Consider the following 137,019-nt stretch of genomic DNA (forward strand, 5'->3'; position numbering starts at 1 on the left):
ACCGCAACCACAGCGGCATGCACTCCATCGTTTGGATATGCAGGTTATATTCCCTTCCCATGGGAGGGACATAGGGCGAGGAACAAAACAAAGATTCAGATGCTACAGCAGAAGATGGGCTTCCAGGTGGAGTCCATAAAAGGCCAGGTCTTCATGCGGTCCAGGTCGCCAGAGCCTAACATGGACTGATGGCACTTCAAGGCCCTGCTGATGATTCACGCTGCAAATAAACTTCAGAAGGCAGCAGGTGCTGGCGTTCGTCAAAAGACGAAGCACAATTGTTTTCTAGTGAACAGAGTAATTTGAAAAGTATTTGTGCCATCTTGCCAAAAACACAAACTGTGCCACATTTATTTTTAGATGCAGATACCCCTCCAGGAACAAACCACAACCGGTTATGTCACACATAAATCAGAGCTACCTGCTGATACCATCACAGAGCTTACTACAGTGCTTTTTTTAAATGGCTAGATACCCAAATCCAAGGCTACGTTTTTCCTTGCCACGTGGTGAGCTACGATGCACTATTAGGTATCCAAACTTTAATTTACATCTCAAACTACCTGCTTTCTCAGGAGCAAAATACTCACTGGGATAGAGGTGTTGGGCAGGGAAGAGAGAATATGGGGGAGCAGGGCTGCAGTCTTCTCCTCGGCACATTTCTATCCCACACTTTCAGCTCCCTGTGGAGTACTTTGTGCTCCCTGCTAGAGTGTGATTTTTTATTTTTATTTTTTTTTTTTTAACATTTCTCCTTTTGGGTGAATAGCGCTGTGCAGAAGGGAAGGGAAGGGAATTGATGTGCTGGCCTCAGGGCTATCAAAGCATGTGATGCAGGAGCCCTATTAGGAATTTAGGTGGATGGATGCTCAATCCTGCTGCTGGAGTTCTGGGTAGTCATGTCACAAGCAAGCAGGCAGCTCTCGTTAACCTCTGTAGTGGATTAGCCACTGGAGGGGCACAGAGGTCTGCACTGGTGTTGTCTGAATTACATCTGGTTGTTGCTCAGGTTATTTTTTCTGAGGCTTTTTTTTTTTGCCATCTGCTTTCAGCACTGCACCGTGCTGGGCCCTCTTCTGCTCCAGCTGCCAGGCTCTGGCTCCTCACCGCACTAACGTCTGCATTAAACCGTGTGACTTTATTCACCCCTGGATCCTGCACAGCCCTGCTGCTCTACACACAAAGGCAACATGCTTCTTCAGGTATCAGCATCCCGGTCAGATTAATAGGATTCATGATGGACAATGGAGTACAAATCATAAAAAAACCCCAAACATTTCCTATATCAGCAACAAAGCTTGTACTACACAGCAAACACGAGTCAGAAAAGGATATGTGAATATACGTGTATACAAGCAGAGAAGGGTTATGTCAGAAGAAAGACATTTTTGCAAGACTTCCTTAATAATATTTTCTTGTTCTTCTTGTGTCATATGCTATGGACAGTACTGGTTATCCGTTGTCTCACATTTCCTGTCTTAAAAGGCTGTTTGACCCTCAGCTCTTTCCAAAAATAATCACGTTATTCACGGTGCAAGGTTCTGCAATTATGCTTTCACTATTCTCACAAAAAAATAGCATTTTTCCACATTCTCTTCACTATTTGGAAAATAAGGTCTGCAAATCCAGTGTGAACAAGAACTATTTAACTCATTAAGGCAGTATGCTTTCTGACTACATAACTAATTTTGAATACATAATATATTTTGAATACTTAACCAAAAGATTAGGTGCAAACCCCCACATATCAGTGGGTAAGCATTAGGGATTCAGAGTTCTGGTTTAACTCAAATGTTGCTGGGGATTAAGAGTTAAGAGCTCTGATGTCATTTTGTCTTCTTGTGCCTCCCAATTTTTATCATTATCCTTGCTTTTTATGGCTAAATAATGAGATAATTATGATGCAATTACCGCACGGAAAAAACCTGTTTTGAAAAACTCATACAAGAGCCGTTGATAGCTGCACAGATGGTGGGCAACAGCCTTATGGATGGAGGTTGGACTAGATGATCTCCAGAGGCCCCTTCTGACTTTAATTTTCCTACGACTTTTTAACACGTACGCTTATATGCCAACACTTAACATTACCCTTCTGTACGCCAGTTCATCCAAACAGAAATACCCCCACAGGGCAGACAGGCCTTGGAGGTTGAAATTCCTCTGCTAGATCACCTCCTGTGCCTTGCCAGACCGAGCTCTGAGGAAAGGCGATACGCTGCTCTCTAAATATCACACGAGCCCCAGCCTTGGGGAGCTCAGCAGCGGTGGCATCTGGGAGGATGGACGCACAGACCTGACAGCTATTGGGTTGAAATGACCTGCAGAGAGAGCCGGTTCCTCCAAACACCGAGCCTCGCTTTCTCCTTGCCGGGCAAGGACCTCGGCTGAGGTGCTGCTGTGCATCGTCACACCCACCCGCGATGAATTCTCCAGCGTGGGTGGATGCTCAGGGTAACAAGCACCGAGCAGGGTCTCGTCAACTTGCTTTGCCTTCTGCCATTGTACACCTCTTGTGTTCACCCTCCGCCTCCCCCACACCACAGCTGTCAGTGGCCTCCAGACCACGCTTCTGACAGAGCCTGAGTACTTCTGGCCCCCTCACATTTCTGAAATCCTTCACCCTTTTGCTCCGGCCCATAAAACAACAGAGATAAGCCATTCGCGCTTCAGCTATTGAGAAAAGCAAGAGGGTCGCTTCCGTCTGTTAACAGTGACCATTCCTCCCAGATCGGCCCTTCTGCAGCGTGACATGGAGAATGATGGGCACCGTTTTCGCGTTGTGTTGAGCTAACACCATCCCCATCCTGCTTCCCAACCGTGCAAGCAATAAAGCTTTGTGTAGTTCCTGTGTTTTCCAAGGCACAGTCCACTTTGGACATGTAAATTCTAAAAATAGCGAATTCTCATGTTCCAAATATCCACCAGCTTACTACCTGCCCAGCACCCAGGCAGCACCTTGCAGGCAGGCCAGTATGCCTGTATCTCCCTCAAACAGCTTCCCATGGCCTCTGCCTACTGGTGTTTTCCTCCTCTCGGATACACGTACATGTATGTACCCACATGAGGACTTCTTTGTTATACAACATCATTTTGTAAGCTATGAATTTGCAGTGGAGGCCCAGTTTCCCTACCACAGATTGTATACCGCTCCAGAGACGCTTAGTGTTAAGATTAAAGAGCTATATCATTTTAATTAAGCCTAAGATTAAGATTTTATTCTCATTCTAATGAAAATATATATTCCCTACCGCCATTCTGGAAATGGTAATACTAATCCCTACTCAAAACCAGAAGCAAATCCATCTGATATTCTTAACATATAGGTTACATTAGGAATGCCCAGATTGACACATGTTTACAAATTCCCATTTTGTTTTTCTCCTCAATGACATTAGCCTTGAGGAGGAGCAGCTGTTTATACCATGACCCACAGATACTGAAAGCTATTTAAATATAGTCCGGACAAAGTACTTGCTAGGACTACAACTAGGCTCTGGGCTTTCTTTTTTGCTATCTGCCTCTCACCTCTCCACTCCAGGTTTCTTCTTTCTTCCATTATTCCTTCTTCAGCACTTTTAGTTCCTATCTACCCTCTAAATATTCTTTCCCTAGCTTGTCTGGCTCCTGCCTATTTGCTTACAAGTTTGATGGTGCATGTCCTATGCTGGAAGAAAACACTCTAGCCTTCTTTTGCCCTCACGTGCCCCTCCAGCTCACAACCTGCTTCCAGCACCCGAGCTCCCCGAGCAAGCTGGTGCGTTGCTTCAGTACCTGGGGCTGCTGTCGTCCATCTTTGCTCTGCTGGCATCACAGAAACACATCTCCAGAGCATCATTTCCACCCCTCACCTCAGAAAGCTTCAGTGACTTAAAGGCTCTTTCCCCATGTGTTATCTCAAAGGCTTTTTTCCCCAGTGGTATCTCAAAGCATAAACCAATCGCACTCAATTTTTCTCCCCAACAGTTTCAGAATTAGATATATTTTATCTACTCTAAAGTAATGAGGAACAAAATGCTTTTCTGATGCTTAGTTTAAAAAAAAAAAGAAGTATGCCATTGCCTGCATTTTTCTTTCGGTAACAATTTTTCTCCTTTGCTACTGCTTCAAGTGGAAGTGGCAAAAGCATTTAAAATACAGTGAAAGAGTTGGTTAAGAAGTTAAAACAGTAAGAAAAAGGAGTGTGTTTGGAAGAGTATCTTCTGCCCTCACCTCCTTCACTTCCTCGCATGCTACTATTATTTTCTTAGTGCCACAGAAACGCTCAAAGGCTTTGGTTTTGTTGTTTTATGCTGTGTATCCACACAAGCCGAGGAGAACACCTTACTCTTGGTTTCAAAAGGCCTGGATTCTGCTAACAGTTCAAAATGTGGTTGGTTTTTAAGGTAGTGGCACCACCTGCAAGCCAGCAAGGCTGCAGATGTTTGCAGCGTCTTGACGAAGTGTGAGCCCACAGGGCAAGCAACAGAACCAGTGGGAAGACATTTGGAACAAAATATTTCAATGCGAAAAAAAGTCTCCATGTTTTTCAGCTAGGGGAGAAGACTGATTTTTAAAGCTAAAATTAGAAGCCAGAAGACGTAAAAATGTTACTACCTTTTTTTAAAATCAAAAGATGTATTCTACTGTAAAACTGCGACTGAGCTGAAAGGTCTTTTTGATTCCAGTTCCTCCTGCTCTTTCTCTCCAAACACGTGCCCCTTCAGCCAACTCGAATCCGCAGGGCTGTGGGAGGAAAAACTCCTGGGCTCTCCCTGTAGATGCCAACCCGTGCAACCTTTACCAGGGAGCAAAGGGAAGAGAGAGGCTGCTGCGAGCCCCGCTGGCTGGCAGGAAGCAATGTGGAGAATCCTGCGCTGGCACCCGCTCACTGCTCTTTCCTGGACACCCTCTTGAAATGCCTGTCAGGTAGTTTCTTCTAAGAAAATTTATGCGAAAGAGCAAGAGAGTAACGTGTTTCCCCCACCAGCAAACAGGGCTGCTCACCCTTCAGTAAAAAGGCAAACCAGAAGTCCCTGGCTAATCCCCAAGACATGGATGTGACCCTCTGAACCTCTCATTCTTTCTGCTCGCCTCCCACGGCCCAAAGCAAGGCAGCTCGGAGGTCTGGATGCAAAGTCAAGAACAGCATCAGCCACGTTACATATGTTTGGTCTGCAGTATGCATCCTTTATTTTCTCTTCCTGCTCACAAGATGCCGGGATGAGGCGAGGATGCTGCAATATGACAACTGCACAAAGAGCACAACTGCTAGCTGAAATCCCATCTGTGTTTCTCCCGTTGTTAAAACATAAAAAAAAAAAAAAAAATCCAGACTAGGTGATGAGAAAAACTGGGCAACTCCGTAGCTGTCGGACAAAGCCCTGCCAAGAAGGACAATTCCATTTTTCCACTCCTCTGGCTTCAGATATCATGTGCTAACCCCAGCTGCAGCAATTTAAATTTAGGTGACAGGCTGCCTTTATGGCTCATCTGGACAGCTGCAAGGCTATCCCAAGTGGAATGGAGGGGGTTCAGAGCAATCGCTTAGTAGATGAGCCTTTAGGTATCGCCTCGAAGAGTTTCAGGACTCTTTCATACCCTTCACAGAAATTACAAACTGTCATTGTTACCTCTACTCTCTGTCCGCTCCCTTTAGACTTATTTTATTCCATATAACTATATTAAAGTTATATTCAGGATTACTCACAAAATATTAAGTGCCTTCATTTGTGCATACAGTATTTGCCTTTCTGATTAATGCCCCCCCAAAAGGAGCTCAGAGAGCAGAAATTAAAATACCATTCTCCAACTTGCTCCCACAGACGCCTCAGTGCAAAATCAAATGGATGATTTACTCCTGCAATTTTGCACTTGGCTTCATAATTGAAGGACCAGGAGAAATCTTAGCTTTTTCAACAAATAATTAGCTTCACTAAAAATAGCCTCTGTTCCTTTCTTGAACTGTGTAATTGCTCAACTAAATGAACAGAATCAACCAAACAAATTTAGTGATGTTGGAGGGGAGAGTGTCAGACTTTTAGTTGATAAAAGAAGAATCAACCTTCTGAATTCTCGTGTTTGACAGCTCTGATGTTGAAACTTTTCTCCAAAATAAAACCAGTGTTTTATATTCACCTCCCTTGAGGACACTTCTGGAGATTTAAAGCAGAACCCTGTGTTATTTCTTCTCCTCTAACTCTGTTGTAAGTTTTACACGTTTTCCTATGTAGAGACTCCTCAAGTAGCCCAAGCATTTTGAAAAAGCTATTCCAAGTCCCACACATATATCATAACGGAAAAAGATGCTGGAGGAGGGTGGGGTGTCTGGAAAATGAAACAAAATAAGATGCGAAGCTCAGCACACATGCAATGTGCACCTTACTTGTTTAAACTTTCCTGTGCTACTGATCTCTCCATACCCTGAACCTGCCAAGCATGAAAACCAGTAGCTGTGCAGCTAAAAGCAGGGTACCCTCTGCTTAACCCCCCTGCCCCATCACCACCACCATCACCCCTCCAGCAGCCTGTCACCTCCCTCCTGCGATGACTGTGACTGGTTTCCCTGCTTAACCCCAGGCGTACACTTGCAAAAGCAGAGGTGGACGAAGCAGGACTGCCTCAAGCCTGCACTCTGCACCACCTGGAGGGGGGCCGGTTTTGGCCCAAAAACTAAATAGCTATGTTAGCAGGCCCATGAAGCCCTGTGCTCTCCTGCAATGCAAAGATGCTATAGGAGCAGCAAGCCTTACAGTTCGTGTCTACCGTGGCACGGCTCAAAATGACTCTGTCATTAAGAAAAGAGGTTTGCCCCAAGTTTATCCCAACTTCTCTCAACATACATACAGGGACAAAGTCCCAAGGTGTGAGTTCAGCGATGGAAGAAGTCATGGTGTCAGAAAGCAGCCCAAACCCCTCCCTTCCACCACAGAAACCCATTGCTAAATCGTATTTGTACCATACTCCGACCTCTCAGTGACAAGAGTGATATACAGCTGTCTAGCAGTATTTATACCGCAGCGACCACTACTGTATCTGGGGAGCGTGTATAAATACAGACTGAGCGATAGCCAGGGAAGCCCAAAGAGTGGGCGAGGAGGGCAAGTAGCCAAAGCAGCTGAGACACATGCTGATTCAGTGCATCTCCTTCAGCTGTCCTCAGCAGCGGGTTGCCACAGAGTGGAGGTCGGGAAGGTTAAAAGAACCAATTTTTCTTTTTTTCCCCCCCTTTAACAGCCTGTTTCTCACGCTTTACTTGAGCCCACGAGATTCTTCATTTGAGTATCCGACCACAGCACTTTGTGTTATTACATAAAGTATAACAAACATGTAACTATTTCTTCTAAAGTGATGATTTGGCTCATGCCCACCAGCCTGCTGCACTCAGCAGATGAGGTTGGAGTTGTCATCCCTGTCTTACAGATGGGGAAACCCATGCAAAGGGAAACTGCCTTGCCCCAGCAGGCCCGCAGCTGTGCCAGAAGTAGAGGAGAGGTTCATGTTCTCACCCAAAAATCCAGTCACAGGGCTTTTAAGATGGCAGCTTGAAACATATTCCTGTTTAAATGTGAGGGAAACGGAAACAGTTGTTTAAGAAAAACTCCTGGATGTGCATCTCAGTCACACGTTTAGTTTCTTCTGAACACACATTAAAGGCAAGTATTTTCAGCTGACTGAACAGGACTTTTCAGCAGTGAAATCAGTGAGAAATTGAAATAGGAGCTTTGCATGTTGACTTCTTTCTTCTCTGTAAAGAAATTACAATTCTCTGTTCCCAAATGAAACCTTTGAAACAAAATATAAGCAGGGAAGAATCCCTCATACAAACGGGATTTGCAACAGGGTTTTGCAAGCATGTAGCTGGCTTAGGGGAGCTTCTTCCCATCTGGTCTAGCAATGCTTGAATACCTCTCCTTGCTAGAGAAGGAAGGGCACTTTATCACTTTGTTCTATTTTTTTCCACCATCCCGGATACCGTATTTTTTCTGAAGAAACATGACGGACGCAGCAGCCTACCTACTTGTTGCGATTCCCACAAGAACAGTTTCTTTTCTGACTCCACCGCCCTGCAGGGAGCTGGACTTCTCAGCAGCACCCCAGCACGCAGATTAAATACTCGGCAACTACTTTCCGTCACGCCTTCAGAGCCCCTTGCACGGCCGGAGAGGCTAGAATGAACTGTTCTCGAGGGTAAGATTGGATTTGGGAGGGTAAGATCAGATTTGGGACCCCCTTTTCGCCTGCAGCAGTGGAAATGGAGGAGTGCATGCGACTGCACTTACGGTGCAAAACTTATCTATGGTTTATGGAATTATTACCATTTGACTAATTGGGGCTATTTCTGCCCTTACAAAAGAAACATTCAACTTGGGTATTGCTGGAAAGCACTATAATTACTACTCGTCTCTGCACGGCCACCCATTCAGAAGGGCATATGGACACTACTTCTTGTGAATAGTATTTTTCAAGCTGTGCCTCCTGGCTTGATTCACTTAACAGCCTGGCTAAGGACCCTTTCTCCCTGCGAATTTGGCACTCCAAGCTCTTTAGCAGAAGATCACCAAGGTAGGCAAAATCAAGCCCAGCTTTATGTGAGGCCCTTGCTTCTCAGTGTACAAACAGTGGGAGAGCTTTTGGGACGAGCTCTCTGACAGATACCTTCTTAGCCCACTTCTCTGAGTAAGGTGCTGCAGCACCAGCTTGCTTTGCCTTGGTTTGATCGCAATGCATGCTCAACAATCTTATGCAAGTACAGGATATCATTCCAAAATATCTCAGTCCTGGTCATCTCCCTATTTTTGTGGCAGGCTTCAAAGGCAATTTTCACAGCTACTTTGCTGTGGATGCTACTTCTTTGCAAGGAAAAAAAACTGTAATAAGAAAAATCTATTTATCAGCCTGGCAATCCAAGGGCTCCCTGAAGCCATGGGTTTTGATCATGAAAGATCTGATGCAGCCTTTATTTTCCTTGCAGTTTTCCTTGTGTTACACTCCTGTAGATAAGGATCTGCTCTGTATTGGTCTGAAGGACCTGACAGTACCCACCATAACAGGAATGTGCCAGCTCCTCCTGGATAAGATTTCCTCTTTTCTCCCCTGCTGCTGTTACTCACCAGTGGTGTATGTGTTTGTGCTTGGACATCCCTGAGACAGCTCTTCTTCAATGTATTGTATTTCTATACATTTCTAATATTAAAGAAAAATGGAATTTAAAAGCAGAACAGAAAAATAAGGTGTTTTCTGGTGTCAGGCTGTTTAATTTGCAAGGAGGACAGTTTACACTCCCTGTACTTTAGATCCTAAAGGAAGCTTTCAGTACTTAACTACACGCTGGTAGCACAGAGCAGCCAGTTGAGCCTGCTCCCCACAGTGCGAAGCAGCGCAAAAATACGAGCAGAACCTATCGCTTATAACCCCAAAAAGCAGTTCTCACCTTGAATCCCAAACAAGCAAAAGCTTGTTTTTCAAAGTGCTAACAGGAGCTGCTGTCGCCTAGGTTATTTCTTGTAACCATGATAGCAGACAAAGAATCAAAGTGACATTTTCCTTCTTGGCATCAACTAAACTGCCCCCATCTCCGCCCCCGCATCTGACTCCACAGGTTTTTTTCTGGAGATGCTGAGTGTGATCCCTATTTGTGCGCTGGTGAGACATCTCCAAGGTATGCTGGATGTGCAGCTCTCCTTTGACGAATGTGATTAGGAACAGGCATCTGTTATTAAAATGGATTTTTATCACTTGCAAAATATGCCACAAATTAAATGCTGTCCAGCTCTCCGGGCTATACTTTTTGTTACATCCAGATTGAATTGCTATAAATTCTTTGTCTGCAGCTTTGCCAGAAACACTCTGACACGACTTGCAACCAATACAGAAGTCAAAATAATTCTCACTACCTGAAGCAGATAAACATTTTGCTCTATTCTGAGATCTCTACATCGATTCTGCATTTTTTGTTCAGAGTGGTTTTGTTCAATGGACTGTTCATTTGCAGAGCTTCAATTTGTTTCTGTCAGCCTCAGGACTGCTATTAAACCTGCACTAAAACAACTATGAATTTCAGCAGCATTTCCTAAACAACTGAGCTTGATTTTAGCACTTTAAAAATAGTTTCAATCTCATTAATACTTTTCATTGCCATACCATTTCCTTCCCAGAAGCCAGTGATTTGCAAACTTTCGTTAGTGATGCAGAAAGGGATTCGCTTGTAAAAGCACCTGGGTTCTGCTCCCAGCTGTGGTACAGGTTGCTTGGCCTTACCAAACCACGCAGCTCATCCAGACTTCCGACTATGTATCTCCAATACTTGGTGTGATTTTGTGCGCAGTTTTGAACCATGCCACAAGCATGAAAGCTCACAGATCTCTGTCTGACACTGGCACACCCTGTGAAACCCTCGGATGGCACATTTCTGGGTCTATCAAGTAAAACAGCACTATTTATGTGGCAAAGTGCTACGGGACCCTGCAGCTCTGGAGTGAGCCTCTTCGCTTCTGCGTATGTTTGTCACTTATATTAGAGTGTGACTTGCATCTGGCTCTCAGGACTGCGAGGATGATTCCCATGGACAGGATCCTATGGTCTCTACAGAAATATGGCAGGGAAGTCTTCTGCTTAGTATATGAAGCTCTTATGCTTTTTGTAGTAACTTATAAGTGTGCAATATATAATTTTTACACCAGTTAGTAAAATGCTTTCTGTGGGTATAGCATTTACTTTGGCCAGCACTGGCTGAAGTGACAATCTATGTTTTTTTAAGGCTGCAAAGATCTGGGTTGTTATAGACAAGATATGTAGTTTCAATAACTAAAATTTCCTGGATATAAGTGGGGTTTTTTTGCCTTTATGCATGATTACACTTCTCAATAGATTACAGACTATGGGTTTTTGTTTTTATTCCACCTCTGGCAAACAGACTCCTGGACTGTCAAATGCTTTCAAAGCAAGGAAGAAGTTCATTAGATTTTAACATTCATAAAAATAATGATGTTGACAGGTAGCACCTCATGAACTTCTTGTCTCAAACTTAGGATTTCCTGGGAGCCCACTCCCCCTCCAACCCATGTCATGCACTAAATGTAAAAATTGGAGAAATGCCAAGAAAAAGGTGGCCAACAAGAGGTCCCAAATTCTGATTCCAGGTATTACATCTTAGAGTCTGTCAGGACTGGGAAAGAAAGCAGACTCATTGACTGAATACATGCGCAAATTGAATTTCTGAGTTCAAAGAGGAGATTCTTAACTTCCTGAAACCAAATCAGGCCATAATAACAATACAACCCTCATGTTTCTAAGAGTCTCCTCCATTTTCTTTACAGTATCAGGTCTGCGTCTCAAATCTCAATTTCCTGAAGTCTTCCTCTTCAACCAGAAAAATCCTCACTGGTTTATTCTCGGGTCATACACAAATTCTTTCTTTGTTCAATTACAGCTTATATTTCAGTCATCTATATTGTGGGATACAACTGTCTTTTAATTAGTTTTGCCTATCTGCAATGAAATTAGATCAGTGGCTATACTTGGAGCACATCCATAGTGTTGACAAGGTCTGAGCTATACCAACTTTGCAACAGATAAACATGAGTGAACCCTGCTCTGCTGTAAGGTAACGTAACCAAAGACAACGACCACTACTCTGCAAATATGCCACGCAATATTCCTTCCTTGCACAGCTAATTGTCTTCAGTTTAGCCAAGGGGGAAAATGTTTTTTGCTGCAAAGTCAAACCACTACATGAAAGCTGTATTTCGTTCAAAACAGAGCCAGTCCACTACGCCAAAGTCATGCTGGCAAGGACACATCAAAACCAAACTCCCCAACCCCTCGCTACCTTACTTGTTTATGTCAATCAGTTTGGAGATTTTTAACATTTGAGTTATGTTTATCTGAACTGGTTTTCAAGGTCTAATTATAACATGTGAAGTGGGGTGAGATTGCTGCTATGAAAGTCGCAATATAAATAAGAGGACTTGACGGGCTGACTGATATGTTGGCACAGACCAGACATGTATGTCACGTGGAAGCCCAGTGCAGCTGTTGTAGTCCATGGTACAATAAATAGCTATGGGGAAGCGGCGCGGTCACGCGGGATTTTTTTAATACCACCTACTGTGCTACTTGGCCGAATGCATCGCCTTGCAAAAAAACAGGCAATATCTGCAGTTTAAATGCAGAAAAGCGACAGTCCTGGCAGAACAAGGCTGGTGCATTTCAAAGGCTCTGCAGGAGAACATGGCATGGTTGCCTGCCTCCCCTGCCCTGTCCTCCTTTCACACAGTCCTCCAAAGATGACCCAGGCAAGACTTTCCACTCAGCAATACCAACAGAGCACATGCTCTCGCCTCTTCGAGCTGGGAGAGCGTGCCGTGCGAAATAATGTGCGCAACCTCTCCTCCTGTTGCAGGAGAGATCCACTGCAACCGCCCAGTAATGGGTATGCAAGGATCACGCCTGGCAGCACTTGCAGAGGGATGTCTCAGGTAAGACTAGGCTTCTGGAGAGGATCTCTATTTATAACCTGGACCCCGATAGATGGCTGGTCTTGGGTGTTAATGTGACAAAGTATTGGTTTTTAGAGTCGCTGAAATGCCTCAACACGGAATGGAAGATGAAACCGCTGCTGGCTTGCAAATGGTCATTCATGCCATGTGCTGGTAAGAGAAGAAGCCATCAATACCGGGCATTTGCAGCGCACTGAACACCAATTAAATCAATTAGGGTCCATGAAATATTAATTATAAAGCACCCGCACCCTTTCTAAGGTTAGGTTCTTATCCGTTTTAGAAAAAAAAAGTCCTGCCACAGGGCATATGTGTCTTTAAATTAGCAACTGGCAATGAACTAGGCTTTTGACAAGGCTCTGGAAAATGCCTGGCATCCATAATTCCAGCAAGATGCCTGCTGGGTTTCTATTACACAGATGTGAGCAGCATATTAACCCACATTTCCCCAGCAAGGAAAAGGCACTACAATTGCAATCCTTGTCCTCAGAAAGTAATTTACATCCCCTTTTTGACCCAGATTCTCAGTATCCTGCTTATGCAGCAGCGGTGCCATAAAATGCAAAATAATGCAACATTCAAATGTTTTTGGAGTTACTGACATAACATAATTTTATTTGGTTAAAATAATTTTTTTCCCTAGCTCCTTTCTACTCAGCTCTCAGTGTTACTCATAAATTTTTTCCCTGAATCCATAAATACTTGCATAAAGTGACAGGGCTATCAAGTTTGATAGTGCACAGATACATTTCACATGTTATTTGAACTGAGACTTTGAAGCTGCAAAAAGCCAAAGTAGCAAATTTCAAAATGACAAAAAAAAAAAAAAGAAAAAACTTATGTAAATAAGCTGTAATAAGATCACACAAGAAACTGAGTTTCACAAAACAGCAAGTAAAACTATTTTCAGCTTTTTTTCCTAACCTCCTTTCTAGTTTAAACAGTTTCATTCTGTATTTTAAGACACTTTTACCTAAGCCTAAAAGCATATGCTGTATCTCCATCAATTTTGTTGCATATCGTTGGACAGCATTTGTGTTCAGTTATGCTCTGGATGCAGTAGCAGTCTCTAGTTTAAGCACGTCAGATAGGTACTGTAATCCCAAGTGTGATCTGAACCCGAGCCTGTGGTCAGGTGGGAGCTGTAACTCATTACAGGTGTGGATCTGGGGCCCTGGGCTCTGCTGAGGGACAAAGCTATGGGTTGGCTTCACAAGCAAGTGGGAGAGGAGCAGGAATCCCTGGTGGGACTCCAGGTGTGAGGACGTTCAGGTCTCCAACCCTGATGCTGCTCCCTACCCCACATCACCACGGCACAGACCCAGATTTGAGGGAGTCCGGAGAGCCTCCTCCTCTCTACATCTTTAATTACCAGGTAGTCACAGTGCACAGCCTTGCCAGGTCTTGGACAGAGACCTGACTGCCAGCAGGTCGCTTGGCTCAAGGCACCACACGGCCCACAAGAAATGCTGTCTGGCTCCATCCAGGCCCCTCACCCTGGCCTTTGGCAACAAGACCTGCTCTCCTCCAGCTCCCCATGCGTGCTGCCACTAACAGACACTGAAATTCACATTTTCTCATTTAAAGATAATTCCTAGATGTTTGGGTTTATTTCTTGAGATCATCTTGGTGTTGGCTGGACAGAAAAAAGCATTTGCAACACACACCGTCTATTCAGAGAGAATGACATTGCTCTAAGTTGGAAAGTTTTAAAGAGACTTTGGCTGTGTCTGAGGAGACCTGAAAAACATGTTGAAGGCTTCAAGCACATGTGTGCATTAAACAGTGGATTGAGAAAGTTCCTAGAAAGTTTTCCTTGTAGAACTGAAACTGGGAACGCATAATCTTCATGTCATTATCCACATTATTAAATCTGTGAAAACCAAACCACGTGCAATAACACAGCTGTTCTAACCAGTGGCATTTAATCTCCCACTATCATCTCAAAATATACGTGCTTCAGCTCTTGGTTATGTACACAGCAAGCAAGGACTAGAAAAAATTAACAAGCATGGAGGGAAACTTCCTGTACTGATTTCCATGTCACTGTTTAAGTTCACAAATCAGAAAACAATCCTCCTTTACTTACCCCTAAAGGGGTAGCTGAATTTCTTAGAGCCGAACAAACAAGAGGAGAAATTGTTATATGGTTAGAAATGCTAACTATATTTGGTCCCAAAAGTCACATCTTTAAGAGTATGGGGAATGCTAGTTTTTTTACTAAGGGCACAGTTAAGAGACTTAAAAAGCTGAATTATTAAATAAATATCTCTGGGATCCCATACGCAATCATATTGGCACATGACATGGCTGTGCCCATCCTACTTTACAGGAAACTCTACAAAGGCTTGGGAGGACATGGCTGTTGCATCTCTTGCCGTACCTAGGTGGAGATGTGGTCCTAATCCAAGCCTGGGGAATGAGCCTTCACAGCAACACAACTACCGTGATCTTCAGGTACAGAGGCATTGCCCAGCCCAAACTGTAGGAGAAAATGGGGGAGGAACAATCCTTCCTTTTGCCCAACTTGTCTCAAGCCCCTTTTCCCTAAGAATCTGGGTAATTTCACATCCCTTTTCTCACCTCTGTTCTGTGTTTCCTATCTGAATAGATTACAGACAATGTAGGGTTAGCTGGCATGTTTTGAAAATGTGTTGACCATGGCAATTGGGAACACATCAAATAAACATGCCTCAGGCGCCTCAAAATCTGCAAAAAAACCCTTATCATTATGCTGATATCCAGTATGTCAAGTGTTTTCCAACAAAAAAATTGTTTTCAATAAACACTCCAAGACAATCTGTGACACATTCAGGAGGGAAGAATCAGGTTAATTGCAAAGATGATATTAGCGTGTATATCGTGTGTGAACACAGCGGAAGGATTTCTGTAGTTGCTTTAGTGGGTTTCACGGTATCCCATGGGATCATACCTGAGTGCAATAGGGATTAGATGTCTTGGACCCTGCAAAATTGTCAGATGCAATTACCTTAAAAGGAATAAAGTAATTGGCAGGTCTGTGTTGTATAGGAAACCTGCGCTCTGCAGATGAGCGCTCTGCTCTCGGGGCAACAACTCTCCTGCTGACCGCAGAGTGAAGCTGCAGGAGCTGCCAAGGGCTCTCCGTCACAGTGTGCCTGCAGTTGCCTCGCACCCGCTGCTGCTCAGTGCAGTGAGAAACCCCATCCTGCAGCTCCAAACCCACAATGAGCTACAGCTCTGTCCCAACCTGGCCCTCATCCCAATAGTGTTGACGATGGCTTTGTGATATTTCCATTCCTTTCAGTTTCATTTGGATGAAACCACTCCCTTTAGGATTTGTTTGGGTGGTTCACAGCTACCTATAATCTATTCAGACTATTAGAAGGTGAGGTGAAATGGTAAAAGGAAAGAAATTAAAGTTTCAATTCTTTCCTGCCAAGTTCTGGCAAGTAACTAGAGTTATTTAATTACACTTTTGCAGCAATCATGTCTCTACCAGCTTTATTAGTCGCACGGCTATCTAAGCCAAATTCTCCTTTATTACATTAATATATCTTGAAACTCAAGTACAAAACTACACCTATCTGAAAACATTAAAACTTTCAAATAGTTTTAAGCAATTGCTCTGTAAAAACTTGAAAGCCTGGGAGAACCATCGTGATTCTGGGACCTGACCACCTGCAGGACTCATGTGATATAGCCTCGCTTAGCGATCCCACAACTTCTGCCCAAACACAGGCACATCATCTCCAAATGCACTGTCCTAAAAGAAAGCACCTGCTAGTCTGAGAGACCTGGCAGCTGCAATGTAAAGCATTTATTGGAGTTCAAGGTCTGCTGGTAATTATGGCATTCCGTAATAACCTAGCGTGACACAGAAGACAAGGGATAATTACCTATGTATTGATCATTATTGGCCTTCCCCTCCCCATTTTGATGGCCACAGTTTTCCTTCTGTTTATTCATGACCTGAAGTTAAAACAATAGGGTTTGGTGTTTGTTTTTTTTTTTTTCTTTCATGAGATGGGGCAGTTATTCAAGCAAGGCTTCAAGACTTTTTTTTTTTTTAATTAAATCACACTTTGGTTTATGATGACTGACAGATGTGAGGAGCTGAGAAGAAAACCAAACTATCAATTGATTTTCAAAAAGGCACCTTATTCTGCTGTTTCTTTCGGGAGTGCTTTGTGCTCAGCAGCACTCTGGGCTGAGCAGCAAGCACTAGAGCACTGCTGCTATCTACAGGTCTGCTCTGCGCAGTGCTGAAACGGGACACGAAACCAAGTCCTGTGACTGGGGATGCTTGTGCTTCGGAAAGGGACTAAAACCCTGACACTAAAGTACGTTGGCTTTTGGGAAATGCAAGTTGGCAATCTGTAGCCTTTCTGTCCTGTGGCTAATGTATGTTAAAAACCCCAAATCAAGCAGATGTCATTAAAGGGAAGGCTGATCCATGCTGCACCAGAGTACAATTTCTGCTTTTATTCTTTTTCTGTGAACAAAGAGGAAACGTTGCACTCTCAGGTGCAGAGTAAGAGGAAGCATCTGCTCCCAGATGGGAACCCTCTCACCGCAACACACTGGTGCACAAAACACGATGGCGTACAGAAGGGCTGGAAACCACCTTTGAACCTGCAATGCTGAACTTTTAAGACAATTTGTGATGTAATTAGGATTCACTAAAATTTAGCCATGGCTTTTCATTGTTTGGAATTTAATTAATTTTTCTTTCTCTGCTTTTTTGTCTGTAACCCAGTGTCGTGGTTTAACCCCAGCCAGCAACTAAGTACCACACAGCCACTCACCCCTCCCCTTTCCCAGTGGGATGGGGAGGAGAACTGGAAAAAAAGTAAAACTTGTGGGTTGAGATAAGAGCAGTTTAATAACTAAAGTAAAATAAAATATACTACTAACTAATAAAAATAACAGTATAATGATAATAATAATTGTAATGAAAAGGAATATAGCAAAAAAAAGGAAATAACACCCAAGAAAAGACAAGTGATGCACAATGCAATTGCTCACCAGCCGCTGACCAATGCCAGAGCTGCGATCCGCCCCTCCCAGCCAACTCCCCCCCGTTTATATACTGAGCATGATGTTCTATGGTATGGAATATCCCTTTGGCTAGTTCGGGTCAGCTGTTCTGGCCATGCTCCCTCCCAGCTTCTTGCACACCTGCTTGCTGGCAGGGCATGGGAAACTGAAAAATCCTTGGCTTAAGATAAGCGCTACTTAGCAACAACTAAAACATCAGCGTGTTATCAACATCATTCTCACACTAAATCCAAAACACACTGTACCAGCTACTAAGAAGAAAATTAACTCTATCCCAGCCAAAACCAGGACACCCAGAAATTTTGATAACCGCTTTTCTGCCCCTTTCAATAACATAGACAAACAAGATAACCTGGAATGGGTTCAGCACTGCTGAAAACAAACAAAGCAGCTTTCAGAACAGGAGAACAATAATAAATAAATCTATCCAGCAAATACAAGCAAACAGTGGGGACCTCAAAAGCACCTATTTAACCAAAGGTTGTGGATTTCAGGATCAGGTTACCAAAGACAGTATCAGATCACAAGCTTTCAATAAGCGATAGAGGAAGGGGCAAACTCAGAAAGAGGGGAAAAAAAAAATTTCCCTAATTAAAAAAAAAAAAATTTCCTAATAAGGAAAAAAAACCCCAGCTTATTTGCGAAATCTGTATCCACAACTGAACGTTTGGCTGCCGAGATAAACAGTCAAGTACAGGAGCAGAGCACCTTGCAGCCAGGGAAAGCACAATTAGAAGCTCAAACAGCAGGACAGTCTGATCTGACATACGGAAACTGTGTGAAGCTTTTCCCATTCAGGAGGCTACCAAAGCTCTTCCAAAACTGATTCCCGGAGACCAGCAGGAGCTGCAGGCTTTTAACGAGCCTCTTCCAAATGACTCTTAGCTCCACACTGAGCGTGCTGTTCATATGACTGCTTGTGAGAAAATAAGTAGCTGTTCCGGCCTCTTTAAATATCAGTTTTTCTGGAAACAACTTATTTTCAGTACTGGATACCTGAGGAAAACTTCAATGTGTGTGACTGGAAAATAGCACTCTGCCATTTATTTCTTTTTGTACATTGGAGCCCTGTCTTCTTGTCAAAGAAGTTTAGTAAAGAATTTGCCAGATCTATAATAATTACTGCCCATGAAGTATTGGGGAATACAAATAACCTCTAGTATGCGGCAAATCGTTTAAGCATTTAGAAGGACAGGCACCGGATAACGGTCAGAAATTTCTCATCCACAGAGCTCAGTCCTCTGATGCAACTTCATTCCCTGTTTGGTAGTATCTTTTCAGCAAACTTTTACATTATGTTCCTATTACTGAGAGGCAGTATGATCGCTTTAAAGTCTGCACGGAGAGGGATGACAATCACCACAGAAATCAGTTAGTCAGGGCGCCAGGTGCCACGGCGAGGCAGGCCCTGGGCAGGCAGCATCCCGCTTCCGAGGCAAGCTGTCCCCAGCAGCAGTACCACACCCCGGGGTGCTGTGCCTGGAGGGGCAAGGTACAAACCCCATGGGACTCTCGGGGTTGGGTGGGTGCAGTATTTAACACCCGACACTGACAGAATAAATACAGATTTCACCTTAATCCAGAAACCTCCACAGATTTCCTGAGTACTTTGGCAGACACAGAAGAGGTGAGTGGCATCCATTGCAAGAGAAAAATGAACGTACATGAAACGCTTCAGAATATGAACTTCTGGGATGTATAGGTTAAAGTAATTGGAAATATGAATTATTCTGGGAATAAAATAAAGTATCTCCAGTACGGGAGAGACAGGGCGCACACCAGGCACCGCTGGCTACCCGGGGGGTTCTGGCCGCCCCTGCTGAGGGGCCAGGCCCCGCTGACGGTGCCGGAGGGGCCCCCAAAAGCCCCGGGGAAGGGTCGCGTCCTCGCCGTCGGGGCCAGGGCGGGCCTCCCCGCCACCGGGCACTCCGCGGCGGCGAGGCGGGACGGGACCCGCCCGGGGAGGTGCCGCCCCGCCTGCGCACTTCCTCAGCGGCCCGCGGAGGCGGCCGCGGGCAGCCGTCGTCCCCCGGCGGGGCGGAGGCGGAGAGCCGCGGCGGGACGATGACCCAGCGCCGGGAGCCGCGTCCCGCCGCGCCGCTGGACGAGGAGCTGCAGGCGCTCGGGTAAGCGGCGGCCGGGGCGGCGCCGCGGGGGTCCCCGCGCGAAATGGCGGCCCTCGGGTGGTGCCGGGCTGCCCGACGGGAGCCGACAGGGTGGGAGCTGCTGGTTCTTGCTGCTGAATTTGGTAACGAAGCGAGGAATAAGATAAACTGGGGTTTGTTTTAACGAGCCCGCCGAAGGGCTCCGTGCATGGTGTGCAGCCCTTCAGAGAAGCCCAGCACCTCATCCTTGTGGCGGGTTTGAGAGGCTGGCAGGTTCCCGTGTACAGAGGATGCTGGCGTGCCGCAGGTGAGCGGGAGAAATAAGTTAGAAAAACTAGAGCACAGGCAGGCGTTTCAAATGTAGTGGCGAGTTACAGGTGGGGGGCTACAGCTTCACTCAGAGAAGCTCTGTGACGTTGAAACCTCCTCTGTTGGGAAGAGCCTGGGTTGTGCTGCGTCGCTTACCTGCGTCTCAAGGGAGCACCAAGCCCAGAGCTTGTCTTCAGAGCTGCCTGTCCTCCCCGGCTGCAGAGCTGTGCCATCCCTTCGGCCATCTCCTTGTAGCTTGGCCTGGGCCCTGGCCCAGAGAGCTGCCATCCCAGCCGCCATGCCGGCCGCTCCTTGCTGGGCCCTGGGAGGCAGCAGGCTTCCACAGGCGTCTCAGGCTTCGGGAGCGAGAGCAGTGGATGGTTGGCAGCCGAGGATGTCACCCTCACTCAAAAGCAAAACCCGAGGGGCAAAAAGGAGAGCCGAAGGTCGCAACAAACGTTGCTCCCTGTCCGATGTGACTTGCCCATTTTGTCTGGCAGTTAGTTTTGCTCTTTACAGGAGGAAGGCTTGGGTTACTTTTTCACAGGCAGCATTGCCGTGGGTGAGAAGAAACGCAGGCTGGAGGAGCAGCACAGGTGGGCACAGGGAGGCCAGGGTGGGAAGGATCAGTGGCAGCAAAGCAAAGGGGAGACAGCAGAAGAAAGGCCAGTGAAGATACTGAAAAAGCAAAAAGGCTCTGATGTTGCTTCTGCATTCAAAAACAATAGATGAAAAAATTAAAGTTTTTTTGCTTCCTGGGTACTGATGGGTAAGGACCAAATCATGGGGTTTTTTTTGTGATTAATTCACTTAGTGAAGAAATTGGAGTGTAACAAAGAGACTTGGAATTAGTATCTCCATACTGCTGATATTTTCCCATATTTAGAAGAACCTCTGAAGTGTTAAGTGCTTGTTATTGAAGCATCTAACAAATATGAAATGAAGTCACTTTGCAGTGGTACCCAGAGTGGCCATTATATACTTTTCCTTTACATCTGTACCATTACACTCATCCTAAAAAAGTATCTACGGGGCAGGGCGAGAAAAAAGAAAAAAAAGAGTTGCAGCTGCTATGGGAAGCATGACTCCCAATTGCCAGACTTTTTATTCATTTAGACTATATGGCCTGAGTTGATTTATGCCGGTAACCTGTGCTTATAAACAGCCTCGCAGGCTGGCAAGAAGTTCGTCCTCATAGATGATCTTGTAGGACTGCAGCTTGATGTGATACCTGATGTGGTACCAGTGAGAAGGAAAGACTACAAATAACTACAAATAAGAAAGCTACAAATGTGCATTTTTAAAGCTCTAGCTTCTCTATTTTATTTCCACTTCAATGGAAAACCTAAGCTTTTCACCCTACCACAAAATACTAAAGCATCTCCTTCAGGGCAGTGTGTTGAATTAAATGCACTAAAGGTGAATAAGCAATGGCAAGCGAAGATTCCTTTCAAATCATTAAACAAAGCCCTTTTTTCAGCTAGTACTAAAGCCACTTTTTTTTTTTTTTCTTTTTTGGTAGCATCGTCTAAAAGATCTCTTAATGTAAATACTTTTTCAGCTGTGAGAAGTAGGTGTGTCACTGTCCAGACCATAACATTAAATTCTCAGCCACCACAATGTTTTTTTACCCTAAACTTAGTCCCTGGTGCTATCACAATGCTGAGTTCCCCTTACACCCAACATAGTATCTAGCACAACTGAGACCCGATTCTAGTGAGGAATACATGTCATTGCCATAGTACAGACCAACAGAGACAAGGGTCATTCAAATGAGGAGCAGCTTTGACATTCACATACCTTTGGGGGGGGATTTGAAGCAGGTTATTTTAGAGCTTCTGCTTTACTGTGCAAAAATCAAAGTTGTTAAAGGTTTGAAGAAGTGTGAAATGGGAAGCACTTTTTCTTTACTTTTAAGAGAAAAGAGATTGGGTACCAGGATATCCTTGTAGTTTACCACGTCAACTGGTCATCAAAATGGAAAGTTGACAGCAATGTAGAGGGGTGTACAGTGTAAAACCTGTCTAACTCTCTGCTAGGTTTGGAGGACCTGGTAAGTGCTGGGCTGTTCTAGATTAATGCTCCTGTAATTACACTGAGAATATCAGAGCTGGTGAGAGCAAGGCAGGAGGGAGGGAAGAGAGGAAAAAAAAGATCAATATATACAAACCCCACCTTTATTTTACCGCTGCTCTAGAGATATCCCATCTATCACAAAAAAAAGATCAAGAAATAAGATTTAAGAATCCCAGTTATCATGAGGGACAATTCACCATCACTGAAAGATCTAGACATATCTACAGCTGTTTATCAGATTGGATTGTTTTTCTCCAGAGCCTCAGTATTTGTAAAGATGAACTTTTTGACCTTTTACATCACAACAAAAGAAAGCAAGAGTGATGGCTTTGGCCTTTTTTTTTTTTTTTTTTTTTTTTTACTATTTCATTCAGTCTGAGGTGGCTTATATTTATTTGGAGAGTTTGGGTCATCAAATAATCAAGTTCAAACTGAATATTCAGATTACTGTCAGCTTCATTGTCAATGTGTTTATAGGTGGAACTAAAGCCTAATGAAAAGGGAGATCAAGATCGGAACACGTTGTTAAAAATGTGTTACCTCATTCATTAACTTCCTCCCTAAATCTACCAAAATATTTAAAAGGGAGCACTGAAGATTGTCAAAAGAGACATAAGCATCTTGGCTTAAAGGAAAAGGAAACTGACATCACGATTCTTCTTTGAAGGTGTCTCTGGCTATTTCTGGAGTCAACCCTTTTTCCAATCGCATTTATTGCTGTTACTGCTAAAAGGACAGCCTGCACACTGCAGTGTGAAACTCCTGTAGCTGATCACGTATAATGTGAGTGTGGGGAATTCCACACTGCAGTTCATGTTATTTGCGCAAGAGATGAGAATGTGGAACATCTCGTCAACCGAGTAATTACAGGCTGGTCTGGTAACACAGCTTCCATCCCAACATAGCATAGCTTTGGCGACACTGTCTTTTGGAGGTGAATGGAATGGGGCAAGAGGAAACAATTTTTTGTAACCTTTTTCCTATTGCAGTCTGAGCGTTCTTTGTCATCCCTTGCAGCACAGCTTTTATGTTCCTCCAGCTCCAGGTTTGACTATACTGTGACAGATGGTATTTGGTGAGACTGAACAATACACTTCATGCTTCGTTTTAGTAAGAGGAGAGAAATTAGACCACAAGCGTAGATCAGATGATGATAAAATTGGAGAATTGAGGAAGTCATATGACTGGGACAGGGCAAATGGTTGTAAGAATTTTTTTCCTTCATCTATATTTCTAATGTAAACAAAGGCAAAATTACAACAGCTAGAAAGCGGGCAAAAGAAATGGGTGAAAATCAGAACAAAGGCAGTTGAGAGAAGGGGGTGAGAAAATGGAAGTGAAAAGCAGAAGCTGAACTAGTGAAAGCCTACAGTTACAAGACATGAACTTTAAGGCTGGATACCCTGATGTTACTTCCTCATATTTCTATTTTTAAGTTACTTTTCCTATGAAATGGCACCCTGGTATTCCAACAAAGTACTTTACATAGGCATATGATTAAATATTTCAGTGTGACACATTGAAAGGATGTCTAGTGAATACCAATTTTAGTTGTATGCCACCTATAATTTCTCTCTTAGCATTCTCACCCTTTTGTAGGTTCTCTAGAGCTCTGTCAACTCGTGTGCCATTAAAAACATTGCCAAAACTTCACTTTTACTGACGTGAGGTACAGAGAGCCCTTCGCGACTTTCAGATGATAGGTAATGCTTCTAGGGTTTGATATTAGGAAAAAAGTTAAAATAAAAAAAAAAAACAACCAAAAAATGCCCACCAAACCTTGACAGATTTGATCTGAAATCCAGCATGCAGAGAACAGAGAACTAGCGGGGCTATTTTGTAGAGTCATATTTGGAGTACAGGCACGTGAAGAGCATTGCGTCCAGCCAAAGGAGGTAAGTTGGTGCTTTCTTGCTCCCAAGCAGTACAATGTACTACTCCTTTAAACTAAGAATAGGAATACGTCTTTGAGGCTAGTATATAGTTTCAAAGTGTAAGAAAATTCAACTCTCTGTGGTAGAAGGTATTTTTTAATACGAAAAAAGGTGCAAAACCTGCCAACATCTACCACCACAAAAAAAACCCCTCAGGGTAAATAACTGCTCTGAATAATACTGAAGTCCTACTGAGAGCACATCTGGACCATCTCTCCCTAATGTGGATCTCTGTTCCCTTTCAGAGGTGGATGAGAGATGAATTAGATTTGCTGCGTTTCTGCTGGGCTCCTGCAGCTCAGGCAGACGAGGTGCTTTCCACAGGGACGGTCACCCACGGAGGAGCACAAGCAGTATTGCACCTTCTACGGTAGGGGAGGGAGCTTCTGGGAAGGGAGCGGACAGATCACCCAGCTGAATACTGAGAATCTTCTTCCTGCTTCAGAGAAGGAACTTTGAATTGCCTGACTCTTTACAAAAGCAAGCCAAACATGCACACAGTTCCTAACTCTATCCACGCTATATCTATCTGAGAACATAATCTGCTACAGACACAAAAAATAAGCGTGACCTCTTCCTACTGCATTTGTCTGATAGCTGGGCGTACCTCAGAGTTACCACTCCAGACACTAAAACCAAATGGCAGTCAGAACTTCTAGCTGTGCTCTCTTCTGGCGCTAGCTATCTTTCATTTTTATGAGGAAGAAAGGCGAGTGTTTCTACTGGGTGTCACACAGTTTGCCCATAGAAGTGGCTGAGAAGAGAATTATCCAAGTCGCTCAACATTCGTCCTTGGGTTAACCATGGATGAGTGTTTGTGTTCCTTGTGTATTCCTGTATTGTTAAAAAGTTAATCCACAAATTAAAAAGTTAAAAAAGTTAATCTACAGGTTTATTCACCAGCCCCTATTTACACAGGCAGAAATGTTTTGCAAAATATCCATATGGCTTCTTTGTCAACAGCATTGTCAGAAATGACAGATGCCATACCTAAGGGCTGTCTGATCTGCAGGGGACATAGAAGTGAAGTTGCATTAACATTTTTCTTTGAAACATCTTGGGCTGTTAAAGAAAAGAACAAATGAACATCCTGAGTTGTTAAAGAAAAGAACAAATGAACATTTTGAGGATGATGTTCTTACCTGAAGAGAGAGTTTCCCACCCCAAACATTGCTGTAACATACTCCTGATCATCACCACTGTGTAGGGAGGTCTAGTCACTGCATTAACCACACAGAGATCTTAATGAAAGAAGAGATTTTAATGGAAGTGTGTCCTATTCTGGAGTTGTGATGATTAGCATAGCTGCAGTGGTACAGCCGGCCGGCATAGACATGGCTTGTACTGTGGCAGCCACCAGCTTATCTCACGGGGGAAGCCCACTAGTGACTGGTTGGGCAGATCCTTAGGGCAAGACTCTGTGCTCTGATGAGTTTTGGTTCTCTGGGGCACTGTGTGTCTCATTTCTTTCTCCTCCTTCTCTTAACAGCAATGTCAGTAAATCCCTTCCTATGCTGTCACCGATGCAATCTGATCTAAAGAATAGGCTGATTTCTGAAAATGCTTTACTTTCCAAAGAGAAACAAAAGTAATCTCACTAGGGCTGCGTGCCCATCTTAATACATGCTTTCATGGGCCCAGAAGACTCTTCCACTCCAAAGAGCAGGAAGAATAGTATGGTCCTTCAACAACATGCGCTGATGTCCTGGTTTCGGCTGGGACAGAGAGTTAACTCTGTCCCAGCCGAAACCAGGACAACTGACAACACAAACATGCTTACACGCATGGGATGAAGAGATTTAATGTAACTTAGGACAAAGTTAAAGTAACAAGAATGGATAAATGACAGCAATTATAAACTGTGAAACTGAGATTGCTAGTCAAGTCGGCAGTAAGGAACCTAAAAAAGGGGAGCATGCAGGATTTTTTATAGGAGAAATGAAATAATTAGAAAAGAAAAACCTCCCAGAAGTATGTATGCATTTGAGACAGGAGGGCATGCAAGGCCAAGGGCACCCAGCAGAAGTAGCTGCGAAGCAGGGAAGGACTTTCCTCTATCTTTCTTCTTGTGTTTCTTCAGAGAAATCTGAACCCCAGGCAATTTCTACACTACTGCTGATTTTCAGTCTGACAAGGGTTGAAGTACAGGGCATATTTCTGGATTTTTTTGTAGTGAATAGAAGACTCTATAAGTTGGGTCAAATAAAGATGTCTGTTGGAAGGACCTTCAGAAACAGCCGAATATACAAGATATGCACCATGGTTCAAAATGAAAGAGTTAAGACAATTCAGCTTTTTGAAGCACTTGCTAGGGGCTTCAGACAGATGGGTGTTTGTAAAGCCTTTTGATTTCCTTAATTTCTTGTTTAAAGAAGGCAAGAAGGTAGATACAGTATTATGTTTTCTATCAACAGTTTCCTTCCCCTGGTATCACTCAGAAGACAACCAAAACTTAAGCTAAAGGTGACTGCCCTTTACAGTGTCTTGCTGAATAAGCCACATCTCCCACCTTGATTTACCCACAAATTTCAAAGAACTACCTAAAAGATTTTTTCTAAACAAGATAAATAGAAGGATTCCTCCTCTGACAAATACTTAAATTCAACTGAAGTGTATCTAGTAGTGTCTAACCAGAGGGCTGTTTGGGTTTCTTTTTAGTCCTGTTTACTTGTATTTATGTCATCAAGAGCAGACTATTTGCATAGGTGTGTATTTATTTACGTTCCTGGTGATCTGTGTGCAAATGCTAAATTTTCTACAGCATTTTTAAATTTTACCTGTGTTCATGCAATTGGAACAAATTTTGAGCGACCATTTTCACAGTGGAATACCTAAGTAACCTGACAGTTGTTACTGATTGAACCATCTGTGACAGTCAGGAGGAGAAAAAAAAAATAGCTATTTATAACAGTCACTTTGGCACTAAGGTCTGTATTATTGTCTCACATCCACTTCTACTTTTTAAGCTGAGCAAGAGGAACATGGTAACATTTGAAGGATTTTTGTCTGAGATGGCATATTTAGGCAAGAAGAGTGGTGCAACCTTGTCAGCAAAGACTTAAAACTGCACTTTAAAACAACATTATTTTCCCAATTAAGTGGATGGGTTTTTGTTGTTGGTTTTTGGTTGGGTTTTTCTTTTTTTTTTTTTGCATAGTGGTAAAATTTCATTAGTCACTGGCCTTTTATGTGTAAAGAGAGTAGATTTAAACACAACATTTTTTAAACTTAAGTGACTTCTATTTTAAAATCTTAGTAAAAGGCTTTTTGGAAATAAGGTAACAGTGCATTTATGAGCAACCACAAACTGAATATGCCTCCTTTATGAAAATGACCACTTACAGATTTTCTCAATGTATGTTTCTTTTGCACAGAAGTGAGAGAACTAGTGTTATGAAATTCCATCCAAAACACAGTGTTGTCTTCTCAGCTGTAGGTCCGGCCAAGCATGCATGCTGATACGATCCTTATCGCATCAGGACAGATCTGACCTTTGACTATTACTTACTTAGGCGGTTAATCTGAAAGCAGATTTTGGCTAACAGGTGTTTCAGAGGATGACACTTTGATCTTTAGATATTCATTATTTCATTCTACTGTGTGGATGGTCCACAGAGCACGTTCTAGAGCCAAAGCAGCAATACCCTGCCTGTATTGAGTTTCACATGGATCTTGTCTTCCACAGGGTTAACAGTCTGGAGTCTCTTATAAAGCAATTTATCAGACAGCTGGCCTTTCAAATAGGCAGACGTCTAAATTCAGAGTTAAAACTTTGTGTGAGATGCCAAGTTTAGTGGCAACTTGCGATGAACAGATAAGGAGAAAGAGTATACAATTACACCTCGTTTCAGTTTGAAGACTGCCATGATACAAATGCCGGGAAGTGCTGTGATCACACTTCTGCTTTCAGTCAAACTGTATTTTTCTGGCTGAAACAGTAATAGACTTTGAGCCCAATAGTACAGGCACAAACAGTTTAAAGGAAGGGGAAAGATACGCGGCACCACTCCACATACAGACAAGGGGAGAAGCTTGCTCCCTGCAGAGCTGTGCTCTGGGTGCAGTATCCCTGCCTCCTGCACCAGAGGTTCTGTTGTGTGTATATAACTATCATTAATATCTGCACACAGCACCTCTTCCAGGATTGGCACTCCAGCCTTTTATAGCTGCGGCTCTTTTTTGTGTTCAGTCTCAGGATCATTTCTAATGAGATCCTTTTCTATTGAAAGAAATCAGGTGTTTCTATTGTGAATCATTCTGGATGGAAACGAAGCCGTGAACAACACTTCATGATCATCTTTGCAGGATTTTTTCTGTGGATTCCTTGTGGAATTTTTCATATTAAAAAATTAGTGAAGTTAGTTTTAACTGAAGTTAAATGAAGCAGGTGTTTAGATGTTTTCCTGCATTGCTCAGACCACATATGGCCGAGCGGCAACAATGGCGAGACTTCCTAAATTTTCACTTCAAATTCTGTCAGTTAATTTTAGTCCCTTCCTCTGTTCCTCCTTCCAAAAAGGTTATGCTTCAAATGAAAATTTTAAGCTTAGGCAAATGTGTTTAATTGCAGATCTTAGCAGTGCAGATGAACTGAGTTGCGGGAAATACAGAGTTTGGGAGGAGTTTAAGTGTTGCCTGTTTGCCCCAAAAGAGGAAGCGTACCCAAGTGTCAGGAAGTACAGATTCTGAAAATAGACAAAGGATCCTGCATACCCCCCCAAAATTGCTTTCACCTTATCAGCATAGACCTGGGTAATTTGTTGCTCATGCAAGTAGAATTTGCAGGGTTTTTTAGATTCAGCAAACTGTCAGCAGCTGTTTGTACACAACTTTGTAGTTAACAAAAAATAAATAGTTTTCTGATTGTGTTGAAAGGAGACTGCTGAAAGGGGCACAGTTCTGTGTAACCTGTGTGTACCTGTGAGAAGGATGGTAACTCAAAATTGTAGCAGTGTTAGTTGCAGTCTTTCCTCTTTCTCTGACTCGGCTCCGTAATGCAGCAGAAGCTGTCAGTTAAGAGCTGGGTGAATGATGCTTTAACCCCTTGTGTCTTCCCAGGTGGTATCATGATAATCTCACCCGACATGCGGCAGAAGCACTGCTGCTTTCCAACGGGCAGGATGGAAGCTATCTCTTGAGGAAGAGTAATGAAAGGGAAGATTTGTACTCCCTCTCTGTAAGGTAGAGTATGGACAGAAGTGGATTTATCTAATGCCACACAGCTAGCAGTTTTAAAATCTTCACTTACTCCCATGTTTGTTTGCATGTCTCATGCGTTGAGATGACCTGCAGATTTTTTCCTAGGGCTTGAACTATTTTAATATATATTTCTAATGGTGTAATCCTGCTGAACGACATTTTGTTAGAAGAAAAAAAATACTTTGATTGGATTTGAAAATTGCTCTCATTTTTCCAAACTATGAATTAATCTTATTGGCAAAAAATGTCATTCCATGGATTGGCTGTAGATTTTCAGTCTGCATGATAAAAATCTGTATGGCAGTTACAAGAGTTTAAGAAGCAGCTGATGGGAGTAGAAAAGTTTTATGATGAGCATAGTAGTAAATACACCAGTTAATAGGCGCTAACTTCACCAGTTTCTGGATCACTGTATGGGAACCGTCATCTCCGAGGGACGATCCAGCGTTTGACTGGATGGTTTTACTCCTCTGTTCTGGGCTAAGACTCAGTCTTAGCCAGTAATGCGTGACTGATTTGAACAATGTTTCGCAAGTGACAGATGTCAGGCCCTTGAAGTCATCAGAATTACAGCAATTTACATCAGTTCAAGACTTAGCCAATACAGAGCACAGGTAGCCTGGCCTGGGTACTTCACTACTGAATCACATTTAAAGAATCTCCCAAGAAGCAGAGAAGCCACAATATTTTAGAGAGGCAACATGAAAGACACATGCATTAGACACACAAGGTAGTCCCTGCCTGTCAGCTGAGTGGAGGTAACCAACCCTAAATATGTTCTTAGCCTTTGGCAACTGTATATTAAGCCACTACATTGAAATTTTAAGCTAGTGCATTCAAGCTCATTCCTGCCTCAAACTGAGCCTCTGAACAATTAGTGACCACAGCTCAGCTGAATCACAGTAACTTTTTAAGCTAAAGTCACTTTGATCAGTATAATGATGCTAGTTATTCACAACGCTAATAGATAGGAACACAGCATATGCCCTTGAAATTGTGACTTTCTGCATATTCAGTACCAGGAGCTGTTACACTTTGGAAGTGTAGTTGCTTGGAAACTGAGGAAAGTGCAATTTGCACATACCCTGTTCCTCAGAGGTATAAAAGGCAAATATGAATTGCTTCACTCATCTCTGACAGAAGACCTAGGAGCAAGTGTGCCTGTACATACGCTGCTGAAGTTATTACCACTATAGACAGCCATTTATACAAGGAGCTTGGGGGGGTACCTGACAGATCTGAAGGTGATGTTACAAAATGAGTATTCAGAGTAGCAATGACTGAATTGAGTGCAAGTCTTGGGAAAAAGAATAGTAGCATTTATAAGTAATAGCTTTCCATAAAAAAAAGTAATTTTAAATGAATCATTGTCTTGCTGGTTAATATTTTTTTACTTTAAAATGTAACTAAACATTATTTGAGGTAATCTACCTCAGAATTAAAAAAAAAATATATATATATATATCTTGAAGCTAGTTTTAAAGGGCACTCAGGAAACAACTTACTGTAATAAAATACAAAAGCTAAAGTGCTAGTTAATGAAAATAAATTTGCTGCTTTAACAAATTCTAGCCTTAGAAGACCTAGAAAAGTCTACTTCAGGCCAATTCCAATCTCTTGTTCAGCTCTCCATGTAGGAACAAGAGTGAGTTACTGCATTACCATATGAACTGAATATCCCACTCTGGAGTTTGATCTTTTATTCTGTTACATTAGGTTTTTGGTGGTACAGCTCCCTTGAAATACTGATTTTGATTTTAAAGTGTTTTAATATTTTTCTACTGTTTGTTTGTACTACTGTTTTGTTTCTACTGTTTATACTGAAAACTGTTAAGTTTTCGTTTCCATTTTTTGACTAATATTAAAACTTAATTTTAGAATAAGTAATTCCATTTTGTTCTGATACATTTTTGTAGAAAGGATAATTTTAGCAATTCTAGCTGTCATATTCTTTCTCTCCTAAAATGTCTTCTGTAGCTTTTACTTTACTTTCTGCCTCTGCCTCGCAAGGAACTTCAGTCATTATTATGGTTTGTTTTAAAAGGAAACAATGCTTAGACATCCCTTGAGGTTTTTATTGACAGCTGTTAAGACGAGAGATCACATATTGCCTGAAATCCCCTCCCCCAGCTAAATTAGCCAACTTCAAAAAGGAACTAGGAAATAGAGTAGAGGTTGCTCCCATTGCAACATTGTATTTCTTGTGAAATTAAATGAAAACATGAAAACCTGTCATTGCAGCAGAGTCACAGCAGCTATTTGCTGTTGTAGGGCATCTGCACTTGGCTTGCACGCATTGTGTCTCAGCTGACTGTAGCGCAAAACATGTGGGAGGGTCAATAGAGGCATGTTCTACAATATCACGAGTACTGTTGAAAGATAAATATTTGTTTAAATACTTGTTTGAAATTATAATCTCCTGTGGAAGTGGCAATAAACAATGGAAAGACGCTATAAATCCCTTTCTTCGCCATATTTTCAGTGTATTTGCTACATACATTTTTCCTGAGACAAAGTTTTCTCTGGACTATTTTGGATGCTAGTAACATTAACAGAAGTAACTTTTTCACAGGAGAGATACTTGCACTAAGTGCTTCACTGACTTCTGAAGTCAAAATAAGCGCCCGTCCAGGAAGTGAGGCCTTGCACGCTTCTCTAAATACCATCAGCTTTCATAAACAAGTGCTGTTACTTCCCTGAGAAAGGACCCTGGTTCATATTTGACGGTGCCCACCACAGAGGAACCATTCGCCTTAGTACAGAGACAAAGCAGACAAATTCTAAAGCCTTAGGTATCTAAAGTTAGGTTATTAAATCCCTGTTTGGGTGCAAAAAGGAGGCAGCCTATTTTTGAAAGAGAAACAGAAGACATTTTCAATGAGATTGGGATGTTACCTGAAACGTAAGACATATACTGAGTAATACAGGTACACTATCAAGACTAAAGCCTAGTAAGTGAGGGGATATCATCCTGCTTAGACAGAAGGCTGGAAACCTCGTTTATAAGTCTTTTTACTGCTTGCCGCAAGAGGTAATTTAACTTGGCCTTTGTAGGCTTTCACCATCTCATATCAGTAAAGCAGCAATTAGATTCTTCTTAATAAATCTGAGTCTCAGATGTGTTGAGTATTAGTGAGGGACAGTAATGGCAGCAGTATTACTGCTGGGACAGCGATTTTCAGCCTCTGATCTGGGCCAGATTTCCTGTAGTGGAAGCTGCTGTTTAAGGGTTGTACACGTCAAATGCCTTTGGCATTTATGCCTTGACAAATTTTCCTTTCCTTTTAGGGGAAAAGATTCCGTGAAACACTTCCATGTTGAACACACAGGAACTTCATTCAAATTTGGATTTAATGAATTTTCTAGCTTGAAGGAATTAGTCATGCATTTTGCAAATCAGCCTTTAATTGGAAGTGAAACAGGTAAGGAGAGCCATATGTTTGTATGAACACGTTCGTAGTCATGCTTCACACAGATCTGAGTAAAAGATATTTCCAATGTGTTATCAGGTAGATCTACTGCTGAAGTGTTCCCCTTCAGAAATTCATGTTTGTATAAACCTCAAGTATCTAAGATGTTCCTCTTCAAAAAATCTTTCAAGTACTCTGAAGACAAACTACGTGTAAGCTTACTGGGTTTTTGCTAACCAGGGGCATGAGCTCCTTTTGATTTCTCAGAGAGAGAAGGAAGCATTTCAAAATATGCATGTACTGGGAGGAGCAGAACATTCTCAAAAAGGGCAAAACCAAAGGAGGGTGTTTAGTGAGGAAATACACGTTCATCTATGAAGTTTAAATCTCCCAATAAGAATAAATGGAAAAGGGACTTGAAATTGTTTAGCTCCGCTATTCTTCATCCAAGGAGGAAGTCTACAGTGATATGTTCCTCTTTCCTGTAGGGAATGTGCCCTGTATTACCTCTCCCTTCCTGTCTGCACTGGATCAGCCTGCTGATGCCATCTACCACCACAGTGATCTGTCTTGTTTTTAAGAAAAAGAAAGAGAAAAGCACAGGCTTCTTTAGCAACCAACGTACTACCTGAATTAAGAGTCAAAAGATTAAACTTGATTCCTACAAGTGAGTTGGACACCACCAGACCAGAATCCCTGGAGAAACAGATGCATATTATCATGATAATGCCAGTTTCAGGTTTAGCTTCAAATGTAAGAGTTGAAGATGTGTCAGTACAAGTTAGTGACAAAAACTTCAGTATCCTGTGTTGTATGCAAATAACTCAGAGTAGTACTAATTATATATGCAAGTGACCAGTTAAATAATAGTTGGCACATGCAATAACTGTAATATGTCACACACTAAATACGCACCAGTGCTCTTGTAACACAAGCATTAAATTCAAGGGTTGCTTTGCAATGTTTTGTTTTTCCACAACAAAAATGCAGTGGTACACTCAATATGGCACTTCTATCTTTCAAAGCATTCTCTTTTTAAGTTGCTTTTAAGAGTGTTTCGAACACAGAGGTCCTACATGTATCTTTTGTGCCAGTAAGCTATTTTTCCTGTGAAATCAGATATGCACCCACAGGCCTAACGCTGTAAAGATTTCACTTGGCATATAAAACTTGTATTTCCCCATTCCTTCACTGCATGTGTTACAGACATTAGTAATCAAGCCATTGGTGTTATGTGATCTCTGTGGACAGGATCAAGACTGCTGAATGATGGGCTCACTTGTCGCCTTAAAGCTCCCTAATCAGATTCTGCTGGCTCTGTGAAACCTCTTTAAGTTGGATGTCCTACAGAATAAGAAAAGCCATTTGAACATCAAGAAACCTTCCACCTTACCTTACCATAGATAGCAGTAGAGAAGAAGAGACAGCACTCAGGCAATGTTCCTTCAGATACAGGTGTCAAAGGTCTCCTGGGCGGTAACCAATTTATACCAAGAAGGGGGTAGGGGCTCATTAGAGCCCCCTCTAAGCCAGGTGTCAGCGTGGCAGAATGACCGGCCCAACACAGGGTCACGCGGCAGGTTGGCAAAAGGGCCAGCAACAGAGTCTGATTTCTTAGGCCACGCTTCCTTTCAGTGAAAAGCAGCAAGCGACCTTTGGCTCAGGCATTAGTAAAAAGTAGTTGGACCAGTTTTTCTTATTCCTTGTTATACTTACAAACAATTTGCTATAGAAACACTGAGATCAGGAATGAGGGAGTAAAGCAAGATAGCACAATAGCATTTTTCATCTCCTCCTTGCTTATGGACAGGATTTTATAAGACAGAGCACCACAAGATAGTGGAAACTATTACATATTCTATCTTCCATGTAAGTTTTGTCTCAGTGAAGCTAGTTTTGTGTCTGAAGAGGCACACCAGAGTGTCTTTCATCAGTACTTGAACACACAGGCCTGCACCCCTGCAAACTGGTCTATGGAGCGCAGTGGTTCCTTTGTACTGGGACAGCTGCAGGTTTGTGCTTCAAGCCCAACAAACCTTGTCTTACTACAGCTTCATTTGCTACTCCAAATTGCTACATGGACTCACATCTATTTTTCTGCAGTGTAATGTGTACACTTCCTTCTGAACTACAGATAATTAAAAGGAAATTTGGCCTACTGTGTTCTGTGAGATGGCTTATTGAACAGGCAAGCTGAATCTATTCAGTAACAAGGTTAAAGCAATATACTATCATATTTCTATATTTCTGTCTTTATTCAAAGTGACAAGGTCAACATGTTTTTCTTACCTGTTTGCTTTGTTTATCAGTTTTTACCTAAATTATTTTGAAAACATAAAAACTTTTAAGTCATTACCCAGACAACAAAGCCAGTCACCTGAAGCTAACATTTCCAACAACGGGACTAATTTTCATTCTTTCTTAGAAATAGATATCATGCACAAACATGCACAAACATGCAAGAAGAATCTTGCTACAGTGCAGCTTTTACTAGTGCTTTTGTACAGTTACCAGATGATTCTGTACAAGTATCTTTTGTGGAGAAAAAACCTGGAGAACTTACTAGAAAACAGATACTGTATAAAATGTTAAACTAGTCCTCCCAGTTCTGCAACAGGGCTCTTTATCCATGGTGTACAGATGACGGTACTCTAATTCTATGCAACAGCTTAAGAGTAGTCTCTGTAGACTGGTCATGGGGGTGTTCTCAATTTCATTTTAAATGATAAAGCATTTTTTTCTGCAAGGCCAGAGAGAATTAAACTGATTTTGACTTTTCACCTATTGCAAGTTGAATATCACATTTGCATACACCCCCTGTGCCTGCAAACAGATTTCAGTTGGTTACTTCAAATACAGTTTTTCCACTTCCTCTTATAGCCCTTCCCATTACAAAATATACTTTAAACTTTATTTCATTTTTAAATTACTCAGTCACCTGTAGGTTTCAAGTCCAAGTTCTTACCAATTCTAGCATCCCTCCTCTTTAAGAGCTGACAATATCAGCACAAAATGCAAATGGACCAGCATTTGGTATGCTGTGACAGTATTTTTAAAGAATGAGATTAGATGGTGTAGCAGTTACTATTTTAAAGAGGTTCTTCACTATTGTGAATAGTGTAATAGATTCACTATTGAGAATGCAGCTTTTTGCAGAGAACGTGCAATAAACATGACCTTATTTGGAGAACAAAGAATGGCTATAATCAAAATGTTACTCACTGGAAAGAGCTATGGTAAAACAGTTAAAGGCGATGGTAATGTGGGCTTACTGTTAGGAAGTCTGTGTCCGAAGCTCTGACAGATTAAGTGATTTACACAGCAAGCAGCGGGTTGTTGGCAAAACCAGGATGACTGTTACGGCCTCATATCTAGTCTAGCGTCCTGCCTACCCGCCCAGCCAGCCTCCTGTGCAGGAAGGGAATTTAACGTGCCAAGTAATTCCCTGCAAGCACTAGTAAGTTTAAAGGTTTTAAAAAGGTACCATATATTACAGTTTTCACAGTTGCATGTAAACAGGCGTGATAATGTCTGTAGTCACATCTTCACGAATGCAGTGAAAGCGTAGGTCATGTGTAGGTCAGCATTTCAGCTGTAACTATGAAATCTGTGTTTCAGTTTGTTCTGTATTACCTAATTACTCCCTGACTGGAAAGAAGGTTCAAGCAGGACAGGAGACACCTGCCTTTGAGGGTTGTCTGACAGTCCTGTTCTGTTGCTGTCTTGATTTTTCACCACTTACCATGCATTGCAGAAGGGCTTTAATTACCTACTGCTTAGAAGAAGTGAAGAGGGTTTTCACTCTTGTTTTCAGAGATGTAAGAACAAATTGATGCCCACTGTACAGGGATGAGGGAATGTATTGAGGCAAGTTCCAGATGCCCAAGGTATTGAGGACTCTGAGCAACACGACAGAGCCAAGGAAGTGAGACTGGGCAAGTGAATCCAGCAGCAAGTGCCCCTCTGTAGTATGCATGGGTGCATTTTTGTAGAAAATAGCCTTCACAAAGTCTAAGCTATTCAGATGATGCATTTTAGAAATATTTGTCTAGTTTTATCAGTATGGGAGAGTCATTTATAGCATCTGGTTGTTTTCTCACATGGGTGTGGCCTGAGTCCTGCCCCCTTCCAAGGAAAACCCCTTAGAGGAAGTGTCGCAGAGATCTTGGGGAGGTTATTAGCTCTTATGCCTTTTTAATTTTAGGAAAAGGTAAAGTTAACCATTCCACAAACAGGCAGCTACTGCCAGTTATTTTCTAAGACTGTCTTGCCAGATGACTTACTCCTGCTCTTTTTCTCTCCAGGAACCTTAATTGTATTGAAGCATCCCTACCCACGGAAAGTGGAAGAACCTTCCATTTATGAGTCCGTCCGAGTTCACACAGCGATGCAGACAGGAAGGACAGAAAGCGATCTTGTTCCAAATGCTCCCTCAGTAAGTTGTGTTCTGGTGGGAGTGGTGCTTCTCCTGGCCCGAGTTTAGTATGATTGCTGGAGTGAGCTATGGAATAACACCAGTAATTCATCCCTTTATGGGTTCGTAAATACAGGAAATCGTTGCCGACCAAGGCAAAACAAACACAGACTTGCTAAGTACAGTCCCATGACAAATAAAGCCTTTTACAATTGTTGTCACTGAGACCTTCAGTGCTGTCACTGGGAAAACATTGTCTGCAGCTGACCTAGGTGAGTCTGACCATCCAAACAAAGAATATATGAAAAGTTTTCATTCTCCTGTTATCTTCCTTTTAGAATGCCATCTTAGCAGTAACGTTATCAGGAATTAAAAAAAAAAAAAAAAAACACAAAAAACCCCACACCACACAAAACAAACACAACACTTCTCACATCTTTCTGACAACACTTATCAGGCTGTATGCCACAATATGTATGTCAGGTTGCACAGTAAGCCCTTGTTTTGCCAAACATCCTTTACAGCCAGTGGGAAGTCTCTCTCTCCCGCCTCACAGGTGAGGAGAGGAATACACTAAATAGCAAACCCAAGTAACAGCTACAGGATTTACCACATTTTCTCTCACTCAGTGAATATGAGGATTAAATGACAGGAAACAAATAGTAGTTCTGACAGACATAAACTCATTACTACTAATTATTTTTGCAGTCGTCTTTGTTAGAATTATTTTGCCCAGTTAGCAATATACAGCCTCCTTCCTAACTGGGAGGAAGGAAAGAGCATCTCTGACTTTCTAGGTCGGTTAAAAAGTGACCTTTTGAAAAAAATATTCAAAGATGTGCAAGACAGGCAGGGACGCATTTAGAAAAGTAAATCCCAAACTGAAGTGCGGTACAACCAAGTTAATAAGAGTATCTATATCCTGATAGGTACGTGACTCAAAAGGGGTTTTTGGCATTTCCACACTTGGATTTTATTATTTTAGAATCACCTTGTCTTAAAGCAGGAAGACAGCTTGCTGTATTCTGACACAGACTTAAACCTAAAATAGAGCGATACGACAGAAGAGCCTCTACCCTTTCAGCCCTAGTAATTTTGAGCACAGTAAAAAGCTGTGTCATGTTAAAAGCTACGCCTTACTGGTATGAGAAACAAGAGAACATCTTCATATCCATTTGGGCCACCTGCTCTGACATCTGTGACTTACTTGGACAGTAATTAGAGACTTTAAATCCCTAGTAACTCATCTCTAAGTGAGACAGGTGGTTTCTCCAGAACGTTATTGCTCAGAACAGAGAGGAAAGTATTTTAATTACATGTTATATTTTTTGAGAAAAAGAGGAAGAGTTACATTAATACAGGTTAATGAAGTTGATAAAAGAACCACTTCTGGTGTATCTCACAACCAGCCCTTCATGGCTGAGTTCCACTTTAACCTCCAAAGAAACTTGACTTCCACATACAACCAATAAAAAGGGAATTTGTTTTCAAGAGCAAGTAGTAATTAACTTGGCAAGAATTTGGTTTTCAGAGGTCTGCAGTCTCACAACTAGGTCCCTACGCAGAGTTTCAGTATCTGAGAAGTCATAAGGTCCCAACGTCACTCATGGTGGCAGAGAAACAGTTCAAAAAACAATTTTTCAATAAGCACATTGAATGTAACAGGTTTTTCCTCTCAAGCATATGGCTGTTTGAGAGAAGAGAATGCCCAAGTAAAACAGCACTTTCCCCCCCGCTTGCATTTCAAGAGCAATTTCTGTGGATAATTCCACTGTCAGCTAAACCCCAGGTGCTTCTGGTTACAACATGTACTGAGGCAACCATCTAACTTTACTAAATAAACTGTAACTGCAACTATTTTACTGTGTTTGGTTGAGAAGATGCAGGCCAGAAGCTTGCTGAGGAAGGCACGGTCTAAGAGATTGCCTTTAGAGCCAGCGCAGGTCCTGTTTATCCTAGTGGTGGATCCAGCCATGTGAGGGGAGCACAGGAGTGAGGACAGGGCAAGCGGCCATGGGAATTTTCCCCAAGAACAGGCTGCTCTTCCATCTTCTGGATGTAGGCAAAGAGGGGGATGTGGGAAATAGAAGCAGAGCTCACTCTCTAACCCCGATTCTTTCCTTGTTACTTCACAGCTTGGTACAAAAGAAGGATATTTGATAAAACAAGGCAAAATAGTCAAGGTAAGGAAAACTCTTACTCCTTGCTTCCACTCTGCAATCACCCACAGAAGCTAGAGACAATGCGGAGCTGAAATAGCTCCACCTGCATTCCCCTGCAGAGAGGAACAATTTGTGGTTTTGAGCACCAACAAAGCACGACTGTAAACCAGAGCAAGTCAACAGCTTTAAAGGTTTTTCTTTCCTAAGAAGCATTACACTAAATTCGCACAAGACAATTACCATCTGTTCTTGATCTTTCAGAATTGGAAGACAAGGTGGTTTACACTGCATAGGAATGAACTTAAGTATTTCAAAGACCAGACAGTAAGTAGCAAACACCAGTTCTACTCTTTAAACCTCGACAGAGGCAGCTGCAGCCTCCTCATATCTCTGGCTTCTCGCATCTGTATCGCAGCTTCCCAAGCTAAAGCTTCCCATACTGTCAGAGGGGTCAGACCTTTCAAATAAAGTCAGAGTTTTGCTGATGACTTCAACAAGAGAAAGTTAGTAAGTTTTACAGCTGGAAAACATTTACTGTGCTCTGTCAGTCTTACCTACTAGATAGAGTTGTTGTTTACAGTGCATTTTTTGGTTGCTTTGTTCAGTGGATTTTAAGCTACCAGCACAACACAGCTTTTATTGGTAGCTTTGACACACAACCTAACAGACAGCAGTGCTATTACAATATTTCTGCAAACACTAGTAGTATATTTTGCATTCCTTGATTTCATCCTTTTATTTCAAGTGGTCGCACAGTATACATAGAAAACCATTCATTTAAAAACGTCTTCCTTCCTAGCACTCTGACATAGATTAACCTGCTGCATCTGGGAAGAAGTGTGTCCTTACAGTTGCTGTTCCGTTTTTATCTTAAACTGAGTAAAAATAAGACATACCTCTAGAGTTTCTCCACCCTTACAATACCTCCAGTTCGGGTTCCTTCATAAACACAGCCAAACTGTTTACCTCTGCACCTCTGTCAAGCTGTATTTCAAGCATCTAACAGATTTTGACACAACAGCAGACACAAGTGCCCTCTTTCACCAAACATTACCATTTATGAACAGTTATGTATTTATGGGGCCTTCCATCAGTTTTCATTTCAGTTCAAGCCAACTTGAATTAAGTTTCCAGGATAACATTCAAAGGGCAGCACTCCAAACGTTTGAGTAGCATTTGTGACTTACCAGGTGAGAAGGTGTCTTTGTCAGGAATATGGCCTCCTCCCGGGAGCAGCACCGGTGTCTCCTGGCACTCCCATTGTTGCTGTGGGTTGCAGATACCTACAGGTGAGCAACTTGCCGCTGGCCCTAGGATGGCATTTGCTAGTACACCTCAGCACAAGTGGCTTTCTTCTAGTGCAGTGTATAACTAACAGCCACTGAGCCAGAGGAAAATGTCAGGAAAGGTGAGAAAGCAACAGACACCTCCATATACCCGATGAAGGACCATGGGAACAGCTAAGGACATTTGGGCAGAGAGCAAGGTGTTCTTTTACTTCAGCTGCCTCTTCCAAGGTGCTCAACAGCATGAGGCTGAAACAAATCAAAGAACTCTGACACCTAGGGAGAATGCAACTCTTAAGGGAGATGGGTTGGAGTTATACACAGACAGTCTGTGTCCCTGCACCGGAGCACTCCTGGGCCTGTCCCAAGAAACTTAGATATACACATGCTACTCGTACAGCCAGAGTCATCACTTCTGCTGCAAGCACTACTTTAGCTTTGCTTCTGTATTTCTCCCTACCCAGCTTCATCCTTTTAAAGCACTTAGGAATTAATTACATCTCCAACAGCTGGCTAGGCCTGATAAGACCTATAACCATCCCCTTGTCTCTGTAAACCGTAGCTGGAAGTGACAGCAGATTTACTGCTGTGTCAGTTACATTATAATGCATCAACCAAACCCTCAGCATTCTGCATCTAGCTCAAACTTGCCTGCAGTAGAGATCTCCTCTGTTGTTTGTCTAGATCTGAACTGTCCTGGTTTTTTATATTCAGCTCAATTCATATCGTATTAGCACTGATGTTATGTTTGCTAGTTTGGGTTTATGGTGTTACAGCTGTTGTACCCATGCCTGGACAAACCTAGTGTGCCTGTAAAGGTCTAGATGCACTGAAGATGAACCGAGCTAGCCTTATCTTCTGTTTTCATGTGTTCCCATTTTAAAACCGTTTTATTTTCAAGGCCACAGAACCGATTCGGGCACTTGACTTAACTGAATGCTCAGCTGTGCAATTTGACTATTCCCAGGAAAGAGTCAATTGTTTCTGGTAAGTTGCTGTGCTTTCTCCACCTTGCTGGGAAGGTCAAAATAGCCAGGCAAGTTTGAAATGTAATCACTGGGTGCTTTTGAAAGCTCCCTTGCCAGTTGCAACCCTGCTCTTCCTCTAACTCACAAGTCTGTTTCTGTCAGCCAACCTCTGTCAGTCCTGCATGGCTTTGCCAAATTACCACTGGCAAAAGGGTTTTTTTTCTTGGCGAGGGGAAGGGTGTAGGCCTATGTGTAGTGGGCATTTCTTTTCCTAATTCTGTAAGCGTGTATAATCATCACCTAGACCCATGGAACTTAGGTACAGTCCAGTTCCCAGCTCAGACATTGCTACGGGTCACACAGTAACCGCTTCTGTGCCCAAATCTCTCTAAACAACTGTTGGTGCAGGCCAGCTGGGTTCAGTTTTAGGAATAATTACCAGTTGCTCTAGCAATTTAAGAAATAAAACTATTAAACTATTAGAACTATTTAATTGTTTACTTACAGTTTAGTGTTCCCACTAAGGACATACTACCTGTGCGCGAAAACTGGGATAGAAGCTGACGAGTGGATTAAAATACTGCGATGGAAACTGGTAAGATGATGTGCAGCGTTACATGGCAGTACACCTCAGGCAGCGGTACCCTTGGTACTGCCATCATAAACCCCCCAATATTGTAGCACCCAAGTGCTACAGTTCTCAGTATCTGCAAGAAGGGAGTACTTGTTCTGGCTTCCAGGCCAACTAGACTGGAATACGTAGTTTTCGCATAACGTATATGCCTGCAAACCTACTTTAGCATTGTCGGGATGCACTTTCAACACATACTCATTAGGAAGAACAAATTACTTCCATCTTTAAAGATGTCATTGTGTAGATGGTAACCAATATGGAGCATCAGCACGGACTGCATGTGTTGGGTCATGAAGGAAGCAATGAGAAGACAATGTAAAGGCTTGAAAGCATTACTTCCTTAAAAATACCAATATTTGAGTTGGTCATACTCACCTACATCCACATGCACGCAGACAAACAGTAATGGATTGTCTTTCTCTTCCAGTCCCAAATACGGAAGCAAATGGACCAGCGTAACGCCACCCTCAGTTCCTAGCTGCACCTCCAGTACTTCTGCTCCATTGGCAGGAATTGCCTCTTTGCAGAGGGGAAGGCATCGCTTACAAGAGGACGGTTTCACATGTCTCCATTACTCACAGCGGGCACGTGTGTGCGTGCATACCTGCACACAGATGCTTGTATCCAGCTCTGCACACAAAGGATTCTTACAGCTGCGTGCTCTTGGGCTGCTGAGTCACGTGTGGAGACGGTTGCAAAATCAGTGTGTTCGTTTGATATGCACGGTGCATGCCTGTAATGCACTTAATTCAAACACCTGTTAACTAATCACAGAAGTAGTCACTGTTTAAAACTTTTGTGGTTATTCAGAGCACTCTCAGTAATTTATTGCAAGCTCCATCACAACTAACCATTAGCAGCATATTCTGTAACCTTGACCCTGTTATTTAAAAACAGTCCTTCCTGGAAACATTAAATATTTCTTTTGTATTACCTGTTTGGGCTCTAAACCAAAAGAAAAATGGCAGAGGTCATTACATTTTTGTAAATAGTATCTGTTTTACACTCCAGAGAGTATTTCAAGGCCCTTTTCAAGGTGATGGATGAGTAACACTTAGTTCTGGTCAAATATATTTTTGTATGGTTTAGATTTATACCGCAGTGATGGCTACAAGTGAACGTTTGTTTCAAACACCATCTGTAGGTAAGGGTGAGCAGCATCATGCGAGCACGCTTGTTTACAAACTAGGATTATGAGAAACGGGCAGCTGGTTCCTGGCCTGCGTATGACAGAGCAGCCACAGGACCCTAAGGATGGGTGACAGGGCTCTGCAGAAAGCTTTGCCTGTGGCACCCGCCAGCGTTGTTAGTAGCATTACGAGTTGGGCCCCTTACAGTCCCCCTTGAAAATCGGCTGGATTTTGTATTTTTTCCTCACGCAGAGAACTCAACACGAGGTTTTGTCCAGAACTATGTTTAGAATTAAGCACTGCTTGCTTTATATTAAACAAAAAGCACCATGTACACTAAAAATATAAATTTAAAAGAATACATCTTCTACATAACCTGATGGAAATTTCCATCTATATTTTGGAAGACTCATACAGATGTAACAGCTTTGTGGCTCGCTACAGAGTTGAGAAGTGGAAGCCCAGTACTTTGGTGCTGTAGTCAAACCAGATGTTACATTTTGGAAGCAAAGTTTGACACACTGGAGGGTCCCAAGACCCAGCTGCAAGACCCCCTGAGCAATCCCACTCCTCCTGGAGGGGTGGGGAAAGAGGGGGGGCCCCCGTCTCCCTGCATAATGGCCAAGTTTCCACTGAAACCGTGTAGGCAAACTGCTCCCACTATGCAAATGCTGTGGCACAGGGCTTAGTATCGCGCCCACAGCAGGCCAGTGTTCAATAGATGCCTTTCCTGTGAGAAGACTGAAGAAGAGGAGGGGAAAAACATACTGGAAGAAAAAAGAAAATCTAGATTTGGACATAGGAATAGCATTTTATTTCAACTTAGAAATTCAAAATATGTGTAAATATTTTTATACAGACTGTTTTCTGAATAAAATGTCATTATAAAACTACCAAAGGTCTTCTGTATTCCTGTACTGTATTGTTAAAGGTTTGTCCTCCTTTTTCCCCTTAAAGAAGTGCTTTAACAAACTGGCATCTCCCATTTAGTTAAAAAGCTTTGATGAGTTTCTGTGAGAGAAGCAGCATAAGGGGAAGAGAGAGACAATATTCTCCAACAGCATCACTGTTCTGTGAAAACGGCTTGGAAATGAAGCTTGAAGTGTAACCACAGAAGCAGCCTTCCCTTTTTCACACAAACAGGCTGCGTTACAAAATGTCAGAAGCAAGTTCAGGACATGGTGCCACGAACTGAAGCCAGTAAAAGAAATGGCACTTGGCTGGCCTAGGAAGCGGTCACAGACAGACGAGCTGAATGGAAGCTGACAGCGACAGTAGGCCTTACATGGAACATGAATGCTTTTTGCCAGAAATACACACAGAGACGCCTCGGGGCTCAGTTTCCAGCTGCTTCTGTAACGATCAGCAACAGAAAGCTCACACCAGGAGCTCAGTTTAAATGGAAGAGGGTTGACTGACAACTTTTAATCTCTCGAGAGCTTTTGAGCCGAGAATTCCCCGTCACTTGTTTCCAACACCACCATTTCCCCCCATCCTGCCTGATGCTGAAGGTGGGTGAGGTATAAGCGAGGGGGCAGTGGCTCGCCCTTTCCCAGCCCGAAGCAGAGACCTGCCAAGAGCTCTCCCTCAGACCAGCGGTGCTTGGTTTTGGTGCTGGAAGTCTACACTGCAGTCATCACAAAGGGAATGTGGGAGGGAACGAGGCGGGGCAAAGAGCACGGGATCGATCCCCAGCGATAGGAAGCCAGTCGGCACCAACTTCTGCATCTCTGACGGGCACAGGACTCTGTATCCTCATCACCCAACTGAGAGACACACTGTGTTAATTTTCAGCCTGTAAACTCCTGGATTTTGTACATTTACAAGCAATTAAGAGACCTGTTCTCTCCACAGAAAAGCTGATGTGCTGTAGAGTATTATGGTGCAACAGAAGAGTGGACCAGGCTCTGTCATTTAAAAATACTGTATTTTATTTATATTTATTTACTTAGGAAAACCTAAGGGTAAATGAACTGAGAGTGTCACCAGTGATGAACCCACACAAAGACTATGAAACATGAGATCTTCACAACCATATTACACAAAAACCCTATGAAGAAGTGAGACATTGTTCAGGTGCTTTTATCTGGGCATCAGGAAAACCCCTAAAGCAACAGCTTTCATAGAAATAGCTTTCTTCTTAGTGGAAGCAGGATGCAGCTAGCATCCAGATTAGTAGCATTCCCTTGCCAAAGTATCACCCACGTAAGAAAGCTGGGACATTTATTGATTGTACCGACACATCACTGCTAGTAAACTTGCTCTCACAATACTCTTTCAACCACATCTTTGATAACACTATACAACCGATCTGCTTTCCAACACGTAGCGGTAGATGGCCTGAGGATACACCCCACTGCATGCCCGGTTCCCTGTAAAGCAAGAGATCTGTGGGTTGCTCGTTTGAGCCAACGGCATCATGCCGATCTGGCTCAGCTGGCTGAGCTAAACTCCATGGGAGCTATTTTGGTGGTCTCTCCAGTACTGCACAATACAAGAAGCATGGCCTAAAGTAACATCCACCTACAACACACTAGTAGATCATTTCAGATTCAGTACTATGTACAATTTACTCTTACTTAGTATACTAAGGAGCTGTGGTATTTCTTCTGAGACGTGTTATTTGACTGAGGATTATTGAATCTTTCTGTCCACTGGGCTGCAGAGGGATGCTGCACTCCGGCTATACCATCAGGTTAAGAAACTTCAACAACCTGCCTCAGTTCTTCAAACAGGGGCGTGAGCTCCTTCTCTAAACTTACAATCAGCCCTGGAAAGAGAGAAGAGACAGAACATCCCGTCAAGCGACGTAACTGAGAAACCTCTCTCCAAACCTCGCAGCTCCCTCCCCTCCCCAGTCACAGCCAGTATTTTCCAAAACACAAAACGTTTCCCTTGAGCTGCTCACTCTCCATGGGAATAGCAGGCAGCACCCCCAGGCAGGGTGCTGGCAGCGCCCAGCACAACAGGAGCACACTCCATGCAGCGCAGCTCTTCCCCGTGCTGCTGCTTGCCCCCACTATCGCCTTGCTGCTTCCCACAGCTACTGAGGCCCAAGCAGCTGTGCAAGAATTAAATCCATTTTGCTCACTCTCTCATTAGCCAACGCCCTCACGAGCAAGGCCAGGTGCCTCGCTGAAGGATTTCCCCACCCCGCAGAACGGAGAAGACAAAGCCGCACATGTTACTGCAGAACGTAACTTGGAACTGACAGAAAGAGACTGAACTGGTTTGTATGGTACAATCATTGCCGCTGCAGTGAACACTCTCACGCAGCAAGGGTAAGGTTAATCGCAGAGAAATATGCTTCTAACAGAATAACAACTTCAGCAAGTCACCTAAAATCTATGAAGTTTTACTCACACCTTTCCCTTCTCCCCTTCACAATACGCTGACAAAATTCATAGCAGGAGCAAAGTTAGTAGACCTTGAAGTAAGTTTGTGTAATTTATTTTCAATTATTTAAACACCTGGGCCTTAAAATACTGCAATACTTAAAATACATATGAAGACATACCGGTATTGGCATTGCTGCTAGCAATGAAACTTACTACCAAAGGTAAGCGATTGAACTGCACCACCTGCAAGGAGAGAGAAGAGCGTTCAGCCAGCAGCTAACACATGTTGGATGTCAGAGCTCTGCCACAGAAATTCTTTCTGAAACAAGCAGCCGCCTCAGTTTAAAGGACAAGCAGGAACAAGAGCCACAGAGCTGACTTTTCAGGGTATCTATTTCATAAGATTCACAGTTGAAAGAACCAACAGAACTTACACCACAGTACAGGGAGCTGCATGTGGAAAGCCTGGCGTTTCCCTCCCTGCCGTGTTCTGCAGTGTTATCCACCAGAAATCTAACTCAGCTCCAAATGCTGCTGAGTACACTATGGAAACCACACTCTCCACAGGTAACAAGAGGGCAGGCAGGTTTATTGTTTTAAAATACAATTCCGTGTACAGCAGTATCTCTTCTTCCATTAATAGGGAACTGGAACCTTAAGCACAACAATAAACTAACAGCATCAAGAGAATCAAAGCAATGTAGCCAATGTGTGTAAACTAACTCATTCACCCATTTATTTCCCCAAACAAAGCTAGATACTGTAGGCTAAACAGTTGGCCAGTTTACTGCAGTCATAATAAAAAGCTCTCAAGACCACTAGAACTTGAGAAGGAGCAGAAACTTAGTAGATGATGGATTTCAGGACACAAATAACCAGTTTGTAAAAAATGTGAGTGGCATTTCAAAGCTTTCTTACCTAAAGTCGTACTGGCAGCAAGATCAGCTATGAAGTAGGCTGCATGTGCTTATGTAACTTTAGGTGTCACTAATTATAAACAAATATTGTTTGTAAAAGAGAACATAAACCCTTCGTAACAGATTCTGAAGGCCATATGAGCAGCACCTGCTGCAAATTCCCAATTACTACCTGTTCAGAAAAATCCACCATTTTCAACCAGTAAATCTCAGTTTTGAGAAATATAAGTGAAGCTTAAGTAAAAGTGCAAAAGTTTAGCTCAGCCATTTAAGCAGTGTGAGAAATAAACCACAAATACTTCAGTAGCAGCCAAGCGGAAATCTAGCAGAGTTTAAACCACCTCTCCCTTGCTCAGGAACCTCACACTGAGGTTACTTACCTGGTACGTATTGTAATAGCAGATGATACTTTTGTTTTTAGAAAGTCCTAGTTTACTGCCCTGATCTGTGGCAAGGGCAAAGGTGGACAGAAAGCCAGGTCGCAGTGCATGTTCTGGAGCATTATCATTGGCAACTGGAACAAAACAACAAAATTCTTATCTTTACATGGTATCTCTGACTGCATCACAACCCCTTGTCCGGCCTAGTGCTGTGCCAAAAGCAGATCTGGTGTTGGGGAACATGTAACACATCTTACATGCTTCCGCAACGAGTACAGGACAATCTTCACGAGCAGTACATCTTTTAATATTCTGTACACGATCAATGCTCGTTACACCAGCACCCTTCCTAGCACGCCTAAGAAACAGTCTTTTCCTTCATGACGCACAGCCTGTGCTGATGTCACTTCGGTTCTGTGTCCCTTGCTGTTTGCACCAGTTCCAGCCTTTGAATTGATTACTGGCACAGAGTCACTTGAATGAAAAGACGTGCAAGTTCTGCTAGGTGTTTAAATACTTTGGGGCATTAAAAAAAAAAAAATCTGCAATACTTGAATCAGTACTCTTCAGTATTCTTAAACTACTTTACTCACAACATAAAAACATCTCAAACAAAGATTGCAGACATATGATAAAAATTACAGTACTAAAAAGCAAACAAAATTAAATAACGTGTAAAAGTTGGATGCAATTGTTTCCGAGCACAGACCAGCCAAGTCAACAAAATACCAATAAGCTCTCTCTAGTGCTTTGTACCAGCCTGCAAGTGAGCTGAAGATACAAGCACCTGACACCACTCCAACCCTATTCACTGAAGAAAATTTATGTGGCCTACAATTCCTGAGGACATTGCACACACTAGAATAAAAGGATAAATTTAAAGAGGTACATAACCAATTATTGAACTTGAAGTAAAAGTCTAATTTAATTCTTCAATTTTGGATATTCAGGTATCAGGCATAAGCAGAGAAGATTCTGCTGTACTTTTCCTCCCCCTGCTGTTCAATCAGGATTTCGGCTGCAGGGCACAGTGAGAAGCTCAAGTTACCTTTGATAACAGGCACACCATCTCTATCTGAGACTACAATAGCATGAAGACCTTCAACGCTGCAAAAAAAATGAAGGAGAGACACCATTTTAAAAACCTGAGCAATTAGTAGCAAAGATCTTTTTTCCTGAACGAATGTGCAAGGAAGTAGAAAATGTGGAAAAAATTGATGCCTTCACTAATTTAATATTTCACTGAAAGGGACTTGTTCTGTTTAGTACAGGTACTCTCTTGGAGCAGTAAAAAGAGAAATACAAAATGAAACTACTGAAAATCGCACGGAGCTTTTAGCTTCAGAAAGAAGACTGATAGTACTAATCAGATTTCATTAGTCGAGCAAGAGCCTTTGTATGCTGTCCTCACTCAACGAGTGCCAGTTTCACTGTACTTGCACCTTATCTCAGACTGCAGCTGTTTAATGCTGCTAGTAACTGGCAATTACCGACAAGGGAATTATCAAGGATTAGGCCACCGAGTCACGAGGAATGTTTTTTCCACTCTTCATTACGACACGATGAGCACACTTCACTTCTTTTCAAACGAGCGAGTGAAAGGTTAAGCTGTCTTCATCTCAAGGCACTTCCAGCTCATTTAAACAACAAAAAGAGCGTACCGTGTTAGCCGACTCCCTGCAACAGCGAAAGGGGCCGGCAATTAACAGCTCCCTTGCAGTCAGGCAGGCTTCAGCTAATCGCCTTTGTAATTTGAAAGCGATTTCACTGCCAGCCCCGCACCCGGCGCTCGCCCGCCGCACGGCAGGGCCGGGCCGGGCCGGGCCGGGCCCGCCGCAACCCCGCGCCAGTTACCTCGGCAGCTTCTTGTACAGAAACCTCTTCAGGTCCTGGGGGCAGAGACGGGCGGCACGTTACTTATTTCCACAGAAAGCGGGCGGAGGGAGCTCCCTGCGCCCCGCTCCCGCGCCCGCCCCGGGGCGGCTCTCCCTTCCCACCAGGCCCCGACCCCCCCACCCCCCCCGCCGCCCCGAACGGATCCGACCCGCCGCTCCCCGCCCCCCCCCCCGCTCCCCCCAGGCCTCCGGCCGAGCCGCCGCCCGCGCCCCAACCGCCGCCCAACCGCCCCGCGGAGCCGCACTTACGTCGGCCATGGCTGGGGGCCTGCCGGCGCTGCTGCCGCCGCCACCTCCGCGGGCCTGCGAGACGAGAGGGCGCCCGGTCACCCGCGGCGCGGCGGGAGCGGCCCCCGCCTCGAAGGAGGGGAGCGGCGGGCGGGCGCGCTCCCTCCCTAAGGGCCGGCCGCCTCCCCCCGCCCCGCTGCCGCGGTAGAGGCCGCCCCCACCCGCCCCGGGAAGGGAGAGCGGTTGGGCCGAGACCACCGTCGCCCCGGGGGGGGGGTGTGCTGCCCGCCTCACCCTACCTGTCCGCGCGACCGGCGCGCCCTGCGCTACCACTACCCTCAGCGCCCACCCGCGCGGCTCCGCCGCAGCCGCCGCTTCCCCTTTAAGCCTCTATCACATGACGGCGCACCACCCTCCGGAACCCGGAAGCGCTTCCCGCCGCCGCCGCCCAGCCCAGGCAGCGCCAGATTGGTCCCGCTGGCGGCCCCCGAGCATGCGCCGCCACGGCCGGGCCGAAGGGGCGAGAGGGACGGCGCGGGGGGCGCGGGTTTATCTGGGTGGGGGCGCGGGTTACAGCGCGGCGGGAGGTCGGCTGCCGCCCACCCCCGGGCCCGGAGCGCCTGCTCGGCCAGGCGGCGGCAGCCTGCGCGGTGGGCCGGGGAGGCGCCGCCTCGCTCGCTGGGAAGCGACGCGCTTGGTTCAAGCAGTGGGCTGGGGCGGGGGCCGCGCTCTGCGCCCCCGCTGTGCGGAATCCTTAATGTAAGGGTTTTTTTTCTCAGGCCGTGCTTAGAAGCAGTCGCGCACCTCGGAACAAAGGCCCGCCGCTAACAGCGACAATAAAACTGAGAAGGGAGTCCGAAATGCCACAGCTTCTCTGCGAGGCTGACGGAGTTCCCCGCAACGATCGCTGCGAGAGGCCTCGTCCCACCCGCTCCCTGCAAACCAGACCGGCACGAAAACTGGGAGGGCAGGTTTCTTGCAGCAGGGGCTCGTCCCTCCGCCCTGCCCTGCCCTGCCCTGCCCTGCCCTGCCGCCCGGGCCTGCCGCAGCCGGCACAAGTCGGGGAGAGGCCGCCGTGGCGCCCCGCTGCCGGCTCACCCCGTTTGGCTGCTGGGCAGAAAAAGCGTCTCGATGGCAAAAGCGGAGCTAACCGGCGGAGGGGAGCCTTGTGCTTTGTGGTGACCCCACGCAGCTGCTACACGAGCCCCTCGGGCTTCCCCCTCTGACGGGGGAGGTTTTGGCTGATTCAGTTTTGGGCGCCACTGGCAACGGCAGCACGATCTTGGAGAAAAAAAACCCCATAGAATTTAAGTTAAAGGAACAACAACAAAAGAAACGTCCGTTTCTGCTGAGTACAGTTACACCTAGTTTTACTCCTTCAGCGATGCTCATTTCCCATACTTTTGGATCTAGTCCATTGAGCCACAGACTTGCAGGCTAATAATTTGACAGCTAAGGTGAAGAAATGAAACAGGTTCATCCAGTAGATGCCCACAGTGTAACAATGGTAACTGTATATCTGCTTTTTAAATCTTATATCAGAATCTAGGACCCTAGTGGCAGATGTAAAAAAAACCCAAACAAATCCCTGCTCAGCCTGTAACCGCGCTTTTTCTCTAGAAAAAGAGCTGCTACATGCGGAGCACTGTTGATACCTGAAGATTTTGCTTAGATGCCAATACTGGAGCTTAAATTAAAATTTAAAAAAAGATGCTCAGCTGAAAATTGCTAATGTTTCTGAATGTATAGGTCTGGTGAAGTTTTAAAAAAGCCCGAAACAACCAGAGAGAAGCCACTTCTTTCCAAGTAACAGAGGAAAAGCTCATCCAAAAGGGCAAATTTATTTGAATATTGAGAATCCATACCTCTTTCTCAATCCAAGCCATGCAGACACAGCAATTTGATAAGGGCTTGCTCATACTAGAGAGATACCTAAAGAGATCCCTGTAAAATCCTCATGGGTGAGCGTTTTGAAAATGCTACCTGGGACAACCTTGGTCCACTCATTTACTAAACTATTCCCTACCATACACTAAAAATGTTTAAAAATGCAGCTGGCTTTTTATGATTTGTAGGTATGATGCTCAGCGATCGATTTTAGTTGTTTCCCTGTCACACTGAGTATGACTGAAAGCTATGTAAAAGTATCTATGAGATGGCTCCTGTATTGCTAATATTAATGGGAGTTTTGTCTCCCGTTCCAATGACAGCCTTTCTATACGCAGAGCAAACCAGTACTGATGGGAGAAGTATATTCTGCATGAAGGATAACATCGTAACTAAACATTGCATTTTAATATTATTTCTAAAAATGCGGAGAAGTCTGACACTCGGACCTAGTTCCTGCCAGACTGAGAAGTCTCACAATTATCCTGGAGAAGTATGGGGAGGATAGTTTATAATGGCATATTTCTTTCCTATATTTATTAAATTTGTACTGTTTGCTCCCCAAAGTATCTTGATCATATGCCAAATACGGCACAAAATGTTACATTTGTTACGTGGTACCTTTTCTGCAGGCTCTACCCAGTGGTTTACAAAGGAGCACGGGGAAAGCAACACAGAGAGATCAGTGGTGCCTGCAAGGTTATAATGAATTGTTAGCAGGTGGGGGACAGCACCAGCGCTTCTGACTGCCAGTCGCCAGGAACCGTTACGACCAAGCTTCCTCTGGTAAAACTGACTGCACTCTATTAACCCGATTTAGACAACCGGGAAGCTAGTACTTTTTAAAGTTATAGCTTCAGGAATTTGCATATTAACTGATTTTTTTAAAACAAAATGTTTGCTTTTACTATTACATTTTCCTTCTGCTCTCTTTGACAGATCTACAAGAAGAAAAAGTAACAACTGTTTAGGGGATGAATGAAATTTATGGAACAACCAACCTTGAAAAACATATTCTTGCCCTCCCATTTTAATCCTTTTACAGCATTCATTACAAAATTATATTAAAAATTTACATAAAGTTGTCCCTGCTGCCTACTGAAATGCATCTGTTACATTTTAGTGACTATAATGTTCTGCCTTTTCTTGGAAACTTGTAAAAGAATCAAGACTGTTTAAAAAAAGTAAAAAATTCAAATTTAATCTTGTTTTACCTAAACAGTTAGAGAATTTGTAGGGAAATGTTCATCAGATGTGAACACCGAACTCGCTTGTGACTCAGGATGCTCCGTAAATAGAACACATACTGATGTTGTATTTCAGCAGATGCAAATCATCTCCCTTTTTCATTATGCTATGTCAGAGTCATGCCAAGATTTTTCACTTTTTGCAGGATTTTCCTGCTTGCCTTTTTAAAGGAGAAATCAAGAACCCATGTTTGTGCTATCTTTAATTCTAGGTTAAATACAGGTAATGACTAAATAGAGTAAGGAGTTAATTCTAGGTACCTAGAAAAGTTGAGGGATTTTTAGTCAGGCTGTTCAAAACCAGTTGTTTTTCCCTTTTCTTTCCAATATCTTATTTTAAGGAGAACTTCACCTTCTGAAGAAAGGTCATCTGAAAAGATTCAAGTACTCCACCCTCTTCAGTTAGCATCTTGCTCATAAGAAAATTCGTGCTGAACTTTTCAGCAGATTTCTTCAACAAAACCAGGGAAAGTAATGACATTTCTGAAGAAAAAACCTTCAGACTTGAGAAAAAAGTAACAATAATGAGGAGAGAAACACCCACTTGGAATATTAAAAGAATGTTTGCAGGCCATATTTAGAGCAGGTTAATCTTTATGCTATAGGAAATAATAGCATCCTTCTGCATATTACTGCATATTTCAAAGTGTGCAACTATTTAATCTGTTAAATGCTGAGTAGCATTTTTCCACCAGTATAAACATATTAATTGTTTCCTTCTTTGAAAATGGCAATTGCAATAGATAATCCAATTAAATGTAGCAGCGTAGGTCTCACTTTTAAACTACTGGGACGCCTGCGTTGCCATAGGACACAGTCACTGCATTATTCCAGTTTGCTGAGGTACTGATAGCAATTTAACCAACGTAACACAGCTCAACATCCGTCCATTTACCTGCTTCTCAGCTGCAGCAGAAGTAACTGCAGGGCAGACATCACCTATCCGATTATTGTAAGCAGCTTTGCTAAGACCATCTCTTCACTCTGACTTTACTGTTCTGATATTTGACAAATGCGTTATATATCCTTTTTCCTCTTAAATAGAAGATCACCTGCAAGCTCAGACTCATTTGTGAATGGGAAGGCCCGAGTACTTGTTAAAGCTTTTGGAACAATTTTCTTCTATTAAGAAGACACAGGAGTACCAATATGTACTTTGATACTTTGTTTTCATTAGTATAATTACAATACATTCTGGACAGTTACAAAATCTGGGGAATCACGTTTTCTCCATAAATTTCTATTGCAAACTTCAAACATTTGGGTGCCTTTCCATTACTTCTGCACGCTTTTCCTATAATCTTAGCAAGGACATCCAGTACAGCAACCCTTTTTTTTTTGTTTCAGCGGCTTTTAGTTCTGCTTTGTGCCTCAGGCTTTGATGTCCACCTTGAATGCTGGTTTAGCTGCTTAGTTAAAAGCCTGCAGCTAGTCTCTCTCACGTTACACCAATTCAATAGAGGACATTTCCAGTGGGACGGTTTAGAAAAAGGCATATATGCAAAATGGTTTCTGGGTCACTTAGAGCAATAGCATTTAGCATATCTCTAAAGTCAAATCCTGCTCTAGATCAGAAGGAATTCCAATGAAATCAGTCAAGTATTTAAACTTTCAATTTAGGAGAATTTGGCTCCACGTAAACTGATAGCATTGTTCAAAGATACCAGTTTTCTCAAACAAAAAATACTGCCTTTATTACGAGCCACCTGGCATTCTCAAATATAAGAAACATTCTCCTGCATAGCACTGTTAAAAGGTAAAAACATCAGCTACTGAAGCTAAAAACATTTTCAACCCACTTTCAATAAACTTTAAGTACATTGTACTTAGCTGCTTCAAAACACCTCTTTGTATCAGCAGGTGTGGCTACAAACAGTTTCCATGTACAGGCCACTGAGTTACATGATCTTGTATGTAGGAGCCGAACGGTATGTTTGCTTATTTCTAGGAAGTCAGTCCAGCAACATTCTGGTTCAGAAAAATGCATACCCTACCTCTTCCGCCCTGGGACAAGTGATATGGCTCTGACCATAGAAGCATTCTGCAAACTAGCAAAGCATTTAAATAGTTGGCAAAAGTGTTGAAAGGCACATAGCTTGACCTTAGCAATATTTCCCTGTTCCACTTGTGGTGCCCATTGAGGAATCAGTGTTGGGACCAACCTTGAAGTAAAAAAATAGTAAGAAAATGGAAGCCTGCCAGGAAAAAAAATGAGGTTGCCTTTTTTTTTTTAGCTTTAAGATTTTACTATTGCATGTTTTCCTCTACCTTTCCAGTGAAAATTAAGGAAGCTATGGATGCATGTTAACCATATGTATGGACTTACTACTACTGGAATACCAAACGGTAGAGCTGCTGTAAACTGTTGCAAGTACTAAAAGCAATGCTTATAATGGTCTGTACAGCATTTGCAAATATTTACTTTGAAAAGAGATTAGTGTAGTTCTTAGTTTTCTCAGCATTGCTTAGAAACGCTAAAAAACTACAACAGCTAACTGCTACTGTACACCAGATCAATATACCCCAACAGATATTTAGGAATATATGCCATTATATTTAAAAATACCAAGTTCCTCTAAGCTGGTAAACCTAGAAGATTTTACATAGAGATAAAATATTAAAAATTCTTGTTTCAACTCCACACACTTGACATCTGAATAGGAGTGATGTAATCATACTATTTATTCCATCAGTGAGACAAAATGTTGTATGGAACTAAATTTCTGAGATTTTAAATAGAAAGTCATTTAACTCATATATACACAAAGTATTCTTTCCACAGATATTTACATGGCAAATATGTTAGAGGAGAACCACTATGACTAAGTCTCTACAAGTATAGCATCCTTTCTGAGCTATTCTCTCTGCTGAAAGAATTCACAGAAGCTTTGAAGTAAAATCTAGACAATTAAAGTTACCTATATTTCACAGTAGGTAAAGAAGCCACTAAATGATATTTCAGCGTAAGGTTTCTGGAAACAGCTACACAGTAGAGTTTTACATCCACCCCTCTTTTCCAGCATTCATGGTGAAACTAAATCTCTTCTTAATTTACAAGAGAGATAACGGCATACGTAAAGATGTACGTGTATAATTGTAGTTCATCCTCCTCGATAGAGGCTGGTCAGCCGTTCTAGTTCTTTGCAGTTGTCCATGGACATGGAGTCTGCTTTCTTTCGGAGACGGTCATCTCTGTATACTTTTGCTGCATAAAGTAAGTCTGTTTCTTTAAGGAAAAAAGAGAAAGATTTTTCAGGTTAAAAACTGAATACTTTGCACATGATACATTCCTTCTCAGAGCTGTACAAAACACCTCAGGTTTAATCCTCGCCCTTTTTTCCTCCTGTTTATTCTAACTACCCACAGACACCACCTGCACAGCACTGCTACAGCTTCCCTTTGCTGGATCTTCACAAGCATTTCATCTTTTTGAGCAGGGAAAATGGTAACAGCCTTCCAGCACCCTCATATTTCATAAGGTACTCATTCAGGTATTTCAGGTACTCATAAGCAGTACCTGATCAAACAAACAAACAATCCCCCACTACTTCTGTCAGACCTCATTAAACAATACAAATATAGGCCATACACAGTGATCTTGCATATTACTGACAGCTCTAGTGTCTTGTCTGTGCCCAAAAATCCATTCTGAATGTTAAGCCCGTTACTTCAACTGATGCTGTTTCAGACTGCCAGTGTTCAGAGGTATTAATACAAGAGCTCTCTGTATTATACTGGTGTTCAATAGCTTGACATTGCTGAGCATTTTAATGCTATAAAATCTTTTTCATCCCTTCAACTCAAAATGGATTAGCAAGGCATTCTTAAATGTCAATCAACGCTGGAAAGATTTTAACTGTCAAGGAGATCCAACACACAACAGGTATTTTAAATCCGTAAAACCACAAAATCAGCTGTTTCTGTAAATAGAGAAAATCTATCAGGGGCGGCTTACTCAAAATCAATTTGAGTAGTTTTCACAACCTGATAAATTGCAAATAGCAAACAACATGACAGTCACCACCTTCAGGTTATTTTTCTTCTTTATACTAGGGTCAGATATTTCTGTAGTCATCACATTTTTCCCAGTAAATATGTACATACAGAAGCGTGGGCCTCTTTGCATTGTCCAGGACTCTGTTCATGCTTAAAAAAGTAAGCATGTCAAGAATAAATACTGAAAAATGGGAAAGATATTAATTCTCCTCTTTCCCTCTCCAGGTGGAAACTGCATATCAACTAAACCTTTTCAAAGACATTTGGACAGTAAATATATTACAGGAGACACAAATACAACATGCCAGTAAATCTAAGTGTAATGACTAGGTCAATAAAAGCAATCCTTCCAGACCTACACTCCGCTGAAAAAATGTACAAATAATACGTTCTCTTTTTATTGTGCTGGATTATATCTTGTCTTTAATTTTTTGTTAACAGCCACCTCTCATTTTTGTAAACTATTTTATTATAAGATTACCAATCATTCATCTAGCAACCACTTGTGGATGAAAAATTAGGTATTCATTTCGTGAAGAGTGAACATATTCAAACATTTCAAGATGATTAAAGGACAGTCTAGTTGGACAAATACAAGAGTTTTTGATATTTGCTTATGAATTATACCCAAAAGTTCTCTGATAATTTCCTGTGTTTGAAAAACCTGGAAAAAATTATTCTGATCAAATCTAGTAGTCTGGGCAATAATCTGAGAGTCTTCCCCCAAAGCACTGGTGTTTCTCTTGCATACATGTGACCCATCAGCACAGTTTTCTGCCCACAGGTCTTTCCTGTTGGCCATTTGTAAAACTGTAGAGATTTACTTGTGCATAAGCAATGTGTACTCACAAGTAAGGAGCATAAAGCCTCCAGGAAGCATTGGGCCTGCTATGCATGGGCAATGCAGTTTGTATTTGTATATGTACAGGCCAACTGTAATGAATGTGTGCAGTCCCGTTCAGGCATTTGACTAGCTGTGATGCTGGGCTGTCTTTTACAACTGGGAGAAACTAAGTAGCCATCTCAGCTGAAAGGCTTGGCATCATTGGACTGCCGAGAGTAAAGTTGTGCAGGAACACACGATTTCACTCAGAGAAGAGCATTCTGTTTGCTTCTGGTCAGTTTACTGACAGTTCATGAACGAATTATTTATCCAGTAAGCTAATACTGAAGTTTACCAGCTGAAAAGTTGAAACCATCTGGTTTGAACACTAATGTCATTTTAGCAGCACTGTTCTCACAGAGCATGAAAGGCACACAAAATGCTCACAGATAATAGAATAACAGGTTAAAATTGCTGATGATTTGGAGATGGCCGATGCTATTCAGTATTCTTACGCTTTAACACTGAATTCTAGGCTTCTGAAAGAAAATAGCTCCTTGTATAATATTAAATTAGATTGGAAAAATAGATGGTAAACTAAAAAAACCCCTGTTTTTAAGGTCTGATATAGCCAGGGTACCAAGTCCAGGGAGAAAAATTATTCAGCATTGGCAAGAGATTAAGCACTGATTTACAGCTTTTGATGTTTTACACGACATGCTGCGTGTCCTTGGTCACCTGGAAAAGCAGTGTTTGTATGTACTGTGGTCCAAGGCAGATTATTTTTTTCCTTCTCCAGAAACACCTATGTAAATTTTTGTTTTATTTGTTCATATAAAAGCACCCTGGGAAATGAGATATTGCCATGATAAAATAATGTGGAAGAGATTAGAATTCTTAGCTTTTGTCCTTAACATAGAGCAATTTCTTTCGCATTATCAATTCCCTGTAGTCTTTCATTTTCTGATAAATGGTCACAGATAATAGAGTAGCAGGTTAAAATTGCTGATGATTTGCAGATGGTTGTTAGGTCACTGAGTAAAACACAGAAATTAAGTGACACTGGGGACACTTTTAGAAGTGAGAAACAGTAGGGAACCTTACACTTGCTTTCTCATTCAGATATTTTAATAATATAAGCACTTCATTCTTGCCTGAGGCAATCTTTTTTTATAGTAATGCATGCTTTCATGAAATTACACATATACCAAACTTACTTTGTTGCCTCTCCTTCCAACAGTTATTACGAATGTTGGACACATAATCCTCTTCCACACTCTTTTCCACTTTCTGTAATGACACTCCTTTGTATTCGTTTCTAAAGTCCTTGTTGACATAATAAACGACACGCAAGTTTTCTGTCTGCATTTTTATGGTTTGCCCTGTACTTCTGCAAAAAATGAGGGAGGGGGGAGAGAGAGACTAGACACTTATTTGATTTTTTTACACCACAAATACACTTTTAAAAATATTGCTATTACAGAAGAACAGCACATTACTGAATTTGCCATTCAAGACAAGTAATGAAATGAATGGCTGTATAATCTGCCAGAGAATAAAATTACTACATTTACCTGAACATTAAACTTCTGCTGCTTAAACCCTTGATCTTGAAAAAAAACCACTTTAGTAAGACACTTGTTTCATACCTCTTTAGGCAAATATAAGCTTTGGTAATAGAAAATTACATTCAAACTCAACAGAAAGAAAAACAGGTCACTATTCTGTAGCAACCCAGTACAGGTATCTCCATTCTAAAGTGTTTTCTGCCAGCCCTGACAAACCCATTTTCCTGCTGGCATTCTGCAGATTAAAAATCAAAGCTTGTGCACAAACATTTTGGCAGAGAAGTGTTTAAGCCTCACAACAGCTTAGCTGCAGAAACATCACACTCCAGAAATAAAGAACTCTGAAAAATAGGAGAAACAGAGCCCCACTCTGTTGTGGGGCTGAGAACTCTGCAAGGAATTAAGGACTTTTAAAACAGTTGTGGTGAGTGGGCTAAGTCTACTAGCTAGTTGCATGCTTGATTAAAGTTATTTATTTCTCTCAAGGAAAAAAGGTTTATATATCTTACTGTACAAAACAGCTAAGTTTCACTAGTAGAATTCCTTGCAAGAAAACGAAGATAAACTATTTTACTATCACCTAGAATGAAGCAAAGAATAGACAATTTCCCCAGCCCTCATCTAGTTCAAAACTTAAATAAGGATGAGAAAGTTGCTTTCAAGTACTTCACTTGCTACAAGCACAGATGACCCCTAAAAGAATAATGAGCCTTAGCAGATTTCCGGATTTGATTAAATATGTTGGAGATGCAAACACCTTTGCAACACGCTACGTTGCATGGACCCACTGCCTTGTATTAGAAGACCTCCTAAACTCCAGGTATTGCTGACCTCTTTTCTCCATTACATTCTCACAGCATGTTCTGAGTACCTAACGTTCAAGTTTTGTTCTGCTTCGTCTATACCTTCCCTCCCTTTCCTCACTGTGGGAAATCAAGGATCAACTAATGGAAGGCTCTCTAAAATGCTTCTAAGTGGGAGAGGGGGATTACAATATCCTCTCCTCTGTTTTAAACTAATGTAATTGAGTATTACTTACGATCTTGGGTATAAGGCGTAAGGAGGGTTAGATACCATCAACTGGCTCAACAAGGAGACAAGGATCAACACAATAATAGGCATCAGCTGAATGAACATAGAGAAACCTCCCTAAGGAACAAAACAGATGCAGGTATTTCATAACACGGCATCAAATAAACAGGTAAATCTGACAAGATTTAATGCTAAGCGTGACTTTCTGCTTTAAGCATCAAAAGCTGCTAGGAAAACTATAACCACAAACCTGCAAACGCTGTGGTGTTATCTTAACTTTCCAGTGCATACACAATATTCATAGAGTGCTCAAGCTGCAAGAGTTCATGGGTTAGCATGTAGCCACAAGCAACTACCAAATGAATAGCTGGATTCAGTTACATTGTATGCCACGATTTGGTCTCATCTATACAGTGACATGTAATTATACAGGACTATATGTAATTCATACAGATTAATATTGAGCCTTAAGTTCAATTCTTACCTCAGCCCAAATAAATTTTTAAATGTAGACAAGGATTAGTGACCAGAATTAGTGGCATATTTAGGCTAATACTACCAGTCACTAGGAAGATAGTGACATACAACAACAGATTTACAAAATCAGGCTGTTATCTTTTCAAATTTGCATGTCTATTTACCAATCAGTAAGACTAGCACTGCCGAAGTTTTAAAATACGTAACTGGCAAGTACAAATCCTCCTCTACAGTACAGAGCTCCTGTACAATCACATCACTGAAAGTGACTACCAGCAAATTTCACAATCCATAGTTTAAAGTCAATGGTGCTTAAACATACATCACCCCTCTCTTCCTCCCTCTCATGTCCACTCTGACGGTGCTCATTAGGATGACTGTAGCCAGCACGACCATTAGAAAATGAATGTACACTACCTAAGGAAAGAAATATCCACATTTAAATCATGTAAAAAAAAAAAACCTATTTAGAGGTCAATACAGAAGCAACAACATAAAGCATTTAACATTACTGCACAATGACACATAACTCAACTTTAAGATATCTTACAATGTCAAAGTTTTTAAAAATAAATATTTTAAACTCTACGACAACTGATTTGCTATTTCATGTACCGCAGAATCATCATAGTAACCCCAAAGAATTGAACTCACGTTTTTGGGATTTAGCAACACTTAGGGGAAAAATAAACTGTGATGCAGATTAAAGAGTTGGGGTCAGAGGCAGGCTGGAGTAATTTTACTGTTTTATAACGTCACAAGCTCTAATGCCACTCTGGGCAGTACCACTGTATCCCAATGATTATACCGATGTATACAAATACCTGTTGGAAAGGCCCCTCCAAAAAACATGTTGAATAGATCCTCTGGAGTAATGTCTGCCTCACAACCTCTATGGAAGTTGAATCTACCATTGCTAGGGTGATTGCATGTTTGCTCTTCACTGCCTGTAAGGTCATACTGCTTTCGTTTTTCTGGATTACTCAGCACAGCATACGCATTTCCGATTTCTGAAGCAAGGAATAAAAGACAACTCCCATAAATGAAAGATAAGAGCTATTCCAGCATGAAAACTGCAATTTCAAAGTCAAGAATAGGCAGCGAATTATGTCCTTTACTGTATGTTACAAATCAACTATAGTAGAACAAGGCCCAGAAACACCTCTACTTTTCTTAGCATAGCTTCCACAAAGTTTCCCACCAACACTATTCAAAGGCCTTTTATCCTGTTGAACTAGGCAGAAGAGCTTTGTTTCTTTTTCTAGGGGAACATCTACACCTGTGGAAATGTTCTCTCTCACTGCAATTACAAAAAAAGCATCAAGCACTGCAATGAAAGCTTTGAAGCTGGGTAATTGCAAAGTTCAGTTTGCTCTAGCAGCCTAGCTTAAAAACATCATAGACTCAGTAGGTTTTCTTTGGTTTCATTTGATAAGTGGTGACTTCTTCAAATACATCAACTTTATTGTCTACAAGAGTGTGAATGTATTTTTCTATATGCTTCTTAAGATATTTTATGGATTACATTAATGACACAAAGTTTTGCATGACATAACATGAAGAGTACAACATGCGTGCATGAGAGGAACACTGTGTTCCTAAGGTGTCAATATGACCTCAATGTTTGGAGTGCTTGGCCTGGATGCTTGTCCCCATTCACCCTACATTATCACAAATGAACAACTTCAATTTTGACAGCAGAAAGGAAAAACTGAGTTAGGTGAGCATGGAAAGAATCAGTGTGAAAAACCACAAGCTCTGCTGATTTTACAAGCTTTAACCCTAGTTGCTGTGCACAGACATACAGCTCTTGCAGACTGAAGGAAAATTTCTGTTGGCACTCGATGAACAATCTTCACTCAGTCATATCTTCATTAAACCCTTTCTGCTTTCCTTTCTTCTCTTTCCTCCAGGCCTCTCCAACAAAAGGCTTCTTTTGCAGCCAACCAACACAAGGCACGGGGATTATGTTTTTCAGTGTCGAAAAGCCACCAGTCATCAAAAGTTCGTGAAAGGTGCAACACTATAATCTCAACACAGGCAAATAAGACTATGGCTTTGCATAATTAATGTCTTCAACATTATCCAATCTAAAAAAAAGTTAATGAGTCTTAGCTATGGGCCTTTTAAGATGCCATTAGAAATAACCATTAGTAATTCCTTTTAGTGGAGGAGAAAACCCAAAGAAATGAAGCCTGGTAATTTGCACTGAGAGCATGATATATACTACTGACGCCAAATATTGCTACAAGGTTCCTCTGTTACTCAGCATGAGGATAAAATTGGTAGTAAAAATTTAGATTTTCCCAACAATTAAGAATTTAGGGAGACATAAACCAGGTGACTGCACATAAAGTGAAGACACCATACTGTCACGGTACGGTCAGCAATCTTTTTTGACTATTTGTTATTTGCTTTTGATTATTTGATGCTAATTCACAACAGATATGATTCAAATTTAATTTTATTTAAATGAAGGACATAAAAAATGAAAAAAAAAAGCTCAAAAGTTTCAAAGGAAAGATTTTTGATGAAGTTGGTAAAAGAGATTCCAAGAGATTAATAGTGATTATATTTGCACAAACTTTTTAATCTAAAATATAACCTCAGGGACACTGCTCAATACAACAGAATAGTAGTACTAGGAAGCTCAAGATCTAAGTAAGTACCTTGCCTAACATCAAACTCAACTCTGTTTTCTAATGTGACCTTTCCTTAAAATAAAGCATTATTATGAAATAATAGCTATTATTATGAAACTCCTTTTCTCAGCTGGATGTTAGAAACTCATTCGACACCTTTAAAGGCAAACTAAATAATAAATTTACTCAGCCATACAAAAAGATTACAATAATTTCAATGCAAGAAAAATGCTAGATTTCATTAAATAATTTTTTGTCAACAAGATTCCCCTACAAAATTTTCTGTTCATTTACTCGTCTAGTTAAGAACCAGAAAGTGAAATTAAGCTGAAGGAATCAAACTTGTACAAAGTGCTAATGTTAAATAAAAGATTAAATAATAAGAAACTGATTTCTAACATTTTAAAGATTATTTAAAATGCTATTACCAAGGAAGAATTATTTTATTCATAGGGCTGGAGACAATTTTATAAGAGTATCTTTTTTAGATAAAGCCATCACATAGCTGTATTAAAATAATCATTACCAATCAACTTTCCTGCTATGTTCTATCTACTTTTCATCTGGAATTGTTAACATATTATTACAATTACCCCTTAAAGCCTGTATCAGAATTCTTGCTCAGGACTTTTGTTTTTTTTCTTTTTTTCGCTCCCCCGATTTAAGAGTTTTATCTGATTGATTTTTTCAAATGTCTGCATGTAAACCTCACACAGTAAAAAAATAAAAAAGATGTACCACAATCAGATTATTTATACATGATCATTTCTTACAGATTCACATTATTCTTCATCTGTGTCTGAGATGAAGACATAGTTTTCTTTAAAAAGCTTTTCCTCAACAATTTCCCTTGTGCAGGGCTAAGCTTGGCAGCCTTAGATCAGGTCAAGTCAGACTGTAAATTTTACCTAAGAAATGGCCAAAGGCAACTATTAATAAGGCCATGTTTGAACCCAAGTGTTTTTGTGTGGAAAAAGTAGTAAAACTACACACATACAAGGAATTCTAAGGAAAAGGTAACTTAGTGTGGCACGTGATTCAGTAAAAACTGCATTTCCTATCAAGTATTACTTTGTTTTTTTCAAGCTCAAGTATAGTACAGATTCAAGATAGTAAGATTCAATTGACTACATTAAGTCAACAACAGTAAAAAAGTGCAATTGGGTTTCACAGATCAAGTATTCGCTCCCTGTACCTGAAAATTACAGTCAATCCTCTGAAACTGAACCCTACTGCAAAAGTCCACATTATTTATCTATACTTCTAGGTATATGTTAAGAAAATAAAGTTCAAATATTTTGTTGGATAAAAATGTCAGTTTAATATTAGCTACAAAACACCACATTGATAATTTTGTAAAAAGACAAGTGACCAATGCAGATTAATTTCTTTTAATCTGACAAAGTTTAATCATAAAAGAAATTTTAAGTAAAAATGGTATTTTACTTTTAAAAGCCTCTGTTGCTCCAGGTGCATGGTTTTTGTCTGGGTGGAATTTCAGAGCAAGTTTTCTATATGCCTTCTTTAGGTCTTCTTCACCTGCATCCTTTGACACCCCAAGGATTTCATAATAATTTTTACATTTCTTTATACTGCAAAAGAAAATGAAGTAAAATGTTGTAAACAAAAAGATGTAAAAGTAGTATGTTAGAACACAGCTGCAAATGAGGTAATACATTGCACTGATGCAATACATTACATCTCTCGTTTTCAATATAAAATATATAAAAAAATCCACTCTAGAAACAAAGAATGCCATTTTTCATAATAAACTCACTATTGAGCACAATAAACTATTGTACTCAAAATTACTTAGTACATACATTTATTTTACTTCTACTGTAGAACTACTACCGTTGTAAGAAAACGTTTCAGTTTGCAATTACTGTAGCATTTCCTCATCCCCAATTATATGAATATTGCTGTTAATAATGCATAAAATGAAGATTCCAAATTTACTTCACAGAGCCAGCAGGTAGGAAGGCCTGTTTTGACTGTCAACAGCAAATGCACTTTGGTATGCATGATATAAAACAAAACAAACAATACCTCCCTTTCTCCAAACAAAAGCCAAGTCATAACACCATTCAAGCATTCACTTCTCAGGGAAATCAGGCATGTGAGAATACCTCTGCTGCTGGGAATGCACCTGGATCTTAACAAACTTTCTGTAAGTGTTTATATAAATTCAAAGCAACAATAACAGCTCCAGCAATTACAGATTCAGCTCATCTCATATGTTCAATGTAGCATTTTTGAAAACTCTAAAAACTCAGAAATATTCTTCCTGTAGGCTGTCTCACCCAGCCAGAAAAAGCAAAATCTGGAAATGATGTAATGACTTGGTATGCTTTACAATACCCAGAAAAGAGAAAAAGCAGTTACAGGGGACAGAGAGAACATTAGTTCTATGTGGGCAGAAAGAACTGACCAAATCAATAAATACACCTTAAAATCAAACCAAGTTATTTAGGTAAGAATTCAGAAACTTAGAAAAATAAGGCCAAATCACAAACTTGCATTGCAGAAATGAGGCACACTGACATTTGCTGCATACCAAAATAAAAGGGCTGGTCTGAGCAAGAAATAGAAATTATATCCATAAATATTTTAAAAGCTTCATGTGAGTCTCTTCACATGGCTGTAACTGTGTCCACATTCTCTTAAATGCACAGATTTCTACGTAAATATGGGTTTAGTGTTGCAAAGGCTACACACAGGGCAGCCAAGTGGAAAAAAAGGGGATAAGCAAGCCTTTGGCATTTTCGTGAAAGAAGAATGGGTACCCTGTAATTAAGGGCATACTAGCATCAGAAGTACAACCACACCGTCGTGTGTGGTCCTTCATAGTTCACAGATTGATCAAATCAAGTTTCATTTGAGGGATCCCTTTTCCTGTATTCAAATAACACGAGCTTTTATGGAAGTCTTGGAGTAATGCTCACAAAGGCACTGAATTGAATGTATGCAGGCAGCTGCCAACACAAACATCCTGTGAAATAAATATAGCTCATTATATTGAAGTAACATTTAATAAGCTCCAGTTAGGAAGCTGATAAAGCTAACTAAAAAGAACACAGTGAATCCAGCATCAAGAAAGAATGGAAAGAAAATACATTAAATTATACTCCGAGTACTGAAAACTTTTGTTTGTTAATTTGTACATCAAGAAAAAATTTTGGTAGTGTACTTATCCCTTCATTCTTAGCCTCAAGACCTGGATTACTTATGAACTGTATCAAGAACAGATAGCTTTATTTAAAAGTGTAACAGTATCAAATTAAGCTTTTATTTAAAGAAATTGCTATCTCAGCACCCAATCTAAGTTCTTCTTTTCAATAATTCAGTATCTGAATTATCTGTTTGTGGACCAGACTCTTCAGAACTTTGGTCGATATAAAATTAGGTAGTGAGTCATCTATGTTTAGCAAAGTTGTTATTTTCTTAGCATTAAAACTGTAGTATTAAACATTTGTTCAAGTGTTTTTAAGCACCGTGCATCCTCAACAACTTTTTCCCCCAACAGCATATGGTCATTTCTCATGGAAGTAACAAACATGAAAAAAAACCCCATGAAAGTTTACTTCTTTGCAGACCTCATAGGCATTTATTTCACAACTCTAGGATGCAGAGAGGAGAAAAATGGAAAAAGAAGAACAACCCAAGAAATGCCAACCTGTTCTTCTAACCCCCAAAAACTCGCTGCAGAGTTTCCTCCCATTCACAACCAGTGAAAGTCCCACCGTGGGCAACCCTCACGGGAAAGGCAGGAATGGTGGGTATCAGCATGTGACCCACCAGCTTCTGACACCATGATCTGCTTAGAGCCAGAGCATCAAACCTGAGCTACTTGCTGATGAGAAAGTGCAGGGAGAAACCTGCCTTGTGGGTCATATAGCACTTGTCCTCCAAAGCGATGAATGCAATCACCCTCCATGCAACAGCTATCCTGAACCTGGTCCACAAATGAGCTATTGTTATTTATCAAGAAACAAGTGTTCAGCCAAGGTATAACACATTTCTATTTTCTCTTAGCAAGTCTTTGCTAGTGATTGCTTTGTTAAACAAAAAATTCTACAAATACACAAGCATCTCTATTCCAACATTCCTGATTTTGTATGAAGCTATGATTTAATATTTCAAGCACATCTGATATCAAATCACCCTCATACCCTGACCTGCTACCCTAGGCTAAACGGCCAGTCTCAAACAAAGAAGCCTTTGTGAATTTGTGACAGCCACCCCTGACTTTTCTTCTCCCTTGCGTGTTCTTGTCAGGATGGGCACGCTCACAGCAACACTGCCTGCAACAGACCTGTAACCGATCCTCCAGATCATTTACACTGCCCTCCTTTCTACTGCACAGGATCAACACTGAGATACATAACTCCTCTTCACTGTTCAGCCCGTTGTCATCTTCAGATCTCAACCAAATCAGTGCTGGCTCTTACAAACCTCAGCAGTAAACATAAGCTGCAAGTACTCTGCCGGATAGCCTGAGGACCACTGCTGCATGTGACTTCATGGTGAATCATGTGGAATACACATATACATATGGCAATTTTGCAGAGTTTAGCAGGACTTTGGATTAGGCAGATCAAACTTTGAAGCTAAAATACATTAAATGATTGTACAAATGCACAGGGGCCAAAAACCATACCTAAGCCTGGAATTCTCAGCAATGACCTTGTGCTTTGAAGCCCTTGCTACACCCTGCCATTAGACAACAGTTTTATATCATTGCTTTGCCACTTCAAGGCAAAAAGCACCTGGTCTCTAAGTAGCTAGTATCTAGTTAATGCAAAGTTTCCTACAGGGAGAGAGTTAGTGACTTCTGCCAGGAGGTCCCTTACTGAGCACAATTCAGGGCAATCGTTACAGGGTAACGGCTTGGTTTCCCCCCCCCTCACCAAAGTCCATGTGATTTTTGCACAAAAACTTGTACCGCTGCAGCTTTGCACTGGGGATTATAGGACAAGCGAAGATGATTAGAAGGTGCTTCCCAATTAAACAAAATTATCAGCATTTGGGGTGCACTCCTGAGAGGCAAAACTTTAATGCATCACAAACTCAACCTGCTAAGTCAGTTTATAGCAGGACAAACTGTACGGGATCACCAGGACAACCCACCAGATCCTCAGGTTAGTCATACATGTGCTGTGCAGTCACCAGGCTTCTCAATCACTGTTGGAGCACACAGCCCACCCACCAGGGCCTGACATGTCACATTGCTCCTCCACCTTAAAGAGGTGGGGATCATGGGCTTTGCAAAGAGACTCTCCAAGACTTAAGTCCTCTTCCCCCAAACTGCCACTGTCCTGATGAGAAATTTCTCTCCAGCTGCTGGGAGCTGTTGGAAGCCATGGCCAACCTGATCCTTGTTCCTCAGCAGAAGCAGGCCTTTTTGGACATATTCCTCACTCCTTGTCTCTAGTAGACTGACGTCTGACAATCCTCACTCTGCCAGAATTCCACACCTGGAGAGTTGAACTGTCCTGTGATTTGTCACAGGAGGGCAGATGGATGGAAGGAACCATCCCCTTGCCACTTGTCTCCTATTGCAGGCCACACAACATTGGCCAGCAGAGGCTGGGAAAAATTAAGAGTAAAACCAGTGGAGGTTTTGGAAAAGACTGATCACTGATGTTACTTATGGCTTTTAACTGCATCTGAAACCCCTGTCCTGCAGCACTCTCAGCATGAACAACCAACTTTATGAAAGCTGCATTTCAAATTGTTGTTTGGTTGGTTTTGCTGCACTTAAGGCACTGTAGTCCCTAGTGCTAATTTTCTTGCATATGTAAACTCCACACAGATGTTTCTTTTTAAAATCACAATTTACATATCACTTGCTTATGGACTGCCCCTTTTGTATTGAATTGGTTTTTTTGTTGTTTATTTCTGGCTTATTTGAAGTTTGGTGCTTTCACTGTTACTTTGTTTGGGGTTTTGTTTTTTGTGAATTGCTTTTCTTGTGTTTTTCATTCCTGGCTGGATCACTTCTGTATCTGAATTACTATCAAATTATTTCTGTTGTTTAGCTAATTTCTGTCCTTGCTGAATTGTTAGTTCCCTGCCAGCACCTTGGCACTGTCCTTCTGGTTAACAGATTTGCTGGCTGTTTTAGGAGGGCACATTGCTGGATGTTCCTGAAATAACAGCTGACTTTTAGAGAATAGACTTCTCAAACAGCATGACAGCAAGTGATGGCCTACATTCATCCACAATCTGTTGACAGAGGTATCTCGTCATGACTTGCAAAGCTCCACTATCCCAGCTTGCAGCTGACAAGCCACCTGCAGAAGAACTGGTCAGCCACCTTCAAACTGCAGCAACAGCCAATTCTGCCTGACGCTGGGCTCCTCCCCATGGTCTGACGGCTGAAGGCAGAGGAAGCCCTTCAGGTCCTGAAATGTGTGCTCTCACCTGCAGAAATTCTGGGACTACCACCACTGGTTCTCCTGTGACTACAAAATTATGTGATCCTACTGCTGTGCTTCTTGTTTCACTTCTCAAATCTACAATTCAGATTAGGTCAGCATCAACGGCTTTTATCAGGTTAACAAAACCTATCAGAGATGCTGGCATTTCTGTATCAAATACCTGCAGTGATCCATAATCATGAAGTTATGAGTACGAATAGGTATTTCAAAGGGCCTTCCAACGCCTCTGTCTATATGCACAGGGACGGCCCAAAAGACAAATACTTTGACTGCAATCTCCAAAAGCTTGTGATGGGAGCCACAATTCTTTCTCCCAATGGTAATCTGAACTGAGCAGCACAGTGAGCAGCAATGTGAATGTTAGTGACAAAGAACTGAGCAAGAGGAAGCTACACTGACTTCTGATCCCAGAGTTGAGCAGAAAAACAGAGTAAAATGCAGACCAATTTCTACATAGGTCAAGTCTCCAATGATGCCAGAGGGCCTGATGCAAATGGCATCTTGCAGCTGAATTGGGAATGTGCCAGTCACAGTTTGGATGACATAAGTGTGGTCTGCAAAAAGTGCTCTAGATTGGGAAGAGACGGTCACGGCGTTGTCAAGGAAATCAAGCTGGTACCAGTATACCTCTAGTTTCTGAAATGATCGCACCAGAAGTTTCAGATCTCTGTTTTACTGATAGATTCAACAACACATTAGGGTGCTTGTCTTAGTACCTTGCTCTTGGATGTACCTGGTCAGTTTGTTTCTCCTGTATTACATGAAATATTCAATAGTGTGTTTACATCAGCATACTTTTCTCCAGATTTTGTTTAAGCTTTTATTTTAGCTATAAGAAGTGTAGATTAAAGGCAGGAGCTTTCTGACAAAGTCCACCATATCTTCTGTGCCACTTTTCCATGACAGGCTCTATGACTGTGATTACCACCTTGACTTTCTCAACCATTCAACTGGTTATTTCAACAATTCACAGTAGTTCTAGCAGCCTAATTAAAGGCATGCCCTGTTTTCTTTGCTTTTTTTTTTTTTCCATTTTAGCACATGTTGATTGCTCTTATTATTCCACTTTCAGTTAATTATCTTCTTGACCCCATGTTAAAAAACTAATGATATATCTCTTTTTGCTGAATTAGCAAAGTCCCAGCAGAAGGCCTGGAAAAAGTCAGTCACACAACTTACGTTCCTTCTAGTTTGATCCATGGAAAGTGTAGAGGCAATTTTTTGGTTTACTCTGTGAATTCAAATCAAGTTGCTGATTATTCTCGACCACTACTGGATGACATTTAATTCTGCCTTGCAAGGTTCCTACAGAACTCATACCTCTAGTGGTTTGTTTTGGTTCTAGATCAAAGATCCCAAATACAAAATTTCATTCTTGTGCTCTCTTCCAAGGGGCAGGCACTGGCAGGGCAGGAAAAGCACTATTCCACCACAGTTTTCACAAGACAGCAATCCAACTTTAGCATACTACTAATTGTGGCAATTATCTTTCAGATGTCAAAAAGGTAATATGGAATATATGCTATGGCTTATTTACTAAAAAAAGAGACATCAGACACCATATGAATTTTAAGATCATTTAAAGGGATTCTGTATAAAGTGTACAACCTATCTATATCTCTGAAACTATTTCTTTAAAATCATGTAGTAGACAACAGATAATACACACTTCACAGTATAAAAAGAAACTGGAGAGATTAATACACATCAGGCAAATAATACTTTTTTTTTTTCCTAATTTCACGCTAGTCCACAAAACCTTTCCAAAGGGTCTGCACACTTGGTATGAGTAGGCAGATATGATGAACAGAATATGTTTGAAAGTAATTAAGAACTCTTTGATAACTGTAATCCTGATCAGCACTTCTTCAGTTGTTTTAAGTGAACTAGAAGAAAAAAAGTTTAAATTTTCTTTCTTACACAAATGTTTCCTTTCTTTATCTCAGCAAAAAATGCCAATAACCTACATCAAACAGTAAAGGAATTGCTTTAAAGCAAAGATCACAGAATCCAAAAGCAAATTCTCCCTTTTTTGTCGTGCACACGATTCTCATGCATTTATCTTAAGTTGACATTGCTCAGACAGTTTTCAATTGCCTAGAGACTTCTAGGGCACTTGCTCTAAAAAGACATAGTCTACTGTGGGTCCTAACATATTTCTGCTAGTCTCCTGTCAATACCTCTGATATACAGGTCACCTAAAGTGTTAAGACAACTTGATCCAGCCCTCAGTGACAAGATAAGCATCATTAAGAAAAAGATGCATGTACTACAGATGGTATTTTCAAAGCATTTCAATTCAAAAGTAACAAAGTGCTTTTGGATATCTGAAGCTTCAAACTGTCACACTGAAATAGTGAGCACTATTTCCACAAACAACAGAGCATCACCCAGCTCTTATGCAATCAGTGGAAAGATATTGCATCTTATGCTTCTCCCTGTCGAGCAACTTGTTTGCAAGCTCATGTAATGCTCTACAGAAGTGTTATGGTAGCTTGCTAGTGATCAGTGTCCCCTGTGTACATGGAAAAAATAAAAACAGCACAGAGGTGCTTGTTTGTACTCATACCTACTCACATTACTAGAGTAACCCTGATGAAAATTAAGGCAGTTAAATCAGTTATACTGCTCCGAGCATGTCTTCACTATGCTTCTTAAATCTACTGTCACAAGCAAATTCAAGACAGCTGGACAAATCCAGGAACACTAATCAGTGATCCAAGTCAGAGAGCTCAGAGTCAGTCCCCCTGCCCGACTGCTCACTAGAGCTTATAAAAAAGCATTGGAAACGGCATACATAGTTAAATCAGGAATGCTTTCTCTCAGTCTACATTCAATTACTAATACAGAACCAAAAACTCCTAGAGGGAAGAATACTCAACGATAATGACAACTTTTCAAGTCATAAGCATACAAAACAACTTAAGTTTGACAGAGTCAAATTCATGGTAAGATTCAGAATTTATTAAAAATTGAAGATTTTACTGCCTTGCTATCTAGAAATTTCTTTCCTTAGAGGAAAAAAAATTAAAAATCCAGCATGAAACACTGCTTAAAACCACCTCTTTTCACACAGCATTTCTTTAACCAATTCAAAGGTCTGAAAACCATTCCACTGTGGTATGGCAGAAGCATATGGTGGTGACAAGCTCTACTCTCTGAAGAATACCCTCCCCAGAGGGGTGCGTTTCATTTAATTGGAAAAGTCTGGGGCCTGACTGAAGCAATAACATATGCAGCCTGTCATGTTTCCAACTAGAAACTCATTCTCACTGTGGTTTAAACATGAACTTTCCTCAGCTATCATCACTGAATGTGTTATATTTTTCCATTAAGTTTTAGCCCACTGTTTGTATTTAATCCTGTTCTCCTTGGCAAGACGCACACGTTTTTTAATTCTTAACCACAAATTTTCTAAGTGGTGCGTTGATGTCACTAACTGACAACATGACAAACTTTTCAAAACTTCCAGAGAACTGGAGACTTGCTCTGTTGATCATTACACATCTAAACCAAAATTCAGTCTCTCTCCAAAGGTTTATAAACTGCTATACTAAAGGATGGTAGCATCATTCAAGCCAAGGTCAAGATATTGTTTTAACAGCTGATTTTTTAAGTGGTATGTAAAATACAAACAAACATGGGTAGTTCTGCAAGCTATTACAATCGCTTATTTGCAAAGATCTAGATAGGTTTTAAAAACCCCAATTTAATATTCACAAAACAGATTATATCTGTTACCGGCAGTAATACAGCCTTCCTTGTAGCAGTTTTCTGAGAATGTGTTACATGTCTTAATTTGATCTAAGCCTCATTTTACAGAGGACTTCTTTCTGGCTATTTTGTCTCACACACATGCGCGCGCACACACACACACACACACACATTCTGTGTTCATTTTAACAGCTAATATTTCAAGGTAGCCAAAAATGTACACACTTATTCAGGTTTTACTTTAAATGTCTCATGAAGGGCAATAACATTAAATAAGCAGAGATGATGGTAAATGAAAAGCTCTACTACATAGCAACACCAAGAGGATAACCACATGTGCTGCTTTTGGCTGGGACAGAGTTACAGTAGCTAGTATGTGGCTATGTTTTGGATTTGTGCTGGCAACAGTGTTGATAACACAAGGATGTTTTCACTATTGCTGAGCAGTGCTTACACAGAGTCAAGGCCTTTCCTGCTCCTCACCCCACCCCACCAGCGAGTAGGCTGGGGTGCACAAGAAGTTGGGAGGAGATACAGCTGGGACAGCTGACCCCAACTGACCAAAGGGATATTCCATACCATATGACATCACGCTCAGCGTATAAAGCTAGGGAAAGAAGAAGGAAGGGGAGGACACTTGGAGTGATGGCGTTTGTCTTCCCAAGTAACGGTTATGCACGATGGAGCCCTGCTTTTCTGGAGATGGATGAACACCTGCCTGCCGATGGGAAGTGGTGAATGAATTCCTTGTTTCGCTTTGCTTGCGTGTGCGGCTTTTGCTTTACCTATTAAACTGTCTTTATCTCAACCCATGAGTTTTCTCACTTTTACCCTTCTGATTCTCTCCCCCATCCCACCGGAGGGGAGTGAGCGAGCAGCTGTGTGGTGCTTAGTTGCTGGCTGGGGTTAAACCACGACACCATGCTAGAGATGCTGCTGTCTACCTGCCTGAATGCAGAGCTGCTGTGTCAACAAAGAAAAGCTACTCTTTCCTCACTGTTAGCACAGCTGAACAGATTATTGAACTTCAGGAAAGATCCCAAGATAATATCAACAGCAATGTACTTTTCACACACACAAAAAATATCACAGACAAATTTCGGTTTTGCACAACAGTTCATCCAATCTACACAAACTAGGAGACAAGGACCTCTTGATTTCCCTTCTTTGAGCTCCCTTGAAAATATTTTGGCTAGACTTATCTGAAAACACAAGTGGGATTTGAGGTGTGCAATTTTAGAGTGGCTGTGTCCATATTTCTTTAGCAGAAATCAGGGCACATATCAAACAATATTTTTCTCACTCCTACAGCCAGCAAGTGTGTAATGATAACATGACTTAAGAGTTACTCACCTCAAAAGGACATTTTTATTGATCTTTGTTTCTTTTCACACATCCTCCTTTCCTGATGTCACCCCATCTTAATACTATCATGCTGCACGAAGTCCAGACAGAGTTTATAATGCAACTCAGACTATGTGCTTCAGTGCTTCTCAGATACCTGTACTTCCAGAATGAAAGTTTTAACACTGGTCTAAGACCAGCCTGTACAGCAAGATTAGCTTGAAAATAAACTTTAGGAGTGAGTATGTATCTTGAGTATAAAAATATTTAAGAACAGAAACACTGTCCTGCAAGTTGTACTATAGAATTTTCATCACTTCTTCCATTTACCATGGGACCTACTTAATAACTATTTTGAGTATTATCTGTATATAAAGTAACCTTGATGATTTAAAAAGAAGAGTATCATCTTTCTTGCAGAAAGTGACAGCGTCTCATACTGTGTTTAAACACAGCAAAACTCTCCTCTTCCTTTTAGTCACAGTTCAGTACAAGCAACCCCTCTCAGCTAACCTTGAATTTTCTGTTGCTTCTTTAGATGCTGGAGCTGAAAGCATAAGTATGTAATACACAGAATGAAAAGCAGTGATGTATTTAAGCAAGGCCATACCTGAATACTCCTTCCATTTGGTCTTTGGTGTAGCCTTTTCCACTTTCACCTGTAGCAGATGCATTGCTCTCCTTCGTGCCATTGGGCTTACTTTGATCATTGCTACTGGCTGGTTTTCGGCAGTAAGCGCCTCCCCCAGCAGTACTTCCATTCTTCATAACAGCTTCCAACAAAACTATAAAACAACAGTATATCATAGTATCATTACAGGCATTAGCGATTAAGTCGGGGCTCTCAAGTATCTTAAGTGGGAGCCACCACATTATAAAAGACTAGCTGCTACATTCTCCTTCCTTATTGATCATCAGTTTGTACCACAAACGTTTCTGAAGCCAGTCTAGCAACTCCTTTTCATGGCAAAACTATGGAAAAGTGTTTCAAAATTAGTGACTGGACTCCCCTCCACCTCTGCCAAGGTATTTTAATACTGGAGAGAACCTGTCCAGGTCCTTCATTTCTAGATGGTTTTTAGAGGCACTGAACCCGTGCTTTGGGGTAAAAATATCAGAATACCTGAAGAAGCAACTGTAAATCCAAAAGAGGAACTAACTTAACACTCCAAAGAACCTGCGAATTATTCCATACAGAGAGCATGCCCATCTCCAGCACATTTCAGTTGCTACAGTACATACCAATTTGTAACCTGAGCCACTAGTGGCCACAAACTGATGCTCTATACTCCTTCCAGGCAATACCAGCTGAAATTCAAACTACTGTTAAAATACCACAAATAAGTCAGGACCAGCCAACTACACCCAGCTCTTGAGACCTGAATCTTGAAAACCAGCACGCTTTCGCTAGATCTTGAAATCCTCTTTCCTTCCATGTTCCAATAGGTCTCAAATTTAGCAGTTTTAATAAATTATCAGACACTAAGTCTTCTTTTTCTTTCTGGATATAAGCCTATATTTTGGGGGTATGTGTCTTACCAATAAATCACAAACAGTACCATTCTAACTTAAGGGACTGCACACAAAGCATAATGTAGATCAAAGATTATTAAATAGTCTATCTTTCCTGAAAATAGATCCCTTCAGAGCAAGAAGACAAACTACATAGGCCAAATTTGTTTCATAAACAACTGAGGATTACTATCTGCGTAAAAAATGCCCTAATAAAAATTCCCAAAGAAAAATGTCCCACTCACTGTGAAAGCATGTTATAGCTTTACTGTTAAAAACCATTTTCTTCTAGAAGCTAATGAGAAGAATCCTGAAGGATTTTCTCCTAAATCTAATTAAGAAATTTCTCCTCTGACTAGCATGGTCTCTCTTAGAACAGCAGAAAACTGGGATCCTACACATCATAGCTTGTATCTCACAGAAGCATAAGAAAAGAAAGCAGAGCTTTGTTTAAAAGGAGAAGAACCACTTCCCTAAGATGTGCTTCTTAAAACTCTCCAGTCTTTGCTTTTACTTACTAATTCACTTATTACCCACTGGCCACAGTAGTCTGAAGTACTGCAGATGAATAGCTATACTTGGCCTGAATAAGAAAGTCAGCTGACTCCTCTGCCGGTACTGTGCTCGTGCCTGCCTCAGCAAGACTCATCAATTGATCAGATCAGGCTTTTTACTGCGGAAATAAAGAAACGACTAACATTTAGATGCTGAGTTGTATACCGAGGGGATGTTTTCACTATGAATGAAATGAGGTTCTTGAAAACAGGAGAGCTATAGTTGCATTATGGATTATAACTGAAGCACATATCCAAATATTTGCAATAGTTTATCCTAGTATCATCCATTATAGCATTTAAAGTTCTGAGGTAAATGAAGTAATAACAACTCCAATGAGGTGACTGTGTCTGGAGGCTAAGAACTAATCAAGAACAGAGATTTGAACAGACAGTGCCCTCAGAATGAAGCATTCATTCAGTCCAAACGTGCTCCAGACAAGTGATAACAGAAAACAAAATTATTCTTTTTCTATCCTGTGACATTTGATATTTAATGGCAGTATCATGTGGGATCCTACCGAACATGTGACCCTGACTTACCCTCTAGAAATAATGCTTACTCGACAGTTCTGCAAATCCTGCCTTTATATTGGTATTGCTCTAGAAATTCCCCATCCCTGCACTAACGCTTGTGCAAAATCAGTAGCAGCAATAATGGTAGAAACACAGGTATGGATGACGGTTTGCATTTTTAACGCCCAGTGTCTCTTCACAGCAAGTTTAGCTGGTAAGTCTTTTCATGAATTGGTTTGGCTGCGCTATGCTTTCAACATTACTACTTCCTAATCACCTTCTCAGACATCCCATCCCATAATGGAGCTGCATTGCTGAGAAGACAATGCAGGACGCTTAAAAAAAAAATTCAAATCTGTACGTGTTAACTTCTTAAAATAGCAGGACACAGCATATACAAACATGCTACTGTTCTACGTTGAAAAAAAAAACCGTACAAAGGGTCTGGGGTCATTGCTTTCTTCAAATAAAAGATACAGTTCAGATATTCAGAAACAACTTTGACTCTTCCATGAACTGCTGGTGGTAAAACAGGCTGTTAGAACTGTAGTACTAACAGTGTATTAAAGAAAACTTTCACTGTGCATCTAGGTATTTTAAAATAGGACATAAGGAACCAAAGACTTATTTTCTTAGCAGGTAAGACAACAAACCTTATCTCCAAATGTGTCTGAAGGCTCTCTTGTGTGTACTGTTACCTGCTGCTGAATGAAAAATCCTTGCACTGCATTTGATTCCATTATGCATTGAACATGACCCCCACTGTCACTAATGGAAGAACTGTGTAACTCAGAATTCGTACTAATGCAACAGCGTAAAAAACTAAGCTCCCATACTCCTGAAAAGTTAGTTTTTAAAGGCAGCATCAGAAATAGTGCAAGAAAATCTTAAGCACTGAAAAATAAAGTTGTCCTTAACATCTTTTTCTGCCTTCAACTCCAAACAGAATAGCATCTAAGTTTGAAAAGGAGATCTGGTCCTTTGTTATCTTCAAATAAACTCTTACAAATCGTTTCCAGACAAGCAATTAGTTTCCATTCAGTTGCAAGATGAATCATTAGCAAAAATCATAATCAGACAATATTTTGAACGGCTGAATTGTAAAACAATTTTCTAGCAAGAGTGACGTCAACATGAGCACTGCTACTATGAAGTCATTAGCTAAGTATCATTAAATAAGCACTGACCTTACATTTCACACTAGTAGAGCCTTAAAATAGCACCGCTGCAGTCAGCGTATTTCAGGCAGAAGCTTTGTTTAGCAAAACTAAACTTCACTGATGACTGAACTACTGCTGAATGCACTTTAAATGCAAATGTCGCCAAAAACAAACCACACACAGTATTGTTTTAGAAACAATAGTTAAAACCTGCTCTCTGTCCTTTTATAATCTGCTAGAACATCAGGAGGAGGAAGCTCCCATCAGTAAAAGATTCAGCACTACCGTTCTCATTGCTTTTATCACTGATGGAACATCATTTGTGAAATGGTGGGCAATTGTTCTCAAAATGATACTAAAGATACAACCTATGAAGAATCCGTGACTTCAGTGAGAAACTGGTATGAACTACCTTCTAATACATACCCCGAAGAGAAAATAAGTGAGCACAGTGACAATTGGGGCTGCACCATATTGTCCGATCACCATATAAACCCAACACATTATGACTGTAAAATAAGAATTTGTGTTAGAACTGAGAGCTCACAAAACCTTAACTGTTTCCTTCTTTTCAGTATGTGCTATGACACATTTTTAATTATCTAATTAATTACTAGGGGTTTTTTTTCCAAGTGGACCCCCCGCTTAATTTATCTAAAAGATGACAATGAGATAACAAAGCAGTCATTTCATTTGTTCTTGGTCAGTGTAAAATGCCAGTTCTAATTTATTGCACACCTTCCAGTTCCTGTCCTGAAAAAAGGACATTCTGTGTCCTTGCAGCTTACTGCACTTTTAACAGGGCTATGTAAGTGCCTCAAAAACTTAAAAAAAAAAAATTCAATGAGTTGGTGTTGTTTTGGGAGGAAATGGGATGAGTTGAAAAGAATTACCAACCTCCACAGCTAGAAAACTGAAGCACAGAGATATTACAAGTTTACAGAGTCCCCTAATTTCTAAGTACCTAGTTCAAATCAGGCCTAGGGCCTGATTTTTTCAGTGGTATTAGGGCATCTGCAATTCTCATTAGCTTCAGATGGAGCTTTAACTGCCCACCAGTTCCACAAATCAGGCCCTTGTTTCAAGCTGAATACCTGAAAAATGAAGCACAAACAATTAGCCGTCACTAACGGAAACAGTGAAGTGACTTACTTAACATCACAGAGAAATTCTGGGAAGCATTTAGTTTCAGTACACAATTCCCCAGATTACAGTCCACTACCGTAACCACAAGACCATCTTCTTTTCACCAGATCTGTACCTCATTTGTGACACACTTTACTAATTTCCACAGTGAATAAAACAAGTGTCCTACAGACAATAGCCTAATTAGCCATCTATTTCTTGCACTGAATACTTTACAATGGTGGTTTTGTAGTAGCAGTCCTACTTAAAAGAAAAAAAACCCCAAACACTCAATACATAAATCAGATGGAGATATCTTTTTTTTTCTGAAAGCTACTGTAACTCTTGGAGATATAAGACAGTAATAAGCTATGTGAAGCAAAGCTATTCACTTTCTTTGGTGGAAGAACCTGAATTGAAACCCTCAGTCTTCCTGCCTCCTGACCAACACAGCTTGCAAAAAGCTGAAAGTATTTTCATGCATGTTATCTATCTACCTCCCCTAACAGAAATTTAAGGGAATATGGCAAACTTCTGCTTGTTTTTATTTCAGAGAGGTATGTAACGTGGCAAGAATATAAAGTGCCATGTTCTTGATCCTACACAATGTCTACCCTTTTCCAGGTGATTTACCAGCAACATCCATCCTGTCTTGCAGGAGAAAAAAAAAAACCACAACCCAACAATCTATATACTACAAAAAAGAAAAGCACTAATGAGACCTTCGCTTATTGTTTGCATATAAAAAGTAGTCAGGAGATAAGAGAGGCCAGAAAACATTCACTGAATCTGCTCACCTGACTTAAAGGCTTCACTACAGAACAAAATACAGCACAGAACACTTCCACTCAGGATTTCACCCCAAAGTCATGTTCCAAAAATGCCAAATGTTGAGGCCTTTAAGTCAGTACAGAGCTCTGAAGCCTTTCCTATTTCTTCCATGGAACAATGTAAGCAAGAACCAGAGGAAGGCAACAAGTCACTGCTGTGTTCAAAGGTATTTCGAGCCGACTTCTGACACTGTGTGACAGAAAGACTCCAAGATAGATAACAGCTCTGCATACACGGAAACCTGACTATTGTTCCTTTTAAAAAATAATTTCTAAACACCTTTTGCTAGAAAGATGCTAATTATTTTTCAAGTTTTAGCATAGAAGCATCTGAAGAGCCAATTAATTCATAGGGGGAGCCACCTATCCTGTTTTCTCTAGGAAAGTTAAACCCACGTGCAATTCCTATGTAGCTACTGTACAACCAAAAGAAACGAAACTGAGAAAACCCAAAGCACATGTAAATTAGAGCATGAAGACACTGCCCAGTCTGGAGCAGCACACTGTTAGCGAGGGGTAATTCACAGTGACAGAAGAGAAGCCAACCCTGCCTGTCTCGGCCTGGGGCCTGAGATGTCCTGCTGGTAATCGGGTCTAAGCCTAGTCTGTATGGCTACGCTTCTATTGATGGCTCAAGGGAGGGGGGAAATGCAGGCGAGGAGTTGGGCCGGCCCAGAGCGAACCCCTTTGGCGAGCGGGGAGATAACCCCACTCCTCCCCACCGCCTGACACCAGAGGCATGCATTGACGGTGGAAATCCACCTGCCCTAAGCGCTCCTCCTGGGCACTTTAATCATCGTTTCGGCCTTTTTTCCCAGCCCAGTCCCGCACACCGCCAGAGACCCCAGCCCGGGCTGGCTTAGGGGCAGCGCCGTCCCCGCACGGCGCGGAGAACGCATCACTGGGTCGCCCTCGCCTCAGCGCCTCAGCCTGCGCGGGCCCGCCGCGCGGGCTAACGGCCCCCTCGGAGTGCGGCGACCCCCCTCCTCCCCCGCCCGCCCTCCCGCAGGCCCCGCGGTCCCCCCTCGTCCCGACGGAGCAGGGCAGCGGGCGAGCGGGAGAGGGGGGAGTGGCGGTCGCGGCAGCAGGGCCGACGGGGCGCCGGGCGTGGGGAGGGGGCCGGGCTTCACCTCGGGCCGTCTCGGTCGGGTAGAGCTTCTGGGCCTTGCCGAGGAAGCGGAGGGCGCGGTCGCGGTTGCCGGCCTCCAGCGCCTCCCGCGCGATGCCGATGCACTTCTCGGCCTCGTCCCGGTTCCCCTCCATGGGCTTCTCCTTCCGCCGCCTCCGCCCGCCGCAGCGCAGAGAGAAGGGGCCTGAAGCCAGAGCGGAGCCGGGAGGAGCAGAGGGGCAGAGAGAGGAGAAGAGAGGAGCGGGCAGGAGGGCGGGCGGGGGCTCCCCTCACTCTGCAAAGCTCATCCCGCCACACCGCGCCGTGCCGCTCCGCGCTGGCGGTACCCGCAGCCCCAGCGCGGCGCTCGGCCCCGGCAACCAACCCGGCCCGCCGCCTCCTTCCGGGGCACCGCCGCGCATGCGCCGCCGGTAGGGCCCGGGGGCGCCCCGCCCGGCCCGCCGCCAGCCCCGGGGCTCCGGCAGCTGCCCCGGCAAGGGGCCGCGCCGCAGCCAGCGCCGGGCTCGTCCCGGCCGGGAGCGCCACCGCTCGCCCGCGGGGCCCCGCCGCCGCCTGGCAGCAGCCCGAGGGAGCCGGCTGCGATGGAAAAGTACCGGGCGGGCGGCTGTGTGCTACCGCTGCACTGCGGCCCGGGGAGCGCCGCACCCGCCCGGCGTGCCGCAGCCTTTCTGGAGCCCGTACAGAAGTGAGAGGAGCCCACGCATTGTCATTCTTTACAGTGCATTAACTATGCTTTAAGGTACTTGTTAGCACCTTGTAACTGCTCACTATAATTAGCGACATCAATTACATCCTGCCAAGGACTGCTTTGCAGGGAAGCAAGCGCTCAGTGCTGCTCCAGTGAAGCACTGCAGCTCCAGAGGACGGGTGCAGTTGATAGAGGTCTAACCGACACCTGCGATCTAGGTCACCACCTTCCAGCTACAGTGCTGCAGCAGATATTACCTGAAAGAGGTTACAGTAACGGAATAGCCTGTTCAATGCAGAAGCACCTTTATTTGAAGTATTTCACTGCTGGAGGAGCAGCGCTGGAAGGCACAGAGCTTGCTGCCCTCAGCCACAGGAAACAGTCTTGACAGCACCTTTTGCCTCACGGAAAGGATGAGGCTTCCCTTACCACAGCAACAGGCAGGCCTTCTCTGTGAAAGACGTACCTGCAGAGAGCTGGAGAAGCACAGCTAAAGGAGGTGTGACCAGAACCCACTTTAATCTACCACGACCAAGGATGCCACTGTATGGCAGAAGTTAAAATCATACCTTTAACACTCCATCCGTAAACTCCAATTGTGTAGTTGGGACCTTCATCACTGTAGGGCTTCAGACTAACAGAAAGCAAGTGCCAGACTAACAGCCAGCAGTGGTGAAGCCCACCTGTGAAGAAGCCACACCAAAACAGAGCTATTTGACTGCTACACTGGCAGCAGGTTTTACTCTTCCTCAAAGTTCACACGCTGTGAGGCTGCTGCAGTACAGCCCCTGCTTTTATGGATGTCTCTCCACAGGCTTTTACAAGAAAAATCAGCTGAAGTTGTGGATTTTCAACATCCATTCAGCTTACTTTCTTCTTCCTTCCATGACAGATCCCTTCCCTGTACGAAGGCTGGCAAGGAGAACTGCCCTTAATTAGCACCAGCCTTACATCTGCCCTGCACAAGGCAGCCCTCACGCTACACCACCGACTCAGTTCGCAAGCATGTAACTTTGCAGGCTACAACCCGCATGCCCTTCCACTTGATGGTATTTACCAAGTGCAGTATTCTAGGACCGTGTTTGCAGGTAGCCCAAGCACAGCGGGTCGGAATGTCAGAGCTGCATGTTCTTGGAACGGCTCTTCGAGAGCTGCGTAGTTGAGGCCAAGTATTTTTCAGTTAGCGGACAAGAGACAATCAGTCTTGATATAACATTTATTGAGTATTTCCACTCTAGTGGATGAAAAGTCTGTACAAAACCAAACATTTCCTTTACTTAATCAAACCAATCTAAAAACAGTCAGCTCAAGCAAAACCCACTACAAATACAATAGCTTCTTTGAAGCCATGGTAACACTTAAATACGGTTAAGACTTCAATGCAGAAATTTGGTTTGTTAGAAAGCTCAAGGGAGCTTTAGCTTCTCAAAGTTACAAAAAGGCAAAATTGTGTTTCACAGATACAGTCCACTGGAATCACCAACACTGGACAATTAAGTACTTAGAGTCCTGAGATAACAAGGAATCCTGGTATCCTTTAGACAGTTTTCTGTTGTCCTTTCTTTCCAATGAGGGACTTGTGGATATGCGGTATTACACCTAAGGAAGAGCAACAATTAAGACCAGGTTATTTCTCTTCAGCAAATTTTCCTAAACTTTGCACTTCAAATAAAATGACAGCATTAAGCAACCTCTAGTCTGTTAGAGTTCTTGCCGCCCAACTCATACAAACAATTAGCAAACAATTTACATACCACCACCAGCAATTGTTGCCTTAATGAGAGAATCCAATTCTTCATCTCCTCTAATTGCAAGCTGTAAGTGACGGGGAGTGATACGTTTCACCTTCAAGTCTTTGGATGCATTTCCTGCCAGCTCAAGAACCTGAGGACAAGACCATTTTTCAACTGAGTTACACAAATCCAGTGAGACCAACTGCACGGCCTTAGCTATTTTATTCTCTATGCCAAATACACTACTAGTGACACCAAGACAGCAAACAATGCCTCTTTTGAAAGGGTTCCTCCTTTGGAGCTCTGCATTTCATTTTCCCCAAGAATAGAGTACATGTTTTACAGCAGATACAACATGCTGTAATGGCACATTTTATAAAATACTTCACACTTCCATCTTTCCTGTAAGTCACAGCGATTTGATCTGCACAAAATGCAGAGCAAAAGGTCCCATGCATATTTCATGGTCTCCCGATGATGCATGCCCTTAAAACTGGCTCAAAGCAAGCGAAGAGTTCACAGCCCAGTCCACACTGGCAAAATACAGTAAGCTATGGTCATTATGCCATTTTGGAGTTGACCAACTTGCTTGCACCCTTGCAGAAGCTTTACCTCAGCTGTCAAGTACTCCAGGATTGCAGCGCTATACACAGCAGCTGTGGCTCCTACACGCCCATGGCTGGTAGTCCGAGACTTCAGGTGCCTGTGGATGCGGCCAACAGGGAACTGGAACGTAACAGAAGTATGAATAGGCTGTGACAACAGAGACAGAAAAAGAAAGCCACTACTCTAAACCACATGCTGGGCAACAGAATCCCAGTGGCAGAAGTATGGACTACATTTCAACACTTGAGAATCCAGCTAAGGACACTGTATGCCAAGTTCCCATCAGCAACTTCACAATTCTAACCACAAGCAGTAGCAACAGCCACAAGAGAATTCTCTTCCCTCCTGCACAGATACGCAAAAGGTCTAAAAATAGTCAAGACAGACATTAACACACTCAAGGATCAAACAGATCCTTACACCATTCTGGACAACAGAGAGACAGCAGACCATGCAGGTTTCACAAGGTACAACCCAGAGGTGGAAGGCCAACCTGACTTTCATTCACCCATGCCCCAGTCCCTGCTCACCTGCAATCCAGCCCGCTGAGAACGGGACACTGCTTTGGTCTTGGTCTTTCCAGAGTCCTTCCCAGCTTTACCACCAGCCTAGCAAAGAGAAGAGGCGTCTAAGAGCTGACGCGCCCGCCGCTGGCGCTGCGCCCGCCATCCCCCTTCAGAGGCACCGTACCTGCGAGGGACGGCGGCCAACGGCCCGCGCCGGCACCGCACGGCAGCAGCGCCCCGCCCGCGCATGCGCTCCCCTCCCCCCGCTTCGCTCCCGCAGGGCGACACGCGCGGCGCCAAGGCGCGTGCGCGCTGCCCGCTACACCTAGCGGCACAGGCCGCTCCCCGGGCGCATGCGCGGCCGCCACTCCCTCTCCCCGGCGGCACTAGTGCGCGTGCGACCTCCCCCCCTCCCCCCGCCTACCGGCAGGTAACGCGCCTACCGGCGCGCGCCGCCCGCGCTCCCCTCCCCCGCGCGCGCTCCCACCTCATCCCAACGGCCGCATCACCTTGATCCCTGCCACCCCCCGGCAGCCCGGCCGCCCGCCCCCACCCGAGCGGCCCCCGCGGATCCTCACCATCGCGAACCAGACCGCAGCGCCGCGCAGGGGCAGACAGAGGAGGAGAGCGTCCCGCACGCACGGAGCCCGGGCGACAACACCGACCTGTCCCGACCCGCCGCGATTCAAACTGCGCCCGCTCCCGCCTTCCCCCGGCGCTTTATAACCGCCGAACGTGCCTGCATCCGGGAACCACAGCCTCGCCCTTAGCCAATGGCTGCAGGCGGGGGCGGGCCGCTCTCCCCCAGCGACAACCAATGGCGGGGCGGGGCGGTGCCGGCCTCACGATGCGGAGTGCGGGCGAGGCCCCGCCCCTATTTAAAGGGACAGGAGCCCGGGGGGGGGGGGCACTGTGACGGCCCGGGAGAGCGGCGCGGGGGGGGTGGGCGTTTGAGTCCCCGGCCGCGGCAGCCCCCACCGCGGGGGGCTCCGCCTGCCCCGGCTGTGGTGGCGACGGCCCGCCCCAGCGCCGCCGGCTAACGCCAGGGCTCCGCCTGACGTCCCCCGGTCGAGCTGCCCGGCCCGGAGCCCCCCCAGGCCTCCTTCCGCCCTCCGCCGTTATTTCAGGGGGACGGAGGCGCAGTCCCTGCACGTCCCGGCCCGCGGCCGCGCTCCCGCGACGCCAGTGCTGCCTGGGGTGGCGCGGGGCGCCTCCCGCGGAGGCGCGGGCCGCCCGCCAGGCGGGTCCGGCCGCCCGCGATCAGGGCGGGCTTTCGGGCGTGGCGTGGCGGCTGCTGCCGGGCGGGCGAGTGGCTTCACGAGTCCCCGATAGCGGTTCTCACCCTCTGAGAGCTAAAGTCTGACATAAAATCAAATCAAATCAAATTAAATTAAATTAAAAACAAGCGTACCTGGAGCGGGCTGGGAGCCGAAACAGCCGCCCGAAGGGCAGCCGCCCGGTCGTCGCCTCAGGCCGCGGGTGGCCCTGCCCGCAGGCCGCGGTGTCGGCCCTCCATCAGCCGCACGCCCCTGCGCGCCCGCGGCCGCCCTGCCCCAGAGCCGCCCGGCCCCCACTCGCCTACCCTAAACCGAGGCGTGAGGGTCGGGCCCTGCCGGCCTCCCCCCGCCCAGGGCCTTCTGGAGGGGGAGACAGCCGGCTGTCGCTTCAAGGAAACACAGCGACGGCCGGTGCCGCGCAGCAGGGGATGGGGAGTCGGGGCTCGGTGGCATCACCGGCAGGCGAGGTGGTTGCCTGAAGTCACCGAGCGCCCCAGCTCATTTATTAGGGGTTATTTATTGCCAGGTCTCGTTCCTGTACCGAGCCTAGCTCTGCGTCGCCTTTTACTCAAGTTGCTTTAGATCTGCCACACTGCCGGTTGAAGCCTTCCCCAATAAAGTTAATTGACTTAGTGTACAAAGCACCTCAGAAGCAGCTTGAAGGAGATTATGTCCCAGGCTTGGGACGAGGAGCTATTACACTGCATTAGCGAAGACACGAGGTCGCCCAGTGCCATTTGAATGAGGATGAAGTCGCATCTACTCTTCATGATGCTGGGGGCAGGGAAGCGCCAGCATGGCCAACAACTCCACGCACGTGCACTGGTTTTTATTTTTACCTCCATCTTATGCAAGAGACGCATGATTACCAAGGGCAACCCTGCCTCAGACCCATTTTTCTCACTGGATTTTTCACAAACTATGCTTAAAAACTGTTCATCATGAATTTAGTTCCAAGTGTAACATTTAATTAATGCAGTGCAGATGTCCTCAGCTTGGGCACTTCAAATCCCTGCCTGTATTTCCCTGAAATGAAGCCTTAGCCCCATTTTTTTTTTCAGGTGCCATTTTCAGTACAGCATCATTATTTCTACTTCAGAAAAAAGCAGCCTAGCCATTTAACCTCAGTGCTCAGCTGGGAGTGTTCTCCCAGTTAATCCACCTCCTTCAACTCCAAAAAAGTAACAATTCATTGTGCTCTTCCAGAACACCATAAATCTCTGTTATCTGAGATTCAGCTGTGAGTGTGCAGTGAGCTCAGGGAGAAACCCTGGCCCTTCAATGGCTGAATAGCTCTTTAGGGGGAAGACTAGCTGAATAGCTTACCAATCTAAACACAAACCCAACACTTTGGTAGGCATTAATGTATGTATTTCCTCTACTTCGGTATCAAAAGGTCCCAAGCACGATGAGTACTCTTACAGACAGACGTTTAATGGGAGATATTGCTGAGGGCATAAAGTTGTCATGAGGATACTCTCCTCCCCATAACTTTTCCACTTTCTTCAGGTCTACAACAAGTGAAATACTCAGAGCTCTAAGATAGGAGGGTACGGGCTGATCCCTAGAGCACCACTGCAGGGTCTTTCCCGCTGTTCACTGAAGTAGCAAAGATTTAAAACTTTGTGGCTGTTCTGCTCCTACGGCTGACCTCAAAGACTTGGTCCGCTGGTGTCGTGGTTTAACCCCAGCCAGCAGCTAAGCGCCACGCAGATGCTTGCTCGCTCCCCCCGCTCCCAGTGGGACGGGGAGGAGAATCAGGAAAAAAGGTAAAACTCGTGGTTGAGATAAGAACAGTTTAATAACGAAAGTAAAATAAAATATAATACTAACAATAATAATAAAAAAATATAATAATAATAGTAGTAATGAAAAGGAATATAACAAAAAAAAAAGAAAAAAGAAATAAAACACAAGAAAAAAACAGTGATGCACAATGCAATTGCTCACCACGTGCTGACCAATGCCCAAGCAGCGATCTGCCCCTCCTGGCCAACTCTCCCTGGTCTATATACTGAGCGTGACGTTCTATGGTATGGAATATCCGTTTGGCTAGTTCAGGTCAGCTGCCCCGGCTGTGCTCCCTCCCAGTTTCTTGTGCACCTGCTTGCTGGCAGAGCATGGGAAACTGAAAAATCCTTAACTTGGGATAAGCGCTACTTAGCAACAACTAAAACATCAGCGTGTTATCAACATTATTCTCACACTAAATCCAAAACACAGCACTGTACCAGCTACTAAGAAGAAAATTAACTCTATCCCAGCCAAAACCAGGACACCTGGTTACAAAGGACCCTTTTCTGGAGCCTCCAGATAGCCTAAGGCCGCATCATCAATGCCTTCAACACCCGGGTTTCAGTTCGGACATTTTGTGCTAGCTGCTGCTGCTTCAGCGTGGGGAGACCTACTTCCAGGCACACACACAGAGAGGCAGGACCGAATTGAGAGCAGACACTCCTACATGCAGGAATCTGGCAGTTTGTTTTTATGTAACTGTCTGGTGCCTCTGTCTATTTGAAGCATTAGTTGTTTATGCTCTCCTTCAGCAAGCAAGAAGATAAGAGGGTTTGGGTTTTTTTTAAAGTTTAAAAACAAGCCTCAAGATTTTACGGAAGCCTGCAGAAGTTAAGATTTCATTCAACTTGCTATTTTAAAAATTATTCCTGTCCAAAGTGCCTACAGCAAGGATCCATTTGCCCTTTTCCTTACGGGGAAGAGAAGCCAAGTTGCAGGCCATAAGACCCTCTGGGAACAGCATTTGAGACGTAGGAGGAGAAAAATTGATTTTTCTCCCTGGTTTCTATCCACAAAAGTGCTAGGAAGCGGAACAAAAAGGCCTCCTACCAGATGGAGATAATCCCTGCCACAGACGTTCCCTGCTTCCCACATGAGATTCTCCGACGGCTTGCTTTGGCTGCACGCTTTCAGCTGCTCGGGGCTCCTTACAGCTGGGATTACGCAGGCAAGGCAGCCTAACACCGAAGGTTAAGCTAACGCAAGGATGTATATTTACCGAACAGATTGGGTTAGGGACAGGTCAGGTAGAGTACATGAAACTAGCCTCAGGTCACCCTATGCTAGCTAACAAGCCTCTCTAACAAGCACAACCTGAACTCCCCCACTGATATTTAAACAGAGAAATTAAAACTAACTTAGGCACACCAGGAACAACCCCAAAGTAACTTCAGACCCAGTTGTGAGCACAAATAACTCAACCTCAATCCCACATACACAAAGGGAGCGCTTACTACCTCCATCTTCCTAATGAAACCAGTACCCCAAGCCTACCCCCCAAGTGTCTCATCCAGTTTTTATAATGTAACCACCTCATGGGGGAGAAGGAAGATATGCTTCAAGAGGGGCAGAGCGGAGTAATTGGCTTTTATTGGTCCAATTAACATTAATAGGTCCCTTTAAGGTGAAGAAGCCCTCTGAAAGAAAAGGTTATGGGGAACCTGGTGAGGAAAGATGCAGTCATGTAATGGGTCTAGAAAGGGAATTGCTGATAGTTGGGCTTGTGTAATGGTATTCAGGCCCTGTGGTCTCAGTGGCGAGGTGTGCTGGGGTATCTTTTTATCTCTGAAGGCCACAGCAGTGAAGGCCTTTGCATCATTTATCTAGCCCTTGTGCCACTGCTTTGTTAGTATTAAGTTTTTCTGATGCTTCTCATTACAAGATGTTGTATTCATCCTAAATCATTGTCTGCGTTAGGTATCCTGTGACTGACCTCCTTTCGTTGTGGTACATTACACGCAATCCAGCAGACAGGCTGCTGATATGGTATCCTGGACCACAGGCGCTTCACACCTACCCCGTGAAGCCCGACGGCTTTGCCGGTGGTACGCCTGCCATCTCTGACTGAGCGCTGTGCCCTGCCTCAGCAGGCTTTGTGCGGGTCCTCGCTGAGAGGCAGTCAGCCTTGCAGCGTGAGCTACCGGGTAAAGATTACCTCCCCTTTGGAGACAGAGAGTTGTAGCTGAGGGACATTCAATTGCCTGGCTACGTTCTCAGAGCATGTTTTTCAACATGTCTTAGGAGAATTGGGGTGTAGTGCCGCTTTCCTTTCTACTCTGTCTACTACTTAACATGATTTCCTTGGAGACTAACACTCATTTTCACTCGCCTCCAAAATATGGACACATTGTCTAAAGCAGGGACCACTTCTCACCCCTCACTAAGTACTAGGCTATGAACACGGTATTATTTGGACTCTCTCTTGAATTTGTTTCTTGCAGGGTTTTAGTTTCTGCAGAAGTGGTGGAGATCATCTTCATTAGTAGACTAATGGATGAAGTGCTCCTGAAAAGCTCTTTGTATCACATTCCTCAGGGAACTTGGCAGTTTCTGGATCCTGAATGAGTTTATGTGGGAGATACATACCTAGGCGCTCAGCCCTGCCGTGGTATTCCCAGGATACAAATTTGAATATCTGGGAAACTTCAAAGCCATACAGGATAAGGCATTTGAGGAATTAATTTTTTAGGTGACAGCTAAGCAGAGACAGCCTAGTTTTTAGTATACAGTTTTTAGTCAGAAGTTTTAGTATGCTTAACTTTGACCTAACTCCCCCTTAGGTGAGTAATTTAGTTTGTTGGTTTTTTTTTTAAGTCTGTAACCACTGCTTACATTAATTTAGGCTCTATTTTTGTGGTGAGATCAATTACAGTATGGCTTGCATTTGTCCCTGGGGTCCTCCCCCCTTGCAGAGGGCTTCCCTGCTGCCCTTTTGCAGAACCTCTGTCAAATAACAGGGTTCTGCTCGGTTGGGTCTCTCTGCTGGCTGCTGTATTTGGGTTCAGAAAAATCACATCCTCTCCAGTTGCACTGTTGTGTTGTGCATAGCGATGAATGCATGCAACTGTTCGGTTTAACAGATACCTTTATTAATCTGATATCTGGAAACAGCTTCGCACGTCTCTGTAACAGATCTGCAGATAACACTTGCATGCTGATTTCAGACAGACTTGAACTGCCCTTATATCTATGCTGGTGTTCATTGTACGCTCTTGTATCAGCTATTAATAGTGTCATAATGACTAGTCTGAATAGATTTTTATCTCGTTCTTGTTTAGCCAGCTGTGAAAGGAAGCTATAGCTAGTTAGGCAAAATGAAACGAGAGTCTGTCAGAGGTGGTGCCAGCCAAAAGTCCTTACCCTCATCCTTCCCATCATCTTGCACAGAAACTTATCCTCCCCCACTCTCTTGTTGTTGCTGCGTGCCTCAGTCCTCCTCGTTACCCATATTTAAGCTCCGTTTGGTATAGTAACTGAAGTAGTATTTACGTGATATTTTGTGTTGTGCTATAAAGCCATATGCAAGTACCTACTCTAACTGTGTTCAAGTTGGGGAACTCTCAGGGTGGATCTAATTTACCCTGGGATACCTATGCCCAGAGGACATTGTAATTAAATAGGTTTGTACTAGTTGTAGCAATTTGGTTATACCAATTTCTTTTCCTAAGAAAGCAACCTGGAAAAATCTTTTTGGGCTAATCACTTCTTGTTGTTTAACCCACCATCATTCCTAGACAAAGCCTAGAGTGTAAACAGTCTGCATCTGAAGTGGTGAAGTCACTGTGTTTGATTTGAACTGGCAGTGTGCTATGAGCATGTCTTATTTTGGTTCATTCTTTCAATAATATATATTATATAATTCTTTCAATAATTGTGCATTTCTTCAATCAGTCTGCTTACTAAAAGGTTTAAGTTAATTTGGAACAAAGAATAACAAACGTTAAAAACCAAATGAGAAGGATGAATGCAGTGTTTCACATCTGGCTTTCAGTACAATCCTGTGGACACTAGCTCTCCCAAACAGTGACTTTGTCCTATTAACTCTTTACACTCACAGCCACCCATTCTTCTTCCAGCACTTGACATCCACCTTTCAATTGAAGTGGAGTATCTGAGTGCTTCTAGCCCTGACCATGCCAATGCAGCAAGGAGGGAAAGAGAAACCGTGTGATTAGAGAAATCCTTTATGTGAAAAAGAAACAGGAAGAAAATTGTGTTTTCCTGAACGTGGCTGGTTCCAGGTTTTCAATCAAACTGCTCCTTTGCAGGAGCTGGAAATGGATCTTCACAACTTGTTCTGTGAAGATGAAAGGGAAATAGAAATGCCATCTGCCCCTTGGAAGAGCAGAGAGAAAATTCACTGGGGGGCTTGCCCTTTCCTTGCCAAAGTCGTTGCAGGTAGAAGGGATCCAATTCTTTGTTAGTAGGAGGCAGCTGCTACAGCCATCATTTGTTTCTAGACCGACAACCTGATTTACTTCTTCCTCATGGTGTAAATTGATTTTTGTAGAGAAGCAACTCAAGCTCACAACTGGAATGAGACTCTGTACTGCACCTGGCTTGTAACACAGACGGCATAGCCCTCACTGAATAATGCATAATTAATAATAACATGTTCTCATTTTTAGTCATCTGCAAAGAACTGGAAGCCCCAGGGTCTGTTTTATACTGAGAAAAGTACCGATTTCACGGAGCTTGGCGAGGTGTCAGTACAAATGTAACTATTACCAATACGCCCTTACAGACAACGATAACAACAACTCAGGAGTCCACTTCTGCCAAAATTTGGGATTGCAGCTATAGGGTGGCTCACTCCCAAGAAGAATGACTCCCTGAGAGGTTGGTTTTTTTTTTCCTTTATCTTTAAAATCTAATAATTGTAGCTAAAAAAAAAAAAAAAAAAGAAGGGTAAGTAGGTATTAGACTCCTCACCTTCTTTTGTCTCTTCCTTGCTCTTTGCTGCAGTGAAGGTCCTTCTGCTCTGGACTCATTTTAGAAATTTCTGAGTTATTTAGTGCAGAGGTTTGCACTTGGAAGCAATTGATCCTGCAGTATGACTATTAATGTCCAATTAAATTTGATATACTGTGAAAATGGTTCACACTTTGACCAGGGGCATAAAGATGGATCTCTTCAACCATAACAGGGCTGTGACTGAGCAAATGAAATTGGCCCAATGGTGGCAGCATAACATAAGAAATAAAATACGAAAGTATGAAGGTTTTCCACTTCAGTACTGTTTTTAGGCTGAGTCATCACTGCCAAAGAGGTATCCTTGTTCTTTGGGGGTGGGGTTGCCTTTAAAACCAAAGCATGGCACTTATCTTGCTGTAAAATTGGAAAGAAAAACATTTTATTTCTTACTGTCAGGCAACCAGGCAAGGACCGCGCTTCGCATGAGATGGACCTTGTCTGATGGTCATCCGGTTAAGATCCTCTGCTAGGACTTCAGAGCAGGAAAGGTAACATGCATTAGGGATCTTGTTAAAAAGAGGTGTTTTCTTCGATGTGAAGGCAGAGCGGAATTTAGTGTCTGAAAGTCACTAGGTGGAGTTACTGCAGATGAATTATACAGGTATAAAATGACTGCCTTTAACAAGTAAGCTCTTTTCTAGCTTAAAAAAAAATAAAATCCCATCCTGTCGAATTTTATGGGGTTTTTTTATGTTCTGATAATTTCCTGATTACATGTTATTGCACCTTTTCTAATTTTCTCACCTGGGGCTGGGCCTGCATGTTCTTGCATTTGTCCAAAATCCAACACATCACATCCCACGTGCCCGTGGAGGCTATGCAATTGAAATAACAAGATACTGAACATTTGCAGCGGTGGGTAGTGTTATCATTGCTTGTGAAGCACTTTCCTTCTCATGTGAAAAGCAGAAAGAAAAAAACTTCATCAAGTTTGTCAAATACAGTGATTTACTGGTGGGGGCTTGCAACACCTGGGAGCAGTCTGAAGGAAGAGAGAGTTAAACATCAGTGGTTTGAAAGGGTTTTGGCAGGAGCATCTTCTCCTTTTCTATGACCCTGCGACGGGATGCGTATCTATCCCTCTTATCTTAGTGAAGCAGCTGGGCTACTGCTACCATAAATCAGGAACAAAACTAAGGGATGGTGATGGGGAAGACTTATGGCAGGGCAGCGGCGCCTGGCGAGATGGGGAGGAGACCGGGTTAAAATGAGGCGCTCAAACCTCCTGCGGGAGGGAGAGATGGGGGACACGAAGCCTGCAGCGTGGCGGCGACGGGAGGGAAGGGGCAGTGCTGATACCTGCCGGGCAAATCCTTCTCCAGGGGGTGGGAACCCCCACCCCCCGGCCTGGCATGGAGCAGGTGGGAGGTAAGCGTGGGGATGGGCTCAGGGTGGGAGCGCTGGCACTGGGGTGTTATATGACGCCCTGGACCCCACAGCCGGCTGGGCACGCCAGGAAGCAATGCCAGCCCCTGAAAGCCACTGGTGCCAGGGTGGGTCGAACCCACAGGGAGTGGCTTGCACACAACAGCCTCTCAAATGTGAGTCCTGCAATGCCTTTCTCAGTGCCATGACCTTGCCCAGATCTGATTGCAATGTCACTGAAGCCTCTGCAGAGTCCCTGGGGCTTTCTGCTCACCGGCATGGGGAACGCAATGCAGGACTCGCTGATAGTTGTTGCAATGCAGAGTTTGGGGAGCGGAGGCTTTTGCTAGCGCACAGTAATGTGGCATCTTCCATCGCAGTCATTATGAGTGGGATTTTCAGGCATTCCTCTTGATCTCCTTTTTCATCCTGATCACCTGGCTTTGGCACATGGGTGATGGTGCAGGCGAGATGCCGAAGCTGCCATAGGAACCAGGTTGCTTAAATATGCATACACAGCCTGGTTTGCCTCCCTCACTGCCTGGTTCGCTGGCATAACTGCACCGGTACCACTGGGCTTCCTCTTGCTTTAGAGCAGTCCCAATGATGCAAGGTCTGAAACATGCAAAGTAGTTTCTGAATGAGTCACCACGGAACAAAAGGGTGGCATGAGCAACCGAGAGCTCCCCCCAAGACTACGAAGGTGGTTTCAGGCCAGTGGTCGGCTTCCCACCCCTGCATGGGTGTCGTGGTTTAACCCCAGTCAGCAACTAAGCACCACGCAGCCGCTTCCCCCTCCCCTCCCAGTGGGTGAGGAGGAGGAAGCAAAGGAAAAAAAAGTAAAACTCGTGGGTTGAGATAAGAACAGTTTAATAACTAAAGTAAAATATAATACTAACAATAATAATGAAATATAATAATAATAGTAATGAAAAGGAATGCAACAAAAGAAGGAGGGGGGGAAGAAAAAAACCAGTGATGCACAATGCAATTGCTCACCACCCGCTGACCGATGCTCAGTTAGTTCCCGAACCGCGATCCGCGCCTCCCGGCCAGCTCCCCCTGTTTATATACTGGGCATGACGTTCCATGGTATGGATACCTCTTTGGCTAGTTCAGGTCAGCTGCCCCGGCTCTGCTCCCTCCCAGCTCCTTGCCCACCTGCTTGCTGGCAGAGCATGAGAAACTGAAAAGTCCTTGGCTTAAGATAAGCGCTACTTAGCAACAACTAAAACATCAGAGTGTTATCAACATCATTCTCACACTAAATCCAAAACACAGCACTGTACCAGCTACTAAAAAGAAAGTTAACTCTGTCCCAGCCGAAACCAGGACAATGGGGCAATGCAACAAGCTCCCCACGTTCCTGTATTTCAGGTAGACTAATGCTTGTTGCCCAGCTGGGGTCTCCGAGGAGCTCTCTGTTTTGGGGACCACTGGTACAGTGCACGTTCAGTCCCTAGTGCCGGCCGTGAGGGCTAGGGGCTACGGACAACCAGCCTGGAGGAAGCCCAGGGGACCCGCGCATCCCTCCTCCATCCCTCCTGCAGGGAGATCTCACTTCAGGGTGCCGCCCCCTTCCTCAGCAGCTGCTTCTTGAGAAACATCATTACGTTTTCCCTCTCTCTGTCTTAGAAACATTTAAAACAGCACAAAATTTACCTGAACACAGATGTAGCCACAGTATAGGGCAAAGGAGTATTTTTGCTAACTAACGATGAAAACGTGGGCTAACATCTCTGCTCACTGTGGGACTAGCTGCATGCTTTTAGATGCCTGTTCAGATGTTGGTGGGCAGCCAAGCAAGGACTGTTTGTGGTGCCATCTCCCAGATCTGGAATCAGTGCACTCCAGCACTTTGTGCACCTGCCTTTTGCCATGCATAGGTCTCAGTCTTCCTCGCCCTTTAGGAAAGCTTAGGAAAAGAAAATAGAAAAGCCCCCACAAAAACCAAAAATCAGATTAGGGATGCTCAGTGGGCCATTTCTAAAGGACCTGCCCATGAAATGTCTCACTTGCCACATCTGACAGTGCCTACACAACTGCAAAAAGCTGAAAGCCTCCCTGCAAAAACCAGCCTGGGACAAAAAGTGGACATCCAGTGGTTCCTGGGCCACCCGCCTTGCGGAAGCCAGGCACAGTGTCACCACAGCAGTGAGGGCGTGAGATGCCAGCAACAGATGGCTGATCATCACGGACATCGCCACGCAGAGGTGGTGTCCCGCAGGGAGCATTCACGCCAGGATGTACCCCCGTGGCGGTGGTGCATGGTTGCAGCCTGGCTGTAGAGGTTTCCCCTGTGACCTGCAGTACCTTTCCCACCACATCCTTTCCCCTTCCATTTAGAAATAGTTGGTCATTTGTTTGCTGTTATCTGTAGGGGATGTAGCGGACCTGCAATAGAAACAGCTCCTCCCAAACACCACATTTCCCACTCCTTTCCTGAGACTTCAGGCAGCCTTGTATGGAGCGTAAAGGAGATGCCACAGCCGTGAGCATCTTGCAGCCCCCAAATCTGCATGGATAAAAGCACCGCCGCTGCCTCTTGCAGCATTGTGCACCCTATCTCCTGCAACCACCTGAAACATTCCCTGATATATTCCAGCCCCAGCCACTGCAACAGTGACAAAATAGCACAGTGACAGCATTAGGCAGTGCACGGTCACTGTGTGAAACCAGCATCTTGCTCAGCAGCCTTTGCTTTTCTTCAGAAATGCTGCCCTTCCCTTCTCCAGAGATCTGCACTCAGCTTTGCCTGAGCTGGACCCGTAACATCAGCCGTGTCTCCAGCAAGGAGCACTTCTTACCATATATCTAGCCATCATCATTTTTTTGGGGAGTATCATTTTCTCCTCTTAAATAAGAGCAAAAGCATTCAGCAGTAACTGGATCAATCTCTGACTTGCATTTCCTCTAGGACTTGCCATTGCCTTACAGGGATTTACATACCCATCAGTGCTTTCAGGCCTCGCAGGTCCCTGTTGCATTACAGGAGAGCTGTTTTTGTCGAAGTGTCTGGGAATCATCCCTGCCTGAGTAACAGCATTATATGGGCTGAATCAGGGGGTCTCAAACAGAACAGCAAAAGTTCCTACATCCCTAAGCTCATCAGCCAAAAAATCAAATGTTGGGGCATTTGCATGTCATTGTTGCTTACCTATTTTATCTACTTAGCCTACTCTAATGAGCTAACTAGGCTCATTTAATCCTCAGCATTCACTAATCCCAATTAGAGATGGGCCTGAACCAGGACCTGGGTCCCAATTAGGAGATAACAAGATCTTGGCAACCTCCTGCCTCCAGCGGTTGCTGCAGCTGATTGTGGTGTGTGGGAGTGCAGGACCCCCCCCGAAACAGCAAGGAAATGCCAGACCCACACCACCTCTGCCCTCACGTTCTACGGACAGCTGAGAAGCAGATCAGGACCTAAATGCGCCGTTTGCTTTGCAATGGTGTGCATATACCTCGTGTGCCATGCCCTCCCAAAAAATGAGGGGGAGCTGGTTTTTGCACCCATCTGTATCAAACCATCTGTAGTGGCCAGGGGAGCCCCTGGCTGTTAAAGCTCTTGTGTCTCGTCATCCTTTTTAGCTGCTTCTTGTTGTCCTGGTTTTGGCTAGGACAGAGTTAATTTTCTTCCTAGTAGCTGGTATAGTGCAGTGTTTTGGATTTAGTAGGAAAATAATGTTGATAACACACTGATGTTTTTAGTTGTTGCTAAGTAGTGTTTATACTAAGTCAAGGATTTCTCAGCTTCTCATGCCCAGCCAGCAAGAAGGCTGGAGGGGCACAAGAAGCTGGGAGGGGACACAGCCAGGACAGCTGACCCAAACTGGCCAAAGGGATATTCCATACCATGTGACATCATGCCCAGTATATAAACTGGGGGGAGTTGGTCAGGAGGGGCAGATTGCGGCTCAGGAACTAACTGGGCATTGGTTGGTGAGTGGTGAGCAATTGCATTGTGCATCACTTGCTTTGTATAGTCTTTTAGTATTACTATTGACATATTATCATTATTTTTCATTCCTTTCTGTCCTATTAAACTGTCTTTATCTCAACCCATGAGGTTCTTTTTTCCTGATTCTCTCCCCCATCCCACTGGGTGGGGGGAGTGAGCTAGCGTCTGCGTGGTGCTTAGCTGCCGGCTGCGGTTAAACCATGCCACTTGTCCCCTTGGCTCATTCTGAGCATGGCATGGTGACAAACCCATGTACATGCTGTAGCCACTATTCACAAGTACCCGTAACAATAAATTATGCCCAGATGAAAAAGCGTGCTTGTTCTGTGACAGCCATGGTCACCCAGACAGGCCTCAGGACTTGTTTCTGACTTGGCCATTGAAATTGGGCTGCTCGTATCTGCTTTGCTCCTGCATCCGCAAGAGAGGGACAGTGGTGTGCAGGGAGCCTGCAGGCACTTCGGCACATCCCCATGAACATCAAACCCAAGAGTCCAGCATTGCTTGCACCCAAGCTGCAGAGCTGAAGGATGAGGTATTAGCAGTCTCCTCTGGATCACGCACCATCGGTGTGGTTTCTCTCAGCACAGGGTCGCACTGAGAAACCTGATCAGCACTTGCCTCTGGTGTTGTTTTCAAAGACCCACGTCTTCCACCTGGGACTGTACCTGGCCTCCATCTCCCCGTGTAGTAGGGAAGGGTTTTACCTTCTGTAGTCCTGGCGCCATTGGTGAGACGCGCTGCTTTCTCCCATGGGGAGGCAAAAGGCTCCTGGTAAATTGTGTGGGCAAGAGGCTCCGCATGGGGCTCCTACAGCCTTTTCCTAATCCTGCTCTTCTTTCCCCAGCCAGGGATCTCTGACCCCGCCAAGATGTGGTTGCTCAGGTTGCCAGCTCCTCTCACTGGAAGCTAATAGCTAGCTCACTGAGCAAAGAAAATCTAATTTGGCATCAAAAAGCAAACAGCCCAATTCTGTTCTCTCATCTTTTTTTCCCTGCTGGTGCAGTACATCAGGCTTTTCGCTGATTTATACCTTGGATGCAAGAAGAGTTTCAGACCCAAGGTTATTCTCTTGTCAGGTGAGGACATTGGCGACATGTCCTGACTGTAACACAGGATGAAAGGGTTTATGAACTGGGGACGTTCACAAAGGGAGCATTCAAGTCCGTATGGCGATGCTGTGGTCAGCAGTGGGCAGCGGTGGGCCGAGGACCTGGCTGCCCGGGGAATGAGGCTCCTTCTGGCAAGCCTCTTTGATGAATTGCTCGTAAAAGCCTGATGCCACCTTATGATTTTTTTTTCCTTCAAGAGGACCGCTAGAAAATGAAATTATTGTAGTTTCCTTTGCTGTAGCAGAACTTAAAGGGGATATTAACTCGCGAGCTGATCCACTGCTTGCTGAAGTTGGTGGCACCTTTTCTGCCAGCTTCAGTGAGTGCTGGAATCGGCTTTCTATCAAAGGCAACTTTGATTTTCTGTGGTTGTGTGAGCCTTTCCTCCTGTTTCTCTGTGGGGAATAGCTTCGGGAGGCTTCAGAGCTCAGATGAAATATTTGCTGTAGCTGGTCCTCGGCTTCTTTTTCTCCTTGCATCATGACTGCTCCTCTCTTTTACAGTTGGCAGCTGTAATCACTGCTGGCCTCCTCCTGCTCTACATCCCACTGTGCTACCAGGACTTCCATTTCCACGTGGCTCACGTGTACGCTCACCTGGGGTACCCCAACGCCCAGCACATCCTAGGACAGAGGTATTTGCAAGGTAACATTTCTCCAAGCTGTGGCTAACTTGCTGCCAGAGTAAGTACAGGTATAAGCCAGAAGCATAAACATGGCTCTGTGCTATGCGGTACACCACCACACTGCTGGATTTTGGACACTGTATTTTATGTCCTATGACTTTGCTACCTTGTCTCACACCCAGGAGCTGGCGTGGAAAAAAATGAGGACATGGCCATGCGCTGGTTCAGGTGAGGTGCAAAAAAACTCCAACTCCTGCTGTGGGAAATTGCCCTCTCCTGGGGAAAGGCTGCCATGGTGTGGAAGGATGAAAAAGAGCTGGCAGTGCTTTGAGGGGAGAGCTGCACCGAGCTGTCCTGCGCCGAGCTGTCCGGCACTGGTGGGAGGGAGGTGCACGGGGTGGCAGTGGGGAGACCCAGAGCTCCCGACTTCTCGCTGTGGGTCAGATGCTTCGCTCTGCTTTCCCCACCTGCTATTGCTATTTTTTAAATCAGTGGGAGGCAAGTAAGTATCTCGACAACAAGAGTGCAGAGGGATGCTGGCACTGCTGTACAGCCTTTTGGGGAGGTTCGAGCCACAGGTGGGCAGCGGGAAAAATGCACAGGCACAGGAGTGGAGAGGGCCAGGAAGCTGCTGAGGCAACGGAAAATCAAGTTACGGCAGCGTATTTATTTCCTGCTCTCGGCACACGCTCCCAAGAAGTTTCTGCCACATAAGCGAGGCAGCCATGCCCGGCGTGCACATTTGCTGCGGTACCTGCAGTGGTTACACCCGCGGTGGGAGCCTGGGCTGCATCCCTTGAAACCCTCCTGCTCCTGCTGAGAAACGGGAAGGATGAAGGATGGGAAAGTTACTGTGCTACCCAAAAAGCAAGGGGAGAGAGGGGGCGCATTGGATGTTTCCTCTGTGTCCGCTCAAGGCGTAGAAGAGCATCAAGCTGCAGGACTTTTAGGGCTGAAATAACTGTGCCTGTGACAGCAGGGGTTGTGAAACAAGAAGGCATCTTAAAGGACATCTGTACTTAGAGAAATGCTGAAGCCTTGGTGCCTTTCTGAATAAGGATGTTTCCCAAATCAGGGCCTGAAAATTTTAAAGGGGTCACATTTCAGGACACTGATGTATACATACCCTTTTCCTTCTTTGCTCTTACCTCACTTTAAAACATTCAAACTCAGGTTTTCTTCTTCTGTAGTTTCTCTTACCACTTTCTTTGCTTCTCTCTTCCCCCCTGTAGGCAGGCTGCGAGGCAGGGCCATCCCCACTCCTCCTTCAACCTGGCGGTGGGGGCACTCAGAAACATGACCGTGGCACTTGAAGAAGGGTAACCTGAGCTATTCCTCTTCCTTTCCATTACAGCTGCATTCCCAGCTCCTTCTGGGGAGGAAGGGAGCCTGGTGCTGTAGATACTCCACACATGAAGCTACTCCAGCATTTCTAATGCCCTCTCCTTGTATTGTCAGTAATGCAGGCCTACCTGTAGCAAGAAAACTGAAAAACCCAGTTAGACCAACAAGATTTTAAAAATTAGGTGACATGGTACCTCAAATGCCTGTGGTCTCATTATATATGTATTTCCATCAGTGATTTCCCAGTCAAGGCAAGGGACAAGACCCATACTGGTATAGACAGAGCTATTGAAGCAACGTGAATTTTCTGCTCCAAAGACCTGCCTTTCTTTTGGGGGGAGCCCCCTTTTTGCTCTCCTTCCCGTCCAGCAAAGTCAGTGAGAAGTTTCCTGTTGACTGACCAGAGGTTGGGTTGAAACTGTCTGGGACACGTTTCTTTCCCCAACGTGCCTGCGCACACTGCACACCAGTGTTCCCAGCAAGGCCCACAGCCAAAGAAAACTTGCTTTGTGCTTTGTACATTTGCTGTGGTGACGCGTCCTGGGACTAAGTGAAGCTAAAACAACCGATGAGTTCCCATCACAGTGAAACCTACTCCTTTTTTTTTTTTTATTGTTTTGTTTTGTTTTTTTTACATTTACTCCAAGTCTGAAAATTAAAATTGAGGTTGGAGAGAGAAGTCTTAAGCTAACTGAAGCTAAAAAAGCAATGTTTGGGCAAACCCTGTGAGTTGAAGCCAGCGCGTTTCATTTCAATCTCCCCTGCATGTTGCGTGATTAGGCAGACTCATGTATTGAGTGGTAAAAGGAGTATGTATTTCAAGAGCTCCAAATCCATCTCTACTTCAATTCAACTAAGACGGGAAAATCACTAAACCCAAAACATACGTGCTCAAACCACAGGGAAAAGCAGAAAGAAAATCAGATCATTTTCTGAAGAGCGGAGAGTTAACTTTACAGATGCTTTCAGATCCAGTAGCCGTGGTCCTCTTATAAAAGCCTGGGTAAATAAAATTTAGCTAGGAATGAATCAAACCTCCTTCTAGATTTTCTTGATGAAGGTTTCATGTCCTTCAGGGAAGTGGAGAAACTTCTCAGTGTGGCAGCAGCCCAAGGGCTCCAAGAAGCTCAGCAACTTTTGGAAAACATCCTCAAGAGCAGAAACCTCCCCTGAACGACTGCTGCAACACCGATGCTCATCCAACCTTGCCTTCTTCTGCACTTAGCAACCCCGCCGAGTGTCTAGTCTTCAGGCATTTGAATCATTCATCGGACATTACATTTGCTTTGCACTGGATCTCCATGGTCAGATCTATGGCAGCGATGTGTTGCTGCTCCTTCTCCTTTTGCTTCCTGGCTCACCACTTCTGAACAGTGCTGGAACGGTGGGGTGGAGGAGACAAATAGCCTTCAGGGTTACACTGACAATGGGCATACGAATGTTATTGAAAAAGCACCGCTAGTGTTGCGCCAACTGATCTGCTAATACTAAGTTAGATCCAATTATTGATCTGGGCTTGATGCGGTGTTGCTTGTGCATTTGTGCTGCGTGTATTTCATGCTCTGCTTATGCATTGCAATAAATGATCATGACTGAGGCTTTATCACTGTAAATCAGCATGACATGCATGCATGATGTCATTTGTAATAGAAATGACAGTGATTTAATAGAAAATATAAATAATGCCCTCACTTAATAGCTATCGTTCCTTATCAATGTTACCATTGCCATGCCAGTTTCAGGGAAAAGTAATTCAATTTAATGGAAACTGCCTTCATTTTCAGGGTGGTCTTGGTTTAAAACCACAGTGGGAGCAATTGCATTTCACGGGAAGTGCACTCACTAAACCAAGATCCGCAGCGTTTTGCTAGCAATAAAATTGTTTCCCAGGGCTGCCTTTGTGGGTGTGCAATCTTTCCTTTTTTTCCTACCGTGATTATCCAGCTCACTTGTTGCATTACACGAGGTCCTGCACTTCCCCCGGGTGCCTGAGGCCATGCTGGCAAGCCCAAGACCCGGGGGCTGCCACCGAGGGAGCAAATGGGACAGCAAGCCCGTGGCGGAGGCCAGGTTTGGTTTCCAAGACTTGCTTTTGTGCCGTGACTCACAGGCAAAGGCATGAAGGATTTTGCCCAGGCTCCCGTTTCCCTGTCCCCTCTCGGGTGTGAGCCTCAGTATCTTTCTAGGGCGATGCCGGCAACACCTGGGGGGCATCCCGCAGGCACAACATGCCAGCACCCAGCGCAGCGGGGGGCTGGCAGGGGCCGCTGGCCACGTGTTAAGCGAGGGATGGCCGGGCTTTGCCTCTGCTCCGCCTGGCTGTCCCCAGGCTGGGCTCCTCGGGGCCAGCTCTGCATCTTGCTCGCAAGAGGAGAGGACAGAGCGGAGGAGAGCTGGGGCCTGGCCGTCCTTCTGCCTCCCCCAGCTCGTCCCTGGCAGCACCTGCTGCAGACCAACGCTCTCTGTTTGCAGTGCAGCCGCCTGCTCCCCCCGCCCGCTTTTCTCCTTTCTCTTTCCCTTCTGTGCTCCCTCCCACGCATCCCTTTATTAAATCTGGTACCACAAAACCCGCCGCAGAGCAGAGCACCAGGCAAGTTTCTCTCTTCCCTCCCCCTCAAGCAGAAAAGCAAGACAGCGTTTGCCAACTCAAAAAGGAGCTTATTATTTCCATGGCCTCTGCAGCAGCTGTGGACTGGGGCCCTGAGCCAGGACCCTTCGAAGGCAGGGGAATATTTCCCTTGATATGAGGCTAGCGCTGCATCATGTCTCATACCCATACTTTTTTTTCTCATACAGTAAACACGCATGAGCTGTAGCTCCTGATTTGGAAACTAGACCTATGCTATGTCTCGTATATAGAGACGCACCTGTTAAGTGCACCAGGCGTCCTTTTCAGGGCTGTGGTACCCTCCTTTTTGTGCCTGTAAGCAGGAAAACTTTGTATTTGTCCCCGCAAAACAGCATCCACCAGGCGAATGGCGTGAGGAGCTGTGTCAAAAGCCCTGCTGAAACCCGGACCCGTGGTGTCTGCTGCCTCTCCTCTACCCCCAAAGTTATCTTCCTTGTTTTCTCCATCCTCCCTAACCACAGCAGCCAATGTCAGACGGGCATTCAAGCATGGTCAGGGAGAGCCGTGCCCTGCTGTATGCCTCCGCCAACCAGTGATGGCCGAATTCACACCCCTTTCCTATTGCCACCGGGTCCGGGATGACGCTGTTAGCTGCCCAGGTTCTGCGTACGGCACTACCTTGGCGAGCACTAACCTGCGTATTTGAATAGTGAATATGCTGAGGGCTCAGTGGGCAGGGTCATTGCATTTCGCAGGACTTAAGAAATCACCTTTTTCTGTCCCCCAGTCAAAGCGAGCAAGCAGGTTTTTGTGTGCTGATCAATTTTCTCACCTGAACCATGTCATTGCCCAGCACCAAAATGGGCATTAACACCGACCATGAGACTCTGCAGCTACCGGGCGATGTCAGCCTCGAGGTTCACGCTGCCTTCACTTTGGTGGCAAGGTGTAATATCAGCACGTTACTCATTTGCCAGTTCTTTTGTTCGCTTTCTCAAAAAAGCTGTTTTGGAATATGACATGTTTCCTTTATCTCAGCTGTAGTTTCCTTACTGGTACACAAGGTCTCGTACAACAGGCGAGTGACTTATCACCCAATGCTTTCCAGGTGGCCTCTTTTTTCATAAGGAGTAGTAAGAGCTGGACAATAAATCATAGAATCAGAGAATGGTTTGGGTTGGACCTTAAAGATCATCTAGTTCCAATGCACCTGCCATGGGCAGGGACACCTTCCACTAGACCAGGTTGCTCAAAGCCCCATCCAACCTGGCCTGCAACACTTCCAGGGATGGGGCATCCACAACCTCTCTGGGTAACCTGTTCCAGTGCCTCACCTCCCTTACAGTGAAGAATTTCTTCCTGACATCTAATCTAAATCTACCCTCTTGCAGTTTAAAGCCATTAGCCCTTGGCCTATCACTACATGCCCTTGTAAAAAGTCCCTCTCCGGCTTTCTTGTAGGCCCCCTTTAGGTACTGGAAGGCCCCGTTTAGGTACTGGAGCAACCTTGCATACATTTCAACAGAAAAAAATAACTGTTGATTTAATAAAGCCAGTTATCAAACAGCAGCAGGAGGAGGCTATTGCAACTCAATGCAGTGCCGAGACTTCACCAAGAAAAGATGTTCACTGGTTTCATGCAATTTGCAGAACTAGCACTTGCATCTTTACCCTCGCACCACCTCCCCTGAGACATGAGTGTCACCCACCCTAATTGCTCTCCATACGGTTTCCTCCTGGATTTTCTTTCAGTCCAATCCCATGAAACACGGTTTTGCAGTCGATGGCCGAGGGTGTGCACATTCACATTCTTCCTACCTTTTTCCCTTTTTCTCCACCGACCTGCCTCGCCAGGGCTGCGCTGGCTCCCGGTAGGTGCAGGCACCCTGTCACCCCCCCCAGGGAACGGCCCCCGGTCGTGAGGTCCTTGTCCCGCGCGGCGCCGGCTGGACCTCCCCGGCAGCTGCCAGCCCTCTCCTCCTTGGCACTGCCTGTACGCAGGCAATTAGAAGGATTTTCTTTCCCAAAACACAGCTCTAATTATAATCTAATTCAGCTTATTTGAAGTACATTTTGGTAGCATTTCCATTATGCAAATATCAATTTATTATCCTCACATTATGTTTTGACTACAGTTGTGTTGCTAATTAGAGGCAATTTAACTGCTTTAAAAAAACCCCATCCTTTCCTCTCCATGCACCCTTACTTCCTCGCAAACCACACGGAACAGACATTTAGCATGGAGTCAGTGATGAAAACCTGCAGTTATCAGCTCCATTTTCATCACTCTAATTGACTTTCATTATGTTAGAAGCCACTTAGAAAGCACGAATTTTTCTGATTTACTTGGGTTTGGGGATGGAGGTGCGAAAGAGAGGAGGCCGACTTACTCCAGCTGCATTTCTAACATTTTTCTGCCCCGACTTTTGAGGGGGTTTGGTGTGGCCACCCACTCCCAGTAACCAGCCACACTGTTGCCTTTGGCTGTGGGGGAAAAATTATAATGATAATAATGCTGGTCTGGGAAAGATGACATATTTCTGCGATAAGAGGGAGGAAAGCTGACCCCATGGATTTGGGATAAAAAACCCCTAAACCAGGCTGGGGCGGAGGTATTTGTGTGTCCTTCTTGGCCCCACCGGCATAGGCACTGGGAAACCGGGGCAAAACCCCATGAAAGCAGCAATTCTCGTCTGCCCTGGCTGAGCACAACAGGGGGACTGTAGGTTTTGGTCATGGAGGCTGCCGAGCTGGGTGTGGGCCTTAGAAGGTGGGCAGTGGAAATTTTTGTGCAGGGGGAAGTGAGGCAGCCGTGGGGAGGTGGGTGGGAATAGGGACTAAGCAGTGGGAGTTTATGGAGGACTGAGCACCTGCCAATCTGTCACCAACATCCTTAAAAATCGCCACAGAGTTATTCCTCCCAGCACCTTTTACAACGACCGTGACTTCTAACCACTTTTCTTCTGCAAACTTTTCTGTTGGGTATATTAGACGTGTCTGATACCACGGCTCGGGGCAGGAAGGGATCCTACACACTACGTGGGTGGCACAAAGGTTTCTGCCTCCCAAAGCATCTCCAGGGGCGTCCCCATTTGATGCGGCTGGCATGTTTTCTGACCATAGAAATGTTGTTTTACCAAACGTTTTGAGGAGCTCTTAGAGCTTCCCAGAAAGATGACTTTTCGCAGGGGGAAGGGAGTGTTATTGCCTGTAATAAAAGCCCATCGGAATGATGAAACCCATAGATGGCTAAAGAAGCTGTGCAGCTCTGGTTTTGAAGCGTGTGCTTCAGCAGCAGCTGAACATTAGGGGTCCCCAGTGGACTTTCAAAAGCTTTGTAGGGAGGAGGAAAAAAAAAAAAAAAAAAAAGACTGAAGCCTTCCTGAATTTCTCTACAATATAAATCTCAATACCCCACCCACCTACCAGGCAAGCTCTGTTGATACCAGGGGCGAAACAACAGCATTAATGCTCTGACGTAAAGCGAAGACAGCAGCCACTGCGCTGTGCCTACAGAAACCCGGGGCTCTCGGGGAGGGCCTTTACTTCCTGCCCAAAGTCAAGCTTCAGAGCTTTCTGCTCCGTTTTGTTCTTAATTGCAAGTGCTATTGCAGTGTGAAGGGTTCTTTTTGGTTGCTGCTTTTCCCCCCCGCCCTTTTAATTTATTTTCCTCAGGAGACATTATCTTTCATTCGCAGAGCAAATTCAGTGTTCCTGTAATGGAGACTTAATGGCCATGGGCAGGCGTGGGGGAAGATCTGCTGCGACACTGCCATGCTGTGCCAAACCTCCTCTGGCCGGCGAGGAGCCAGGGTTTTCCCATGGGAGAGGAGCTGGCGGCGAGATTAGGCAGCTCGTTTGCACTTGTCGCATCCATCAGATGTCTTAAGTGCATGGGACACCCTGGCTGTCCCCCTGTCCTGCTCTCCCGCTCCATGAAATGCCGCGGATCCTTCACTGGCACTGCGATGGGAGCATGGCTCAACCTCCAGGTCGTGGCCATGTGAAGGAGGGGTGGGCGCAAGGAGAGGCCAAGCGTTGGCGTCTGTGTCTGGACGGGAGCTAGAGAGGCTCTTCCCAGCCCAGCTCAGCACTGGTGGTACTGGGGATGGTGCCCCCTCTTTCCTTATCACTCCAGTGAGTAATTAGTGAGCGTACCAGGCCAGCACATTGCCAAGGCCCAGAAGATCTCACCGCTGCCTGAGGCTGATCGGCACCAGAGCAGGCATGGGGTGGGAAGCAGTGGGCTTTGGCCAACAGGAGGGAGATGCAGACCCAAGCAGGTCTCAGACAAGCGCTTGGGCAATCGCAGAGCATTGCACACAGATACCCCAAGATCAGCATTTTGTGGAGGGCACAGGGCCTGCAAAAGGCCTCTGTGTCTTGGGAACCCTGCTTAAAGCCCCTGGGTATGGCGTTGGTGTGACTCTGGCCACTGGGAGGGGAGGAGATTTTACCTGCAGCGCAGACAACTTCAAGAAAGCCATTTTGTTATGTATCCCACTACTGAATAGCAGTACTTTAAATTAAGGAGCTCCCCAGAAAAGGAAGACATGGTGGATTTGTCTTGCTGAGGTTAAAATGAGTGTTTTGATACAAGTGTCCAACAAGATCCTAACAGCACTTTAAAGGGCTGTCATGTCAGTGTCCCACAGCTCCATAATTCAGCTCTTGGACATTATTGCATATAACCACCTGCATCGCTTCCCCTCATAGATTAAAAAGGGACAAATACCATAATATTGTATCTTTAGTGCATTAAGAATTTCTTAATGCAAGACAGATGCAAGATGAACATTGCATTTCTGCTTGGTCAGTGTTCTGCGTGGGGCGCTTTCTGGCAGCTACTCCCAGCAGGATTTAGGACCTTTTGCAAACACCGTCTCTGCCATCCAGTGGACACTACCGGAACAGGGCTTAGCAACCCCCCCTTTCCATTCGCAAACCCATTTTTTAACAGTGAAAGTGGCAAAGCCCTGAAACTACTGAAGGTTATCTGAAGGCTGGATGGGGCGATATTAATTAAAGGTGGGTATCAGCCCTCGTGGCCTCCCTGGGAATAACCCCGCAGCACAAGGCTGAGTGGTGCCGTGGTGCAGGGGATGCTACGGCTCACAAGGGCCGGCAACATGGTGTTAGCCCCGGCGCAGCATCGCATCCCCGCAACACAAGCCCAGCCTTACAGGGAGACACTAAGGTCTGTCTGGCCTCGTACCCTGCCCTGGATGTACAGGGAAGAAAACCAGTGTGATGCAAAAACCAAGCTGCATGGAGTTCTCCATCATAAAATAAAATCTAAATGTTTTCAGGTTATGTCAGTTTCCCTGATGCTATCAAGGTGCTTCTGAGGGAAGTTTTCTTCTGCCCCCCTGTAACAGCAAGTTACCAGCTGTTCTTCAGGATGGTCAACACCTTCCCATGTAGCCTCATGTGCAGCGCGGAGCCCACGGGCTCCGAGAGCCGAACTGTCTTTATATTGGATTGGGCTGCAGTTCTGCCTCGCCATAAGAAAGATGTGGATCCACACCTGGGGGGCAGAATTTGTCACCGGACAGTAAAATAAATGATGGATATTAGCGCCAAATGCAATTATCCTTGGGGTATTCCCAAAGGCAGTAAAGCATCTGTGATTCCCCAGCTCTGTGAACTTTATCACTATTGGGTATGTCAATACATACTCCTGAGCATTCAAAGCCAAAACCTGTTTGGGAAATGGCTTAAGCGCAGGCAGAATAAGCGTCTTCCAGTGCTACATATCTTAGCTGGGACTTACTGAAGACCTGAAAATACAATATCATCAAGCTTGAAGTTTTGAACCTGGCACCACCTTTTCAAACCCATTTCTGAGCAGCTGCTTCCCTCAGCCACAAGCCGGGGATGAGGGCGCCCTCGCTAGCTGTGAGCTTTACCTCATTCCAGTAAACAAGGATTCACTACTTTTTTTTCCATGCTTGAGATGTCGGGAAGGAAAGGCACAGTGCCTTCCCACCCAAGCCTCCCTTAGCACTGCGGATAATTGCCATCTGTTTTCCAGTTTGCTCATGATTAGGCAGGGGGATCAGATAAAAACCCACTGCATGCCGCACAAACTGGCTGGAAAACACCTACCTGTGACAGGTCACTAATACTAATCAGCTGTGACCTACTCCCTCCTTTCTGGGAGGGGGTGCAGGCGGCAGCTTTGCAGCTGCAGACCCCCTGATTTGCCCCTCTCTGCTTTGCTGAGTGCCCCCAGTGCACGTCCTGTGGCTGGGGCGGGGAGCGGGGCAATGGCCTTGGGAATAAATAGGCTGCAGCACAGGAAAAAGTTGCAAAGTGGCATTTTCTTTTCGGGAAAGCCTGGGCCCAGACCCTCTCCAGGAGATTTCTGGGGCTTGTTTTGGGCATGTGCTGCGGCAGAGTGCCAGGGAAGACGGACAGCTGTGGCTGGGAAATCTTAGGGTTAGCCACAGCTTAGAAGAAACGCGGTGATGAACAGCACAGCAGTTTGTACAGTCAGCAGCCCTCCTGAAAAATAGGCGATGCTAGCGCCTCTTTTGCCATCGGCTGCCATCCAAATATCCATACATCCCTGCCCAGAGGTGGTGATCCAGCCTCGAGGGTGCCAAGAAGGTGGGATGGGCAGGAGGGAACAGGAGGAGGTGGAGGGGAGCCCTGGCAGGAGCTGTGCAGTGGAGGCAGAACTGCAGCCCCAGCCTCAGCATGGGACCGCAGCCCTTCACCGGGCTGTCTTTGTGGAAGAGCCGAGGGTGACTCAGTCACAAAAACCCAAGGGAAAACTTTGGCAGGCCACAAAGGTGGGACCCAAGCAAGCTATTAGATGCGGGAGCAAGGCAAAAATCAGATGCTGAGGAAGGGGATGGGTTGCAGCCGTAGCGGTGACTTCCCAGAAGTGACATGCCATCGAGGTTTTCTGTAAGATGATCTCTAGATTTATAAGCTACAAAGCTCTGAGTGTTGTAATGACATAATCAGTATAAAGGTGGTACCCTAAATTTTTGACTGTTTTCATCAGTGATAATTTTCCATACTTCAGTCAATCAGAACTTACTGCGTAAAACAGGATCACGTCCTTGTAGTCGCTTCTAATTCCTGTGAAGATTTCCCCAATTATCCAAAACCATAATGAGGAAAATATTCCACGCACATACAAGTCATTACCCAAATGCATGTGATCCTGGTCCTGGTCCTCCACTGAAATGCAGTCAAAGCTCCACCGGTTTCACTGGCCAGGGAAGAATCAAGGAGATGCAACATCCATCGTATTAAGAGGTGGCCTGCAACATGGGAAATGTCTCATAGATCGATCCAAATGCATCTCTATCCCGCTTTTTGGGGAACTATGTCAGTATTTCATGGAATATAAATGTAAATCCTTACAGAAAGCCATGATCCTTCTTATCGTTTTTCTGCCTTAAGCCTAACAAAGAAAAGAGGCAGGAGCAGCTATGAAAATAAGAGACCCTATGAGATCCATGCAGCAGCAAGGCATGACTGTAAACCAAGGCCATGCTGCATCCTGCAGCCAGAGCCTCCATTTTATGGTGCCAGACCCCCAGCGGCAGAACCACAAGCGTGGAAAATAAGAGCGATATAAAACACGATGGCCACAAGAAGTGAGCTGCTTCCTGCATCATATCAATCATTACTCTGGCAAGATGGCTCCAAGCAAGAGAGTGCGTTATCAGTAATGGAGCAGAAGATAAATGATGTTTGTAATACCTCATCGCGCCGAGGGTTAACAGCATAGTAAAACATCAATGCAGCGTTATTACCTCCAAGACATAACCATGTGTCATATTGCGCAGCACCTGCTGAGGATTAAGCATCTCAATAAAGTCATCCCCTGACACAAAGTCGCTACAGCAGTCATTACCGACTGCGTCGCCTAAAAGCAGCACGAAATACAGCACGCTAAAGCAGCGGCGCCGTGGCTGCGGCTGGCTCGGGGGGGAAGGCTTTCCCCACTGGCAGCACCGGGCTCCTAGCTGCGAGAAGCTTTTATTTTCCTTGAGTGGCCCCAACAGCTCGAGACCAGAGTCCACAGCACTTTATAAACCTCCAAGACAAAATAAAAGTCTGTCCTCAGGGGATGGTGATATAATCCTATTAAGCCAGACAGTGCCATGTATGGGGTGGAGGGCTGGCAGCACTAGTCTTGAACAGTGAGGCAGCGGCTTGCAGGGAAGGACCCGATGGCATTTGGGGTGCTTGAAGCCAGTCACCCTGTTGCAGATCAGTTCTAGGCACTGGCTGGACAGAAGTCCCTCCAAACTCCCCAAAATATTGAGCCAGCTGCACAGGGGTTGATAGCAAACAAAGCGATGATACTTTATTCATCTTTCTGGATGCGGTATCTGCCATGTAATACATCAGATGTTTTGGCCAAGAATAATGCGGCAACATGGAGCCGAGGGCTGAGGAGATCCCGTTTTAAAGAAATTAATCTCCTCTGCTGAGCCTGGATAGCTCTGCTGAGGGCAGATGATGCTTTAGCTCAGGGGCCTTAGAAATAACAGGTCCAGTTCTTCCAGGCTTGGGCAATTTTTCTTTCCCTGCCTAGGGTTTGCTGAACAAAACAAGCCACGTACAAGGCACACAGCTCGTCCCAGGGAACATCGCAGCTGAGCCGTCCTTGGCTGAGCGCCAGTCACGATGAAGAGATACTTAATTTACTTTAAGACAGAAGCCAAACGTGAGATCCAGAATAGCTCTGAGTGCTGCCTGTGTACTCACAAGTCGCTGCTGGCCCGCCATCCTTGCAGGTACCCTCCTGGCTCCAGCACTGGCTGGATCTGCCATGGACCTTCTTGCAAGTCTGGTTTTCCTTCCCCCAGATCGCCGTCCATCATCTAGACATCAGTGAGAGGCACTGGTTACGCACATCAGCGATCGCATCAGCTATGGTGACAGGGCAAACTGCTGAATTGACTGCCTGCACATGCATCGCGTGCGTGCAGGCAGATGCACACACCTATTGCTTGAAGTTTCACCTGGCCATGGATGCTTTTCCCCAGTGAGGTGCAACTTGCATGAGAAACCTCGGGTTCCCATCATCACCCTGCGTGAGCTGATGGAAACAGCACTGGGGACCTGCAAAATCCAAACTGTGCAGGAAACCATCCCTGCCCTCTCTGCTGCCACTGGTGACTCTGAGTTTGCTGTATGCCATTAAGGAGGTCAGCTTCAAGGTTTTCCAGTTGACCATTTTCCCTGGTAGCCCCATCCATAAAGGCAATCCCAGGCCTGCCCTGGCAGTCATATTTTCACTGCCAACCATAGAGATGACTTTCCAAAACGTTGCTTTTAAGTTATGTAGACCCAACATCACATCTTAGCAGTGCAAAGATACGAACAACTGTATTTCTCGTATGTCTGAGGTTTGTATCAGTCCTTTTGGAAGAGCACTGTGAGATAGCGGGGCTGCTGGGTTGAGTCCACCTTGAGAGAAAGCCCCAGGCATGGGGAGAAGGAAACAAGACCTTCAGCAAGGAAAAAAGTAAGCTGTACCTCTCTTTCCAATCTTTAGTATTCTTCCTTCCATATGGGGTTAATAAGAGGCATTGAAATGTAGCCATGTTATAGCCCAAAATAAGTCCAGGAAAGCAATTAAGTTGTCCCTTAGGAAAAGGCAAATGCCTGGGTGCTGTTTGAAAACTAGAGGCAAAATTATCCTCCATGGCTGGGGTACGGCAGCGGGCAGCCACAGCAGGAAGAGGGGGACCCTCCCCTCTTCCTGTCACGGCTGCCCAGGGAAGGATAGGTAGATTTTGGGAGAAGAGCCTCTCAGAGGTGGAAAATGGTTTCTCAGCATTCAGAAAAAATAGGTGAATTGGGATGGCAGCCTCCACCTTTTGCTACTGCACAGCCGATACTTCTCCTACTCCCCATAAAGCGACCGTTTAATTAAGGAGTCAGCTCAACAAAATTAGAATAAACGCTGCTGGAGCTTAACACTGACCAGATCCCTTTTACTGCCAATTTTCCTCCAAAATGAATAGCTGGCCATCACAGTCTCCGCCGTGGCTGGCTCTTGCCTGGCTCTCTTCTGTTTGCTGCTCGCATCGGCACGGCCGACTGCCTTACAAATAACAAAATCAGCCAGTTTTCCCCCTCTCCCATATGACCCATCCAGCACAACGCTGGTTGATCCTCATTTGTTCCCCAAAATGCCTGTGCGCTGGTGTCCAAGTTATCACTAACAGGATTTTTATGAAATACTTTAAGAAAAATGTCAGTGGCTTTGCCCAAGCTCTGATATATATCTGCTTAAGAGGAACTGAATCCAGCAAGTTTTGCCCCAAAGTCCCAATTCAGCAACACACTTAATTCCATGCTTAAATTATTTTATATTAAATTGTTTTATAAAGCAGGATGATCAACTGAGTTGGGGCTTTGGGTCGCTGGCACATTTAGCAGTTCCCAGGCTGTTTGCCCAAAGCTTGTTCACAAAACAGCAGTAACAACTGTAATATAACTCACTTTTTCAGAGGTGGGGGGAAGAACCCAGGTGCACACATTTTCCTTCTTACATGAGGTGGGAACCAGACCAGTAAGTAGTTTCTTGAAGCCATTTGCAAGTTATGATTTAGGATTTATTTTTTTCTATATACAATGGCTGAAAAACTGTAGAATGGAAGGCCTCTTGCACATGCTCCAGCATTTAGAAAAAGCGGACTAAAATGTATTCCCATCACCCAAAGGATGAGTGCTCGGCCTAGGGAAAGCGCAGAGGGGTGGAGGACAGGCTCCACGGCCACCGAGGACCGGCACAGCATCGCCAGCGCCGGCAGTCAGCCCAGCTGGTCCTTTCCCAACTGCCTTTACCCCTGGCTGTATGAGGGGAGCAAGTTTTGTGAACAAAACCTGTGTTCACAACCTGTCAGGTGTGCAGTCTGGTGCTCCGTAAGTCTCATTTAATAGCTAATAAAATTCAAACTGAAGAGCAGACTCCTGTCGGTTAAGTCAATACGGAGCCGCTTCTATTCACTTATAGAAATGGCTTGCCTGGAAGTTGGCAAGTACTCAGCTACCCAGCAATATCAGCCCATCGCTACCTTACAAATGGGTAGCTGTGCTGGGTTTGTGTGGCGGGGGGGGGGGGGGGGGGGGGGGGGGGGGGGGGGGGGGGCTACAGGGGTGGCTCCTGTGAGAAGCTGCTAGAAGCTTCCCCTATGTCTGATAAAGTCAATGCCAGCGGGTTCCAAGTCGGACCCACCTCTGGCCAAGGCCAAGCCCATCAGCGACAGTGGTAGCGCCTCTGGGATAGCATATTTAAGAAGGGGAAAAAGACCATGAAAAAGACCTGCAGCGGAAAGAGAAGTGGGATGTGAGAGAAACAACCATGCAGACACCAAGGACAGTGAAGAAGGAGAGGGAGGAGGTGCGCCGGAGCAGAGATTCCCCTGCAGCCCGTGGAGGACCCCACGCCGGAGCAGGTGGCTGGGCCCGGAGAAGGCCCTGACTCTGTGGGAGAGCCCACGCTGGAGCAATTCGCAGAGGACTGCAGCCTGTGGAAAGGACTTGAGTTGGAGAAACTCATGGGGGGCTGACCCCCGTGGGAGGGACCCCACGCTGGAGCGGGGGAAGAGTGTGAGGAGTCCTCCCCCTGAGGAGGAAGGAGCGGCAGAGACAATGTGGGATGAACTGACCCCAACCCCCATTCCTGCCCCTCTGCGCCGCTGGGGGGAAGGAGGTAGAGGAATCGGGAGCAAAGCTGAGCCTGGGAAGAAGGGAGGGGTGGGGGGCTAAATGCATCCACCGCAGCATTTGGCGTAACACCTGCTGGAAACTCCTCTCAAAGGTTTCTCAATCTAACTTGCTGAGTCAAAACAACAATGGCAAACCCCAGCCCCACCCCGGCGCTAATGCTAAATGGAGTCAATCCTCGCAAGCAGCAGGGCTGAGCACTGACTCGCTCCGGGAAGGCCTGGGGACTTTGAGAGCTGCCCTGATTCAACCAGATGAAATAACATAGCCCCATTGAGCTTTAAACATCTTAAAACCAGCACAGACACATAAACATCAGAGATCACCAATACATCCACGGGCATCCTGTTCCCTCCTCCTAGATAACAAAAAAGGCAATTTTCAACATAATGGGAGCCCACCGTGCAGCCGGCATGGCAGCAGCATCCATGAATGAGATACACTTCCTATATCATATTACAGGAACTATTATTATATTTCCTAATTCCCAGCTGTGTACGCCCCCCTGCATCCCTGTGGCTCCCCTCCCTACTCCGGGAGGCCAGGTGGGCTGAACAGCAGCCACTGGTGCCTCGGTCCTTGCAATAGGAGATGCACTCAATTTTCTGATTTGCTCTGACCACCGTTTGCAGCCCCATGGCAAAACGTGTCCATTTTTTTCTGCTTGGTGCAGGCAAACACGGTCCTGAAGGGTTTCTCTTCCCTTTCCTGTTGCATTTGTTCAGCAAAGAGGCAGAGGGTACTTGTGTTGGTGAGAGCAGGGGGAAGAAGATTAAGGCAGAGAGGAAGACAGCAGGAGACTGTAAATTTTCTAAGCCTCAGCAGAAGCATCACTAAGGTGATTACAATGATGCTTCCCATCACTAAATGCAACAGCACATCTGCAAAGTGGGAAGAGTCTTTTGACTATCTACCTTTGAATAAAAGGAGCTGCTGCAAGATGTCTGTGCTTGTGACTACTCCCTAAAAAACCCAGCCTGAACGTGTAATTTAAATCGCAGGGTCGCAGGGTACTGGCTTTCCCAGATGAGAGAATTTTATCAGCTAAAGAAATGCAATGAGGCCACCAATGATCCATCCAGGATCTCTGGTGCAAACCCTTCCTTTGAAAAAGGATGAGCAAGTTACAGGCGCATTAATGCCCATGCCCATGAAGATAGGTCCCAGCTACCCACAGCCCAGGCTTTCTGGCAGCAGAAATCTGGGCTGTGGCTGTAAAGCTGATACAGCAACTGCTGAAACTGCAAACAGGCTTTGGGTGCAGGCAAAGGACGTGGTACCGAAACACGTCTCACCCGCCGCTGCTGCTGCTGCTGCTGCCAACCCTAAACCCACCAGCCCCTGCCGATGAGTCATGTCCTTATGCGACCTCGATGGGTTTTGCTGTGCAATGTCTCGGCGTTGCAGAAGCTGCTTGCAAAGTTTCGCATCCCTCCCTGCTGAAAGCCAGCCCTCTGCTTCCCGTTCCTGCCCCGCTGCCTGAGGACGCATGAGCTGGGGTGCATCCGTGGCTCGGCCCTGCTGATACCGCTGTCCTGCTTTGGGGTTTTTTTTTTTTTGTTTGGTTTGGACATATGCAGGCAAGGAAACATTTAACCTACAGTAGATATCAAGTAGAAGAAGTCAGGAGGAGGAAGGGGAATAGAAGTGTACACTGTGGTTTTCTTGCACACACACATCCCGTTGAAGTCACGTTATTTAGACAGTACCTAAAACCCCCTGAAGTAATGTCAAGCTTTCTGTTTTCTTGTATTAGGCTCCTGACCCATGGGTGGGTGGGGGGGCTAAGGCCTGCTTTGGGAATATAAGAGTATGATGGCACTGCAATACCTCTCAGAGCGATATTTACGGATTAGGGAAAGAGAAAAGCCTTCAGTGCCTGCTGCTGCTCGAAGCTCAGTGGAAATACGGGGAGACAACCCAATGTTGGGGGGACGGAGACCTTGTCTTGCTTGCTTCACAGGGAGAAATCTCCCCCATGGCACAGCTGCCTCTTTCCCACTCATCCCTCTTGCTTTCCCCCATACAAGTCAGGATGTCAAGCAGCGCATACAAATCCCTCCTTACACTCCTCTGTCTTCCTCAAAAATAGTTTTTGAGGAGTTTCTTTTCATCCTTGTCCCACTTTCAAGCCTAGATAATCAGTGCCCAGTTTGCACTTGAAATGTTTAAAGAATTACCCCTACCTGTAGGATGGAGGAGCACAGTAGCTGGTATGTCAGGTGTCCGATTCACTTATTGGAGATGCAGCAGCCTTCCCAGTGTCCCAGCAAGCCACGAGGCTGCAGCACAGAAAACCCTTGCTATCGGCAACACAATTATTATTTTTCGTGCACATTGGACTGAGCTCCAGAAAACCTTCTTCTTTCACATTCATGATCCTATGGAGGAAGGGGGGGGTGGGGGGGGAGGGGGGGAAAGGAGTCTACCAACCTGGGGTCGCCACAGACTGGCATGGCAGCTCAAACGGCGGGAGCAGCAAGGAGGTGCAACCGGGATGTCCCCGCTCTGTGTGAGCATCCCCTCACCTCGGCCACCTCCGCCGTGAGGCTCATGTTGAAAATGGGCAATGAGAGACGGGCACCTGTGCTGAGACCTGCTGGCCCCGCACCTGCCTGTGGGGCTGCATGCTTGGAGAGCTCGAGTGCTTCCTGAGGGTGTCTGGATCCAAACTCGCCTTGGAAAGCCAGGGTGAAGGAACTTGCAATTTAATAAATTTGGCTTTCCTTTTTGAGAAGCTGCTGGGATTTTTTTTTTCCCCCCCTATGCATGAGAAAAATACTGTCTGTGTTGGAGCCAGAAGGGAGGACGCAGCATCGCAGCTGGTGCTGCAGCAAAGTGCAGCCCCCTCCAGTGCGTATGGTACCCGACGCTTTTTTTTTCTCCCGGGATCTCTGCCTCATTTGGTTCATGAGGTGGCTTTACAGGGATGGAAGACTAAACTTGCCCAAGGAACTGTAAATGGCTGTTCTGATCGTTCAGGTACTCACCTTTCAGCGCAAATAATCTGTTCGCACACAAGAAGGAGCATCAGCAACCGACACATCCACACCTCCTTTCTCACCCACGAGTACATCTGGTTGAAGGACCTCTGCTAGGAGGCAGGGACCTTGCTGACATTGCACTTCATTACTTGGATCTCCTGGCCACCTCTTTTGGCCTGGTTTTCCTCTGCCCTGACCCCATTAACCAGCCTGCTGGCACGTCTAGGGGAAGTCTCCAAAAAGTCACGTCACGGCAGGATGTCGCTTCGAGAAGTGAAGGCAGCGTGAAGCCCCGGCCCCTGGAGCTGCTCCACCAGCAGGTTGCCGGGTAGGCGCTCCTGCACAGGGAAGCTCTTTAAAAACATTAACTCACCTTCGGAGTGATGGGTAGAGGATGGGCACAGTGAATGTTGAAGCTTCAGGGGGTTTTCCTCTGCTTGATGTTTTGTTTGCTGGAAGAGAGATGACGGGTTGGTCCTACCTTGGCAACGTGCTGTTTCTGTCTTGCAAGAAAATCCCTTTTGTTTCCTTCTTTCTGATGCCCCATAGGCAAGGACCATCACATTCTACTCTCTGCAGAAGACGAGGAAATGAATTCAGGCTGAGGAAGTAGATGGAGGGCTGCCTTATCCTGGTAGCCAGCTCAAACGGCAGGATTTCTTTCTCACTTCACAATGTGAGGGTGCGTCACGCTGGTTTCTGCTCTCCAGTACTGGGCACACTAATGTACTTCAAACTGAAGTAGGCTCCTCCAAGCTTAGCATCGCTCTGATTGCTGTATCCTCTGCAATCTCAAGTAATTGTCATTGCCAAGGGCTCCTCAGAGCTCAGTGCGAGGACCGCTGAAGCCGTGATGCTACACAGCAGTCCTCCTCCCCCCCAAACCCTCTCTGATGGGCTCTTGCTTTTCTGACTGTGAGCACTGCTGGGAGAGCAGGGAGGAGGAGGTCGGTTCCCAATACCTGGGCAGAGTAAAGAGCTTTGGCACCCTTTCCTCCGTTTTGAGGCTGCAGCACTACGGCACTGGTTTGTCCTGCTCGTTGCAGCACATCTCAACTCCGCTGTTCATGGAGCAGCTCGTTAAGGGAGGAGTTGTGGTCCCCACTGGCTGGGTCTATGATGCACGTCCTTGGTGGTAAGCGGGATTTCACACTGCAGACACCCTACATTGAAAACCAAAAATGTAGTCTTTAGTCTCAACACAGGCAAGTTCATTTCTTGTATCTAAGGGTAGGGCTATGCCAGCAAGCAACTGCCATCGTGAAACTAGAGAGATGAGGGTGGCGGAGGAGGTTAACAACACATGGCAGTGCAGGAGATCCAACCTCTGCAAGTGATACCACACTTGAAGACACTGCTTGACATTAAAACCATCACAAGTACAAAACCCACTTGCACTCGGGGGGCGGAATATGACATTTTCCCATAGCTTGAACCACAGCTCAGCTGTGACTCTTTCCCAGCAGGTAAAAAAAAAAAAGGGGAATTGCCGAATACTTCAAAAACTCAAGAGAGAAAAAAGCAGCCACCAGCCTGGGTTTTGCCGAACCATTAGCTTGAGCTGCCAAAGAAGAACAGAGAAACCCCGGGGGAGGCTCTGGGAAAAGCCCGCAGGGGAAATGCCAAATTACTGCTGCTCCCTGGTGGAGCTGAGGGATGGATGCCCAGGGTGAAGCTGCAGGCATGCCTTAAGGCCAGAGGGTTTAGTTCCCTTGCTTCAGGAGCTGCCTTGCACTTAGTCCTGTCCCCAAGTCATGCCAGGGCAAGCTGCAGGGTCAGGAAACCCGCCCCAAGGGCATTCCTCTGATGCTGCCCCCCAACACTGGGTCACTCCACGCCTGGGAAGCACCACAGCACGAGTCCGCAGAGCCCTCCTGCTGCCCGCCTCCCCCCTTGCCCCCAGCACAGCACGCTAGAGCTAACTCACCTCTGAAGTGCGCTTTATTGAGCTGCACTTCAACTGATTATACTAATTATTACTCCAGGCTTAATGAACTCATTCGCCACTTGACTTTATTATAGCCGTTATTAAGTATTTGCCTTCTCTAGGTGGCAAGAGGTTCACCTGGAAAGCCCACAGCGTTAGCCTGTGTGAAGGGAGGGCTGTAGCCGGGTGCTGAGAGCATCCCTGTGCCAGCCCCGAAACGCAGGCAGGGGCTGTGTCGCTGTGGGCAGTGCTGCCACCATCCTGGGTGCAGTGCTCAGGCTCCACAGGCATATTTAGGCTCTTCTGGGTGACTGGGGGCCGGGGTTTTTACAGGGTCCTTTGCCAAAAGCCTTCAGCCAGCTCGATGAATTACAACTCGTCCTCCACTGAGAGCCGTTTGGGTGGCTGGGTGGCTGGAACGGCTCTGAAAGAATAAAAATTATTAGTCCGTGGCTCATTAACCTAACATTACTGCTCATCTGGAGCACAGGAGTCTGCTCCTCCAGGCTGGGAAGAGCAAAGTCCTCATTTTAGGCACCAAAACCACTTTCTATGGTGTCCGGCTGGAATAACTGTGGCCGCTGAGCAGTAAATCCACTTCCAGGAGAAAACACTCAAGAGTCCACAGGGATTCACAACTGTATTATGGAGAAATGAGCCAAAAAGAAATTAATGTTGAAAGTTACAGGTTTTTAGGAAAATAAACATTTGTTCTGCCTCCCTCTTGGGAAGAGTGGAAAAAAGAAACATTTAGGCAAACAATTCTATTACTATTTACATAAAACATAGGCAGATATTTGCTCTGTAATGCATTAACTGAAGAATGAATAGGCTGCAGCCACCCCCTCCCAAATGAAATACCAGGGTAAGTGCCAAAAATCCCCCTAAGTCTCCTGGCCTGAGTCTGCACCAGGCCAGGGAGAAGAGGATGGGACCACCCCACTGCTACCCCCTTGGAAATGGTTCATATTAGCAGCAGGGGCTTCTCTCCTCCCTGAAGCCACCTGTGGACAACTCCCATCAGAGCCAGCTGGAGCAGCTCACCTAATTGCAAGCCTGCGTTTGCTCCCCTTGAATTGAAAACCAGCTTTGCCACCGGCTCGATTGAGGCCACATGGAGCATTATGCTCCTGTTTTACTTATGTTATAGTTTTTAAAGGCAGCCACAGTGATTTACCTGTGAACGCCTGCCATGTCCCAGTGGTCTGCCAAGGTTTCCATGTGTGACCATGGTCCTGGGAGCAGAAGTGATGGGCACAAGTGCCCAAGGAAGTAAAGCTGAGAGGCTTTCCTTTTCTTCTATTTTTTCTTTTTTCTTTTTTTCCTTTCTTTTCTTTTTCTTCTTTTTTTCTCTTTTTTCTTTTTTTTTTAAAAGAAAACTTCTGCTTAAGTCAAAGGAAAATCTGAATTCGTGGCCAAGCCACCTGCTTACAGCAGCAAACCTGGACCCCTCTCTGCGCATCACTGGGCTCAGGATACACGGCTAGTTGCGATGAAACGCAAGCTTTCAGGAGGCCTTGTTTATCTTACGCTTTCCCCTCTAAGAACAAAAAGCATTCCTGGTGTTTTGCTGGAGTCTGTTGAAGTATTTAAGAGGTTGAAGTCATCGACCACAATTTCTGACAGTATATTCAAAGCAAGTTATAGTCTCTCTCTATGAAGTGTTGCATTGCTGAATTATAACAAATGCTGATGCCTTTGGGGACAATAAAAATAACTCCAGTATACGACAGAAAATGAATTATAATTCAGAATAATTCTTGGTAGAAAGCATACATTTTTTAATTACAATCATAACCGCTTTTTGATTCTGAGATAAGAAGTGGTTACCATAGTGACCCAATCCTTAAAGATAATTTTTGCCCAACGCTCTATAAAACACTATATGATACCTGCCTTCACAGAAAGCAATTTATGAAGATGAGTTTTCCAAGTGTTAGGCCTTGGGTATGAAAAAGCGACGTAGGCTATACGGAAAAATAATACCCTTTTGGTTACCGCCTGAAGAGCCTTATACGCACATTTCCCTGCAAGTACACTCATAGACGTCTCAGATTTCGTGCAAGCTACAAATCTTGCTCAGCTTTCAAGCCCATGTAGACTTTGCAGAAGAATTTCAAACCCCTGTTGGAGAATCAGAAAAAATGGAGAGAAGAAAATCAGAGACATGTTTGTCCTGCAGAACAAACCACCCACTATTGCTACCATCAGGGGAGTTAAAAAAAATGTTTTTACTTACTTTGAACAGTCTTAATATATATTTCTGTAATAGACCATCTACCAGCATTTCCCTGTGAAGATTTCGGGAAACATATTCTGAAGTCACAACCATTGCTATAGTCACAACCATTGCTATAGTCAAGCAAAAGCACGTTTTGATGCACGAAGTGAAATGCAATCCTCAGTGAGACTAGTACAAATTTTTGCTAGTCAATAATATCATCTTTTGGGGGCTTCTTTTGGTAATCCTTGCCTATCTCCCTACATCCCTCTTGTGGATTTACAGGGACTGGTCTGCAGGGTTGTGTTGGGGAAGCTCCCTGTCCCAGGCTGTCTGGGGAGCTGGGTGTCCCTGGCAGCAGCAAGGGCGATGCAGCCCTCTTTTGCTTGGGTCCCACTGGTAGTGAAACCAACTTAACTGTGGGCAGGCCCCCTGTGGACAACCACAGCCGTGGTCATGGGGCTGAAGGACTGGGCTAGTCGCTGGACCTCGGCCGCCTCGTGGAGTCCAGTTGTTTGCCTACACACAGCTCGAAATTATTTTGGTCATTAAAGATAGTGAGTCAAAGAGAGAGAGGCAGCACCGACCCAACTGGGGTGGCAAGTGGGTCTTCTCATGTCATTGTAGAGTTTCTTGTCATCATTGATAGCCCTGCAGCAGGCTACTTTGGTATACAACATCCTATATTACTTTTACCCTGCTTAAATTACCTTATGACACTTGCTTTGATCCCCAGGGTACCCCTGATTTGGGAGAGTACAGAGGTGACAACCCCTGGCCAGTGAACCCTGGGTTTCTCACTTTCTGAGGCATCTTCTCCTGCCGAAAAGTCTTGCTGAACCTTAGCCGTCATGTGAAAATCCTGATGCTGTACCTCCAGGTGATTGGTATACCAAGCCAGCTCAATCTGGGCTTAGTTTAGGCTGTTGGCTTTAATTAACCTTTTATTTTTGGAAGTTAATAGATGCAAATTTCTTCCTTCCTGAAATGGCAAGGCAGGGGTGTTTCAGAGGTGTTACACCTTGCTTCAAAGCTAGCCCGCATGGGAGGAGATTAAACAGGTATGTGGCCTTTTCAGCTTCCCTGTGATGTGCAGAGAAGGGGCAGGAGGTTTCTGTCCCTCCCACCACCGAGTGATGAATATTTTCAATAGTGGCTTTAATTAAAAAGTGTTGGGCCTTACAGTAAACATCTCCCAGTCCCCTGCTGCGATCATCTAGCAGCAATGAGGAAGACCAAGCCTGATCTCCTTGAAATGCCTGACTTACTAAGAGCTGCCCCTCCTTTTCCTCAGTGCTCCCTCCTCCCTCGCCCCTGATAACACACTCCTGCTAAAAGCCATCCAGTCCTGCCCTGAAATACAAACGGAGCTGAGTCCGCTCGGCCAGCCTCAGCTGCCTCAGGAGTGTGTGTGGACAGGGTCCCTGCTTTAACACGTGGGACGTTTCAAACTCCAGTAAATCCACTTGTGCTTCATCTCAGCTTAAATGCTTTTGCTTTCCAAAAATGTTGGGTCCAAAGGGCAGAGGTTTAGATAAGAAAAATCCTAAAGGACATTTAATGTTTGATATAAAAATGCTAAGGTGCTAGAGCAATTCCAAATATATATTTAATATATGAATAATTAAGTACCTCATACCAGTCTCCAGGCACTGAATATGAGAAATGAAGGACGTGGATACGACAACTGAAACGAGCCTTTGCTTCAATTCCCAGACACAGGACTGAGGAAAATGAGAGAGTTATCTCCACCCATCCTTAAACACTCAATACTTTGCCAATTAACTAAAAACAATGGTAGTAATAACAGAGAAGCTTGTAAGAAACAATCCTCCTCATGTAAAGCATGAGCTGAAAATATCCTTACGCTGTCCGCAGCACTGGATGAATTTCCACCATTTTCCCCCACACCCGAGAGTGCCCATGGGACCAGGAGCTGAGGAGCATCCCTGCATCTGGCAGCGCTGAGACGGGGTTGCTGCTGCTCTCAGGAGCCCCAGTCAATCCCTCCAAATGCAGGTCCAGTAGCAGACTGGCGAGAAGATAAACCAAATTTTAATTTCATTTTAATTTAACTTTTTTTGCTGTGTGACCTCTTGATCCACACCCTATTTCATAGGAGAGCAGGGCCTCGGGAGGAAGGAAAGGTGCTGTCCCCGGGAGCAGAGCAAACCTCCTTCCAGCCCTGTTGTGAAACACAGGCAGAGGAATAGCTGAACAGCTGAAAACTTCAAGATTTCAGAGAGTCGAAATAAGGATCTAAAGTGTTAGGTTTTCACCAGTTAGGAAAAAAAAAAATCAAATCCTTTGATTTCATTTTAATTGCTATTTACTAGGGTTAAAGTTAAAACAGTCGCATAAGAGTTTTCAGCAAAAGACTAATAAATATTCAGGAGGAAGGACAAGGAAGGGTTTCATTTTGGGTTTTTTTGGGGTTTGGTGGTATTTTTTTTAGCTACCAAACTAAAATCTGCATGTTTAGAAAGCACAAGCCCTTCCACAAGCCAAAGCCTTACCTCGAGACCAGCACTGCCAGCTCCCATGAAGCTCTTCCCCTTGTAAAAAACCTGTAAGATTAAGGGCAATTGCAAGAATATAGCGGTATAAACTGGTGTGTTCAACATTTAGGCTGCAAAACAGAGGAAACTTTAATTAGTGGAGCAAAGACCTTAAGCAACCCATTGGGGAGCGCACCATCACCATGATCATTACCATCAATATCATCTTCATCACCATCACCATCTACCTTTCCCACTGAAAAAGCAAATTGTCTCCAGAGGGAACGAGGAGCCAGCAGCAGCTCCTAGACCCAGGGTGCTGACGTGGGCTGGCAGCAAGCGTCCCCGTCAGTCACCGGGAGGTACACAGCACTTCGCCAGTGAGCGCCGACGGCATCTACCCGTCCATATTTTTGGAAGAAAGCATCGTGCTGAAAGCACAGGTCTTTTCTCTAATTGCCTGCAGGGCTAAGCGAGACCTACACATTTCCCAAGCTCTGGTTTCACTGCTTGCGAACATCTCCATCTGCCAGCTGGCCATGGCGCTTCACAGCTCAGGGGCTGTCGCTGCTGAAATATCCTTCCCCGTGTGGGAGCCCTGCACAGGGGCTTCCCGTCTTGCACTTCTCCTTGAAAAATTCTTCTATTTCATCAGTGGGGTTTTCAGTTTCTGGGAATGGAAACCCCAGGGAAAAATAAACCGGCATGGATTTCAGGCACTGTTACCTACCCACCACCACTGGATGCAGCACGCCCGTGGTTGACATAAAGGGCATTTGCAATCAGAACGCCAAATTTCTCTCTGCTTGGGGAGAAACAAAAATGAAAGATAGTTGCATTGTTACACTGACGATATTTCTGGTCTATTTGGATTAAAAGATAAAAAAGTTTGCTGCAAGTTGTCCTATACAAAAAGCATTGCTTTCTTCTGTAAAGCAACTTTTTAATAGTTATTTTTAGGACAGGAATTATTTAGTCCTCTGTTGCAGTTTATGGATTTCATAGGTTGTATATTTGGTAAGTTATATATTTACTTCTTCGAACAGATCTCACGGAAGTTCAATCCAAACTGCTGCTTCGATTTTGTTTGCTTGTTTTACACCTGCTCCATCAGCAGCCTGTCACACGAATGGGCCTTTGCCAAACCTGTTAAACCAAACGTAAAGCCGATGTGAACAGAAGCCACCTGGACAGGCAGGGGCTGGCAGCCAAGGAGGGACACGTCCCCAGTCCCAGCCCGATGACCCCCCTCGGGGGCATCACCTCAGGGCAGCCCATGTGTCCCAGAGCAGGGGGAAGCTGCTGCTTCTTCAGAGCTTTTCCACAAGCTCTTCCACAAGCTCTTTTACCCAGCAAACTCCTGCTGTGGCCCCAGCGGCCCTGGCGGCCCCGGCGTGGTGCTCCCAAAAGCACCTGCGGGTTTGTGTGCCTCTTGGCCCAGCTGCGGGACAAGCCGGGGCAGTAGCCCCTGTACCTTGCCACTCCGGTGGCATCTAAATGCCCTCCGGAAGGGTGAGAAACTGTTCATACCGATGGCTCGAGCAGGCAACACAGCTGGGAAAAAAAAAAGAAATTGCAAATATTCCCTTCTCGGTAACCATCCTGTTTTCAGAAGATGGCCAAAAAAATTTCTCCTTTTCAAGCAAGAGCCCAGCAAACAGTCCAGCTAAAAAAAAAAAAAAAAAAACACACCCATGAGACAGCTGTGGTGTGAAATGCAGGTTGAGAGCTACTCCCCAGAGCATCTCCCAGGTGAAATGACATAAGGAAAGAAACCCCCAAACCCCACCAACAAACAGTGGGGTGGAAACAAGACACCAAACTGCCTTAGGGAAGGAGAGCAAAAGCTGAAAGTGTTATGGTTTAGGTTGGCATGTTATTGTGAATACAAATTGCTGTTACCTAGCTCGTTTCGCATCTGTGTTATGAGGTAGCTATGGTGAAATGGATGGATGTAACATTTTAGTCAAGCCCAGTTGTCTTTGGGAAGATTATCTGCACGGCAGTAGGTTTATAAATGGCTGTTAAGGAACAGAAATGGTTTCTTTGCGTACAAAAAAGCTCAGCGCGCCTGGTTGCAATTCTCAGTTAAGGAAGTTCAGCTCTTATAATCACGCATCTGCTCCCTCCATCTCTGCCCCAGGGCTGAACTTCATTAACGCTTTGGGCTGTTTCCCTTCTCCCACGTCAAGATGTCAAATCCCTCTGGAAAAACCGAGACGTCTTGATGAGTCTTTTTCGCCATCGTGTTCATATCCAGAACTAACTCAAAGCAAATTCAAAGCACTCCCTCCCTTCCACCACATCTGCTGAATAAATAACCTGAAAAGGTAACGTCTCCATCCTGCTTCAGTAGTATTTTTCAGGCAGGTATGAGCTTTTTTTGAGGAAGGTGGAGGTGCAGAGCAAAGGCTCTGCTTGCAGAGCTGGAGGCCTTTGTGCTCTGAGTGCCAACATGCAGCTCAGGAACCAGCTGAAGTCCTGGGTAAAGACAGGGGATGGATATCTCTTCCGACAGGAATGATACTTTTTTCTTTCCTTCTTTTTTCCTTTCCTTATAAGCAGGCCTAGGGAAATCTCTTAAGAGAGCACATTCAGGCTACTGTTGGTATTTTTAATTGCAGACCCAAAGCAATGGACCTGCTTCCAAAGAAATAGCCCACCAAGCAACTGAGTTTTGTTGTACATCACGTTAGAAGAAACTTTTTGTTCCTTCACAGCTGTGCTGGTTTCTGCCTAAACTTGAGGCTTTGATGCAAGTGAATGTGGATAAGGAAAAAACACAGAGAAATTTCATTTTGCGTACAAAAATACAGCCAGCAGCTTCCTCCCCAGGAGCATGACCAGCGGCAGGGTAGCCGCGCTGGCCTAGCAGCTCCCAGACTCATCGCCTGGCTTTGCAGTGCACCGCCGGCACAGCACCCCGGCACGGCAAAAGCCTTTCCCGTTTCGGAGCCAGCTCGGGTGTGGCAGCGTGACGCCGGGCTGCTCAGCACAGAAGCCCGGCCTGGGAAATCATCTGCTGTCGGTTGAGTGTTCATCAGCATGCTGGGCTGGGCTGCTCACCGGTCCTCACCGCTTTGTGCTGCCTGTTGGAAACCACGCTTGATCTTTGCACCCCAGCATCACACCAGTGTTGGGGTGGCAAACCACGGAGGGTTGTGCTGCTCTGCTGCTTTTGCAAAGGCTGGTGAAACTCCTTGTTGATGTTTCTCACAATGAGAGAGCATGTGCTGGGCATCCCCATCGTTCATATTGCAGAGTCTTTTCTAGTGCCCTGCCCGGACAGCTCACGGGCTGGGAAAACCCGAATCTGCCTGCTGCAACACCTGCCTCCCACGGCCAAACCAAACGGCACTGTTTTTATGGCCCTGCACAACCCAACAGCATATTAATACAGTGATGGCTGTCAACCTCCTGGTGGTCTCTGCCTGCAAAGATGAAATACCACCTGGCAGCACGGGCTGCGCATACCAAAAAGCAAAGATATTCTTCTGTTTTTTAAGATCTCACAAAGTAATAAAACAAGAAGCATGTGAGACCGTTGAAGCAGCTCAGCTGCCATCCATGCCTTGAAGGCATTTCGGGGAGGCCGTACAGCAGGTAGCAGGAAGCAATGCTGGTTAAAGTTGGAGCACCAGCTGTCGTTCCCTGCCGTGAGGTGAAACAAAGGCAAGAAATTGTTGGTTTGTTGAGTGTCTAGAAATCTGCTTGGGGAGTTTGGTACAGAAAAGAGACCCCAACATAACCAGAGGTGATGTTCTTACAAAGAACATTACCTTCCTCTCCAGGTATTAAAATGCATTATTAAAAGGCATTGGCTTGCCAAACCAGCTTTTGCTTCCTAACATGCCACTGGGCTCCCACGTGAGCCCAGCCCTCCCCGCCTGGGTGCGGATACGTCCGGGACACTGAGCTGCTTTGGTGCACCGCTCCCTCTGCAAGAGAAGGTCATGTTCATTTTCCACAGCACAAAGCTAAGCCGCCTCCGGTTTCCTAATGATCTGAGCTCCCCTGCTGCGCTGGCTTCAGGGCCAGTACTTGGGCTTGTGCCTTGCCACCGTCCCTGGGTCTCGTGCCTTGCCACCAGCACGCCATGGGAAGCATTGCTGGCAGCCAGTTTGGTCCGTGATAAAACCAGTTTGGTGCTGTGTCTTCCCTCCCCGCCGTCTGCTGGAGAACAGAGGGTGGCTGGTTTTGTGACTTGCTCATATGAAAGCAGAGGTTGCTGAACCCAAATCCTGTGTGGTGTGATTCAGAGGCTGGGCAGAGGAACTGCTAACATGGCAGGACCGAGACAGCGATAACTTCCTTTTGAGGAGAAAAAGAGGCAGAAAGGGGCAGGTAGGCACAGTATCCATTTAACCCAGACCATCACCACCCATCCTAGTTTGTCTGACATGGCTCAACATTAAAGGACAGTAGGTTAGAATAAACAACAGGAATATATCCCAGTCTTTGGTGGCTTTGCTTAAGGTTCTCCTGTTTCTAACAACCCGCTGCCCATTTGCAGAAGCAAAGGCAATGCCCCACCAAGAGTTGCATCTGAAACTGCACAGCACCAAAAATACCAGCAGCTTGACCCACATATGTATAGCAAATAAATAAATACCAGGGTCCCTGCATGGCAGACTCCTGCCCTGTGGGACCCATATTCTCCCCATGGCACCCTTTGGCTCCAGGCTGTTTTTAGCAGGGAAGGTGATTCCAGATTTTCCAGCTAAGCCGGGCCAGGATCATCTCGTGTCCCAGTAACCTTTTTATTTGTATGAAGTGACTGAGGTTAATTTTCTTAGTTATGTATCTGGTATTTTGTGTTGCTTCAGAGTATTGCTTAACACAACACACATAATTAAGAAAATTAACCTGACCAAGAGCCCAGACCTGACGTGCTGTAGGCTCACCTGTCAGGGGTTTTGGGCCATTATCAGATGCAGATGGGGACATGTTTTCTCCATGCAAGTGCACAGCGGCTGTCAGAGACCGCTTCGTATTGGCTCTCTCAAAGGAGAGGGAGGATTTGCACCAGAAGGTTTCACTGTTTCTCTGGCACTTTGTTATGGCATGCTGGAAATTGCAAGTGAGCTTAACTAAAAATAGACCGATTTTAATTAATACAGGAGATGAATGCAAATGGCACAGGAGCTTATTGGTGTTGGTCTCACCTCATACTGGCTGTTGCCCCGGCAAATGGGGCAGTGATGCTGGGAGGTGGTGAGAGGCAGTCTGGGAGGGTGATGCAACAAGTTTGTCTGCCAAATATTTCTGGTAAGGCAGCTGCTGGCAAATAGCATCAGGTGAGCTGCAAACACCACACAGAGGTGAACAATTTGGAGGGGGAAAAAAAAACAAAACTGGGAGCAGTTAACGTTATCCCAGTATTATCCTCTAAAAAGATGAGCAGCAGTTGTAACTTCCCTTGATTTCTGTTTCACTTGCAGGACTTCAGGCCTGAAATGTGTTTTCCTGGGCATTAAACCTGCACAGCAAAGCAGGAGCAGGGCCTACGTGAGCCATGGTGAGCTGCTGTCCCCGTCCCCACCACAGATGCACACCATGCCTTGGCAACGTGGTGCGCTTTCGCTCTCATTTTTTCCTCTCCGTAACATGGGGATAATGTTACTCATTTTCAATTAGAAAACACAGACTTTAAGTATTAATATGCTCCATTTGAAAGGGATCTCTGAAAGCCTAGAAATTATTTTATCCATAATAGTTAGGGTTTCTTCTTCCCTGAACACCACCTTGAATACCTGGAATGCTCGCTCCAGTAATTATGTCCCTTAACTTTTCCTTATTTTGCTCCATCAGGTATGCTGTTTATACTCTACACTAATTCCTGCTGCTTCCAACACACACAGACAAAAGAACTAATTCTATATGTCAGACCCAGCTATGGAAAATAAAAAACATATGTGCCTAATGACTGAGGCTCAGCTTAAGTTAGTGCATTGCCTTTGCATTGCAGCTGAATCCTAATGATCGTGTTCCTAAAACTGGCACAGTAAACCAGCTGGTTACGTGCCCTCATTTAATGGAAAAAAAAAAAGTCTGGAATATTTTTAATCAAATATTTCTGGATCTAGAAGTCACCTTCGTTCTGCAATCCACGGCAAGCCTCTGAAAGCTGCAGTTTTTCAGACAAGTTTTTTGCAAATGCAAGAAAACAAAGTTCCATCTCTCCTCTTTCCAGATCACACCTCTGCCTTGCAATGAGGCAATGTTTAATTTCTTGCAGAGATTAAATCCCTGTAGTGCAATAGGAATTAAGTGATTGCTGTCCACGTCTGCAATGAATGCCCACGGATTTTGGGATGCGAGGGAGGGACCTGGGATGGGTGTGGGAAGCAAGCCCGGCAAGTCCAGGGCAGACGAGCTGCGCTGGGCAGCCACGCGGGGTTTGTACCCAGGAGGTGCTTTCCCTCCTGATGCCACCTCTTTGCCCCCCTGCTGTGAGCAGGGGCTCTGGCTAAGCAGGGGGAAGCATTTAGAGTTTTCTGTAGTTCACCTTTGGGATTTGACCCACAAGTCCAAGCAGCCCTGATGCTCAGCACTCTGTGCAGAGCGGCTGCAGGTACCTGCAATCACCTCCTCTCGGCCCTTTGCATTGGGTGTGTGCTTCACGGAGGTAAGCCGTTAAATCCCAGGTGAAAAGTCTCCTTCCAGTTACTTTTTTGACAGTAGCAGCTCTTTGCTGAGCTCCCTGGTACTAAGTCTTCTTTGGAAAGGTATGCATAGGGCTCATCAAAATAGGACTGAAAGTATCTGAGTGTGATCAAACTGGCTGGCGTGGGGCACCTGTGGCCGCATCCTGACCCGCAGCAAACAGCACTTATTGTAATCTGAGGGCTGAAGGTCGGGGATGGTTTTGTCTCTCCCGTGGGTTTTTCTCGGGGCAGATGCAAGCAGCAGAGTTCAGCTCTGGCTCTGAACTCCCCTCAGCTACGCAGGTTTCGTTTGGCATGCTGTTCCTCACCCTTCCTCCCTCACTTCACCAGCTAAATTCAGACAAGGCGCTTGTATGCATAAAAGCTGTCAAAAGAATAACCTACAAGTACAGGAGCTAGAAAAGGCTTGAAGTGTAAAGCTGGCAGCCCCCGAAGAGCTGCGGGGACTATCCAATCCATCTGGTGCTCCTGGGTGCACAGCAAACAGACTTTTGACTAGTTCATAACCGTGGCACATGCGAAAGGCTCAATTATTGCTTCTTAGAAAAACCAAATTATCTCCTGGAGTTGGGGACTGACAGCCACACAGTCTCCACAGTGTTATGCACGGCTGAATTTTTGCTGGCTTATTCTCTGCTGTTCTGTACTGCCTGTAATTGCATTGCATTTTAATTGTTTAGCATCGTCAGAACTTCAGCCCTGGGGGCAGCGGAGGTGGTGAGAGCTCAACACATCAAATTACTACCCAAAGAGCAAGCAGACAAAAAGCAGAGTGGGGAGGGAGGGAGGCAAGGAGACAAATGAGCCACGTTCATTAGAAGAACAGCAACCCTGACCAGGGAAGTGTCCTACTGATGTAATAAGAAAGCTGAAAGTTGTTAATAATAATAAAGACCACAATAACACAGTTGCTTTTCTATCAGAAAGCACCACATCTGGAAAAAATTAATGTACCGTGGAAAGCAGAGGTGAAAACCAGCAAAATGCTCCTTGCCCGCATAGCCCTCTCCTCCCTCCCAGTTTTATTTAGTGGGTTTTTTTGTGGGGGTGAGTTCTGTAGTTGCACTGTTTAGTGCTGTTCTCTTGAGTGCTATGATGTGGCCCCAAAAGCTGGCATCTCTGCTACAGAAACCCTGCCATGTGAGGTAGCGAGGCACGCTTTCCCCACAGGCAGGCTTGCGTTTCGCCCTTGGCCAGCCAGAGGTCCTGAGTGCTGCTCCTTTCGCTTCCCCCAAAGATGCTGCAGGTTCAGATCCCTCGGGCAGGTTTTGAAGGAAAGGGCCGTTCGCAGGCTGTCCCACGGCACAGGGAACAACGGCAGTGGCGGGGCAGAGGCAGAAACCGAGGGAGTGGGACGGGTGTGACACGGCACCCTGTGCTTGCACAAGTTGGGCAGAAAGTGCGTCTTCTTTTTCTCCTGTGGAAGGTTTGCCCGTGGGGATCAAAAGGGGTGGATGAAAAGGCTGGATCATGTGCTGTTGATGAAAGAAATGAATTTTGCCACGTGTGAGTGTCCTGAAGCACATCAGAACCCATGCTGGGGCTACACTGCTGAGGCACTGCAGTAGCTTTAACCTCAAATAACAGCCTAAACTCTGTGCAGCACCTGGAGCTGCTTAGTACCCTTAAGTTACAGGAGATCCTTCCAGGGAAGAGGTACAGTCACAACGTGACAGCCACAGGACGAAGGGTTACCTGTAGCTGCCTGAAGAACAGCCTCGGAGCTGCCCACCATGGTGCGGGGTCCCCACGCCCCAGCAGGACCTGCTTGGTGTCCCTTGCAGGCCACCAGCAGGCTGCTCGTGGGTCTTTCTCCTGCATACCTGCAAAGCCATGGGTGGATAAGATCATAGAATCATAGAATGGTTTAGGTTGGAAGGGACCTTTAAAGGTCATCTAGTCCAACCCTCAAGATGAAGGCAAACAGACAGGCACGTCAACAGGCATAGCCGGCGCTTCCAGCAACGAAGATGGTGGTGGTAGCAGAGAGGTTTCTGGCCCTGGCCCTGGTGCAGCCCGGTGGGGAAGTGCCTCTGCCACAGCTCTTCACCCAGGGGAGTGTGCAGGGTGGACACAAGGGAGCTAAGAAGATCCTTCAGCTGTCTGTGCTGAGTATTTTGAGGGTATTGGCATTTCATGACAGCTGCATTCACCGGGGTTAATTAAAGCGTGTGTTTTATAGATTGCCCTTGGCCATAAACTGAAAAGCTGCCTCAATTGGGAATCAATAGAGTCATCTTTAAGCTCATTTATTTTATTAGATATAGAGTCCTAATTTGAAGAAATTGAGAAGCCATAATTAATGGTGCCAGCGAGGCCCTGAGATGTATGTTTAAAGCTTCCTGAGGAGAGCACTTTGCCCATAGGCACAGTGTGCTGGAAGTGCCCGGCGTGCCGGAGTGCAGCAGCGGGGCCAGGGGATGCTCCGGCAGGTGAGTCCTGGGGAGCGCTCCGGTGCTGCAGAAATCCAACAGCAATTCAATAGCCAGCGCGCTGCACTGCTCCCTCGCCCAAAAATTGAAGGGTAGGCTGCAAACAGCAGCGTTGCCACCATGGGGCACAGCAGAAAAAACGGATCCTGGGGTCAGCAGAGGGCTGCTGGCAACCGAGGCGTCCCAGACCTGCTGCAAACGCCCTCCCCGTCCTGAGCCAGGGAGACTTACGTGCTTTATGCCCTTCTCTAAGTCTACTGCATGCTGGTGTGCGGTTAAATGGTTCACCCCTTTTCAGTGGAGTGGAGTCGCTCTGAAACCACAAAAGCCTTTTGGGGTTTTGGAGGGTGAAGTATCCAGACGGTGCCGCTGCTTCCCCTCGCAGCGGCCTTGCTGGCAGATGGTACAGCTTTCCCCCACCGAACAGAGGGCCCCTGAGGAATATTTTTTATTTAAGCGCCTTTCTGAGCAGTGCCATAAGCAGCCTGTAAATAGTCCTGTCCACAGACCCTGGGGTGTCGAGGGCCAGAATGATTCCTGTGATCCAATAAGCAGAATAACGAACAAGAGATTGACCTGTTCATGAGCAGCTCACGAGGCCCTCAGCCAAACATGCAAAAATAATTGCAGCCCATTAGCTGCTCGTGGGATTTTTAAAAGCACCTAATGCCTACCTCTTCAGCCCCTACTTTTTAGAAATAATTATTTTCATTTTTTCTATGCTGTTTTCTCATTTCTGGACCTTTTTCCTGTAAATAATGATCAAAGTCTTTTTCTTTCTGGTATTTTTTCTCTTATGTGAATCAAATAAGTTGCTTGACACAGCATCTTAGAGTAGAAAGCCAATAGTCAATACACTGTACCACATCTGTTTGTTTGTTTGTTTGTTTTCTTTAGTGCCCACGTGTCTTGTTTGGGACTGGGTCCAAAATCCCAGTTTGTTGCAGTTGGTCACTCCCAAAATATTGCAAGTCTTTTAACTGAACAGGGTTAGGACTCTGCGAAGAGCTCAGGGAAACTTTTCGATCCTTGAAGACAGTAGCTCGCCTTCCCAAGCTGAGCCTGAGATGAACACTGCTGAAAACGTCCTTCTCCTGGCAAACCTGGGCCCCGCAGGCTTTACTGACAGTGACTAACAATACCCCAAACAAAGTCTTTGCCAGCCAATTATGTTCTTTAGTCTTGGATTGTAACATGTAGATCAGAATCATATGCTTGACCTAAAAACTTGTCTAAGTAGTAACTCATGAGCTGAACTAATTTGGAAGAGGATCCAGTTCAATCACATTCGTGTGGGCATGCTCATTCCACACTGAAGTGGATGTCATTCACTTCTGTAGCAAATTATGACACAGAAGCTGAAGAACACTCAATTTAGGTGGGACTGTCCACAGAAGATTTAGTCAAACTTTAGTGGAAAGTGTTTTACAAATGTAGATCCACTTTCCTAGGTATCCTCATATAGACAAACCTTGCATGTGAGGGACCAACTTTTGGGGTTTTTTTTGGCCGCGCTAGTGACTAGAAAAACTTGAGTGGATCTTTTAGACATGTGTTACACTAGAGCTGTTGAGCCAGACAACTGGAATTGATTTCTCTTTAATTTCAAATTGTTTTCTTTCATCTACCTGAGCCATTGCGTGTAACTCTTCTTTAATAACTGAGTTCTCTCTGCAGTCCGTTCATCACCTCCCATTAAAGCCAATTCCAGCATCTCCAGCTTTGCAGAAGAGCGAGCCCCAAATATTCTTCCAAATCCTTTCTGTGCTTTACAGATATCCTTCAAGCAAATCTGTCTTCTTTCCTTCATATAAACATCAGTTCCCTCCCGATCCTTCACAAGGATGGAAGCTCATACATTTCCCTTTACCACAAGCTCTGTTGCCTCAGGGGTTAAGAGGATCACAGGTTCTTCATTTCTGCTCTCCACTAAACCCACCTCTTTTGCTTCACACACACTTAGACAAGCCAGTCACTTTGAGATACGTTTCCCAGCCTTCTGATGAGAGCTTGGTTGTCTGCCATGCCCCTTATCATGAAAAGCCCAAACATCTCCCCGTTTTGGTGTTTTTCACTTTTCCAGTACCAAGATTTCCAGCGAGCCCTGCTCTCTCACATCAACTCTT

At 44.9% G+C, this 137,019-nt stretch overlaps 4 protein-coding genes and 2 long non-coding RNA genes across 9 annotated transcripts; 2 read left to right on the top strand and 4 right to left on the bottom strand.

Moving 5' to 3' along the window:
- The first annotated feature begins 19,580 nt into the window (after nt 1-19,580).
- Nucleotides 19,581-42,946, top strand: DAPP1 (dual adaptor of phosphotyrosine and 3-phosphoinositides 1). Its single transcript, XM_050895350.1, has 9 exons — nt 19,581-19,642; nt 28,999-29,121; nt 32,428-32,561; nt 36,854-36,984; nt 39,099-39,146; nt 39,387-39,449; nt 41,313-41,398; nt 41,887-41,974; nt 42,441-42,946. The coding sequence occupies exons 1-9, from the start codon at nt 19,581-19,583 to the stop codon at nt 42,489-42,491; spliced, it is 786 nt and encodes a 261-aa protein (XP_050751307.1). The 3' UTR covers nt 42,492-42,946.
- Nucleotides 42,947-45,051: 2,105 nt separating this feature from the next.
- Nucleotides 45,052-50,262, bottom strand: LAMTOR3 (late endosomal/lysosomal adaptor, MAPK and MTOR activator 3). The gene is made up of 7 exons (XM_050895351.1): nt 50,201-50,262; nt 49,923-49,976; nt 49,633-49,667; nt 48,827-48,885; nt 47,779-47,912; nt 46,661-46,724; nt 45,052-45,913 (listed from the first exon to the last, which is right to left on the bottom strand). The coding sequence occupies exons 2-7, from the start codon at nt 49,929-49,931 to the stop codon at nt 45,840-45,842; spliced, it is 375 nt and encodes a 124-aa protein (XP_050751308.1). The 5' UTR covers nt 49,932-49,976; nt 50,201-50,262; the 3' UTR covers nt 45,052-45,839.
- Nucleotides 50,263-50,650: 388 nt separating this feature from the next.
- Nucleotides 50,651-52,833, top strand: LOC127015950 (uncharacterized). The gene is made up of 3 exons (XR_007766402.1): nt 50,651-51,408; nt 52,421-52,574; nt 52,728-52,833. It is a non-coding gene; the product is annotated as an uncharacterized LOC127015950 (long non-coding RNA).
- Nucleotides 52,834-55,542: 2,709 nt separating this feature from the next.
- On the bottom strand, nt 55,543-82,187 carry DNAJB14 (DnaJ heat shock protein family (Hsp40) member B14). 4 transcript variants are annotated; one of them, XM_050895791.1, is made up of 8 exons: nt 81,902-82,187; nt 75,685-75,859; nt 65,020-65,165; nt 61,756-61,941; nt 61,254-61,348; nt 60,462-60,571; nt 59,072-59,241; nt 55,543-56,261 (listed from the first exon to the last, which is right to left on the bottom strand). In XM_050895791.1, exons 1-8 carry the CDS (start codon nt 82,032-82,034, stop codon nt 56,137-56,139), a joined length of 1,140 nt encoding a protein of 379 aa, XP_050751748.1. In that variant the 5' UTR covers nt 82,035-82,187; the 3' UTR covers nt 55,543-56,136. The 4 variants fall into 4 exon arrangements, with proteins under 4 accessions (XP_050751748.1, XP_050751747.1, XP_050751749.1 ...); XM_050895790.1 differs by having other exon boundaries at nt 59,072-59,244; XM_050895792.1 differs by lacking the exon at nt 81,902-82,187 and adding an exon at nt 79,781-79,843 and having other exon boundaries at nt 59,072-59,244.
- Nucleotides 82,188-83,790: 1,603 nt separating this feature from the next.
- Nucleotides 83,791-86,118, bottom strand: LOC127015506 (histone H2A.Z). Its single transcript, XM_050895487.1, has 5 exons — nt 86,012-86,118; nt 85,458-85,535; nt 84,934-85,047; nt 84,343-84,472; nt 83,791-84,187 (listed from the first exon to the last, which is right to left on the bottom strand). The coding sequence occupies exons 1-5, from the start codon at nt 86,012-86,014 to the stop codon at nt 84,126-84,128; spliced, it is 387 nt and encodes a 128-aa protein (XP_050751444.1). The 5' UTR covers nt 86,015-86,118; the 3' UTR covers nt 83,791-84,125.
- Nucleotides 86,119-93,659: 7,541 nt separating this feature from the next.
- On the bottom strand, nt 93,660-97,882 carry LOC127016033 (uncharacterized). The gene is made up of 2 exons (XR_007766422.1): nt 97,793-97,882; nt 93,660-95,458 (listed from the first exon to the last, which is right to left on the bottom strand). It is a non-coding gene; the product is annotated as an uncharacterized LOC127016033 (long non-coding RNA).
- Nucleotides 97,883-137,019: the final 39,137 nt, after the last annotated feature.

This window comes from Gymnogyps californianus, chromosome 4 (genome assembly GCF_018139145.2).
Source record: "Gymnogyps californianus isolate 813 chromosome 4, ASM1813914v2, whole genome shotgun sequence".
Taxonomy (NCBI): Eukaryota; Metazoa; Chordata; class Aves; order Accipitriformes; family Cathartidae; genus Gymnogyps; species Gymnogyps californianus.

Bases quoted from the DNA above. Each gene is read 5' to 3' on its own strand.
- DAPP1 (XM_050895350.1), top strand. From the start codon at position 19,581: ATGACCCAGCGCCGGGAGCCGCGTCCCGCCGCGCCGCTGGACGAGGAG. The intron at 36,985-39,098 runs GTAAGTTGTGTT...GTTACTTCACAG, and splicing joins TTGTTCCAAATGCTCCCTCA to CTTGGTACAAAAGAAGGATA. The intron at 39,450-41,312 runs GTAAGTAGCAAA...TTTATTTTCAAG, and splicing joins AGTATTTCAAAGACCAGACA to GCCACAGAACCGATTCGGGC.
- LAMTOR3 (XM_050895351.1), bottom strand. The intron at 47,913-48,826 runs GTAACTTGAGCT...GTTTTGTTCCAG, and splicing joins TGGTGTGCCTGTTATCAAAG to TTGCCAATGATAATGCTCCA. The intron at 45,914-46,660 runs GTATGTCTTCAT...CTCTCTTTCCAG, and splicing joins TAGCAGCAATGCCAATACCG to GGCTGATTGTAAGTTTAGAG.
- DNAJB14 (XM_050895790.1), bottom strand. From the start codon at position 82,034: ATGGAGGGGAACCGGGACGAGGCCGAGAAGTGCATCGGCATCGCGCGG. The intron at 61,349-61,755 runs GTATTTGTATAC...TTCTTTCCTTAG, and splicing joins TGGAGGGGCCTTTCCAACAG to GTAGTGTACATTCATTTTCT. The intron at 59,245-60,461 runs GTAAGTAATACT...CATTTTTTGCAG, and splicing joins TACGCCTTATACCCAAGATC to AAGTACAGGGCAAACCATAA.
- LOC127015506 (XM_050895487.1), bottom strand. The intron at 85,048-85,457 runs GTGAGCAGGGAC...GTTACGTTCCAG, and splicing joins CTCAGCGGGCTGGATTGCAG to TTCCCTGTTGGCCGCATCCA. The intron at 84,473-84,933 runs GTAAAGCTTCTG...TCTTGTCCTCAG, and splicing joins TGGAGTACTTGACAGCTGAG to GTTCTTGAGCTGGCAGGAAA.